This window comes from Anarhichas minor, unplaced genomic scaffold (assembly GCF_050575085.1).
Source record: "Anarhichas minor isolate MPS153535 unplaced genomic scaffold, ASM5057508v1 ptg000016l, whole genome shotgun sequence".
NCBI lineage: Eukaryota > Metazoa > Chordata > Actinopteri > Perciformes > Anarhichadidae > Anarhichas > Anarhichas minor.
Window position 1 is genome coordinate 3,030,007 of NW_027466462.1, and position 142,417 is coordinate 3,172,423.

Sequence of the window (142,417 nt, forward strand, 5' to 3'; positions counted from 1 at the left end):
TAATAGCAGACCACCTCAAGGTGTCACTCAGAGAGAACCAGCACATTCTGATGTAGCTTTTCAAAATTAAAGCCTTTCAAAGTCTCATTCATGAGCAAACTTCAAATCACATTCAAAAACCTCTTTTGTCATTAAATGTCTTTAACATAGTACTATTAACTTATTAAACAGTAATTTAAATTTAAATGAATTCTTCATTAATGAATGTAAAAAATAAATATAGTTTAATAGATATAATTGGTTAATACATTAATCATATATTTTATGGGATTACAACTGTATTACATTGCCGATCGTTAAACAACATAATCAATAGTTCCGGGTGTTTAACAGGGGATATTAATTTTGTTTAAAAAGCTTTTAAACTGCTTAGAAATACTAAATACAGGGAGTTAAAGTGGCAAAAGTTTCTTCTTCACACATCCAGTAGGGACGGACCAACATTAGCATTTATTTAAAGTCTTGTCCAATACATTCCCTCTCTCTTATAAAGGGCTCTTTGCTCTCTACCATAGACTCTTTAAAATATAGACAGTCTCTGTGACGTCACCCATAAGTTAATGAACAGGCGTTGTGACGACAGAGCCGAACTCTAAAAATGGGCAAAGAGGTGGATTGTCGGTGAAGCGGAGGCGGGTCTTGGTGCCGCAGCAGAGCAGACAGCGGCCAGCTGGTATAGAGCACCCACCTGTCACTCAAAGCTCCCACGCCCTTAATTATGCATAACTGTGCGCATTAATATCATTTAAAACGATACCAATAATACCTTCACGGACAACGTCACTTAACTCTCGAGTTACGTTTCTACAGAAATGAAAGTGTAATAATAAACGTTTCCACTTCATACGCCTGCATTTCTTCATGTTATAACTATAAGGTCATAACTCTCAGCGGGCTTTTCCTTATGAGTGAAAGCTTTCACAAAGTGATTTAATCTATTGTTGATATAGTAATGTTGAGAGCAGCTTAAATGTTTCATTGTCTGATGGTTATAGTTTGTTGCAGCACAAACACTATATAGAAAATATATTCTTGCGTCTTTTACCCTTTTTAAATTTAGAAGGAATATGCGTTGTATATTTATGGAGGGCCTTATCGGCTGAGATCATCATAGCAAGCCTTCACACCATATGGTCATTTTCATTGTTTGCAAGATGATGTAATTGTTTTTAAAATAAACTCTGTGTTTTTCATCAGCTGAACAGTGAAGCTGTTTCGTTTTGATTGAAACGAGACATGAAGGAATGCAGGCATATGAAGTGGAAAGACATTTACAGGAAAGCACAACATTTATTATTTCACTTTCATTTCTGTGGAAACGTAACTTGAGAGTTAAGTGACTACGTCCGTGAAGGTATTATTGGTATCGTAATTAGTCGTCTTAATCACCAAAGAGGAGTGACACTCAACACAATGAGACTCACCTCTGATTCAAAGTTTAAGAATGTACAATATGCAGAAGGCGTGACTTAGAGGTGTTCATAAATAAAATCCTCAGGTTCTCTAGTCACACTCACACCTGCTGGAACTCAAACAGGTAACAACATTTGTGGTTTATTCCTCCATTGATTTGTTTATTTTATTATATTTTGAATACTATCGGTGCAAATGTGATTTGAGCAATATTTGTGGAGATTTGTGCTGTTGTGTTACTGAAGCTGAACAGTCTATCCTGTTATTAATTATTCATCATCTTAATGATAACGCTGCTGCTGAAACCGAGAAAAGCACTTTTTCAGGCCTATTTTTTTTTTTCAATAATTCAAAGTGTTTCACAACCCATTCAAATGTTACACTTTTTAGACATTTTTTTATTCTGATTGGGGATGTAATGTTTTGAGTGTTATTTTAGTTTTCTGTAAGTAACCTGTTTTGTGTGTCGTGTCATCAGGAATCTGCAAAAAGACAAAAACAGATTTGACCAGAAAATATCAACATCATCAGTGTTTGTGCCGGTCAGTGAACATTACATTTTTACTCTAAACTGTCCCACTTTTTAACGAGTCAGCAGTTATAAAAGGGTTTATAAGTTGCTACTAACTTTAATAATGTTTGTGGAATAATTTAGTAATGCTTTTTGTATGAGCTATACAAATGTCAATAAAAAGTAGGCCGCAGAAGTGCAATAAACAGTTGTGAGTCATCTGCAACCATTAGTCAATAATTAGTGGTGGATAACTGGTTCTTCAAGTCTGCGGTTGTATTTGTGAATACGCTGTAAGTAAAGTAGTTTTGTTCCGGATGCCCTGGATCTGTTTCCCTGAACGTAAGACGTCAAATGTGCATTGAATCAAAAAATGTACAGAGAACAGGAAAATGAAAGAGCTAAAGAGACAAAGCCAGTGCCCAAGAGGTTTCTGCAAACAGCCAATGCAAAGGTTGTTATTCATTCACATACTGTAAGATCTATAAAGCATTGGTACATCTTTTGTTAACCATTAATAACGACAATAGTTACAATTAAAACATCAGGAAGAGTCTACAGTCATGCTAGTGGCTCTGTGAGGCACAGTGGTGCTTTGAGCTAAATGCTAAAATGCTCTCAAAGCGAACATCCAAATGTTTAGGAAAGTCATGGACCTACGTTCATGGCAATCCATCCAATAATTGCTGATATTTCAGTCTTGACCAAAGTGGCGGACCAACCGATTGACCGTCATTGCAATTCATAGAGCCACGCTACCAGGGAGGCTAGTAGAAACTCTTTAGAAAAGTGCCTTAGAAAGTATTAGAAAGTGGTCAAACTAACTGATTAACATGGGCTCTTTTTTATCACCTCTTCAGGTACTTGATTTCTGCTCGACTACCTTTTTGAAGCAGAACCAAAGAGAAAAAAAACATTTTCATCTTCCTCCTAAAATCCAAGCTAACCACCATGGAGTTGGAAGGGTTCAGGGATGATATACTTTCAGAGTATGTGCAACAAAATCCAAAGTCCACCAACACGCAACTGTTCTCTTTTTTGGCGCTGCTGAACGCGTACGTTCCTGAGTCCTACCTCCTGATGTCCGAGTGTGAACAGATCCTTGGACCACCTGATCCGATCCATGGAGGCCCCCCCTTTGAACAAAGAATGGAGCCTTTTACCTTCTGTATCAACGAATCCAGTCAGAAATGTATGATTGAACCACATGTTGCACAGAATTATGTGCATCTACTAGCTGACTTAGGGATTTCCAGGAGTGCTACAGTGAAGAAATTGATGTTCTCCCTTTGTGGAGATCAGCCCCAACCACATATACTCCAGTTCGTCAAAGATTTGCTGACAAAGAGAGAATTAGGAGTAAATGGTAAAGAGAAGAAGTTCTCAAGGTTGATTGAAGATATACAGGAAGAAGAGAAGTTCTCCAACGCCGTGTCTGTCTTGAAAACTGCATCAAATAAATTGAGACAATACCCCATCTACCCCCAAACCCTTTCCCGTCTCTATTACATCAGAGGAGACATCAAAAGAGACGATAACAAAGCTGAAGAATGGGCAAAGACAGCCATTGAAAGAGCTCCAAACAACTCTTATGTGGCTGACACTCTCGGGCAGGTTTACAAGAATCGTTTGATGAGGGAAGCTAGGCAACAGGAGGATATCTTACACATGGCAAATAAGGCTTTCAGAGCCTTTAAAGATGTGGAGAGGAAAGCTGACAAAGAAGAGGGCCAAGAAATGGATGACATGGCTGGTACTGTAATGATTTCAAATTCCTTCAACGACAGAGGCCGTTTTGGCTTCATTCAAGTGGCAAAGATAGCCTTTGAGAAACTCGGAGCAGCAAGATCTCCTCCTTCACAGGAATCCAGGAGTTTCATCCAAAACTTAAAAATGGAAGTTACAGCTAAGTTTGCCTTTTTTGAATGGTACCTAACCTACTCCAACCCTGACATGACATCCACAGAGCCGGATTACTTCTGGAAGGACATTGCACTTTGTTACGAGAAGTACACAACAGAAACGGCAGCTAAATCCAAAAGCTTTCCAGCCCTTCTGGATGGTCTGAATCATGGCCTTTTCACATCAAAGGGAAGACGTGCTGGATTTGAGGAGGCCGAGCAAACAGTGTCGGATTTAGAGGAAATCCAAGAAGATTTGAGAACCACCTACGAGGCCAATCCTGACGATGTCAAAGCAGCTGAGAGTTACATCCTCTCCAACATCCTCTTGAGCAACAAGATGCAGAACTCTCCAAGGCTCACCCCAGTGAGTGAACTCAAAGCAATAATACACAGATTCTTGGACACAGACGTGAGGCGTAGAAGCCCTGAGTTTTACCTCATGGCTCTGCTGTTGTTTTGGCCTGAGGAAGAGCCTCGAGTGGTGCAAGATGAGGATGATGAAGAAGTGGAACAACCGGCCACAGAGGTTGAGGGGTCAGAAGAAGAAACCGGGGAGGTTGAGGAGAGCAATGAGGAACAAGAACCAAGCAGAGAGTCTGAACAACTATCTCTTGACCTCATGTTTGAGCCTGACCTGCAACAGTATGTCACATTCATGGAGAAAGCGTTCGGGAATTCCGATGCCAAGTACCTTCGGGGCCGTTACCTTGTGCCCTTGTTTTTTCTGGGGAAGGGCTCCGGACTGAGCAGATGGATCCACAAATCAAGGCTGGATGCAATCGTGGAAAATGAGGTGGATGCTGAGCTAGCTGGTGAACAGGATGAAAGTGCTGAGGAGAAATTGAGGCGGATCAATGAAAAATGGATCAAGGGTGATGTGTGGCAAATCCCAGAAGTTGAAGACATGCTTCTCCCAGTCCGGGTCGAGCTATGCTGCACTCCCACGATGCCACAGGAGCATGAGGAAGAGGAAGTGCTTGTTTGTGCTGGAGGGAAGAAAATAAAGGTTAGAGTAGTTGAACCTGATTCAGCGCTGAGCCCGATGCTCTTCTATCTGGGCTTCACCATTCAGGGTCCTCTCGTCTTCAAAGTGGGACATCCTCACATGTCTGGACAGTGATTGACAAAAGAACACTTTTGTTTTCCCGGCATCCCTTTGAATAGTTGCTGAGATATTTCTGTGTAGCGGTGGACTGACCGACAGACCAACATTGTCGTCCCTAGAGCTACACTGCTAGTGATGCTAGAAATAATTACCTTTGAGATACATAGAATCATGAAAAATAACTGCAAGAGTTCCCCCAAACACCCAAACTATGTAGTTATTTTTACACTATATGGCTTCGATGCAGTAGGTAAAGTAAAGAGTAAATGCTCAGGGTCACCTGTGTTAGAAAAGTGTCAAATCAAATGTACGGTCATTGTTTTGATTTTAGTAGATGGTAGTGGTTGTATCTTCAGTCTTAAGTTCATTTAACTATTTTGCATTATATTTTGAATTTAATTTAATATTAATTTAGATGTACTTTTCCAATACAGCATACATGCATGTAAGTACAAATAGAAGATACAATGTATTGATTGGATTACATTGTCCTTGTGCAGTTTTAATGAGTTGTTGGTTGTGTTCCTGTTTTCTTCAAATGTATTATGAATGTGTATTCTAACATAAATCAATGTTTTTAAAGAAACGTGGTGTGAAAATGTAATTGGTAATAATGTGTGCAGTTGTTTTGGCAAAATAATTAAACTTGCAATGTGATTATTTGCTATTATATACTATTGCCTCCCATCTAACACTCATTAAATGATCAAAAGAAAACAACCTTTCAAAGCCGCTTTATTCTTTTATTTGAATTTGTGCACAACAATATTGTTTGAATGCAGGATTTTAACTTGCAACAGAGTATATTCACATGGTAGTATTGCTACTTTTAAGTTGAGAAGTACTGAACTTAACAAGCCAACTGTATATAAAGTAGTTACTGCACCGCATTAGAACAGTACAATGGTAAAATGCTGCTTAGACATTGATGCATCGGGAATAACGGCTGGGAATGTAACACCAGTTTGAACTTTGTCTGTCAAAGTAAGCCCAATGACACACACACACACACACACACACACACACACACACACACACACACACACACATGCACCTGATGGAGGCGCCATTTAGCTAAATCTCAAACTTCCTTCCCTCTAAATCACCAAATGGATTCCCTCAAAAGGGGAAAGATTATTTTACGTTTTATTTAGTTATTTATTTATTATTTTTCCCAATTGACTGACCCCTCTCTTCATTTCATTTCTTCTCTATCCACTGTTGTCTCTTTCTAACAGAGTTAACGGAAGTGACTGAACCCACCTCCATCAGCCCAGGTATACGATCCCAACAGAAGCCTGAGCATGAGGGTTGATTTACACCCACACATCACCCTCTTATTGGGTCGTAACATCCCAATAGGGGTGGAAGATGTAAAAGTACTGCAGTTTAACTTTTACTCAAGTATAAGAACAGATCAGTAACGTGTAGCTTAAGCATCAAAAGTATTTATTATGCAGGCAGAATGACCCATGACAGTGTTATATGATTACGAACTAGAATACAATTACTGACGCACGTGTCAAAACATGATGTGAGGGTTTTAAATGAGTTGATTATAAATGGGTTTTATTCCAGATGCCCTGCAGGGGTCGAACAGGATCTTCGTGATGAGTTTAAGAGCTAAAAACACAAAAGCAACTGTCATTTTGGAGGATGAGTTAAACTGGCAACCCAAAAGTTGCTCTTAATAATGGCTTATAATAGCTCTATCAAGTATTTGAAAATGCCGCTATTGTTTTTCCAGCTGTGTAGAGAAGGACGACAGTGAAGATGACGTTGCTGACTAACTCCGACCTCAAAGATCCAACCATCCGGCATCAAATCTTTCAGCAGGTACAGTGAGCCGCTGTGTTTGGGCTGCTTTGAAATAACCTAATTGTTCCATGCTACGCATTGCACCATAGAAGAACAGTTTCCATCTTGTTTTTCTTCTTTGTCTTTAGTTTGTTGCAGCTCTTAACCTGCAGGGCTTTACTGACGTCAAGCTGCTGTGGAGGACTTTAAGGAAAGAGCCTCAACCAACAGAGAGAGGTGACGATTCTGAACGAAACTAATTACATACATTTGACCACATAATTCACCAGCACATACTGATATATATATATATATATATATATACATATATATATATATATATATATAAAATTCGATACATTTTTAGCAATGTGTGTTTATAATTTTGCATCTTTATCCTGATTCACCTGCTTTGTCTTTTATCAACAGATGCGGACAGAAAATAAAATAAAACCTCCACTGATCATCTTAAAATGGAACTAGAGAGAAGATTTGAGAACAGGGACGACAACATTAGTTTTTACCTTTTTTTCATTCTTTAGACCTTAAAATGTGCTTGTTTTCTTTGTGTTTTGCCATTTAAAAACTTTATATTTTGTGGTTTGTCGCTTTTTTATACAACCTTTTGTTTATTTCCTTTTAATCTTTTGTTTGTCTGTGAACTTGAATAAGTAAACTTGTGAACTTGTGCAAACGTCAGTGTAAAGTCTGCACACCAGCCTGTTCGGGATACAACTTGTACAAGTTTTGTTATTGCAGTAAAATATATAAACATCAACATGTCTTAGGGTTCTGGAGAAACATGCTACTGGTGTGTTGTTGAACAATGTGGATTGTAGTGTGTACTCGAGGGAATAAACGGGGAAAGTAGAGTAAGAAGAAAGACGGTATTTTTAGCCTCTTCTTATAAATGTGCTCAACGTAACTGGATGCAAAGTTTGAATTCATGTTCCGATAACATTTCACTTTTTAGTCAAGTTAAAAAAAATCGTATAAACTTAACTATGACAGAATTAAAGGGTGAAGCTTACATTTTTGGATTCAAATAAATAATGTGAAACTCTCTCTGAAGAAAAGTCCATGTTATGTAAAACTAGAGTTTAAATGTGTTTTACTCTCATGTCCGATGTTATAAACACAGCGTTACATGCAAATAAAAGGAATACTTTGACATTTAGTTAAATAAGTGTCCTCACTTTCTTGATAAGAGTTGGATAACAGGATCTATTTCACTTTCATGTCGAGGAGTAAATACATGTACGGTATACATATATAGTTTTATACAAGCTTTTTAAGACTTGCAAAGCAACACTGCTGACAAACACAAAGGCGCCAGCTTGTTTAACCACCGGATGCCAAAGCACCACATGGTAAACAAATCTACGAGTTTTGCATGACAATGGTCTGAAAAAGTGACGAGAATTTCCATGAAACCAACATGCATTCTGAGCTGGTTGTGGAAGGAAGAGAGAGGTAAGTCTATGTTCAAAATATTCTTTATTGTAATTTAAATTCTTCCAAACTGTAGAATTTAGACGTCTTTTTGCTGTGCTGTAAGTATCCTTTTTGTTCTTCCGGCTCAGATTAAATGGCGTGGCTACTGAATGCCGTCCCTTTCACAGGTAAGAAACATGAATAACGAGGAGGCTACTACTGACTTTGAAGGTTGTTAAAGGTTTGAAAATAACCTGCTTCTTTCACAGGGATTCTCCTTTTGTTCCAGAGGACTAATCAGCTGAGTAAGTACCTGTTCAGGACAAACATACATTTTTGCATCTTGGTGACTGTGTTGCTTTGGATTTATTATTGATAATGTGTGACAACCGGCAAAATATACACTTTCCAAAGCACGCACAAATGTGAAAATCCTTAAGAACTTGAAGCTTTTGTGCTGCTCAATTCCTCTTTAAAGCGTTAACTGGAGCCTGCTGTATTACTTGTAACTTTAAAAGTAAAAAGCTCACAGTGTACAGTTCTGTTGAGTCTGTCACAGAGCCTTTGATTCTGCATTAATTCAGGACACCCCTATGCCTCTTTTGTGACTCAATTTGAATGTTTGTTCATGTTTCTGCTGTGCTTGCCTTTTTGAAATGTCTAAACTTCTGCCCAAAGTGCCTCAGCAGTACCACCTCATCAATGGCTCCCTGACTTGGTATGAGGCTCAGAGCTTCTGCAGAGTCAAGTACACCGACCTGGCCACCGTGGACAACATGAATGACAAGAACGAGCTGGTCAACACGCTGGGCGGCCGTGTGACAAACAGCTGGATCGGGCTCCAGAGAGGAAAGACCGGCAGGTTGATTTGGTCCGATGGCAGGGGCCCATTGCACTACACCAAGTGGTTTGACGGTGAACCCAACGGCGGAGACGTTGAACGCTGTGTAGAGATGTTTCAGGAAGGCTTGTGGAATGACGCACGTTGTGGAGAACAACAAGGTTTTGCGTGTTATGAACGTGAGTAAATGACAGAGGGATTTTTGTAGCAGATGGAACATAAACATCTGATAAAAACTTTCAAAACATCGTAAACAAGAAGGGAAGCTGAGACCTCCGCCAAAAATAATTTGCGTATTTGCCCCGTGATTCAGACTAGCCCCAAAAGCTAATGGGCTCTTCCTTGGCTCATGCTACACCCTTCTACAAAGTTTTATGAAAATCAGGCCAATAGGTTTTCCATAATCCTGCTAACAGACAAACCAAGAAACCAGACTGAAAACACCTCCTTGCTGGAGATAATAAAATCCACATTTAACAACATTCAAACCACAAGATTGGAAGATGCTTTCAGTCCACAGGTCTTTAGACACATGGACTAAAACTAACAACTAAAATTATTCATATGTTCTGATATTAAACGATAGCTTCCATCAGTAATGTTTCATCTCCTTGTCTCTTGCTTGACGCCTGCTTGCTTTGAAGAGGAAAGACCTGAAATCCATTTTCTGTCTCTTTGTATGTTTCTCTAGTCCAGCAGGATGGCGTGCAGAGGTATGTGTTTTACACAGAATACAAAAACTGGGTGAGCAGCCAAGAGCTGTGCAGAGAGAAGCACGTCGACATGGCCTATATCGGCAACGAGTTGGATAATTCAGAGATTGCTAATGTAGCCAAAGCATGGGGAAAAGAAGTGTGGATCGGCCTGTTCAATGATACCTGGGTGTGGTCGGATGGAAGGGAAACCTCCTTCAGGTTTTGGCTGAGCGGCTCGTATTCTCGGGGTGACTGTGCTTCTGTTGCGGTGTCGCAGCAGGGACGCTGGGTCGAAGCTCCATGTGAGGAGAAGGCCACGTTTGTCTGTCAGGGCGGTGAGTTACTGAAAGTTATACATTAATTCCTAGACACGCAACCAAAGTGATTTTTTTATTTTAGAGAAGTTTGCTAAGCAGACCTACATTTTAACTTTCTTTACTTATTCGTATGGGTGTCGATGGTGAACACAGTGTAGTATTTAGCAGCTAAAGAGCCAGATATTTATTTCACGGGTTGGTGGAGACCAAAACAGAGCAAAAAGAAGGGTGAATATTGGTCTTACGTTCATGTGGAGGCCCGAAACACAACTACAACTTAATGCTAATGTTCCGACAGCTGCAGGTATAAATATGCAACTGTTTGAGAACAATCACCACTATCCTTTAGAAGATAATGTGTCTATGTTGTGTGTTAAAACTTGGCCAAAAAAACTGTTATTGCATGTTGAAATCATTTAGTTTCTTTGAGTTTCTTTTTATAATTGATAATGTATCCTTTTTTCTCAAAAAAACATGCCGATGAGGTGAAAGTACTGGGTAGTGTCTGCATTTCAGGCACCAAAAGGTTCCAGCGACGTTCATAGATAAGAGCCTGGATGTAGCCAATGATCACATGACAGTATCATTTTTGTTGGGGACGCTGCAGGTCTCAAAGTGAAGAAGATGGTGATAAGGATGACGGTGCGCTCTGATGTCGACCTCGCTGACTCCACAGTCACTGATGCTCTCCTGAAAAAAGTAAATAAAATAAGTTTTGATGATTTATTCATATTTAATAGGTTTACAGACACATTGATGTGACACAGATGGGCAGGTAAAGCTATTTCTGGGGATCTGTGGAGTGTAACCGTGATAAAGGGTTTTGATTTGTCTAACACTGTGTCCCCTCAGTTGGACGCTGGTCTGAGACAACAGTCGGTGACTGATTTCAAACTCAGCTGGCGAAGGGACAACAGTGGACTCGTCTTCCAATGCCGCGAGCAGTCAGTCGGCGGTTGAGAAAATCCGTGAGTACACAGTTTGCTTCCTAATCTCAAAAGACTTGGAGTCCTTTCGAATATAGAATTTGACTTCGAGCAGTCATCAGCTGAGACCTTTTCTTCTCCTTCTCATTACAGGATGCTAATTGTAGCGTTAGCATGGGTGCCCCTACCGATTCAACACAACTGTTGGGATTAAAGTGAGTTGACTTGTTGAAGAATTGAGCGATCATCTTAATACTGTATCGGTGTATTTTTGAAGTGTGTAGGAATAGATGAATGTATCCTCTTGAAACTAAAAAAAAATGAAGTAAATTAAATATTTAAATGACCTCTTTGCTTGTGTTGAAGTGGTATTTTTGTGAAATTTTGAGTTAAAAGTATAAAAAACACAAAAGACTTGCGTGACTTTCTTGATCTCTGAAGTGGTTTATTTGACTGCACATGTGAGGCTTCAACCTGACAAATATCTCAAGCCTTCCAGAAATTGTGCAAATGCTTTACGGTACACTCGTAGTCAAATACATGTTAAATACGTCACACGCCTGGGTTTGCATACGGTGTGAATCCTCAAACCTACACATTCAAATAAACTGCAGGACTAGAGAGGTGAAACGGAGGAGCTGCTTTTTAAAACAAATTGTAATTTTCACTGCTTTGTTGCTGCTGAATTTGTCTAAATTCAGATTAGATTTGAGAGGAAATGGTGCATAGTTAAAAAATCATTTCACCACAGGTTAATAGCAGACCACCTCAAGGTGTCACTCAGAGAGAACCAGCACATTCTGATGTAGCTTTTCAAAATTAAAGCCCTTCAAAGTCTCATACATGAGCAAACTTCAAATCACATTCAAAAACCTCTTTTGTCATTAAATGTCTTTAACATAGTACTATTAACTTATTAAACAGTAATTTAAATTTAAATGAATTCTTCATTAATGAATGTAAAAAATAAATAGCGTTTAATAGATATAATTGGTTAATACATTAATCATATATTTTATGGGATTACAACTGTATTACATTGCCGATCGTTAAACAACATAATCAATAGTTCCGGGTGTTTAACAGGGGATATTAATTTTGTTTAAAAAGCTTTTAAACTGCTTAGAAATACTAAATACAGGGAGTTAAAGTGGCAAAAGTTTCTTCTTCACACATCCAGTAGGGACGGACCAACATTAGCATTTATTTAAAGTCTTGTCCAATACATTCCCTCTCTCTTATAAAGGGCTCTTTGCTCTCTACCATAGACTCTTTAAAATATAGACAGTCTCTGTGACGTCACCCATAAGTTAATGAACAGGCGTTGTGACGACAGAGCCGAACTCTAAAAATGGGCAAAGAGGTGGATTGTCGGTGAAGCGGAGGCGGGTCTTGGTGCCGCAGCAGAGCAGACAGCGGCCAGCTGGTATAGAGCACCCACCTGTCACTCAAAGCTCCCACGCCCTTAATTATGCATAACTGTGCGCATTAATATCATTTAAAACGATACCAATAATACCTTCACGGACAACGTCACTTAACTCTCGAGTTACGTTTCCACAGAAATGAAAGTGTAATAATAAACGTTTCCACTTCATACGCCTGCATTTCTTCATGTTATAACTATGAGGTCATAACTCTCAGCGGGCTTTTCCTTATGAGTGAAAGCTTTCACAAAGTGATTTAATCTATTGTTGATATAGTAATGTTGAGAGCAGCTTAAATGTTTCATTGTCTGATAGTTATAGTTTGTTGCAGCACAAACACTATATAGAAAATATATTCTTGCGTCTTTTACCCTTTTTAAATTTAGAAGGAATATGCGTTGTATATTTATGGAGGGCCTTATCGGCTGAGATCATCATAGCAAGCCTTCACACCATATGGTCATTTTCATTGTTTGCAAGATGATGTAATTGTTTTTAAAATAAACTCTGTGTTTTTCATCAGCTGAACAGTGAAGCTGTTTCGTTTTGATTGAAACGAGACATGAAGGAATGCAGGCGTATGAAGTGGAAAGACATTTACAGGAAAGCACAACATTTATTATTTCACTTTCATTTCTGTGGAAACGTAACTTGAGAGTTAAGTGACGACGTCCGTGAAGGTATTATTGGTATCGTAATTAGTCGTCTTAATCACCAAAGAGGAGTGACACTCAACACAATGAGACTCACCTCTGATTCAAAGTTTAAGAATGTACAATATGCAGAAGGCGTGACTTAGAGGTGTTCATAAATAAAATCCTCAGGTTCTCTAGTCACACTCACACCTGCTGGAACTCAAACAGGTAACAACATTTGTGGTTTATTCCTCCATTGATTTGTTTATTTTATTATATTTTGAATACTATCGGTGCAAATGTGATTTGAGCAATATTTGTGGAGATTTGTGCTGTTGTGTTACTGAAGCTGAACAGTCTATCCTGTTATTAATTATTCATCATCTTAATGATAACGCTGCTGCTGAAACCGAGAAAAGCACTTTTTCAGGCCTATTTTTTTTTTTCAATAATTCAAAGTGTTTCACAACCCATTCAAATGTTACACTTTTTAGACATTTTTTTATTCTGATTGGGGATGTAATGTTTTGAGTGTTATTTTAGTTTTCTGTAAGTAACCTGTTTTGTGTGTCGTGTCATCAGGAATCTGCAAAAAGACAAAAACAGATTTGACCAGAAAATATCAACATCATCAGTGTTTGTGCCGGTCAGTGAACATTACATTTTTACTTTAAACTGTCCCACTTTTTAACGAGTCAGCAGTTATAAAAGGGTTTATAAGTTGCTACTAACTTTAATAATGTTTGTGGAATAATTTAGTAATGCTTTTTGTATGAGCTATACAAATGTCAATAAAAAGTAGGCTGCAGAAGTGCAATAAACAGTTGTGAGTCATCTGCAACTATTAGTCAATAATTAGTGGTGGATAACTGGTTCTTCAAGTCTGCGGTTGTATTTGTGAATACGCTGTAAGTAAAGTAGTTTTGTTCCGGATGCCCTGGATCTGTTTCCCTGAACGTAAGACGTCAAATGTGCGTTGGATCAAAAAATGTACAGAGAACAGGAAAATGAAAGAGCTAAAGAGACAAAGCCAGTGCCCAAGAGGTTTCTGCAAACAGCCAATGCAAAGGTTGTTATTCATTCACATACTGTAAGATCTATAAAGCATTGGTACATCTTTTGTTAACCATTAATAACGACAATAGTTACAATTAAAACATCAGGAAGAGTCTACAGTCATGCTAGTGGCTCTGTGAGGCACAGTGGTGCTTTGAGCTAAATGCTAAAATGCTCTCAAAGCGAACATCCAAATGTTTAGGAAAGTCATGGACCTACGTTCATGGCAATCCATCCAATAATTGCTGATATTTCAGTCTTGACCAAAGTGGCGGACCAACCGATTGACCGTCATTGCAATTCATAGAGCCACGCTACCAGGGAGGCTAGTAGAAACTCTTTAGAAAAGTGCCTTAGAAAGTATTAGAAAGTGGTCAAACTAACTGATTAACATGGGCTCTTTTTTATCACCTCTTCAGGTACTTGATTTCTGCTCGACTACCTTTTTGAAGCAGAACCAAACAGAAAAAAAACATTTTCATCTTCCTCCTAAAATCCAAGCTAACCACCATGGAGTTGGAAGGGTTCAGGGATGATATACTTTCAGAGTATGTGCAACAAAATCCAAAGTCCACCAACACGCAACTGTTCTCTTTTTTGGCGCTGCTGAACGCGTACGTTCCTGAGTCCTACCTCCTGATGTCCGAGTGTGAACAGATCCTTGGACCACCTGATCCGATCCATGGAGGCCCCCCCTTTGAACAAAGAATGGAGCCTTTTACCTTCTGTATCAACGAATCCAGTCAGAAATGTATGATTGAACCACATGTTGCACAGAATTATGTGCATCTACTAGCTGACTTAGGGATTTCCAGGAGTGCTACAGTGAAGAAATTGATGTTCTCCCTTTGTGGAGATCAGCCCCAACCACATATACTCCAGTTCGTCAAAGATTTGCTGACAAAGAGAGAATTAGGAGTAAATGGTAAAGAGAAGAAGTTCTCAAGGTTGATTGAAGATATACAGGAAGAAGAGAAGTTCTCCAACGCCGTGTCTGTCTTGAAAACTGCATCAAATAAATTGAGACAATACCCCATCTACCCCCAAACCCTTTCCCGTCTCTATTACATCAGAGGAGACATCAAAAGAGACGATAACAAAGCTGAAGAATGGGCAAAGACAGCCATTGAAAGAGCTCCAAACAACTCTTATGTGGCTGACACTCTCGGGCAGGTTTACAAGAATCGTTTGATGAGGGAAGCTAGGCAACAGGAGGATATCTTACACATGGCAAATAAGGCTTTCAGAGCCTTTAAAGATGTGGAGAGGAAAGCTGACAAAGAAGAGGGCCAAGAAATGGATGACATGGCTGGTACTGTAATGATTTCAAATTCCTTCAACAACAGAGGCCGTTTTGGCTTCATTCAAGTGGCAAAGATAGCCTTTGAGAAACTCGGAGCAGCAAGATCTCCTCCTTCACAGGAATCCAGGAGTTTCATCCAAAACTTAAAAATGGAAGTTACAGCTAAGTTTGCCTTTTTTGAATGGTACCTAACCTACTCCAACCCTGACATGACATCCACAGAGCCGGATTACTTCTGGAAGGACATTGCACTTTGTTACGAGAAGTACACAACAGAAACGGCAGCTAAATCCAAAAGCTTTCCAGCCCTTCTGGATGGTCTGAATCATGGCCTTTTCACATCAAAGGGAAGACGTGCTGGATTTGAGGAGGCCGAGCAAACAGTGTCGGATTTAGAGGAAATCCAAGAAGATTTGAGAACCACCTACGAGGCCAATCCTGACGATGTCAAAGCAGCTGAGAGTTACATCCTCTCCAACATCCTCTTGAGCAACAAGATGCAGAACTCTCCAAGGCTCACCCCAGTGAGTGAACTCAAAGCAATAATACACAGATTCTTGGACACAGACGTGAGGCGTAGAAGCCCTGAGTTTTACCTCATGGCTCTGCTGTTGTTTTGGCCTGAGGAAGAGCCTCGAGTGGTGCAAGATGAGGATGATGAAGAAGTGGAACAACCGGCCACAGAGGTTGAGGGGTCAGAAGAAGAAACCGGGGAGGTTGAGGAGAGCAATGAGGAACAAGAACCAAGCAGAGAGCCTGAACAACCATCTCTTGACCTCATGTTTGAGCCTGACCTGCAACAGTATGTCACATTCATGGAGAAAGCGTTCGGGAATTCCTATGCCAAGTACCTTCGGGGCCGTTACCTTGTGCCCTTGTTTTTTCTGGGGAAGGGCTCCGGACTGAGCAGATGGATCCACAAATCAAGGCTGGATGCAATCGTGGAAAATGAGGTGGATGCTGAGCTAGCTGGTGAACAGGATGAAAGTGCTGAGGAGAAATTGAGGCGGATCAATGAAAAATGGATCAAGGGTGATGTGTGGCAAATCCCAGAAGTTGAAGACATGCTTCTCCCAGTCCGGGTCGAGCTATGCTGCACTCCCACGATGCCACAGGAGCATGAGGAAGAGGAAGTGCTTGTTTGTGCTGGAGGGAAGAAAATAAAGGTTAGAGTAGTTGAACCTGATTCAGCGCTGAGCCCGATGCTCTTCTATCTGGGCTTCACCATTCAGGGTCCTCTCGTCTTCAAAGTGGGACATCCTCACATGTCTGGACAGTGATTGACAAAAGAACACTTTTGTTTTCCCGGCATCCCTTTGAATAGTTGCTGAGATATTTCTGTGTAGCGGTGGACTGACCGACAGACCAACATTGTCGTCCCTAGAGCTACACTGCTAGTGATGCTAGAAATGATTACCTTTGAGATACATAGAATCATGAAAAATAACTGCAAGAGTTCCCCCAAACACCCAAACTATGTAGTTATTTTTACACTATATGGCTTCGATGCAGTAGGTAAAGTAAAGAGTAAATGCTCAGGGTCACCTGTGTTAGAAAAGTGTCAAATCAAATGTACGGTCATTGTTTTGATTTTAGTAGATGGTAGTGGTTGTATCTTCAGTCTTAAGTTCATTTAACTATTTTGCATTATATTTTGAATTTAATTTAATATTAATTTAGATGTACTTTTCCAATACAGCATACATGCATGTAAGTACAAATAGAAGATACAATGTATTGATTGGATTACATTGTCCTTGTGCAGTTTTAATGAGTTGTTGGTTGTGTTCCTGTTTTCTTCAAATGTATTATGAATGTGTATTCTAACATAAATCAATGTTTTTAAAGAAACGTGGTGTGAAAATGTAATTGGTAATAATGTGTGCAGTTGTTTTGGCAAAATAATTAAACTTGCAATGTGATTATTTGCTATTATATACTATTGCCTCCCATCTAACACTCATTAAATGATCAAAAGAAAACAACCTTTCAAAGCCGCTTTATTCTTTTATTTGAATTTGTGCACAACAATATTGTTTGAATGCAGGATTTTAACTTGCAACAGAGTATATTCACATGGTAGTATTGCTACTTTTAAGTTGAGAAGTACTGAACTTAACAAGCCAACTGTATATAAAGTAGTTACTGCACCGCATTAGAACAGTACAATGGTAAAATGCTGCTTAGACATTGATGCATCGGGAATAACGGCTGGGAATGTAACACCAGTTTGAACTTTGTCTGTCAAAGTAAGCCCAATGACACACACACACACACACACACACACACACACACACACACACACACACACACACACACACATGCACCTGATGGAGGCGCCATTTAGCTAAATCTCAAACTTCCTTCCCTCTAAATCACCAAATGGATTCCCTCAAAAGGGGAAAGATTATTTTACGTTTTATTTAGTTATTTATTTATTATTTTTCCCAATTGACTGACCCCTCTCTTCATTTCATTTCTTCTCTATCCACTGTTGTCTCTTTCTAACAGAGTTAACGGAAGTGACTGAACCCACCTCCATCAGCCCAGGTATACGATCCCAACAGAAGCCTGAGCATGAGGGTTGATTTACACCCACACATCACCCTCTTATTGGGTCGTAACATCCCAATAGGGGTGGAAGATGTAAAAGTACTGCAGTTTAACTTTTACTCAAGTATAAGAACAGATCAGTAACGTGTAGCTTAAGCATCAAAAGTATTTATTATGCAGGCAGAATGACCCATGACAGTGTTATATGATTATGAACTAGAATACAATTACTGACGCACGTGTCAAAACATGATGTGAGGGTTTTAAATGAGTTGATTATAAATGGGTTTTATTCCAGATGCCCTGCAGGGGTCGAACAGGATCTTCGTGATGAGTTTAAGAGCTAAAAACACAAAAGCAACTGTCATTTTGGAGGATGAGTTAAACTGGCAACCCAAAAGTTGCTCTTAATAATGGCTTATAATAGCTCTATCAAGTATTTGAAAATGCCGCTATTGTTTTTCCAGCTGTGTAGAGAAGGACGACAGTGAAGATGACGTTGCTGACTAACTCCGACCTCAAAGATCCAACCATCCGGCATCAAATCTTTCAGCAGGTACAGTGAGCCGCTGTGTTTGGGCTGCTTTGAAATAACCTAATTGTTCCATGCTACGCATTGCACCATAGAAGAACAGTTTCCATCTTGTTTTTCTTCTTTGTCTTTAGTTTGTTGCAGCTCTTAACCTGCAGGGCTTTACTGACGTCAAGCTGCTGTGGAGGACTTTAAGGAAAGAGCCTCAACCAACAGAGAGAGGTGACGATTCTGAACGAAACTAATTACATACATTTGACCACATAATTCACCAGCACATACTGATATATATATATATATATACATATATATATATATGTATATATATATAAAATTCGATACATTTTTAGCAATGTGTGTTTATAATTTTGCATCTTTATCCTGATTCACCTGCTTTGTCTTTTATCAACAGATGCGGACAGAAAATAAAATAAAACCTCCACTGATCATCTTAAAATGGAACTAGAGAGAAGATTTGAGAACAGGGACGACAACATTCGTTTTTACCTTTTTTTCTTTCTTTAGACCTTAAAATGTGCTTGTTTTCTTTGCGTTTTGCCATTTAAAAACTTTATATTTTGTGGTTTGTCGCTTTTTTATACAACCTTTTGTTTATTTCCTTTTAATCTTTTGTTTGTCTGTGAACTTGAATAAGTAAACTTGTGAACTTGTGCAAACGTCAGTGTAAAGTCTGCACACCAGCCTGTTCGTGGGATACAACTTGTACAAGTTTTGTTATTGCAGTAAAATATATAAACATCAACATGTCTTAGGGTTCTGGAGAAACATGCTACTGGTGTGTTGTTGAACAATGTGGATTGTAGTGTGTACTCGAGGGAATAAACGGGGAAAGTAGAGTAAGAAGAAAGACGGTATTTTTAGCCTCTTCTTATAAATGTGCTCAACGTAACTGGATGCAAAGTTTGAATTCATGTTCCGATAACATTTCACTTTTTAGTCAAGTTAAAAAAAATCGTATAAACTTAACTATGACAGAATTAAAGGGTGAAGCTTACATTTTTGGATTCAAATAAATAATGTGAAACTAAGACTCTCTCTGAAGAAAAGTCCATGTTATGTAAAACTAGAGTTTAAATGTGTTTTACTCTCATGTCCGATGTTATAAACACAGCGTTACATGCAAATAAAAGGAATACTTTGACATTTAGTTAAATAAGTGTCCTCACTTTCTTGATAAGAGTTGGATAACAGGATCTATTTCACTTTCATGTCGAGGAGTAAATACATGTACGGTATACATATATAGTTTTATACAAGCTTTTTAAGACTTGCAAAGCAACACTGCTGACAAACACAAAGGCGCCAGCTTGTTTAACCACCGGATGCCAAAGCACCACATGGTAAACAAATCTACGAGTTTTGCATGACAATGGTCTGAAAAAGTGACGAGAATTTCCATGAAACCAACATGCATTCTGAGCTGGTTGTGGAAGGAAGAGAGAGGTAAGTCTATGTTCAAAATATTCTTTATTGTAATTTAAATTCTTCCAAACTGTAGAATTTAGACGTCTTTTTGCTTCCTTTCTCAATGTTATATACTTAATGTATTGTATTGTAAGTATCCTTTTTGTTCTTCCGGCTCAGATTAAATGGCGTGGCTACTGAATGCCGTCCCTTTCACAGGTAAGAAACATGAATAACGAGGAGGCTACTACTGACTTTGACGGTTGTTAAAGGTTTGAAAATAACCTGCTTCTTTCACAGGGATTCTCCTTTTGTTCCAGAGGACTAATCAGCTGAGTAAGTACCTGTTCAGGACAAACATACATTTTTGCATCTTGGTGACTGTGTTGCTTTGGATTTATTATTGATAATGTGTGACAACCGGCAAAATATACACTTTCCAAAGCACGCACAAATGTGAAAATCCTTAAGAACTTGAAGCTTTTGTGCTGCTCAATTCCTCTTTAAAGCGTTAACTGGAGCCTGCTGTATTACTTGTAACTTTAAAAGTAAAAAGCTCACAGTGTACAGTTCTGTTGAGTCTGTCACAGAGCCTTTGATTCTGCATTAATTCAGGACACCCCTATGCCTCTTTTGTGACTCAATTTGAATGTTTGTTCATGTTTCTGCTGTGCTTGCCTTTTTGAAATGTCTAAACTTCTGCCCAAAGTGCCTCAGCAGTACCACCTCATCAATGGCTCCCTGACTTGGTATGAGGCTCAGAGCTTCTGCAGAGTCAAGTACACCGACCTGGCCACCGTGGACAACATGAATGACAAGAACGAGCTGGTCAACACGCTGGGCGGCCGTGTGACAAACAGCTGGATCGGGCTCCAGAGAGGAAAGACCGGCAGGTTGATTTGGTCCGATGGCAGGGGCCCATTGCACTACACCAAGTGGTTTGACGGTGAACCCAACGGCGGAGACGTTGAACGCTGTGTAGAGATGTTTCAGGAAGGCTTGTGGAATGACGCACGTTGTGGAGAACAACAAGGTTTTGCGTGTTATGAACGTGAGTAAATGACAGAGGGATTTTTGTAGCAGATGGAACATAAACATCTGATAAAAACTTTCAAAACATCGTAAACAAGAAGGGAAGCTGAGACCTCCGCCAAAAATAATTTGCGTATTTGCCCCGTGATTCAGACTAGCCCCAAAAGCTAATGGGCTCTTCCTTGGCTCATGCTACACCCTTCTACAAAGTTTTATGAAAATCAGGCCAATAGGTTTTCCATAATCCTGCTAACAGACAAACCAAGAAACCAGACTGAAAACACCTCCTTGCCGGAGATAATAAAATCCACATTTAACAACATTCAAACCACAAGATTGGAAGATGCTTTCAGTCCACAAGTCTTTAGACACATGGACTAAAACTAACAACTAAAATGATTCATATGTTCTGATATTAAACGATAGCTTCCATCAGTAATGTTTCATCTCCTTGTCTCTTGCTTGACGCCTGCTTGCTTTGAAGAGGAAAGACCTGAAATCCATTTTCTGTCTCTTTGTATGTTTCTCTAGTCCAGCAGGATGGCGTGCAGAGGTATGTGTTTTACACAGAACACAAAAACTGGGTGTGCAGCCAAGAGCTGTGCAGAGAGAAGCACGTCGACATGGCCTATATCGGCAACGAGTTGGATAATTCAAAGATTGCTAATGTAGCCAAAGCATGGGGAAAAGAAGTGTGGATCGGCCTGTTCAATGATGCCTGGGTGTGGTCGGATGGAAGGGAAACCTCCTTCAGGTTTTGGCTGAGCGGCTCGTATTCTCGGGGTGACTGTGCTTCTGTTGCGGTGTCGCAGCAGGGACGCTGGGTCGAAGCTCCATGTGACGAGAAGGCCACGTTTGTCTGTCAGGGCGGTGAGTTACTGAAAGTTATACATTAATTCCTAGACACGCAACCAAAGTGATTTTTTTATTTTAGAGAAGTTTGCTAAGCAGACCTACATTTTAACTTTCTTTACTTATTCGTATGGGTGTCGATGGTGAACACAGTGTAGTATTTAGCAGCTAAAGAGCCAGATATTTATTTCACGGGTTGGTGGAGACCAAAACAGAGCAAAAAGAAGGGTGAATATTGGTCTTACGTTCATGTGGAGGCCCGAAACACAACTACAACTTAATGCTAATGTTCCGACAGCTGCAGGTATAAATATGCAACTGTTTGAGAACAATCACCACTATCCTTTAGAAGATAATGTGTCTATGTTGTGTGTTAAAACTTGGCCAAAAAAACTGTTATTGCATGTTGAAATCATTTAGTTTCTTTGAGTTTCTTTTTATAATTGATAATGTATCCTTTTTTCTCAAAAAAACATGCCGATGAGGTGAAAGTACTGGGTAGTGTCTGCATTTCAGGCACCAAAAGGTTCCAGCGACGTTCATAAATAAGAGCCTGGATGTAGCCAATGATCACATGACAGTATCATTTTTGTTGGGGACGCTGCAGGTCTCAAAGTGAAGAAGATGGTGATAAGGATGACGGTGCGCTCTGATGTCGACCTCGCTGACTCCACAGTCACTGATGCTCTCCTGAAAAAAGTAAATAAAATAAGTTTTGATGATTTATTCATATTTAATAGGTTTACAGACACATTGATGTGACACAGATGGGCAGGTAAAGCTATTTCTGGGGATCTGTGGAGTGTAACCGTGATAAAGGGTTTTGATTTGTCTAACACTGTGTCCCCTCAGTTGGACGCTGGTCTGAGACAACAGTCGGTGACTGATTTCAAACTCAGCTGGCGAAGGGACAACAGTGGACTCGTCTTCCAATGCCGCGAGCAGTCAGTCGGCGGTTGAGAAAATCCGTGAGTACACAGTTTGCTTCCTAATCTCAAAAGACTTGGAGTCCTTTCGAATATAGAATTTGACTTCGAGCAGTCATCAGCTGAGACCTTTTCTTCTCCTTCTCATTACAGGATGCTAATTGTAGCGTTAGCATGGGTGCCCCTACCGATTGAACACAACTGTTGGGATTAAAGTGAGTTGACTTGTTGAAGAATTGAGCGATCATCTTAATACTGTATCGGTGTATTTTTGAAGTGTGTAGGAATAGATGAATGTATCCTCTTGAAACTAAAAAAAAATGAAGTAAATGAAATATTTAAATGACCTCTTTGCTTGTGTTGAAGTGGTATTTTAGAAGAAGACATTAAATCTGTGTTTTTATTTTGTTTAAATGACATTTTACACATAATTTCCATCTGTGCTTTGTTGTCAACATTTGCATTCATGCTGAGTACATGTGAGTGAACTTGTCATGGTGCACACGTTCTATGGTTTTGTGGATTATAAGAATCTTTTAAATGTGAAGTTAGTGGAGTTTTTAATACAGTGATAATGGGGAAGACTCCGATGGCCTTTATGTTCAATATGAATTGTGACTTCATGTGATTCCCCATGTTTTGATGCCGAAGTGTCAATTATACATGTTATTAAAGAAAAAGATAAAACCTGATCTGAAATGTGTGATATTAAAGTGATGTTTAATGCTTTTTACCCTGAAATCTGAGAAATTTTGAGTTAAAAGTATAAAAACCACAAAAGACTTGCGTGACTTTCTTGATCTCTGAAGTGGTTTATTTGACTGCACATGTGAGGCTTCAACCTGACAAATATCTCAAGCCTTCCAGAAATTGTGCAAATGCTTTACGGTACACTTGTAGTCAAATACATGTTAAATACAACGTCACACGCCTGGGTTTGCATACGGTGTGAATCCTCAAACCTACACATTCAAATAAACTGCAGGACTAGAGAGGTGAAACGGAGGAGCTGCTTTTTAAAACAAATTGTAATTTTCACTGCTTTGTTGCTGCTGAATTTGTCTAAATTCAGATTAGATTTGAGAGGAAATGGTGCATAGTTAAAAAATCATTTCACCACAGGTTAATAGCAGACCACCTCAAGGTGTCACTCAGAGAGAACCAGCACATTCTGATGTAGCTTTTCAAAATTAAAGCCCTTCAAAGTCTCATTCATGAGCAAACTTCAAATCACATTCAAAAACCTCTTTTGTCATTAAATGTCTTTAACATAGTACTATTAACTTATTAAACAGTAATTTAAATTTAAATGAATTCTTCATTAATGAATGTAAAAAATAAATATAGTTTAATAGATATAATTGGTTAATACATTAATCATATATTTTATGGGATTACAACTGTATTACATTGCCGATCGTTAAACAACATAATCAATAGTTCCGGGTGTTTAACAGGGGATATTCATTTTGTTTAAAAAGCTTTTAAACTGCTTAGAAATACTAAATACAGGGAGTTAAAGTGGCAAAAGTTTCTTCTTCACACATCCAGTAGGGACGGACCAACATTAGCATTTATTTAAAGTCTTGTCCAATACATTCCCTCTCTCTTATAAAGGGCTCTTTGCTCTCTACCATAGACTCTTTAAAATATAGACAGTCTCTGTGACGTCACCCATAAGTTAATGAACAGGCGTTGTGACGACAGAGCCGAACTCTAAAAATGGGCAAAGAGGTGGATTGTCGGTGAAGCGGAGGCGGGTCTTGGTGCCGCAGCAGAGCAGACAGCGGCCAGCTGGTATAGAGCACCCACCTGTCACTCAAAGCTCCCACGCCCTTAATTATGCATAACTGTGCGCATTAATATCATTTAAAACGATACCAATAATACCTTCACGGACAACGTCACTTAACTCTCGAGTTACGTTTCTACAGAAATGAAAGTGTAATAATAAACGTTTCCACTTCATACGCCTGCATTCCTTCATGTCATAACTATGAGGTCATAACTCTCAGCGGGCTTTTCCTTATGAGTGAAAGCTTTCACAAAGTGATTTAATCTATTGTTGATATAGTAATGTTGAGAGCAGCTTAAATGTTTCATTGTCTGATAGTTATAGTTTGTTGCAGCACAAACACTATATAGAAAATATATTCTTGCGTCTTTTACCCTTTTTAAATTTAGAAGGAATATGCGTTGTATATTTATGGAGGGCCTTATCGGCTGAGATCATCATAGCAAGCCTTCACACCATATGGTCATTTTCATTGTTTGCAAGATGATGTAATTGTTTTTAAAATAAACTCTGTGTTTTTCATCAGCTGAACAGTGAAGCTGTTTCGTTTTGATTGAAACGAGACATGAAGGAATGCAGGCGTATGAAGTGGAAAGACATTTACAGGAAAGCACAACATTTATTATTTCACTTTCATTTCTGTGGAAACGTAACTTGAGAGTTAAGTGACGACGTCCGTGAAGGTATTATTGGTATCGTAATTAGTCGTCTTAATCACCAAAGAGGAGTGACACTCAACACAATGAGACTCACCTCTGATTCAAAGTTTAAGAATGTACAATATGCAGAAGGCGTGACTTAGAGGTGTTCATAAATAAAATCCTCAGGTTCTCTAGTCACACTCACACCTGCTGGAACTCAAACAGGTAACAACATTTGTGGTTTATTCCTCCATTGATTTGTTTATTTTATTATATTTTGAATACTATCGGTGCAAACGTGATTTGAGCAATATTTGTGGAGATTTGTGCTGTTGTGTTACTGAAGCTGAACAGTCTATCCTGTTATTAATTATTCATCATCTTAATGATAACGCTGCTGCTGAAACCGAGAAAAGCACTTTTTCAGGCCTATTTTTTTTTTTCAATAATTCAAAGTGTTTCACAACCCATTCAAATGTTACACTTTTTAGACATTTTTTTATTCTGATTGGGGATGTAATGTTTTGAGTGTTATTTTAGTTTTCTGTAAGTAACCTGTTTTGTGTGTCGTGTCATCAGGAATCTGCAAAAAGACAAAAACAGATTTGACCAGAAAATATCAACATCATCAGTGTTTGTGCCGGTCAGTGAACATTACATTTTTACTTTAAACTGTCCCACTTTTTAACGAGTCAGCAGTTATAAAAGGGTTTATAAATTGCTACTAACTTTAATAATGTTTGTGGAATAATTTAGTAATGCTTTTTGTATGAGCTATACAAATGTCAATAAAAAGTAGGCTGCAGAAGTGCAATAAACAGTTGTGAGTCATCTGCAACTATTAGTCAATAATTAGTGGTGGATAACTGGTTCTTCAAGTCTGCGGTTGTATTTGTGAATACGCTGTAAGTAAAGTAGTTTTGTTCCGGATGCCCTGGATCTGTTTCCCTGAACGTAAGACGTCAAATGTGCGTTGGATCAAAAAATGTACAGAGAACAGGAAAATGAAAGAGCTAAAGAGACAAAGCCAGTGCCCAAGAGGTTTCTGCAAACAGCCAATGCAAAGGTTGTTATTCATTCACATACTGTAAGATCTATAAAGCATTGGTACATCTTTTGTTAACCATTAATAACGACAATAGTTACAATTAAAACATCAGGAAGAGTCTACAGTCATGCTAGTGGCTCTGTGAGGCACAGTGGTGCTTTGAGCTAAATGCTAAAATGCTCTCAAAGCGAACATCCAAATGTTTAGGAAAGTCATGGACCTACGTTCATGGCAATCCATCCAATAATTGCTGATATTTCAGTCTTGACCAAAGTGGCGGACCAACCGATTGACCGTCATTGCAATTCATAGAGCCACGCTACCAGGGAGGCTAGTAGAAACTCTTTAGAAAAGTGCCTTAGAAAGTATTAGAAAGTGGTCAAACTAACTGATTAACATGGGCTCTTTTTTATCTCCTCTTCAGGTACTTGATTTCTGCTCGACTACCTTTTTGAAGCAGAACCAAAGAGAAAAAAAACATTTTCATCTTCCTCCTAAAATCCAAGCTAACCATCATGGAGTTGGAAGGGTTCAGGGATGATATACTTTCAGAGTATGTGCAACAAAATCCAAAGTCCACCAACACGCAACTGTTCTCTTTTTTGGCGCTGCTGAACGCGTACGTTCCTGAGTCCTACCTCCTGATGTCCGAGTGTGAACAGATCCTTGGACCACCTGATCCGATCCATGGAGGCCCCCCCTTTGAACAAAGAATGGAGCCTTTTACCTTCTGTATCAACGAATCCAGTCAGAAATGTATGATTGAACCACATGTTGCACAGAATTATGTGCATCTACTAGCTGACTTAGGGATTTCCAGGAGTGCTACAGTGAAGAAATTGATGTTCTCCCTTTGTGGAGATCAGCCCCAACCACATATACTCCAGTTCGTCAAAGATTTGCTGACAAAGAGAGAATTAGGAGTAAATGGTAAAGAGAAGAAGTTCTCAAGGTTGATTGAAGATATACAGGAAGAAGAGAAGTTCTCCAACGCCGTGTCTGTCTTGAAAACTGCATCAAATAAATTGAGACAATACCCCATCTACCCCCAAACCCTTTCCCGTCTCTATTACATCAGAGGAGACATCAAAAGAGACGATAACAAAGCTGAAGAATGGGCAAAGACAGCCATTGAAAGAGCTCCAAACAACTCTTATGTGGCTGACACTCTCGGGCAGGTTTACAAGAATCGTTTGATGAGGGAAGCCAGGCGACGGGAGGATATCTTACACATGGCAAATAAGGCTTTCAGAGCCTTTAAAGATGTGGAGAGGAAAGCTGACAAAGAAGAGGGCCAAGAAATGGATGACATGGCTGGTACTGTAATGATTTCAAATTCCTTCAACGACAGAGGCCATTTTGGCTTCATTCAAGTGGCAAAGATAGCCTTTGAGAAACTCAGAGCAGCAAGATCTCCTCCTTCACAGGAATCCAGGAGTTTCATCCAAAACTTAAAAATGGAAGTTACAGCTAAGTTTGCCTTTTTTGAATGGTACCTAACCTACTCCAACCCTGACATGACATCCACAGAGCCGCATTACTTCTGGAAGGACATTGCACTTTGTTACGAGAAGTACACAACAGAAACGGCAGCTAAATCCAAAAGCTTTCCAGCCCTTCTGGATGGTCTGAATCATGGCCTTTTCACATCAAAGGGAAGACGTGCTGGATTTGAGGAGGCCGAGCAAACAGTGTCGGATTTAGAGGAAATCCAAGAAGATTTGAGAACCACCTACGAGGCCAATCCTGACGATGTCAAAGCAGCTGAGAGTTACATCCTCTCCAACATCCTCTTGAGCAACAAGATGCAGAACTCTCCAAGGCTCACCCCAGTGAGTGAACTCAAAGCAATAATACACAGATTCTTGGACACAGACGTGAGGCGTAGAAGCCCTGAGTTTTACCTCATGGCTCTGCTGTTGTTTTGGCCTGAGGAAGAGCCTCAAGTGGTGCAAGATGAGGATGATGAAGAAGTGGAACAACCGGCCACAGAGGTTGAGGGGTCAGAAGAAGAAACCGGGGAGGTTGAGGAGAGCAATGAGGAACAAGAACCAAGCAGAGAGCCTGAACAACCATCTCTTGACCTCATGTTTGAGCCTGACCTGCAACAGTATGTCACATTCATGGAGAAAGCGTTCGGGAATTCCTATGCCAAGTACCTTCGGGGCCGTTACCTTGTGCCCTTGTTTTTTCTGGGGAAGGGCTCCGGACTGAGCAGATGGATCCACAAATCAAGGCTGGATGCAATCGTGGAAAATGAGGTGGATGCTGAGCTAGCTGGTGAACAGGATGAAAGTGCTGAGGAGAAATTGAGGCGGATCAATGAAAAATGGATCAAGGGTGATGTGTGGCAAATCCCAGAAGTTGAAGACATGCTTCTCCCAGTCCGGGTCGAGCTATGCTGCACTCCCACGATGCCACAGGAGCATGAGGAAGAGGAAGTGCTTGTTTGTGCTGGAGGGAAGAAAATAAAGGTTAGAGTAGTTGAACCTGATTCAGCGCTGAGCCCGATGCTCTTCTATCTGGGCTTCACCATTCAGGGTCCTCTCGTCTTCAAAGTGGGACATCCTCACATGTCTGGACAGTGATTGACAAAAGAACACTTTTGTTTTCCCGGCATCCCTTTGAATAGTTGCTGAGATATTTCTGTGTAGCGGTGGACTGACCGACAGACCAACATTGTCGTCCCTAGAGCTACACTGCTAGTGATGCTAGAAATGATTACCTTTGAGATACATAGAATCATGAAAAATAACTGCAAGAGTTCCCCCAAACACCCAAACTATGTAGTTATTTTTACACTATATGGCTTCGATGCAGTAGGTAAAGTAAAGAGTAAATGCTCAGGGTCACCTGTGTTAGAAAAGTGTCAAATCAAATGTACGGTCATTGTTTTGATTTTAGTAGATGGTAGTGGTTGTATCTTCAGTCTTAAGTTCATTTAACTATTTTGCATTATATTTTGAATTTAATTTAATATTAATTTAGATGTACTTTTCCAATACAGCATACATGCATGTAAGTACAAATAGAAGATACAATGTATTGATTGGATTACATTGTCCTTGTGCAGTTTTAATGAGTTGTTGGTTGTGTTCCTGTTTTCTTCAAATGTATTATGAATGTGTATTCTAACATAAATCAATGTTTTTAAAGAAACGTGGTGTGAAAATGTAATTGGTAATAATGTGTGCAGTTGTTTTGGCAAAATAATTAAACTTGCAATGTGATTATTTGCTATTATATACTATTGCCTCCCATCTAACACTCATTAAATGATCAAAAGAAAACAACCTTTCAAAGCCGCTTTATTCTTTTATTTGAATTTGTGCACAACAATATTGTTTGAATGCAGGATTTTAACTTGCAACAGAGTATATTCACATGGTAGTATTGCTACTTTTAAGTTGAGAAGTACTGAACTTAACAAGCCAACTGTATATAAAGTAGTTACTGCACCGCATTAGAACAGTACAATGGTAAAATGCTGCTTAGACATTGATGCATCGGGAATAACGGCTGGGAATGTAACACCAGTTTGAACTTTGTCTGTCAAAGTAAGCCCAATGACACACACACACACACACACACACACACACACACACACACACACACACACACACACATGCACCTGATGGAGGCGCCATTTAGCTAAATCTCAAACTTCCTTCCCTCTAAATCACCAAATGGATTCCCTCAAAAGGGGAAAGATTATTTTACGTTTTATTTAGTTATTTATTTATTATTTTTCCCAATTGACTGACCCCTCTCTTCATTTCATTTCTTCTCTATCCACTGTTGTCTCTTTCTAACAGAGTTAACGGAAGTGACTGAACCCACCTCCATCAGCCCAGGTATACGATCCCAACAGAAGCCTGAGCATGAGGGTTGATTTACACCCACACATCACCCTCTTATTGGGTCGTAACATCCCAATAGGGGTGGAAGATGTAAAAGTACTGCAGTTTAACTTTTACTCAAGTATAAGAACAGATCAGTAACGTGTAGCTTAAGCATCAAAAGTATTTATTATGCAGGCAGAATGACCCATGACAGTGTTATATGATTATGAACTAGAATACAATTACTGACGCACGTGTCAAAACATGATGTGAGGGTTTTAAATGAGTTGATTATAAATGGGTTTTATTCCAGATGCCCTGCAGGGGTCGAACAGGATCTTCGTGATGAGTTTAAGAGCTAAAAACACAAAAGCAACTGTCATTTTGGAGGATGAGTTAAACTGGCAACCCAAAAGTTGCTCTTAATAATGGCTTATAATAGCTCTATCAAGTATTTGAAAATGCCGCTATTGTTTTTCCAGCTGTGTAGAGAAGGACGACAGTGAAGATGACGTTGCTGACTAACTCCGACCTCAAAGATCCAACCATCCGGCATCAAATCTTTCAGCAGGTACAGTGAGCCGCTGTGTTTGGGCTGCTTTGAAATAACCTAATTGTTCCATGCTACGCATTGCACCATAGAAGAACAGTTTCCATCTTGTTTTTCTTCTTTGTCTTTAGTTTGTTGCAGCTCTTAACCTGCAGGGCTTTACTGACGTCAAGCTGCTGTGGAGGACTTTAAGGAAAGAGCCTCAACCAACAGAGAGAGGTGACGATTCTGAACGAAACTAATTACATACATTTGACCACATAATTCACCAGCACATACTGATATATATATATATATATATATATACATATATATATATATATATATATATAAAATTCGATACATTTTTAGCAATGTGTGTTTATAATTTTGCATCTTTATCCTGATTCACCTGCTTTGTCTTTTATCAACAGATGCGGACAGAAAATAAAATAAAACCTCCACTGATCATCTTAAAATGGAACTAGAGAGAAGATTTGAGAACAGGGACGACAACATTAGTTTTTACCTTTTTTTCATTCTTTAGACCTTAAAATGTGCTTGTTTTCTTTGTGTTTTGCCATTTAAAAACTTTATATTTTGTGGTTTGTCGCTTTTTTATACAACCTTTTGTTTATTTCCTTTTAATCTTTTGTTTGTCTGTGAACTTGAATAAGTAAACTTGTGAACTTGTGCAAACGTCAGTGTAAAGTCTGCACACCAGCCTGTTCGGGATACAACTTGTACAAGTTTTGTTATTGCAGTAAAATATATAAACATCAACATGTCTTAGGGTTCTGGAGAAACATGCTACTGGTGTGTTGTTGAACAATGTGGATTGTAGTGTGTACTCGAGGGAATAAACGGGGAAAGTAGAGTAAGAAGAAAGACGGTATTTTTAGCCTCTTCTTATAAATGTGCTCAACGTAACTGGATGCAAAGTTTGAATTCATGTTCCGATAACATTTCACTTTTTAGTCAAGTTAAAAAAAATCGTATAAACTTAACTATGACAGAATTAAAGGGTGAAGCTTACATTTTTGGATTCAAATAAATAATGTGAAACTAAGACTCTCTCTGAAGAAAAGTCCATGTTATGTAAAACTAGAGTTTAAATGTGTTTTACTCTCATGTCCGATGTTATAAACACAGCGTTACATGCAAATAAAAGGAATACTTTGACATTTAGTTAAATAAGTGTCCTCACTTTCTTGATAAGAGTTGGATAACAGGATCTATTTCACTTTCATGTCGAGGAGTAAATACATGTACGGTATACATATATAGTTTTATACAAGCTTTTTAAGACTTGCAAAGCAACACTGCTGACAAACACAAAGGCGCCAGCTTGTTTAACCACCGGATGCCAAAGCACCACATGGTAAACAAATCTACGAGTTTTGCATGACAATGGTCTGAAAAAGTGACGAGAATTTCCATGAAACCAACATGCATTCTGAGCTGGTTGTGGAAGGAAGAGAGAGGTAAGTCTATGTTCAAAATATTCTTTATTGTAATTTAAATTCTTCCAAACTGTAGAATTTAGACGTCTTTTTGCTTCCTTTCTCAATGTTATATACTTAATGTATTGTATTGTAAGTATCCTTTTTGTTCTTCCGGCTCAGATTAAATGGCGTGGCTACTGAATGCCGTCCCTTTCACAGGTAAGAAACATGAATATCGAGGAGGCTACTACTGACTTTGACGGTTGTTAAAGGTTTGAAAATAACCTGCTTCTTTCACAGGGATTCTCCTTTTGTTCCAGAGGACTAATCAGCTGAGTAAGTACCTGTTCAGGACAAACATACATTTTTGCATCTTGGTGACTGTGTTGCTTTGGATTTATTATTGATAATGTGTGACAACCGGCAAAATATACACTTTCCAAAGCACGCACAAATGTGAAAATCCTTAAGAACTTGAAGCTTTTGTGCTGCTCAATTCCTCTTTAAAGCGTTAACTGGAGCCTGCTGTATTACTTGTAACTTTAAAAGTAAAAAGCTCACAGTGTACAGTTCTGTTGAGTCTGTCACAGAGCCTTTGATTCTGCATTAATTCAGGACACCCCTATGCCTCTTTTGTGACTCAATTTGAATGTTTGTTCATGTTTCTGCTGTGCTTGCCTTTTTGAAATGTCTAAACTTCTGCCCAAAGTGCCTCAGCAGTACCACCTCATCAATGGCTCCCTGACTTGGTATGAGGCTCAGAGCTTCTGCAGAGTCAAGTACACCGACCTGGCCACCGTGGACAACATGAATGACAAGAACGAGCTGGTCAACACGCTGGGCGGCCGTGTGACAAACAGCTGGATCGGGCTCCAGAGAGGAAAGACCGGCAGGTTGATTTGGTCCGATGGCAGGGGCCCATTGCACTACACCAAGTGGTTTGACGGTGAACCCAACGGCGGAGACGTTGAACGCTGTGTAGAGATGTTTCAGGAAGGCTTGTGGAATGACGCACGTTGTGGAGAACAACAAGGTTTTGCGTGTTATGAACGTGAGTAAATGACAGAGGGATTTTTGTAGCAGATGGAACATAAACATCTGATAAAAACTTTCAAAACATCGTAAACAAGAAGGGAAGCTGAGACCTCCGCCAAAAATAATTTGCGTATTTGCCCCGTGATTCAGACTAGCCCCAAAAGCTAATGGGCTCTTCCTTGGCTCATGCTACACCCTTCTACAAAGTTTTATGAAAATCAGGCCAATAGGTTTTCCATAATCCTGCTAACAGACAAACCAAGAAACCAGACTGAAAACACCTCCTTGCCGGAGATAATAAAATCCACATTTAACAACATTCAAACCACAAGATTGGAAGATGCTTTCAGTCCACAGGTCTTTAGACACATGGACTAAAACTAACAACTAAAATGATTCATATGTTCTGATATTAAACGATAGCTTCCATCAGTAATGTTTCATCTCCTTGTCTCTTGCTTGACGCCTGCTTGCTTTGAAGAGGAAAGACCTGAAATCCATTTTCTGTCTCTTTGTATGTTTCTCTAGTCCAGCAGGATGGCGTGCAGAGGTATGTGTTTTACACAGAACACAAAAACTGGGTGTGCAGCCAAGAGCTGTGCAGAGAGAAGCACGTCGACATGGCCTATATCGGCAACGAGTTGGATAATTCAGAGATTGCTAATGTAGCCAAAGCATGGGGAAAAGAAGTGTGGATCGGCCTGTTCAATGATGCCTGGGTGTGGTCGGATGGAAGGGAAACCTCCTTCAGGTTTTGGCTGAGCGGCTCGTATTCTCGGGGTGACTGTGCTTCTGTTGCGGTGTCGCAGCAGGGACGCTGGGTCGAAGCTCCATGTGACGAGAAGGCCACGTTTGTCTGTCAGGGCGGTGAGTTACTGAAAGTTATACATTAATTCCTAGACACGCAACCAAAGTGATTTTTTTATTTTAGAGAAGTTTGCTAAGCAGACCTACATTTTAACTTTCTTTACTTATTCGTATGGGTGTCGATGGTGAACACAGTGTAGTATTTAGCAGCTAAAGAGCCAGATATTTATTTCACGGGTTGGTGGAGACCAAAACAGAGCAAAAAGAAGGGTGAATATTGGTCTTACGTTCATGTGGAGGCCCGAAACACAACTACAACTTAATGCTAATGTTCCGACAGCTGCAGGTATAAATATGCAACTGTTTGAGAACAATCACCACTATCCTTTAGAAGATAATGTGTCTATGTTGTGTGTTAAAACTTGGCCAAAAAAACTGTTATTGCATGTTGAAATCATTTAGTTTCTTTGAGTTTCTTTTTATAATTGATAATGTATCCTTTTTTCTCAAAAAAACATGCCGATGAGGTGAAAGTACTGGGTAGTGTCTGCATTTCAGGCACCAAAAGGTTCCAACGACGTTCGTAGATAAGAGCCTGGATGTAGCCAATGATCACATGACAGTATCATTTTTGTTGGGGACGCTGCAGGTCTCAAAGTGAAGAAGATGGTGATAAGGATGACGGTGCGCTCTGATGTCGACCTCGCTGACTCCACAGTCACTGATGCTCTCCTGAAAAAAGTAAATAAAATAAGTTTTGATGATTTATTCATATTTAATAGGTTTACAGACACATTGATGTGACACAGATGGGCAGGTAAAGCTATTTCTGGGGATCTGTGGAGTGTAACCGTGATAAAGGGTTTTGATTTGTCTAACACTGTGTGTCCCCTCAGTTGGACGCTGCTCTGAGACAACAGTCGGTGACTGATTTCAAACTCAGCTGGCGAAGGGACAACAGTGGACTCGTCTTCCAATGCCGCGAGCAGTCAGTCGGCGGTTGAGAAAATCCGTGAGTACACAGTTTGCTTCCTAATCTCAAAAGACTTGGAGTCCTTTCGAATATAGAATTTGACTTCGAGCAGTCATCAGCTGAGACCTTTTCTTCTCCTTCTCATTACAGGATGCTAATTGTAGCGTTAGCATGGGTGCCCCTACCGATTCAACACAACTGTTGGGATTAAAGTGAGTTGACTTGTTGAAGAATTGAGCGATCATCTTAATACTGTATCGGTGTATTTTTGAAGTGTGTAGGAATAGATGAATGTATCCTCTTGAAACTAAAAAAAAATGAAGTAAATGAAATATTTAAATGACCTCTTTGCTTGTGTTGAAGTGGTATTTTAGAAGAAGACATTAAATCTGTGTTTTTATTTTGTTTAAATGACATTTTACACATAATTTCCATCTGTGCTTTGTTGTCAACATTTGCATTCATGCTGAGTACATGTGAGTGAACTTGTCATGGTGCACACGTTCTATGGTTTTGTGGATTATAAGAATCTTTTAAATGTGAAGTTAGTGGAGTTTTTAATACAGTGATAATGGGGAAGACTCCGATGGCCTTTATGTTCAATATGAATTGTGACTTCATGTGATTCCCCATGTTTTGATGCCGAAGTGTCAATTATACATGTTATTAAAGAAAAAGATAAAACCTGATCTGAAATGTGTGATATTAAAGTGATGTTTAATGCTTTTTACCCTGAAATCTGAGAAATTTTGAGTTAAAAGTATAAAAAACACAAAAGACTTGCGTGACTTTCTTGATCTCTGAAGTGGTTTATTTGACTGCACATGTGAGGCTTCAACCTGACAAATATCTCAAGCCTTCCAGAAATTGTGCAAATGCTTTACGGTACACTTGTAGTCAAATACATGTTAAATACAACGTCACACGCCTGGGTTTGCATACGGTGTGAATCCTCAAACCTACACATTCAAATAAACTGCAGGACTAGAGAGGTGAAACGGAGGAGCTGCTTTTTAAAACAAATTGTAATTTTCACTGCTTTGTTGCTGCTGAATTTGTCTAAATTCAGATTAGATTTGAGAGGAAATGGTGCATAGTTAAAAAATCATTTCACCACAGGTTAATAGCAGACCACCTCAAGGTGTCACTCAGAGAGAACCAGCACATTCTGATGTAGCTTTTCAAAATTAAAGCCCTTCAAAGTCTCATTCATGAGCAAACTTCAAATCACATTCAAAAACCTCTTTTGTCATTAAATGTCTTTAACATAGTACTATTAACTTATTAAACAGTAATTTAAATTTAAATGAATTCTTCATTAATGAATGTAAAAAATAAATATAGTTTAATAGATATAATTGGTTAATACATTAATCATATATTTTATGGGATTACAACTGTATTACATTGCCGATCGTTAAACAACATAATCAATAGTTCCGGGTGTTTAACAGGGGATATTCATTTTGTTTAAAAAGCTTTTAAACTGCTTAGAAATACTAAATACAGGGAGTTAAAGTGGCAAAAGTTTCTTCTTCACACATCCAGTAGGGACGGACCAACATTAGCATTTATTTAAAGTCTTGTCCAATACATTCCCTCTCTCTTATAAAGGGCTCTTTGCTCTCTACCATAGACTCTTTAAAATATAGACAGTCTCTGTGACGTCACCCATAAGTTAATGAACAGGCGTTGTGACGACAGAGCCGAACTCTAAAAATGGGCAAAGAGGTGGATTGTCGGTGAAGCGGAGGCGGGTCTTGGTGCCGCAGCAGAGCAGACAGCGGCCAGCTGGTATAGAGCACCCACCTGTCACTCAAAGCTCCCACGCCCTTAATTATGCATAACTGTGCGCATTAATATCATTTAAAACGATACCAATAATACCTTCACGGACAACGTCACTTAACTCTCGAGTTACGTTTCCACAGAAATGAAAGTGTAATAATAAACGTTTCCACTTCATACGCCTGCATTTCTTCATGTTATAACTATGAGGTCATAACTCTCAGCGGGCTTTTCCTTATGAGTGAAAGCTTTCACAAAGTGATTTAATCTATTGTTGATATAGTAATGTTGAGAGCAGCTTAAATGTTTCATTGTCTGATAGTTATAGTTTGTTGCAGCACAAACACTATATAGAAAATATATTCTTGCGTCTTTTACCCTTTTTAAATTTAGAAGGAATATGCGTTGTATATTTATGGAGGGCCTTATCGGCTGAGATCATCATAGCAAGCCTTCACACCATATGGTCATTTTCATTGTTTGCAAGATGATGTAATTGTTTTTAAAATAAACTCTGTGTTTTTCATCAGCTGAACAGTGAAGCTGTTTCGTTTTGATTGAAACGAGACATGAAGGAATGCAGGCGTATGAAGTGGAAAGACATTTACAGGAAAGCACAACATTTATTATTTCACTTTCATTTCTGTGGAAACGTAACTTGAGAGTTAAGTGACGACGTCCGTGAAGGTATTATTGGTATCGTAATTAGTCGTCTTAATCACCAAAGAGGAGTGACACTCAACACAATGAGACTCACCTCTGATTCAAAGTTTAAGAATGTACAATATGCAGAAGGCGTGACTTAGAGGTGTTCATAAATAAAATCCTCAGGTTCTCTAGTCACACTCACACCTGCTGGAACTCAAACAGGTAACAACATTTGTGGTTTATTCCTCCATTGATTTGTTTATTTTATTATATTTTGAATACTATCGGTGCAAATGTGATTTGAGCAATATTTGTGGAGATTTGTGCTGTTGTGTTACTGAAGCTGAACAGTCTATCCTGTTATTAATTATTCATCATCTTAATGATAACGCTGCTGCTGAAACCGAGAAAAGCACTTTTTCAGGCCTATTTTTTTTTTTCAATAATTCAAAGTGTTTCACAACCCATTCAAATGTTACACTTTTTAGACATTTTTTTATTCTGATTGGGGATGTAATGTTTTGAGTGTTATTTTAGTTTTCTGTAAGTAACCTGTTTTGTGTGTCGTGTCATCAGGAATCTGCAAAAAGACAAAAACAGATTTGACCAGAAAATATCAACATCATCAGTGTTTGTGCCGGTCAGTGAACATTACATTTTTACTCTAAACTGTCCCACTTTTTAACGAGTCAGCAGTTATAAAAGGGTTTATAAGTTGCTACTAACTTTAATAATGTTTGTGGAATAATTTAGTAATGCTTTTTGTATGAGCTATACAAATGTCAATAAAAAGTAGGCTGCAGAAGTGCAATAAACAGTTGTGAGTCATCTGCAACTATTAGTCAATAATTAGTGGTGGATAACTGGTTCTTCAAGTCTGCGGTTGTATTTGTGAATACGCTGTAAGTAAAGTAGTTTTGTTCCGGATTCCCTGGATCTGTTTCCCTGAACGTAAGACGTCAAATGTGCGTTGGATCAAAAAATGTACAGAGAACAGGAAAATGAAAGAGCTAAAGAGACAAAGCCAGTGCCCAAGAGGTTTCTGCAAACAGCCAATGCAAAGGTTGTTATTCATTCACATACTGTAAGATCTATAAAGCATTGGTACATCTTTTGTTAACCATTAATAACGACAATAGTTACAATTAAAACATCAGGAAGAGTCTACAGTCATGCTAGTGGCTCTGTGAGGCACAGTGGTGCTTTGAGCTAAATGCTAAAATGCTCTCAAAGCGAACATCCAAATGTTTAGGAAAGTCATGGACCTACGTTCATGGCAATCCATCCAATAATTGCTGATATTTCAGTCTTGACCAAAGTGGCGGACCAACCGATTGACCGTCATTGCAATTCATAGAGCCACGCTACCAGGGAGGCTAGTAGAAACTCTTTAGAAAAGTGCCTTAGAAAGTATTAGAAAGTGGTCAAACTAACTGATTAACATGGGCTCTTTTTTATCACCTCTTCAGGTACTTGATTTCTGCTCGACTACCTTTTTGAAGCAGAACCAAAGAGAAAAAAAACATTTTCATCTTCCTCCTAAAATCCAAGCTAACCATCATGGAGTTGGAAGGGTTCAGGGATGATATACTTTCAGAGTATGTGCAACAAAATCCAAAGTCCACCAACACGCAACTGTTCTCTTTTTTGGCGCTGCTGAACGCGTACGTTCCTGAGTCCTACCTCCTGATGTCCGAGTGTGAACAGATCCTTGGACCACCTGATCCGATCCATGGAGGCCCCCCCTTTGAACAAAGAATGGAGCCTTTTACCTTCTGTATCAACGAATCCAGTCAGAAATGTATGATTGAACCACATGGTGCACAGAATTATGTGCATCTACTAGCTGACTTAGGGATTTCCAGGAGTGCTACAGTGAAGAAATTGATGTTCTCCCTTTGTGGAGATCAGCCCCAACCACATATACTCCAGTTCGTCAAAGATTTGCTGACAAAGAGAGAATTAGGAGTAAATGGTAAAGAGAAGAAGTTCTCAAGGTTGATTGAAGATATACAGGAAGAAGAGAAGTTCTCCAACGCCGTGTCTGTCTTGAAAACTGCATCAAATAAATTGAGACAATACCCCATCTACCCCCAAACCCTTTCCCGTCTCTATTACATCAGAGGAGACATCAAAAGAGACGATAACAAAGCTGAAGAATGGGCAAAGACAGCCATTGAAAGAGCTCCAAACAACTCTTATGTGGCTGACACTCTCGGGCAGGTTTACAAGAATCGTTTGATGAGGGAAGCCAGGCGACGGGAGGATATCTTACACATGGCAAATAAGGCTTTCAGAGCCTTTAAAGATGTGGAGAGGAAAGCTGACAAAGAAGAGGGCCAAGAAATGGATGACATGGCTGGTACTGTAATGATTTCAAATTCCTTCAACGACAGAGGCCATTTTGGCTTCATTCAAGTGGCAAAGATAGCCTTTGAGAAACTCAGAGCAGCAAGATCTCCTCCTTCACAGGAATCCAGGAGTTTCATCCAAAACTTAAAAATGGAAGTTACAGCTAAGTTTGCCTTTTTTGAATGGTACCTAACCTACTCCAACCCTGACATGACATCCACAGAGCCGCATTACTTCTGGAAGGACATTGCACTTTGTTACGAGAAGTACACAACAGAAACGGCAGCTAAATCCAAAAGCTTTCCAGCCCTTCTGGATGGTCTGAATCATGGCCTTTTCACATCAAAGGGAAGACGTGCTGGATTTGAGGAGGCCGAGCAAACAGTGTCGGATTTAGAGGAAATCCAAGAAGATTTGAGAACCACCTACGAGGCCAATCCTGACGATGTCAAAGCAGCTGAGAGTTACATCCTCTCCAACATCCTCTTGAGCAACAAGATGCAGAACTCTCCAAGGCTCACCCCAGTGAGTGAACTCAAAGCAATAATACACAGATTCTTGGACACAGACGTGAGGCGTAGAAGCCCTGAGTTTTACCTCATGGCTCTGCTGTTGTTTTGGCCTGAGGAAGAGCCTCGAGTGGTGCAAGATGAGGATGATGAAGAAGTGGAACAACCGGCCACAGAGGTTGAGGGGTCAGAAGAAGAAACCGGGGAGGTTGAGGAGAGCAATGAGGAACAAGAACCAAGCAGAGAGCCTGAACAACCATCTCTTGACCTCATGTTTGAGCCTGACCTGCAACAGTATGTCACATTCATGGAGAAAGCGTTCGGGAATTCCTATGCCAAGTACCTTCGGGGCCGTTACCTTGTGCCCTTGTTTTTTCTGGGGAAGGGCTCCGGACTGAGCAGATGGATCCACAAATCAAGGCTGGATGCAATCGTGGAAAATGAGGTGGATGCTGAGCTAGCTGGTGAACAGGATGAAAGTGCTGAGGAGAAATTGAGGCGGATCAATGAAAAATGGATCAAGGGTGATGTGTGGCAAATCCCAGAAGTTGAAGACATGCTTCTCCCAGTCCGGGTCGAGCTATGCTGCACTCCCACGATGCCACAGGAGCATGAGGAAGAGGAAGTGCTTGTTTGTGCTGGAGGGAAGAAAATAAAGGTTAGAGTAGTTGAACCTGATTCAGCGCTGAGCCCGATGCTCTTCTATCTGGGCTTCACCATTCAGGGTCCTCTCGTCTTCAAAGTGGGACATCCTCACATGTCTGGACAGTGATTGACAAAAGAACACTTTTGTTTTCCCGGCATCCCTTTGAATAGTTGCTGAGATATTTCTGTGTAGCGGTGGACTGACCGACAGACCAACATTGTCGTCCCTAGAGCTACACTGCTAGTGATGCTAGAAATGATTACCTTTGAGATACATAGAATCATGAAAAATAACTGCAAGAGTTCCCCCAAACACCCAAACTATGTAGTTATTTTTACACTATATGGCTTCGATGCAGTAGGTAAAGTAAAGAGTAAATGCTCAGGGTCACCTGTGTTAGAAAAGTGTCAAATCAAATGTACGGTCATTGTTTTGATTTTAGTAGATGGTAGTGGTTGTATCTTCAGTCTTAAGTTCATTTAACTATTTTGCATTATATTTTGAATTTAATTTAATATTAATTTAGATGTACTTTTCCAATACAGCATACATGCATGTAAGTACAAATAGAAGATACAATGTATTGATTGGATTACATTGTCCTTGTGCAGTTTTAATGAGTTGTTGGTTGTGTTCCTGTTTTCTTCAAATGTATCATGAATGTGTATTCTAACATAAATCAATGTTTTTAAAGAAACGTGGTGTGAAAATGTAATTGGTAATAATGTGTGCAGTTGTTTTGGCAAAATAATTAAACTTGCAATGTGATTATTTGCTATTATATACTATTGCCTCCCATCTAACACTCATTAAATGATCAAAAGAAAACAACCTTTCAAAGCCGCTTTATTCTTTTATTTGAATTTGTGCACAACAATATTGTTTGAATGCAGGATTTTAACTTGCAACAGAGTATATTCACATGGTAGTATTGCTACTTTTAAGTTGAGAAGTACTGAACTTAACAAGCCAACTGTATATAAAGTAGTTACTGCACCGCATTAGAACAGTACAATGGTAAAATGCTGCTTAGACATTGATGCATCGGGAATAACGGCTGGGAATGTAACACCAGTTTGAACTTTGTCTGTCAAAGTAAGCCCAATGACACACACACACACACACACACACACACACACACACACACACACACACACACACACACATGCACCTGATGGAGGCGCCATTTAGCTAAATCTCAAACTTCCTTCCCTCTAAATCACCAAATGGATTCCCTCAAAAGGGGAAAGATTATTTTACGTTTTATTTAGTTATTTATTTATTATTTTTCCCAATTGACTGACCCCTCTCTTCATTTCATTTCTTCTCTATCCACTGTTGTCTCTTTCTAACAGAGTTAACGGAAGTGACTGAACCCACCTCCATCAGCCCAGGTATACGATCCCAACAGAAGCCTGAGCATGAGGGTTGATTTACACCCACACATCACCCTCTTATTGGGTCGTAACATCCCAATAGGGGTGGAAGATGTAAAAGTACTGCAGTTTAACTTTTACTCAAGTATAAGAACAGATCAGTAACGTGTAGCTTAAGCATCAAAAGTATTTATTATGCAGGCAGAATGACCCATGACAGTGTTATATGATTACGAACTAGAATACAATTACTGACGCACGTGTCAAAACATGATGTGAGGGTTTTAAATGAGTTGATTATAAATGGGTTTTATTCCAGATGCCCTGCAGGGGTCGAACAGGATCTTCGTGATGAGTTTAAGAGCTAAAAACACAAAAGCAACTGTCATTTTGGAGGATGAGTTAAACTGGCAACCCAAAAGTTGCTCTTAATAATGGCTTATAATAGCTCTATCAAGTATTTGAAAATGCCGCTATTGTTTTTCCAGCTGTGTAGAGAAGGACGACAGTGAAGATGACGTTGCTGACTAACTCCGACCTCAAAGATCCAACCATCCGGCATCAAATCTTTCAGCAGGTACAGTGAGCCGCTGTGTTTGGGCTGCTTTGAAATAACCTAATTGTTCCATGCTACGCATTGCACCATAGAAGAACAGTTTCCATCTTGTTTTTCTTCTTTGTCTTTAGTTTGTTGCAGCTCTTAACCTGCAGGGCTTTACTGACGTCAAGCTGCTGTGGAGGACTTTAAGGAAAGAGCCTCAACCAACAGAGAGAGGTGACGATTCTGAACGAAACTAATTACATACATTTGACCACATAATTCACCAGCACATACTGATATATATATATATATATATATATACATATATATATATATATATATATATAAAATTCGATACATTTTTAGCAATGTGTGTTTATAATTTTGCATCTTTATCCTGATTCACCTGCTTTGTCTTTTATCAACAGATGCGGACAGAAAATAAAATAAAACCTCCACTGATCATCTTAAAATGGAACTAGAGAGAAGATTTGAGAACAGGGACGACAACATTAGTTTTTACCTTTTTTTCATTCTTTAGACCTTAAAATGTGCTTGTTTTCTTTGTGTTTTGCCATTTAAAAACTTTATATTTTGTGGTTTGTCGCTTTTTTATACAACCTTTTGTTTATTTCCTTTTAATCTTTTGTTTGTCTGTGAACTTGAATAAGTAAACTTGTGAACTTGTGCAAACGTCAGTGTAAAGTCTGCACACCAGCCTGTTCGGGATACAACTTGTACAAGTTTTGTTATTGCAGTAAAATATATAAACATCAACATGTCTTAGGGTTCTGGAGAAACATGCTACTGGTGTGTTGTTGAACAATGTGGATTGTAGTGTGTACTCGAGGGAATAAACGGGGAAAGTAGAGTAAGAAGAAAGACGGTATTTTTAGCCTCTTCTTATAAATGTGCTCAACGTAACTGGATGCAAAGTTTGAATTCATGTTCCGATAACATTTCACTTTTTAGTCAAGTTAAAAAAAATCGTATAAACTTAACTATGACAGAATTAAAGGGTGAAGCTTACATTTTTGGATTCAAATAAATAATGTGAAACTAAGACTCTCTCTGAAGAAAAGTCCATGTTATGTAAAACTAGAGTTTAAATGTGTTTTACTCTCATGTCCGATGTTATAAACACAGCGTTACATGCAAATAAAAGGAATACTTTGACATTTAGTTAAATAAGTGTCCTCACTTTCTTGATAAGAGTTGGATAACAGGATCTATTTCACTTTCATGTCGAGGAGTAAATACATGTACGGTATACATATATAGTTTTATACAAGCTTTTTAAGACTTGCAAAGCAACACTGCTGACAAACACAAAGGCGCCAGCTTGTTTAACCACCGGATGCCAAAGCACCACATGGTAAACAAATCTACGAGTTTTGCATGACAATGGTCTGAAAAAGTGACGAGAATTTCCATGAAACCAACATGCATTCTGAGCTGGTTGTGGAAGGAAGAGAGAGGTAAGTCTATGTTCAAAATATTCTTTATTGTAATTTAAATTCTTCCAAACTGTAGAATTTAGACGTCTTTTTGCTTCCTTTCTCAATGTTATATACTTAATGTATTGTATTGTAAGTATCCTTTTTGTTCTTCCGGCTCAGATTAAATGGCGTGGCTACTGAATGCCGTCCCTTTCACAGGTAAGAAACATGAATAACGAGGAGGCTACTACTGACTTTGACGGTTGTTAAAGGTTTGAAAATAACCTGCTTCTTTCACAGGGATTCTCCTTTTGTTCCAGAGGACTAATCAGCTGAGTAAGTACCTGTTCAGGACAAACATACATTTTTGCATCTTGGTGACTGTGTTGCTTTGGATTTATTATTGATAATGTGTGACAACCGGCAAAATATACACTTTCCAAAGCACGCACAAATGTGAAAATCCTTAAGAACTTGAAGCTTTTGTGCTGCTCAATTCCTCTTTAAAGCGTTAACTGGAGCCTGCTGTATTACTTGTAACTTTAAAAGTAAAAAGCTCACAGTGTACAGTTCTGTTGAGTCTGTCACAGAGCCTTTGATTCTGCATTAATTCAGGACACCCCTATGCCTCTTTTGTGACTCAATTTGAATGTTTGTTCATGTTTCTGCTGTGCTTGCCTTTTTGAAATGTCTAAACTTCTGCCCAAAGTGCCTCAGCAGTACCACCTCATCAATGGCTCCCTGACTTGGTATGAGGCTCAGAGCTTCTGCAGAGTCAAGTACACCGACCTGGCCACCGTGGACAACATGAATGACAAGAACGAGCTGGTCAACACGCTGGGCGGCCGTGTGACAAACAGCTGGATCGGGCTCCAGAGAGGAAAGACCGGCAGGTTGATTTGGTCCGATGGCAGGGGCCCATTGCACTACACCAAGTGGTTTGACGGTGAACCCAACGGCGGAGACGTTGAACGCTGTGTAGAGATGTTTCAGGAAGGCTTGTGGAATGACGCACGTTGTGGAGAACAACAAGGTTTTGCGTGTTATGAACGTGAGTAAATGACAGAGGGATTTTTGTAGCAGATGGAACATAAACATCTGATAAAAACTTTCAAAACATCGTAAACAAGAAGGGAAGCTGAGACCTCCGCCAAAAATAATTTGCGTATTTGCCCCGTGATTCAGACTAGCCCCAAAAGCTAATGGGCTCTTCCTTGGCTCATGCTACACCCTTCTACAAAGTTTTATGAAAATCAGGCCAATAGGTTTTCCATAATCCTGCTAACAGACAAACCAAGAAACCAGACTGAAAACACCTCCTTGCCGGAGATAATAAAATCCACATTTAACAACATTCAAACCACAAGATTGGAAGATGCTTTCAGTCCACAAGTCTTTAGACACATGGACTAAAACTAACAACTAAAATGATTCATATGTTCTGATATTAAACGATAGCTTCCATCAGTAATGTTTCATCTCCTTGTCTCTTGCTTGACGCCTGCTTGCTTTGAAGAGGAAAGACCTGAAATCCATTTTCTGTCTCTTTGTATGTTTCTCTAGTCCAGCAGGATGGCGTGCAGAGGTATGTGTTTTACACAGAACACAAAAACTGGGTGAGCAGCCAAGAGCTGTGCAGAGAGAAGCACGTCGACATGGCCTATATCGGCAACGAGTTGGATAATTCAAAGATTGCTAATGTAGCCAAAGCATGGGGAAAAGAAGTGTGGATCGGCCTGTTCAATGATGCCTGGGTGTGGTCGGATGGAAGGGAAACCTCCTTCAGGTTTTGGCTGAGCGGCTCGTATTCTCGGGGTGACTGTGCTTCTGTTGCGGTGTCGCAGCAGGGACGCTGGGTCGAAGCTCCATGTGAGGAGAAGGCCACGTTTGTCTGTCAGGGCGGTGAGTTACTGAAAGTTATACATTAATTCCTAGACACGCAACCAAAGTGATTTTTTTATTTTAGAGAAGTTTGCTAAGCAGACCTACATTTTAACTTTCTTTACTTATTCGTATGGGTGTCGATGGTGAACACAGTGTAGTATTTAGCAGCTAAAGAGCCAGATATTTATTTCACGGGTTGGTGGAGACCAAAACAGAGCAAAAAGAAGGGTGAATATTGGTCTTACGTTCATGTGGAGGCCCGAAACACAACTACAACTTAATGCTAATGTTCCGACAGCTGCAGGTATAAATATGCAACTGTTTGAGAACAATCACCACTATCCTTTAGAAGATAATGTGTCTATGTTGTGTGTTAAAACTTGGCCAAAAAAACTGTTATTGCATGTTGAAATCATTTAGTTTCTTTGAGTTTCTTTTTATAATTGATAATGTATCCTTTTTTCTCAAAAAAACATGCCGATGAGGTGAAAGTACTGGGTAGTGTCTGCATTTCAGGCACCAAAAGGTTCCAGCGACGTTCATAAATAAGAGCCTGGATGTAGCCAATGATCACATGACAGTATCATTTTTGTTGGGGACGCTGCAGGTCTCAAAGTGAAGAAGATGGTGATAAGGATGACGGTGCGCTCTGATGTCGACCTCGCTGACTCCACAGTCACTGATGCTCTCCTGAAAAAAGTAAATAAAATAAGTTTTGATGATTTATTCATATTTAATAGGTTTACAGACACATTGATGTGACACAGATGGGCAGGTAAAGCTATTTCTGGGGATCTGTGGAGTGTAACCGTGATAAAGGGTTTTGATTTGTCTAACACTGTGTCCCCTCAGTTGGACGCTGGTCTGAGACAACAGTCGGTGACTGATTTCAAACTCAGCTGGCGAAGGGACAACAGTGGACTCGTCTTCCAATGCCGCGAGCAGTCAGTCGGCGGTTGAGAAAATCCGTGAGTACACAGTTTGCTTCCTAATCTCAAAAGACTTGGAGTCCTTTCGAATATAGAATTTGACTTCGAGCAGTCATCAGCTGAGACCTTTTCTTCTCCTTCTCATTACAGGATGCTAATTGTAGCGTTAGCATGGGTGCCCCTACCGATTCAACACAACTGTTGGGATTAAAGTGAGTTGACTTGTTGAAGAATTGAGCGATCATCTTAATACTGTATCGGTGTATTTTTGAAGTGTGTAGGAATAGATGAATGTATCCTCTTGAAACTAAAAAAAAATGAAGTAAATTAAATATTTAAATGACCTCTTTGCTTGTGTTGAAGTGGTATTTTAGAAGAAGACATTAAATCTGTGTTTTTATTTTGTTTAAATGACATTTTACACATAATTTCCATCTGTGCTTTGTTGTCAACATTTGCATTCATGCTGAGTACATGTGAGTGAACTTGTCATGGTGCACACGTTCTATGGTTTTGTGGATTATAAGAATCTTTTAAATGTGAAGTTAGTGGAGTTTTTAATACAGTGATAATGGGGAAGACTCCGATGGCCTTTATGTTCAATATGAATTGTGACTTCATGTGATTCCCCATGTTTTGATGCCGAAGTGTCAATTATACATGTTATTAAAGAAAAAGATAAAACCTGATCTGAAATGTGTGATATTAAAGTGATGTTTAATGCTTTTTACCCTGAAATCTGAGAAATTTTGAGTTAAAAGTATAAAAACCACAAAAGACTTGCGTGACTTTCTTGATCTCTGAAGTGGTTTATTTGACTGCACATGTGAGGCTTCAACCTGACAAATATCTCAATCCTTCCAGAAATTGTGCAAATGCTTTACGGTACACTCGTAGTCAAATACATGTTAAATACGTCACACGCCTGGGTTTGCATACGGTGTGAATCCTCAAACCTACACATTCAAATAAACTGCAGGACTAGAGAGGTGAAACGGAGGAGCTGCTTTTTAAAACAAATTGTAATTTTCACTGCTTTGTTGCTGCTGAATTTGTCTAAATTCAGATTAGATTTGAGAGGAAATGGTGCATAGTTAAAAAATCATTTCACCACAGGTTAATAGCAGACCACCTCAAGGTGTCACTCAGAGAGAACCAGCACATTCTGATGTAGCTTTTCAAAATTAAAGCCCTTCAAAGTCTCATTTATGAGCAAACTTCAAATCACATTCAAAAACCTCTTTTGTCATTAAATGTCTTTAACATAGTACTATTAACTTATTAAACAGTAATTTAAATTTAAATGAATTCTTCATTAATGAATGTAAAAAATAAATAGCGTTTAATAGATATAATTGGTTAATACATTAATCATATATTTTATTGGATTACAACTGTATTACATTGCCGATCGTTAAACAACATAATCAATAGTTCCGGGTGTTTAACAGGGGATATTCATTTTGTTTAAAAAGCTTTTAAACTGCTTAGAAATACTAAATACAGGGAGTTAAAGTGGCAAAAGTTTCTTATTCACACATCCAGTAGGGACGGACCAACATTAGCATTTATTTAAAGTCTTGTCCAATACATTCCCTCTCTCTTATAAAGGGCTCTTTGCTCTCTACCATAGACTCTTTAAAATATAGACAGTCTCTGTGACGTCACCCATAAGTTGCTGAACAGGCGTTGTGACGACAGAGCCGAACTCTAAAAATGGGCAAAGAGGTGGATTGTCGGTGAAGCGGAGGCGGGTCTTGGTGCCGCAGCAGAGCAGACAGCGGCCAGCTGGTATAGAGCACCCACCTGTCACTCAAAGCTCCCACGCCCTTAATATTGCATAACTGTGCGCATTAATATCATTTAAAACGATACCAATAATACCTTCACGGACAACGTCACTTAACTCTCGAGTTACGTTTCTACAGAAATGAAAGTGTAATAATAAACGTTTCCACTTCATACGCCTGCATTCCTTCATGTCATAACTATGAGGTCATAACTCTCAGCGGGCTTTTCCTTATGAGTGAAAGCTTTCACAAAGTGATTTAATCTATTGTTGATATAGTAATGTTGAGAGCAGCTTAAATGTTTCATTGTCTGATAGTTATAGTTTGTTGCAGCACAAACACGATATAGAAAATATATTCTTGCGTCTTTTACCCTTTTTAAATTTAGAAGGGATATGCGTTGTATATTTATGGAGGGCCTTATCGGCTGAGATCATCATAGCAAGCCTTCACACCATATGGTCATTTTCATTGTTTGCAAGATTATGTTATTGTTTTTAAAATAAACTCTGTGTTTTTCATCAGCTGAACAGTGAAGCTGTTTCGTTTTGATTGAAACGAGACATGAAGGAATGCAGGCATATGAAGTGGAAAGACATTTACAGGAAAGCACAACATTTATTATTTCACTTTCATTTCTGTGGAAACGTAACTTGAGAGTTAAGTGACGACGTCCGTGAAGGTATTATTGGTATCGTAATTAGTCGTCTTAATCACCAAAGAGGAGTGACACTCAACACAATGAGACTCACCTCTGATTCAAAGTTTAAGAATGTACAATATGCAGAAGGCGTGACTTAGAGGTGTTCATAAATAAAATCCTCAGGTTCTCTAGTCACACTCACACCTGCTGGAACTCAAACAGGTAACAACATTTGTGGTTTATTCCTCCATTGATTTGTTTCTTTTATTATATTTTGAATACTATCGGTGCAAACGTGATTTGAGCAATATTTGTGGAGATTTGTGCTGTTGTGTTACTGAAGCTGAACAGTCTATCCTGTTATTAATTATTCATCATCTTAAACAATATTTTTTTATTCTGATTGGGATGTAATGTTTTGAGTGTTATTTTAGTTTTCTGTAAGTAACCTGTTTTGTGTGTCGTGTCATCAGGAATCTGCAAAAAGACAAAAACAGATTAGACCAGAAAATATCAACATCATCAGTGTTTGTGCCGGTCAGTGAACATTACATTTTTACTCTAAACTGTCCCACTTTTTAACGAGTCAGCAGTTATAAAAGGATTTATAAGTTGCTACTAACTTTAATAATGTTTGTGGAATAATTTAGTAATGCTTTTTGTATGAGCTATACAAATGTCAATAAAAAGTAGGCCGCAGAAGTGCAATAAACAGTTGTGAGTCATCTGCAACCATTAGTCAATAATTAGTGGTGGATAACTGATTCTTCAAGTCTGCGGTTGTATTTGTGAATACGTTGTAAGTAAAGTAGTTTTGTTCCGGATGCCCTGGATCTGTTTCCGTGAACGTAAGACGTCAAATGTGCGTTGGATCAAAAAATGTACAGAGAACAGGAAAATGAAAGAGCTAAAGAGACAAAGCCAGTGCCCAAGAGGTTTCTGCAAACAGCCAATGCAAAGGTCGTTATTCATTCACATACTGTAAGATCTATAAAGCATTGGTACATCTTTTGTTAACCATTAATAAGGACAATAGTTACAATTAAAACATCACAAAGAGTCTACAGTCATGCTAGTGGCTCTGTGAGGCACAGTGGTGCTTTGAGCTAAATGCTAAAATGCTCTCAAAGCGAACATGCAAATGTTTAGGAAAGTCATGGGCCTACGTTCATGGCAATCCATCCAATAATTGCTGATATTTCAGTCTTGACCAAAGTGGTGGACTAACCGATTGACCGTCATTGCAATTCATAGAGCCACGCTACCAGGGAGGCTAGTAGAAACTCTTTAGAAAAGTGCCTTAGAAAGTATTAGAAAGTGGTCAAACTAACTGATTAACATGGGCTCTTTTTTATCTCCTCTTCAGGTACTTGAATTCTGCTCGACTACCTTTTTGAAGCAGAACCAACGAGAAACAACAACATTTTCATCTTCCTCATGAAATCCAAGCTAACCATCATGGAGTTGGAAGTGTTCAGGGCTGATATGCGCATTATACTTTCACAGTATATGCAACAAAATCCAATGTCCACCAACACGCAACTGTTCTCTTTTTTGGCGCTGCTGAACGCGTACGTTCCTGAGTCCTACCTCCTGATGTCCGAGTGTGAACAGATCCTTGGACCACCTGATCCGATCCATGGAGGCCCCCCCTTTGAACAAAGAATGTGGCCTTTTACCTTCTGTATCAAAAAATTCAGTCAGAAATGTATGATTGAACCACTTGTTGCACAGATTTCTGTGCAGGTACTAGCTGACTTAAGGATTTCCAGGAGTGCTACAGTGAAGAAATTGATGTCCTCACTTTGTGGAGATCAGGCCCAACCACATATACTCCAGTTCGTCAACGATTTGCTGACAAAGAGAGAATTTGGAAAAAAGGGTCAAGAGAAGTTCTCAAGGTTGATTGAAGATATACAGAAAGAAGAGAAGTTCTCCAACGCCGTGTCTGTCTTGAAAACTGCATCATATAAATTGAGACAAAACCACAACTACCCCCAAACCCTTTCCCGTCTCTATTACATCAGAGGAGACATCAAAAGAGACGATAACAAAGCTGAAGAATGGGCAAAGACAGCCATTGAAAGAGCTCCAAACAACTCTTATGTGGCTGACACTCTCGGGCAGGTTTACAAGAATCGTTTGATGAGGGGAGCCAGGCGACAGGAGGATATCTTACGCATGGCAAATAAGGCTTTCAGAGCCTTTGAAGATGTGGAGACGAAAGCTGACAATGAAGAGGGCCCAGAAATGGATGACATGGCTGGTACTGTAAGCATTTCAAATTCCTTCAACAACAGAGGCCGTTTTGGCTTCATTCGAGTGGCAAAGATAGCCTTTGAGAAACTCAGAGCAGCAAGATCTCCTCCTTCACAGGAATCCAGGAGTTTCATCCAAAACTTAGAAATGAAAGTTACAGATACGTTTGACTTTTTTGAACGGTACCTAACCTACTCCAAGCCTACCATGACATCCACAGAGCCGCATTACTTCTGGAAGGACATTGCACAATGTTACAAACTGTACACAACAGAAACGGCAGCTGAATCCAAAAGCTTTCCAGCCCTTCTGGATGGTCTGAATCATGGCCTTTTCACGTCAAAGGGAAGACGTGCTGGATTTGAGGAGGCCGAGCAAACAGTGTTGGATTTAGAGGAAATCCAAGAAGATTTGAAAACCACCTACGAGGCCAATCCTGACGATGTCAAAGCAGCTGAGAGTTACATCCTCTCCAACATCCTCTTGAGCAACAAGATGCAGAACTCTCCAAGGCTCACCCCAGTGAGTGAACTCAAAGCAATAATACACAGATTCTTGGACACAGACGTGGGGCGTAGAAGCCCTGAGTTTTACCTCATAGCTCTGCTGTTGTTTTGGCCTGAGGAAGAGCCTCGAGTGGTGCAAGATGAGGATGATGAAGAAGTGGAACAACCGGCCACAGAGGATGAGGGGTCAGAAGAAGAAACCTGGGAGGTTGAGGAGAGCAATGAGGAACAAGAACCAAGCAGAGAGTCTGAACAACTATCTCTTGACCTCATGTTTGAGCCTGACCTGCAACAGTATGTCACATTCATGGAGAAAGCGTTCGGGAATTCCTATGCCAAGTACCTTCGGGGCCGTTACCTTGTGCCCTTGTTTTTTCTGGGGAAGGGCTCCGGACTGAGCAGATGGATCCACAAATCAAGGCTGGATGCAATCGTGGAAAAGGAGGTGTATGCTGAGCTAGCTGGTGAACAGAATAAAAGTGCTAAGGAGAAATGGAGGCGGATCAATGAAAAATGGATCAAGGGTGATGTGTGGCGAATCCCAGAAGTTGAAGACATGCTTCTCCCAGTCCGGGTCGAGCTACGCTGCACTCCCACGATGCCACAGGAGCATGAGGAAGAGGAAGTGCTTGTTTGTGCTGGAGGGAAGAAAATAAAGGTTAGAGTAGTTGAACCTGATTCAGCGCTGAGCCCGATGCTCTTCTATCTGGGCTTCACCATTCAGGGTCCTCTCGTCTTCAAAGTGGGACATCCTCACATGTCTGGACAGTGATTGACAAAAGAACACTTTTGTTTTCCCGGCATCCCTTTGAATAGTTGCTGAGATATTTCTGTGTAGCGGTGGACTGACCGACAGACCAACATTGTCGTCCCTAGAGCTACACTGCTAGTGATGCTAGAAATGATTACCTTTGAGATACATAGAATCATGAAAAATAACTGCAAGAGTTCCCCCAAACACCCAAACTATGTAGTTATTTTTACACTATATGGCTTCGATGCAGTAGGTAAAGTAAAGAGTAAATGCTCAGGGTCACCTGTGTTAGAAAAGTGTCAAATCAAATGTACGGTCATTGTTTTGATTTTAGTAGATGGTAGTGGTTGTATCTTCAGTCTTAAGTTCATTTAACTATTTTGCATTATATTTTGAATTTAATTTAATATTAATTTAGATGTACTTTTCCAATACAGCATACATGCATGTAAATACAAATAGAAGATACAATGTATTGATTGGATTACATTGTCCTTGTGCAGTTTTAATGAGTTGTTGGTTGTGTTCCTGTTTTCTTCAAATGTATCATGAATGTGTATTCTAACATAAATCAATGTTTTTAAAGAAACGTGGTGTGAAAATGTAATTGGTAATAATGTGTGCAGTTGTTTTGGCAAAATAATTAAACTTGCAATGTGATTATTTGCTATTATATACTATTGCCTCTCATCTAAAACTCATTAAATGATCAAAAGAAAACAACCTTTCAAAGCCGCTTTATTCTTTTATTTGAATTTGTGCACAACAATATTGTTTGAATGCAGGATTTTAACTTGCAACAGAGTATATTCACATGGTAGTATTGCTACTTTTAAGTTGAGAAGTACTGAACTTAACAAACCAACTGTATATAAAGTAGTTACTGCACCGCATTAGAACAGTACAATGGTAAAATGCTGCTTAGACATTGATGCATCGGGAATAACAAGTCATTTCAAATAATATATCAGTCACAGGAATGCAGTTCTCTTCCTGTAAATACACCTGTACTTCTTAATTAATGGTTATTCATGCAGGGCTTTTACTTGTCCTTGATTATGTTTACATTGCTGCATAAGTACTTTTGTAGGCATAGTGGCCTTGATTGCCATCGCAAAACATAATTTTAGAAAACACACTAACAACTTAGAAAACAGAAAACATTTACAAAACTACATTAACAAAATAGAAAAGGCAACTAATTTGTTGTTGCGTTTCATCCAATGTTTTCGTGTTTTGACCTGAATACTCTGTCCACCACGGTTAAAGACTGCATAATATTAATAAACACTGGTTTACAACAGAAGAACAGTTGTGGATATTCTGCAAAATAACTCAAAAAGTGAATGTTATCAAATATTATTTCAATATCTTTGACTAACTAATATTATTAAAAAAATATGAGCTGCAGTTTTTTATTTTATTTTATTTTATTTATTTTTTATACTATAATTATTCGACATCCTGATCCACACTCCATACCAGTTGGTGGCGGTAATGCGCCAATTCATTGTTTGCCAACCGTCAATAAACCTAAAAAAAGAAGAAGAAGAAGTAACAGCGCCCACAGTGGTCAACTATTTACAATGAATGTATTGTACATGTTCGGAATTTCCGAGGGGCCATGAAGGCAGCATTTCCCCCGCATCAACCTGCCCAGCCGGTTCCAGCTAATTAGCCGTTAGTCCGTAAGTCTGTCGCACAGGTGTGTGTGTCGACTCGTCCTTTTGTGTCAACTGCCGCCGAAAACTCCAGATGAGAGACTAAATGCTCCGGTGACTGGAATGTTTCCTCGGGAAAAAAGAAGAAGAGCAGAGCTAACGGGTCGCAACGGTTAACATGTCAACGTTATAGCACGACAGGTGCACCGCGTTTCCGACATTCGATACGTTAGCCTCCTCGTTTGTGACACTAGCTAAGTGTTACTAACTGTACTCGATAAGCTTGTACAGCTCAGGAAAATCAGTTGTTTCCGCTTTGCACGAGGACATACGTTTGTTCAGGTAAGTAGCCTGCGAGTCTTCTGACAGGGAGTCAAGTTAGCTGACGTCATTTGTTGTTTGACCCGTTGACCTAATGTAGCTATCATTAGGACATTATGCGTTGTTGTTACCTGTGTCGTGTCTATAAGGCTGACAGGCGGAGCACTGGAAACCACTGCTGACTACCTAACTGTGATATTACCACTTTGGGTCTCATTTGAACAACACAGAGCAGGTTGGCAGCTTATCTTGAGGCCATGACCTTTTTAAACAGACTTGTTTACAACAAGCTTAACTGAGCCAGTGGGGTAAAACTGACCTTGTTTTTGGAGGTTGCCTCAAGGCCTGAAGTTGCACTTCTACTTTCATTTTTATCCTTTTTTAAAAGAACATGCAGGAAGTAGCAATGTTGGGTAAATCAGTTTCATATGCTTTCTATAAGGCAATGCCTACTGAGGCATAATCACATTTAAAGCTGCAGGTAACTGTTTTTTTCTATGATTTACTAATTTGCTGATTATTTTCCAGATAAATACTTTGATTGTTACTTCTATGAGAAGTCCTAAATGGTGAATATTGCAACTTAAACCCTCCCAAAGTGATGTGGACTTGTTTTAGTCTAAATGATCAATCTACCAATTTAAAAGAACACATACATCGATAATAATCAATAATTCGTTTGGTCCATAAAATGAAAAATACAATTGTCTTGACCTTTTTAAGTGAAGTTATATTTTATTTTTTTGTCCAACCGGTCTAAAAGTCAAAGTTATTCAATTTACAAAGAAAAGAAGCAGATCCTCAAACCTGACAAGTTGAAAATAGTGAATATTTAGATTTTCTTGTTTTTTTTTTTTCTTGAACTTTTAGCAACCTGACATCTACAGAGGGGGGAGTTCTACATCAGGACACCTGCATCATCAGCATCTTTTAATCTACCACCAGCTCCACTCACCTGTCGGACCTCCCCCGGTGTGAATACTGCCATGGCCTCGGCCCAGTCGGAGCAGCCCAGCGTCCTCCAAGAGGAGCTCACCTGCCCGGTGTGCCTGGACTTGTACCGCGACCCCCACTTGCTCCCTTGCGGCCACAACTTCTGCAAGACCTGCCTGGACCGCCTAAAGCGGCAAGCGGATCGAGGTCGCTTCCGCTGCCCAGAGTGCCGCGACAGCCACCGGTGTGGCACCAACTTTCAGAAAAACTTCAAACTCGCCAATATTGCGGACGACTACCGCCACCGCCGCAGAGCCACCACTGCAGCTTTAAAATCCAGAGAGCTGTTGCCGTCTTCTCTGTCGGCGCAGCAAGCCAGAAGTCTGTTTGCTGTTCCATGTGACTACTGCCCGTCAGTCGCCGCCGAGGCCTCGGGCATCAGTGCCGTAGGGGAGGGCTCTTCTTCTTCTTCTGCTGCTACTGTTTCTCAGGAAGACGATGACAAGCAGCAGCAAGCTGCTGCTGCTGTGTCGATGTTTGCGGTCAAGACATGTCTGAAGTGTGAGGTGTCGATGTGCCAGGAGCACGTGAAGCCGCATCTGGAGCTGCCGGCGTTCCGCGAGCATCCGCTAACAGAGCCGATGAACGACCTGTGGAAGAGGAAGTGCCCGGATCACGATGAGATATACAGGTAGGAAGCACTTGCACTCAAATGTGTTTGTATTTTTGAAAAGGTGGATCTGAAATTCAGTTTTTCGTCAATGCCACGAAGTCTTGATCTACTGTTACTTGATCTACTCCAGATATTACTGCATGGACGACAAGATATGCGTGTGCAACGCTTGCACCATAGAAGGAGGACACTCGGGACACACACTCAAGACCCTGAAAAACACCATGAAAGATCTAAAGGTACACTTTTTATTGTCTTCATGGTCTGAAAGCTGCATTATTGTGTTAAAAAACTATTTTACAACACAAAATCCCTGTTTTTAGGAGCATTGTATTCAGAAATAAATGTGTAGGAACTCCGTGTTTTGTTTCACCACCTTCTGATTGTTTTGCTCACACAAAGTCTTGTGATGAGTCTGGAATCCTCATGAATGAATATTGTCAGTTGTTGTTGTTGTATTAGTGTGTGTGTGTGTGTGTGTGTGTATGGCTGCGTGGAGATGAATGAAAGAGTCACATGACTCTGTGGTCTCTCTATAGGAGAGTTAAATCCACTTCCTGTGCTTCCATTCTCCTGAACAGAGTGTGAAGTTGAGAGGCTTCCAGTTCATTACCCAGAAACCTGTTGAATTCAACAGATAAGTTTGGTGTTATATTGTATTAATTTCAACCGTAATGCAGTCGGCTTTCATTCACAGGAAATGCATAAATGGGAACAAAGTAATTCATGACTTTTGAAAGCCATCATAACTGAAACAAGTATCCGTCATTGGAACAACAGCAATCAATCACACGTTCAGCCCCTACACTCGACAGATTTGTGTTTTGGAATATTTAAAATCTTACAATCTCGTTGTGACATCATTGTCATGGAGCATTTGTCATTTGCCTCCTCGTGGTGTTCCAGGGCTCGCTGGATAAGCAGCTGTACCGGGTGGAAACCAAGTACACCATGGCCGAGAAGAAGCTTCAGGAGCAGAAGGAGAAGGAGAGGCAGGATAAGGTGAGAAGGCCGACGAATCTTAAGACGGTGGGATATTGTTGTGGTCGTTCCAGGTTTTCAGCACCATGGACAGCAACACTAAGATGCTCTGAGTAGTTGTGTGTCTGTAGGAGACGTCTAACACTTTGAGCTGAGCAAACACTTAGGACCTCTATTATTCGGGGAGTGAAAACATGCAGACACTGTAAAATGTTAGTTCCCCTGCGGCCTCAATAACTTGACTGTGTTACGTTAACTGCACTCGAGAAAGTAAGTACAAATGTAATCATTAGTTGTGGTTTAAATGGGGATATTTTTGTCCTTAAGGGTTTGATTGTCTGTCTTTTGGCTACATAATTTATTTTAGACTTATTGTCGGGGCAAACTACAAAAAAAGCATGACGATTAATCCCGATAACATCCTGTGTTCTTCCTCTTTTCCCCCCTCATCTAGAAGTTCATGGACGACTCTGAGCAGTGCTTGACCCGGCTGGGGGAGGAGATGAAGGCCAAAGTACTCCGCTTCGTCAGCAGATTGCGAGCATGCGCCCGCAGTCATTGTGATGCGAACGGGCCGACGATTCAGAAGAACATCTCCAGGATCTGCCAGGACCAGGCCCGTCTGCAGGAGGTCCGCTGTGGCATCGAAAGCCTCATGCAGGAGAGCGACCCTTTCCGCTTCATTGAGGCGAGAACACATTTATTCCCAGTCAACCTTGCCCATTGGGCATAGAATTACACCAATGTATTAGTACTAGTTAGTTATATGTAAATCTACTAACATGTTGTTTTTGTCCCTTTTTCAGGCATACAAGACAACAGGAAAACAGTAAGTACTGCTTTTATATTCAATAACTAACAATTCATTTCAGTAGCGATTAATCCACAGATGATTTCCTCCATTGATTGTTTAATTGTTTTGTTTATTAAATGTCAGAAAATAGTTTAATGTGAAAATAGACACAATTCCCCAGAGCTCAATGTGATCATCGTTGATCACTTATTGTAATTTGACAGTCCAAAACTTTACTGTCGCACATCACAAGAAACATGAAGTCCTGACATTTGAGAAGCTCTAAGCAGCATATGTTTGGCATTTTTGGTTTAAAATTGAATGTGCGTGTGTTTTTAGGTGCCGTAAGCAGCTGAGAAAAATCATGTTCTACCCAGAATACGTGGACACGGAGACGGAGGTCCTTGGTGTGATGATGGAAGAAGAGATGAGGAAGTTCCTTGATGAGGAACTACCGTGTCACATTGTGGCTGCCATTAATTCCGTCTGTAAGGAGTTTTCGTTTTTCTTTTAATGTCATTTTGACCGTAACGATGTCGGCTACATGCTAACGCTATTTTATAGAGAGGTGTTAAGTCAACTTTTCATTTTGGAGGCTGCAGTTTGTGGTCCTCTTTAACTGTGTTGCATCACAAAGCGGGGTGTTTCTGTTATTTAGTCTACCCTCATGCAATGCGGATCCCACACAAATGTGGTGGACAAAATAGTAGAAACGGCAACAACACCTCTCTAAAATGTCCAATCAGATTTTTTTGATTCTGTCAGGTCCATTATCATCAGGTCATCTTTCAGATCTCCAGGAGGAGGAGGAGCAGGGGGAGAACGAAGAAGAGACTGTGGAAGAGGAGGAGGAAGAGGAGGAGGAGGATGATGACGACGACGACCTGGATGACAGCAGCGTGGAGGAAATGAGGAGCGAGGGGGAGGAGGAGGAAGATGACGAGGAGGAAGACGACGACGAGGAGGAAGGACGTGACCAGAGTGAGCTGGCTGACGATCTTTACAGCCCGGAGGAGGATGACGAGGAGGAGGAGGAGGAGGAGGAGGAAGACGACGAGGAGGATGGAGAAGAGGAGGATGAGGAAGAGCAAGGAATTTAACTTGGGACAGGATTTCTATACTTGTATTTTTACAGTTATTAAAGCACTTTGGACAGATGTTAAGGTTGTAACATCTGTTTCGGTGTTGCACTCATCGACTCGAATGTCCCATACACAGTTCAGGACTCGAGCAGCTACCACGTTTTGCCTCAAACCCCTTCGACAATATTGTGAGACGACACACTGGATGATGACGGAGCTTCGATGCAGCTGGATTTAAAACTGACTGTGCACTGAGAATGTGCCGATGTGATTGCTCAACCTGTGAACTCAACTACGGTGCTTTATAGTAGAAGACGTTTGCTGTATTCGTCAACACACGGATGTGAATGTATAATGAAAGAATGTGGCTGGAGGACTCGGAACACCTCAAACAGAATTTGGCGAAACCCTCTGCATGTCTTTGATGCCAGATTTTCTACCACGTTCACCTGCATTTTTATATATAACGGGTGCTCGGCAGAGAGAGCTTCTGAAGTAACTTTCCAAGCATACGGAGGACGATGTTTGGATTCCTGGAGTTTCCCAGTTTTCCATCACCACAGAAAGCCTTTTGACCGGCATCCGTAAAGAGGCCGACATATTAGACCTGAAGGAGTCCTGCGCGTATGGATTGTTGTGATTGTCTCATTCATGCTACAGTTAAACATTGCAAGCCAAAGAGTAAGGATGTGTGTGTGCGTGCGCATGGATACTTTTAAAAGTTTTGTTTGCTTAGCATGACATTAGAAAAATAAATGCGATGTTTTAACAGTCTATGTAGGCTATATGATGACTTTGCTTTTCATAGTTGTGCTTTAAAAGCAGTTAATGCATTGTTTAAAAACGTCCTATGCACAGTTCATACATTATTCTCAAAATATCAGTTTCAGGTGATGAGGAGTTTTGCACTTTATGTAAGACCTGAAGTATTTCAATGTTAAAAGTTTTTTTTTTTTTTTGTTGATACGATTGATTTTGTGAGGGGCCAAACTGAAATGAATCTGTAATAATGATGATAATAATAATAAAGCCTGTTGAAATGTGCAAAGTTGACTAGCTGTCCTTTTTGGAAATATGACAAATGCAAGAAAGTACATCAAACATAGAGCTGGGAAATAAAGCAATAATAGATAGATTTTGATTTATAAAAAATGTTTTTAAGAAGGATATTCTCATTTAATTTAAAGAAAACTATTATATAGTAATAGGAGATTGTCATTGAGCCAGCAGTCTCGTATAACGGCGTTAGTTTCTTACCAAACATTCACCACATTTTTACACGCAGAAATACGCAACATATAATAAATTACACACATAATGTGTCGCTTTAATACAAATATGAACAAAGCTCCAAATATTATTCACCTCCCGGAACTTTTGTTCTGAGGTTTGCATTCCACGGACATAAAATAGAACGGAGTACCCGGAAGTACTCACCGGAAGCTTCCTGTGAGTACTTCCGGGGTCAGTAGCAGCAGTCGGTGTGCGTGTGTTTTGAATGTTTTAACTGTAATTACATGTACGCAGTGTGTGTTTTCCGCCCCAGACCAACAGAGAGAGAGGCTGAGCGATGAATACCGTCTTTCGAAAGGTATATATTATTATTATTTTAGTTTTCTCTCCGTTAAATATTACGTTTTTTCCCCCCACAGAGGTCATAGCTGCAGCTCTGATAGTCAACCAATCCACATGTGCAAGTTACAATAACATTAGTCCGAGTTTATCTGTTTAACTGTTTTGTCTCTGTATGTTTGCGAGCTCGTGTGCAGATTCAACTTGAACTCACCTAACGATAATGTTGAGAAGCGTGTGCTGTATCGAAGCTGATTTTAGTCTGCGTTCTTCAGTTGCAGGTGTCTGTCACGCAACAGGCGTTTGTGTTGAACCAAGCACTTACATCATGCCGGTAAGTCTTTGCATTACTTTATATAATAAAGCCTTCAGTTAGCCATGCAAAACAAGTATCACTTGGGTATTATTTTCACACCTTTGGCCATTTTTCTTCTTTTAGTTATAACATTTTATGCAACAAAGTAACTGCAGAGTCAGGAATGTATCAACATCACTCCAACACAGTTTGATGATCAGACGAGTTGTAAACAAGCCCACATTTTTATCTGATGGAAAAATATATACTTGCAATACAAATACTTTTGATTAACCGGTTAGCCACAAGAATGCAGATTATTCACTTTTTGCCTAATAGGTCCTAAAGTAACATTGGTGATATGAATCCTCTCTTTCTGACTCACACTTCCTGTTTTATTTAAAGGGCCACACCATCCATCCAGCATCCTGTTTGGAGTGAGTATTTCAAAGAGCATTATGAATGAAACACTTTGTCCTTTGCATGTAAAATACTGTGTTTGTGTTGCTGCTATCGGACAATCTCTCGCCTGTTAAATGTATCCCGATGGGTAGCATGTTTATACAGAATGTTTCCATCGACACATTTTCTTTTTATTCTCAGCTGCTGTAAACGAAAGACAATACAAAACCATGCCAACACACGGGATCGGGAGGTGGAGACATCTTTTACCTAGAGAAGCGGTAAGACTCTTAAAACCTCAGTTATTTCTTCTGCACACTTTGCCTCTTGATGAGCTGAGATCAGGCAGAATAGTTTGAGAGGATGCAGTTACCAAAAGGCCAGATTTCCCCGCTGTATTAATATCACTTCTAATAGCTGATTTTGTTTTTACAGATTACATTTGCAAAGTCAAAAGTTCAAGCTTCAATTAAATTTGTTCACCCATAAAAACATAGAAATTACAGAAATCACATTATTTTCAACCAACACTGACACACAAACGGTGGAAAACAGCCCAGAAATACAATCATAGAAGAGAATTACATAAAACTAACAAGTACTCACTTAAAACTCTTTGAGACTGCATTCATTCTGACTATGTTTAGATTAATAGACGTGCAGCTGATGGTGAGTTTTAAGAGCGCCCTCTGCTGGACCTCAACACAAACTACTTCAACTGATCTGTTGGGCTTCTAGACTGTTCATTTTCTTTTCAAATGTTTGAGTATTTTATGTACCGTATGTCCAATCTGGACAAGAGGAAATGTAAATGTCTGTTGTAGTGTCTCATGTTTTATTTTTATTTCTTTATTTTTTATTTTTTTAGCCAAAGAAAAAGAAAGACCGACACCAGATGAAGGAGATCCTGGCAGAGACGGACACAGCATACGGGACTCTGAATGTGAAAGTGTCGGGTTACGACATGACGTTGGTGGAGCATTACTCCCAGTACATCCACAACCTCTGCAACCGGCTCGGCATCAAAGTGGCAGAAAGGTGAGGATATTCAGAAAAACACAATTGCTTTACTTCACATGGAGGCTTTTATGATCCCACATGAATATGTCATTCAACAGCACATAGTACTTATAATCTTATAAAGTAAATTTTTTTTCTCAATCGTTGTGTTTCACATGCAGCTATGCTTTGCCGACCAAGACCACAGAAGTCATGCTGATGCAAGAGCAAGGCACCAAGATGTTTGTTGACGCCGTCCTGAAGACTCACTCACGAGTCGTCCAGGTAAAACCGAGCTGCTTCAAGCTTCCCTTTTACCCAGAAGTGCTTATTTTCTTCACTCGTTCTCCTGAGGAACTGTTGACCCGACCAGTGAACTGTGTTTCATTCGTCTGTTCGTCTAGTTGAGCAGTCTGAACGCCACAGCGTGTCCCGTGTTCATAGACGTCCTTTTGAAGAATCAACCAGAGGGAGTTCAGCTCTCTGTGCAGGAGGTGAGTTCATCCTGACGACCGCTCTGTCACATTATACTTTAGGACACCCAAAACATTCCACCCATATGTTAGGATTTTTGTGTGCAAGGACATTATTATTTTTTAGACCCTAACCTCAGGGGAGATGAATTCTGATTGATGATACTCGTCGTCAATAGATCCCTTAAACACTTCACCCTTCCTCTCTTAATCTAGGCCGACTCATAGTTTTTACCTGGCTATTGTTGACAGATTTGAAATATTGTGAAACGATTTAGTATACAGTCAGGGGTGTCCACATACTTTTGGTCACATATTGTACATGAACAAGAACCCAGATTAAAGACACCTCTTCATTATGCATGCCCTGAGCGGTTAAACTAACGCAGGTCTACATTAAATTAAGCTTAACTTTAACACGTAAGGATCTCTCCTCTTCCTGTTTTCCCTCTCAGCACACCGAGGCCGATTTCCATGCGCGGTTCAAGGGCCGTCCGGAGCTGGAGGGGCTGATGGCTCAGATGGGCAATTAAGACCCGTGGCGGTCTCAAGTCTGATCTTCACAGAGGATCCACCTCGTTTACCTGTTTGATTTTCTATATTTATTCTCTGGCATTTCTTAACTGAACGCTGTCAAAGGTGATCATTTGCATAAAATGTAAAAACTGTTTTTTTGTGACCTCTGGAAAATAAAAATCTCCCTTTTTCTTTCCAATTTAAGTCGTCATTTTTAATGCTTCAATTCTGTTCCTTTAGAGTAAATGTGCACAAAAAATGTCAAGAAAAGTGGCATCTGCTTTTTCCATAGAGTTGTGTGAAACGACTGCCTTCCAACACTTTTACAGTCCTGTTACCTGTGCCTTGATAAATCAATGTCGCATTATTCTGGTTTAACCATTTAGCTGAAGGGACCCTGTTGGTTTTTTGGTAAAACAAACAAACCAGCCTTCAATATTTTCATTAATAATTCAAATCTAACATTTAGTCCAGCTCTTTAGCAACACATGTGTTCTTGTCTTCAAGTTTCCTACTGAACTGCTTGATTCCTCTAAAGTTAATAATTCAAACGAGTCAAGTGGAGTTCAATATGTTTATTGTAAGATGAAACAGATTACATGTAAATCAAGCTGGTCCATGGAGCACCTGGGTTTAGACTGAGAAAATACACACATTAATAAATTAAAATTTAATTAAAATCTCTGCACACCCCAACCTGCCCTGCGCTGCTGCCACACACACACACACACACACACAGTATCAGCACAAGCCAGTGATTTAACATCGTATGTAGATATTATAAAATATAAGCAGTGAAAACAAAAAGTATGTGCTAAAAAATGAGTTAATATATAGACTGATTATTGGTTATGCATTATTATATACTCCACATTCTTACAAATTCACTTTTTTTTTTCCATCATAGGTGGAGCTCGGCCCAGTTCTTGGCTAGATGAAAAAGACAAATCTACGCTTAAAAGCTTTGTAACATTCAGACAATTTAAACAACAGAATATAAAAAAGGCACCTATGTGTATCCTTTACATTGGGTTTGCTTGACCCATATCGCTATTTTCCACTGAGAGAACATCTTTCTTTGGTTGTTGCTTCATATGTTTCATGAATCCATAAATGCTTAAATAGATAATATGCAAATTATTAAATTTCTAGAAGCTTAATCTGCTAACAGGTCTAGTGTGTGTAGGACTTGGTCAGGTTGCAGATTACAACCAAGTGAAGAATCTCCAGTGTAACGAGTGTGTAGGAGAACTTTAGGGTCTGACGTGAATGGCCGTCTGTAGAGCTAGTGTTTGGTTCGTCCGTTATGGGCTACTGTAGAAACACTGCAGCTGGCTCCGTGAAGATATAAACGTCTCATTCTAATGTAACAAAAACACAACGATTCACAACTTCACTAAATATACACTAAAGAAAACATACCTTTTAATATTATATTCCATTTCTCCAATAGATCCCCCTAAACGCTACACACCGTTCCTTTAATTAACAAAGTCACTCTTTTCATCTAAACTAAGTGTTTTCCTGTTTGACCAGTACTGTAAGGATGCTAAACATTGTATGGATAACATTGTGCCCACTTATTGTCCACAGCTACAGCAATTCTTTTTACTTTGACACTTCGTTCCTTTACTCAGATCCCTGAAGCTCAGCGATGAGAGGCCTCATGCTTCTCATCCTTTTTAGGATTTCATAGAGTGCGTCTTTGCCACCTGAAGTCAAACACTGCAGAATGCCACTCATCTGGTCTTGTGTGTTGTTTAAAGATCTCAAAGCCTCGTAGTTCTCTTCTGAGATCCATCCCCCGTCCTCGAGCTTATCCAGGATGGCTCCTGTATCGCTCACTCTGTTCATCAGATCTGTCTGATGGAGATCCACAAACTGCTGACCTGAAGCAGGCAAATAAAAGCAAAGCAAGCGAACAGTGAACACTAGAAGTTGTTACAGTCATATGTAGAAATTATAACCCAAGGAACAGAAAAATAAAAGCAGAACATAATCATTTTTGAGACCACTTATCATTTCTCAATCCTATTTTTTATTTATGCACATTACTTACCTCCAGTGGTATCTTCTGGTGTTATTTGTTCGGGTTCTGAGCGATTCATCCCTGAGCTTTCTTCTGCTACACAGTCTAATGGAATGAGATTTAATTAGTGGTGCATACAGAAATGAAAAATAACATTAAAAAATAATTCAACAGCAATGTTTATCTCCAAAAACAATGACAACTATTTATGTATTTCCAGATGCAACAATTCTGTAAAAAACACACATTAGACTAAAGCCTGAAACTATGTTTAATTATGCTTAAGTTATAGTACATTACCAGTCTTATCCTCGGCTGCAGGTTTTGTCTGGATGGCAAAGGCTACAGGACCTCTGATGGTAAATCCGAGGTAAAAGGAAACTGGCCGTGGTCTCCAGAGGCTGTTTTGGCGGTTTGCATCCACCTCGATCACTACGTCATCAATAGTTGCAAAGACTCTGTAGTTTCGTACCACTCCTTCAACTTTGACAAGGCGTGCTTGGACCTCGGGAACTTGGAAAATCTTCTCTTTGCTCCAGTTGTTGCTCCAATCTTGTTTTGTTTCCTCACTTTGCTCTAGAAACAAATTTTCGAGGACCTTTCTGTGAACAATTCTCTTCAGGTCTTCACCATTTCCAATGAAGAACAGGGGGCGGAGGTACCTCGATCGAAAGTGTATCCTATATGCAACTTCGTAAGATCGGTGCATCCGTCGAATTAATTCATTGAGGTCGAGGACACATTTGGCTTCACTGCCTGTAGGCCAGCACAGGAGGAGGGCTAACATGTGGAGCTCAGGTGAATCGTTGGGGATCAGAGGCATTTTCTCTTTGAATGCAGCTAGATGTTTGCAATCAGAAGGAGATATTGCTCCCATATTTCTTAACATGATGTGAGCGAGGATGTAGTTGACCAGAGCTGTGACTGTATCTTTCTGAAGAAAGATTTCTTCCCACCATGTAGTTATTTCTTTAAGGTCCGATTCAGTGCATTCTCTGTCAAGACACGAGAGTACTCCAGCCGACGTGTCCGCTAGGTTTTGTTTGAGCTTCTGGATGAGATCAGCGCCTTTTTGTTTGAAACCTTTGGATGGGGAGTTTCCGACAAAGTTCCTGTAGCACTTTGAGGTGTCTTCGGAAATGTACGCGGGATCATCTTTCATGTCAGGCTTTGAATAAGTCAGATATTTATCGAAGAATGCACATTTTCTCTCGATCTCACCTCTGAGGCTGTTTATCAGATCGTTAAATCTGAAGAGTTCGTTGTCTCCAAGTGATTCCAGGACAGAGCCCAAGGACACATTCTTTGTAAGAACTTCTCTCCAAGTATCGTTCTGACTGACAAGCAGGTCATACACAAGGTTGCAGACCTGCACATAACCAACCTGCCCTCTGACGTTAAAAACATTCGAGACTTTGGTACTGCCATCTCCTTTCATCTCCGACCCCCGTTCATTTTCAGCAAGTCTTTCTTCATCTTTGAAAGCTTCAATGGCCTTTGATGCTAGTTGCAAAATTTCTCTTGGTTTGGCAGGACGCTCTTTGTTCTTCAAATGGTTCTTATGGACCTGGCCCAGTGTATCAGCAACAAAGGAATTTTGAGGATCTCTTTGCTTTGCTCTCTTTGCCCACATTTCAGCCTGATTGTAGTCTTTCAGTTCGATGTAATAAAAACGAGCAAGCGCTTGTGGAAAAAATGGATTTTGATTAAACAAATTTGACGCCAGCTCTAGAACTGACACACTCTGTTTATTGCTCTCAATCTTTTGAATATCTAGGATGAGCCTAGAATACCTTTCTACAAACTCTGTTCCATCGATTGGATCCTCTTCTTTTTTCATGTCTTTTGGTTTTGTTCCTCTCTTGGTGAGCATGTCTTTGATGAAACCAACCAAAAACGGAGGAGTCTCATCAAAGCACAAACAAGTCAACAAGTTTCTTGCTGTGTCACTTCTGGTCAAACCGGATCTAGCCATCAATTCAGTACAACGCTGTGCTATCATAGGGTGAGCCATGCAGACTTTTTTATCAGATCTTCCATCTTGTTGGAATGTGATGATGAGATGGCTGAAGGGCTCCATCCTGTCCTCCAGAGACAAGTCTCCGTGGCTGTAGTCGTCCTGTTTGAAGAAGTCCATGCACTGGGACTCCAGGAGAAATGAGCCTGGTACATAGGCATTGAGCAGGGATAAGAAGGCAGCGAGCTGGGTCTCCTGTGGTCCACTGGTGGTTTTGAAAACAGAACATGCCTCTTGGATGTAAGCCTGAGAGAAATTAGTTTGCATTATGTTAAAGCCGTGGAATTGTTTGTGTTTATCACTGTACCTTATGCTCAGTTCTTTCTTTTTCTCATCAAATGTGTGCTTCTCTTCTTCAGAAAGGTCTTTTTGTAGGACGATATGGTCACTCTGTAGAACCACATCCTTTCTTACACAGTTGAGTAAAATAGCCACAGGCATATGGCCGGGGACGTATGTATCCTGCTCAGTAATCGTCATCTTAATGCTGTCTTCCAGTTCTTTCATAATCTTCTCATCATTCACCAACAGCAGCACAGTTTTGTGGTTGCCTCGACTGCCTGCTGTGAAAAGCTGGACCACCTCCTCTGCAACCTTTGTGATGTCTGAGGTTGAGCCCGTTAGAACAGCGCTCCTGAAGGTTTTCCTCGAGTCCCACAACACCTTCATGGCCAATGTGGTTCCCCCACATCCTGGCTGGTGGAACAGTTGAACAGTTGATATTCCTGGGAATTTTCTCCTTTGGCGAATTGTTTCCACAAGTTTGTCGTATCCATCTCGTTTGATGAAGGGAGTTCCAGTGCCATCTGACTCTCTCTGTTCACTAATGTGAAAGTTTAACCATTTGGGTGGGGCCCCTCTGTAAAAGTTTTCCTCTGTCTGATGAAGAAGTTCTGGAGGGAAAGACTCTCCTTCGAACTGATTTGCATAGAGAACATCCAACAGGGAGAGGGAATGTTTGATTTCTAATTTTCCACTTTTAGCGGTGGACAGGGCTGCTCCACTTGCCATCTCAGACTCTGTTTCTTTTACCTTATTAATGAATGTAAAAAAACAAAAAAGAAAAATCGAAAAAAGAAAAGTATGTTATCTTGGAATGTGCTATTGAACTAATGGTAGAACACATAAATGAATTCAGAACCTTTGTAGATTATGGGTTTATATCATTGACATAATGCAACCCAAAATTATCACCACACACACACACACACACACAGACACACACACACACACACACACACACACACACACACACACACACACACACACACACACACACACACACACACACACACACACATGATGTATATATACTATCTATCTATCTATCTATCTATCTATCTATCTAGGACAAACATAAATGAAGGAAATAGTGAAAGTAATAGTTATTAGTATAACATAGTAAACATTTAAAAAGTAGCCACAATAGCCACAGTACAAGGAGTAAAACAATAATAACCTTTGTGACTACTGTGCATGGCATCATAAGTATATATATTAACATTACAATAGCACTCATCTTTTTAGACAAATTGAAACTTCACCATGTTTGCAGTATTAAATTTGTTCTTACCTTTTTCCAAATGATGCAGAAGTCCTGTGAACATGTCATGCACTACATTGTGAATGATAACTGCTGAAACCTGAAGGGTGTTGGAGGTACATATATGCCACATGCCACACCCACAATGGGTGTGATTCCAGAGAGATATGTGAAGCTGTGAATGCCAGATAAAGTTATGTTGTTGTGTGTTTGTAGGTCATTCAAGGTTTCATTTGCTTCCTTCTTGAAAATAAGGCAAATAAAAAAGTTGAATGAGTGAAATCCTGTAGATTTGGCCTTGTGGATGACACATCCAAAGATGTCTTTTGGTATTGCTGTGTTATTTTAAACATTTGCTGTGAGTATCGTTTCATTGGAAATGCCTACATGGATTTCCTGTAAAGGGAGGGGTGAGGTTATTTGATCTATAAAATGCAGAGGACAGTGAATAAGTATCTCCGTCATAATCAAAGCAACTTCATCACCACAGCTGTAAAAACAGAAAAGAAATGCCTCATAATAAAATTAAACAATCTACTGGTTATCATAGTGCCTCATAATAAAATGAAACAATCTACTGGTTATCATAGTGCCTCATAATAAAATGAAACAATCTACTGGTTATCATAGTGCACTTTCACCTGTGGTAATTTAAACTTGTTTGTCAGGTTTCATCAGTTTAATTAAATCTCTGTGGTTGACTCGTTCAGATCGATGTATGAACATTGAGGTATAAGCACCAAAAGTCCAACATGACACCTTTATAATACTTGTTTTGTTGAAACAATAGCTCACAATAGTTTACTCAAGGAGCTGGTACCATGAAATGTATGAAATAGAAAAAAATTACTTAAACATTTAATAATAGAGAAAACTAACTCCACATACTGTGGGGCGGGGCAATCAAGAGCTCACAAACAAAGAGTGTTTTTCAGTTTTATTATCTGGTTTTGGTGACTGTCGACCTTCAACAATGTCTCAAGCTGAGTGCACACATACCCCCTCTAGCAGACAGATATTTATAAAAAATATTAAATATTGTTTGGTCAGCGTTATACATTGACTGTAATCCGGTATCTCTAATCAAACAGTCTGCAGCTGTGTCTTAAAGGGACAGTTCCCCTCAAAATAATAGGGGAACTGTCCTCATAGCTCTCGTGCAGTAATCAGATTGTTTTGTTGTGAGTTGCCTAGTTTTGGAGATATCGGTCATAGAGATGGCTGCCTTCTCTCCAATACAATGGTACTATATGGCACTTGTAGTGTGCAAAGTGCCAAATATATATATTTGAAAAAAATCACAGCAATGTCTCTTTCCAGAAATCATGACCTGATGACTCAAGATAATCTCCAGAGTCCAAATAAACTGTTTCCCGCTCTTTCCTCAATATGCTATTTTTTGGATTTTTGTAATCTCTCAAACATCTTCGAAAGAAAGCAACTTCACACAGCATAGGTTAGCAAATATATTTTAATATATAATATTTATATTCATTTTAGCACAATGACAATGGCATAATTTCAGTTCAGTCTCAGTTAAATCATGACAAAAAGCCACACCTTTGTATTTACTTGAATAATACCTCATATCATATTTTGTTGCAGTCATTTCAAGATAAATCCTGAAGTACGTCTTGCCCCATGAGAGGAAAACCTTAAAAGAATTGTCTAACAGCATTGAGCCCATGGCATCCAACGGGGTTATGTTATTGTACACGAAAACTCCTTCTTGAAAAAAAGGCAAATAAAAAAGTTGAATGAGTGAAATCCTGTAGATTTGGCCTTGTGGATGAGAAATCCAAAGATGTCTTTTGGTATTGCTGTGTTATTTTAAACATTTGCTGTGAGTATCGTTTCATTGGAAATGCCTACATGGATTTCCTGTAAAGGGAGGGGTGAGGTTATTTGATCTATAAAATGCAGAGGACAGTGAATAAGTATCTCCGTCATAATCAAAGCAACTTCATCACCACAGCTGTAAAAACAGAAAAGAAATGCCTCATAATAAAATGAAACAATCTACTGGTTATCATAGTGCCTCATAATAAAATGAAACAATCTACTGGTTATCATAGTGCACTTTCACCTGTGGTGATTTAAACCTGTTTGTCAGGTTTCACCACAGTTTAATTAAATCTCTGTGGTTGACTCGTTCAGATCGATGTATGAACATTGAGGTATAAGCACCAAAAGTCCAACATGACACCTTTATAATACTTGTTTTGTTGAAACAATAGCTCACAATAGTTTACTCAAGGAGCTGGTACCATGAAATGTATGAAATAGAAAAAAATTACTTAAACATTTAATAATAGAGAAAACTAACTCCACATACTGTGGGGCGGGGCAATCAAGAGCTCACAAACAAAGAGTGTTTTTCAGTTTTATTATCTGGTTTTGGTCACTGTCGACCTTCAACAATGTCTCAAGCTGAGTGCACACATACCCCCTCTAGCAGACAGATATTTATAAAAAATATTAAATATTGTTTGGTCAGCGTTATACATTGACTGTAATCCGTCATCTCTAATCAAACAGTCTGCAGCTGTGTCTTAAAGGGACAGTTCCCCTCAAAATAATAGGGGAACTGTCCTCATAGCTCTCGTGCAGTAATCAGATTGTTTTGTTGTGAGTTGCCTAGTTTTGGAGATATCGGTCATAGAGATGGCTGCCTTCTCTCCAATACAATGGTACTATATGGCACTTGTAGTGTGCAAAGTGCCAAACATATATATTTGAAAAAAATCACAGCAATGTGTCTTTCCAGAAATCATGACCTGATGACTCAAGATAATCTCCAGAGTCCAAATAAACTGTTTCCTGCTCTTTCTTCAATATGCTATCTTTGGATTTTTGTAACCTCTCAAACATCTTCGAAAGAAAGCAACTTCACACAGCATAGGTTAGCAAATATATTTTAATATATAATATTTATATTCATTTTAGCACAATGACAATGGCATAATTTCAGTTCAGTCTCAGTTAAATCATGACAAAAAGCCACACCTTTGTATTTACTTGAATAATACCTCATATCATATTTTGTTGCAGTCATTACAAGATAAATCCTGAAGTACGTCTTGCCCCATGAGAGGAAAACCTTAAAAGAATTGTCTAACAGCATTGAGCCCATGGCATCCAACGGGGTTATGTTATGAATTGTACGCGAAAACAGAAAATGGATGTAATGATGCTCTTCGATGACGTTGGTGGAGCATTACTCCCAGTACATCCACAACCTCTGCAACCGGCTCGGCATCAAAGTGGCAGAAAGGTGAGGATATTCAGAAAAACACAATTGCTTTACTTCACATGGAGGCTTTTATGATCCCACATGAATATGTCATTCAACAGCACATAGTACTTATAATCTTATAAAGTTAATTTTTTTTCTCAATCGCTGTGTTTCACATGCAGCTATGCTTTGCCGACCAAGACCACAGAAGTCATGCTGATGCAAGAGCAAGGCACCAAGATGTTTGTTGACGCCGTCCTGAAGACTCACTCACGAGTCGTCCAGGTAAAACCGAGCTGCTTCAAGCTTCCCTTTTACCCAGAAGTGCTTATTTTCTTCACTAGTTTTCCTGAGGAACTGTGTTGACCCGACCAGTGAACTGTGTTTCATTCGTCTGTTCGTCTAGTTGAGCAGTCTGAACGCCACAGCGTGTCCCGTGTTCATAGACGTCCTTTTGAAGAATCAACCAGAGGGAGTTCAGCTCTCTGTGCAGGAGGTGAGTTCATCCTGACGACCGCTCTGTCACATTATACTTTAGGACACCCAAAACATTCCACCCATATGTTAGGATTTTTGTGTGCAAGGACATTATTATTTTTTAGACCCTAACCTCATGGGAGATGAATTCTGATTGATGATACTCGTCGTCAATAGATCCCTTAAACACTTCACCCTTCCTCTCTTAATCTAGGCCGACTCATAGTTTTTACCTGGCTGTTGTTGACAGATTTGAAATATTGTGAAACGATTTAGTATACAGTCAGGGGTGTCCACATACTTTTGGTCACATATTGTACATGAACAAGAACCCAGATTAAAGACACCTCTTCATTATGCAAGCCCTGAGCGGTTAAACTAACGCAGGTCTACATTAAATTAAGCTTAACTTTAACACGTAAGGATCTCTCCTCTTCCTGTTTTCCCTCTCAGCACACCGAGGCCGATTTCCATGCGCGGTTCAAAGGCCGTCCGGAGCTGGAGGGGCTGATGGCTCAGATGGGCAATTAAGACCCGTGGCGGTCTCAAGTCTGATCTTCACAGAGGATCCACCTCGTTTACCTGTTTGATTTTCTATATTTATTCTCTGGCATTTCTTAACTGAACGCTGTCAAAGGTGATCATTTGCATAAAATGTAAAAACTGTTTTTTTGTGACCTCTGGAAAATAAAAATCTCCCTATTTCTTTCCAATTTAAGTCGTCATTTTTAATGCTTCAATTCTGTTCCTTTAGAGTAAATGTGCACAAAAAATGTCAAGAAAAGTGGCATCTGCTTTTTCCATAGAGTTGTGTGAAACGACTGCCTTCCAACACTTTTACAGTCCTGTTACCTGTGCCTTGATAAATCAATGTCGCATTATTCTGGTTTAACCATTTAGCTGAAGGGACCCTGTTGGTTTTTTGGTAAAACAAACAAACCAGCCTTCAATATTTTCATTAATAATTCAAATCTAACATTTAGTCCAGCTCTTTAGCAACACATGTGTTCTTGTCTTCAAGTTTCCTACTGAACTGCTTGATTCCTCTAAAGTTAATAATTCAAACGAGTCAAGTGGAGTTCAATATGTTTATTGTAAGATGAAACAGATTACATGTAAATCAAGCTGGTCCATGGAGCACCTGGGTTTAGACTGAGAAAATACACACATTAATAAATTAAAATTTAATTAAAATCTCTGCACACCCCAACCTGCCCTGCGCTGCTGCCACACACACACACACACACACACAGTATCAGCACAAGCCAGTGATTTAACATCGTATGTAGATATTATAAAATATAAGCAGTGAAAACAAAAAGTATGTGCTAAAAAATGAGTTAATATATAGACTGATTATTGGTTATGCATTATTATATACTCCACATTCTTACAAATTCACTTTTTTTTTTCCATCATAGGTGGAGCTCGGCCCAGTTCTTGGCTAGATGAAAAAGACAAATCTACGCTTAAAAGCTTTGTAACATTCAGACAATTTAAACAACAGAATATAAAAAAGGCACCTATGTGTATCCTTTACATTGGGTTTGCTTGACCCATATCGCTATTTTCCACTGAGAGAACATCTTTCTTTGGTTGTTGCTTCATATGTTTCATGAATCCATAAATGCTTAAATAGATAATATGCAAATTATTAAATTTCTAGAAGCTTAATCTGCTAACAGGTCTAGTGTGTGTAGGACTTGGTCAGGTTGCAGATTACAACCAAGTGAAGAATCTCCAGTGTAACGAGTGTGTAGGAGAACTTTAGGGTCTGACGTGAATGGCCGTCTGTAGAGCTAGTGTTTGGTTCGTCCGTTATGGGCTACTGTAGAAACACTGCAGCTGGCTCCGTGAAGATATAAACGTCTCATTCTAATGTAACAAAAACACAATGATTCACAACTTCACTAAATATACACTAAAGAAAACATACCTTTTAATATTATATTCCATTTCTCCAATAGATCCCCCTAAACGCTACACACCGTTCCTTTAATTAACAAAGTCACTCTTTTCATCTAAACTAAGTGTTTTCCTGTTTGACCAGTACTGTAAGGATGCTAAACATTGTATGGATAACATTGTGCCCACTTATTGTCCACAGCTACAGCAATTCTTTTTACTTTGACACTTCGTTCCTTTACTCAGATCCCTGAAGCTCAGCGATGAGAGGCCTCATGCTTCTCATCCTTTTTAGGATTTCATAGAGTGCGTCTTTGCCACCTGAAGTCAAACACTGCAGAATGCCACTCATCTGGTCTTGTGTGTTGTTTAAAGATCTCAAAGCCTCGTAGTTCTCTTCTGAGATCCATCCCCCGTCCTCGAGCTTATCCAGGATGGCTCCTGTATCGCTCACTCTGTTCATCAGATCTGTCTGATGGAGATCCACAAAATGCTGACCTGAAGCAGGCAAATAAAAGCAAAGCAAGCGAACAGTGAACACTAGAAGTCGTTACAGTCATATGTAGAAATTATAACCTAAGGAACAGAAAAATAAAAGCAGAACATAATCATTTTTGAGACCACTTATCATTTCTCAATCCTATTTTTTATGTATGCACATTACTTACCTCCAGTGGTATCTTCTGGTGTTATTTGTTCGGGTTCTGAGCGATTCATCCCTGAGCTTTCTTCTGCTACACAGTCTAATGGAATGAGATTTAATTAGTGGTGCATACAGAAATGAAAAATAACATTAAAAAATAATTCAACAGCAATGTTTATCTCCAAAAACAATGACAACTATTTATGTATTTCCAGATGCAACAATTCTGTAAAAAACACACATTAGACTAAAGCCTGAAACTATGTTTAATTATGCTTAAGTTATAGTACATTACCCGTCTTATCCTCGGCTGCAGTTTTATTCTGGATGGCAAAGGCTACAGGACCTCTGATGGTAAATCCGAGGTAAAAGGAAACTGGCCGTGGTCTCCGGAGGCTTTTTTGGCGGTTTGCATCCACCTCAATCACTACGTCATCAATAGTTGCAAAGACTCTGTAGTTTCGTACCACTCCTTCAACTTTGACAAGGCGTGCTTGGACCTCGGGAACTTGGAAAATCTTCTCTTTGCTCCAGTTGTTGCTCCAATCTTGTTTTGTTTCCTCACTTTGCTCTAGAAACAAATTTTCGAGGACCTTTCTGTGAACAATTCTCTTCAGGTCTTCACCATTTCCAATGAAGAACAGGGGGCGGAGGTACCTCGATTGAAAGTGTATCTTATATGCAACTTCGTAAGATCGGTGCATCCGTCGAATTAATTCATTGAGGTCGAGGACACATTTGGCTTCACTGCCTGTAGGCCAGCACAGGAGGAGGGCTAACATGTGGAGCTCAGGTGAATCGTTGGGGATCAGAGGCATTTTCTCTTTGAATGCAGCTAGATGTTTGCAATCAGAAGGAGATATTGCTCCCATATTTCTTAACATGATGTGAGCGAGGATGTAGTTGACCAGAGCTGTGACTGTATCTTTCTGAAGAAAGATTTCTTCCCACCATGTAGTTATTTCTTTAAGGTCCGATTCAGTGCATTCTCTGTCAAGACACGAGAGTACTCCAGCCGACGTGTCCGCTAGGTTTTGTTTGAGCTTCTGGATGAGATCAGCGCCTTTTTGTTTGAAATCTTTGGATGGGGAGTTTCCGACAAAGTTCCTGTAGCACTTTGAGGTGTCTTTGGAAATGTACGCGGGATCATCTTTCATGTGAGGCTTTGAATAAGTCAGATATTTATCGAAGAATGTACATTTTCTCTCGATCTCACCTCTGAGGCTGTTTATCAGATCGTTAAATCTGGAGAGTTTGTTGTCTCCAAGTGATTCCAGGACAGAGCCCAAGGACACATTCTTTGTAAGAACTTCTCTCCAAGTATCGTTCTGACTGACAAGCAGGTCATACACAAGGTTGCAGACCTGCACATAACCAAACTGCCCTCTGATGTTAAAAACATTCGAGACTTTGGTACTGCCATCTCCTTTCATCTCCGACCCCTGTTCATTTTCAGCAAGTCTTTCTTCATCTTTGAAAGCTTCAATGGCCTTTGATGCCAGTTGCAAAATTTCTCTTGGTTTGGCAGGACGCTCTTTGTTCTTCAAATGGTTCTTATGGACCTGGCCCAGTGTATCAGCAACAAAGGAATTTTGAGGATCTCTTTGCTTTGCTCTCTTTGCCCACATTTCAGCCTCATTGTAGTCTTTCAGTTCGATGTAATAAAAACGAGCAAGCGCTTGTGGAAAATATGGATTTTGATGAAACAATTTTGACGCGACCTTTAGAACTGACACACTCTGTTTATTGCTCTCAATCTTTTGAATATCTAGGATGAGCCTAGAATACCTTTCTTCAAACTCTGTTCCATCGATTGGATCCTCTTCTTTTTTCATGTCTTTTGGTTTTGTTCCTCTCTTGGTGAGCATGTCTTTGATGAAACCAACCCAAAACGGAGGAGTCTCATCAAAGCGCAAACGACTCAACAAGTTTCTTGCTGTGTCACTTCTGGTCACACCGGATGTAGCCATCAATTCAGTACAACACTGTGCTATCATAGGGTGAGCCATGCAGACTTTTTTTTCAGATCTTCCATCTTGTTGGAATGTGATGATGAGATGGCTGAAGGGCTCCATCCTGTCCTCCAGAGAAAAGTCTCCGTGGCTGTAGTTGTCATGTTTGAAGAAGTCCATGCACTGGGACTCCAGGAGAAATGAGCCTGGTACATAGGCATTGAGCAGGGATAAGAAGGCAGCAAGCTGGGTCTTCTGTGGTCTATTGGCTTTTTTGGCGGTTTTGAAATCAGAACATGCCTCTTGGATGTAAGCCTGAGAGAAATTAGTTTGCATTATGTTAAAGCCGTGGAATTGTTTGTGTCCATCACTGTACCTTGTGCTCAGTTCTTTCTTTTTCTCATCAAATTTGTGCTTCTCTTCTTCAGAAAGGTCTTTTTGTAGGACGATATGGTCACTCTGTAGAACCACATCCTTTCTTACACAGTTGAGTAAAATAGCCACAGGCATATGGCCGGGGACGTATGTATCCTGCTCAGTAATCGTCATCTTAATGCTGTCTTGCAGTTCTTTCATAATCTTCTCATCATTCACCAACAGCAGCACAGTTTTGTGGTTGCCTCGACTGCCTGCTGTGAAAAGCTGGACCACCTCCTCTGCAACCTTTGTGATGTCTGAGGTTGAGCCCGTTAAAACAGCGCACCTGAAGGTTTTCCTCAAGTCCCACAACACCTTCATGGCCAATGTGGTTCCCCCACATCCTGGCTGGTGGAACAGTTGAACAGTTGATATTCCTGGGAATTTTCTCCTTTGGTGAATTGTTTCCACAAGTTTGTCGTATCCATCTCGTTTGATGAAGGGAGTTCTAGTGCCATCTGACTCTCTCTGTTCACTAATGTGAAAGTTTAACCATTTGGGTGGGGCCCCTCTGTAAAAGTTTTCCTCTGTCTGATGAAGAAGTTCTGGAGGGAAAGACTCTCCTTCGAACTGATTTGCAAAGAGAACATCCAACAGGGAGAGGGAATGTTTGATTTCTAATTTTCCACTTTTAGCGGTGGACAGGGCTGCTCCACTTGCCATCTCAGACTCTGTTTCTTTTACCTTAATGAATGTAAAAAAGACAAAAAAGAAAAATCGAAAAAAGAAAAGTATGTTATCTTGGAATGAGCTATTGAACTAATGGTAGAACACATAAATGAATTCAGAACCTTTGTAGATTATGGGTTTATATCATTGACATAATGCAACCCAAAATTATCACCACACACACACACACACACACACACACACACACACACACACACACACACACGATGTATATATACTATCTATCTATCTATCTATCTAGGACAAACATATATGAAGGAAATAGTGAAAGTAATAGTTATTAGTATAACATAGTAAACATTTAAAAAGTAGCCACAATAGCCACAGTACAAGGAGTAAAACAATAATAACCTTTGTGACTACTGTGCATGGCATCATAAGTTCATATATTAACATTACAATAGCACTCATCTTTTTAGACAAATTGAAACTTCACCATGTTTGCAGTATTAAATTTGTTCTTACCTTTTTCCAAATGATGCAGAAGTCCTGTGAACATGTCATGCACTACATTGTGAACGATAACTGCTGAAACCTGAAGGGTGTTGGAGGTACATATATGCCACATGCCACACCCACAATGGGTGTGATTCCAGAGAGATATGTGAAGCTGTGAATGCCAGATAAAGTTATGTTGTGTGTTTGTAGGTCATTCAAGGTTTCATTTGCTTCCTTCTTGAAAATAAGGCAAATAAAAAAGTTGAATGGGTGAAATCCTGTAGATTTGGCCTTGTGGATGACACATCCAAAGATGTCTTTTGGTATTGCTGTGTTATTTTCAATGTTTGATGTGAGTATCGTTTCATTGGAAATGCCTACATGGATTTCCTGTAAAGGGAGGGGTGAGGTTATTTTATCTATAAAATGCAGAGGATGAATGCAAGTCATCTACTGAAACTACAGTTTGGTGTCTGCTCTTTTTGGACTTACATTCTTTAAACCTTCACATGAGACTATGACATATTTTCCCATTACATTCCACTCTTTTGATTATACAGTAATCACACAATATAGTAAAAATATGTTATAAGGCATTTCAATAACAACAGAAGTATTACCCCAAAATATGATTTCAAAATACATCATCATGTGAGATGTCTGAAGAAAAACTGTTTTTGTGAGATAAAGGATCTCTGGTTGTTTTAAGCCAGCAATACAATTCAATAAACACAAAAGAATAAAAAGATAAAAAAACAAAAAAAAAACTGTCTTTAGACCTGAGCATCAAAATCATCATAATACAGAATAAAATGAAAACGAAACAAGCAATAATATGAATATAGCTATAATGAAAAAAAATGCGTTCTTCGTCCTTTTATAGAGGACCTAACCGTGCTCCTTTTCTTGTTTTTGTTGGCATAAACACGTCGAGAAGGGCTCTTCCAGCCGTCTTTCTTGCGTGGCATCAGCGTTGGGACAGTTAACACAAATCACGCAAGCGTCTGTCGGTCAACTGCCCGTTGTGATTCCGTCCGTGATCACTGCATCTCCTCTGTTGGTGGCTCCGTCTGTCCTTCCTCCCTCCCTCGGTGGTGCCTGTTGGCTGACACTTGCTGTAGGTGCGAGCTCACCTGTAGCTTCAGTTGGTGCGTCTCCTGGTTCTGGAACCTTCGAGGAGGACTTGAAATGGACCCAGCCAGCGTCGTGAGTTCCAGTGCTTCCTTCTGAAGTCTTTCACCACCACGAAATCACCAGGTTTCAGCTTGTGGAGAGGTCCTTCAGTTGGCCTCGGGAGAGCGGCAATCACCTGTTGTCTTATGTTAGATAAAGCAGAGGACAATTGTGCACAATATGTTAACATTTCATGTTCGCATAAGGCGGTTGAGGGAAGTGGCGCCCCTGGTGCTTCAGTTCCTACATGAGGAGGAAAACCAAACAGTATCTCAAAAAACAGCAATTGCTGTTGGCAACAAAATGGCCTCTAACAGTCCAGCAATGAGAGTGTGATGCAAAACAGGTTTACCATCAGACTTAAGGAACTTTCTGTGTTTCCACAGACTACCAAAATCGTGGACGCCGCCGAATGCATAACGAGAGTCAGTGTGAACTGTAACAGTTTTACCTTCAGCAAGTTTACATGCTTCGGTGAGCGCGATGAGCTCAGCTGCCTGGGCTGAGAGGTGACATGGCAGAGAACCTGAACACAGCACTTCTGAGTCCGAAACAACAGCAAAACCCACAAGATTAGTACCAGTATGATCGCGAGAGGCAGATCCATCCACATACATTACCATGTCGCTATTGGGCAGCGGAGTGTCCATCAAGTCAGGACGAGGAGTGCACTGAGCTTGGAGCTCAGCTAAACAGTTGTGCTCCTCACCGTCACCAGGAATAGGAAGTAATGATGCAGGGTTAAGATTAGTACAGCGTTTGACCGTTACATTTGGCATGTCTAAGAGACATGTGTGATAACGCAAATATCGCGCTGCAGAAAGGTGAGACGATTTCTGTTCGAGGAGAATCAAAGACACCGAATGAGGAACGAGCAAAGTTAATGGAGCGTATCCTACTATGTCACGTGAGGCAGCGAGTGCCTTTTCAGCCGCGGCCACTGCACGCAAACATTGTGGCAAGCCTGAAGCGACAGGATCGAGTTTTGCGGAGAAATACGCAACTGGTCGTAGTTTATCACCATGTGATTGTAGCAACACAGAGGTCATGCAGCCCTGTCTTTCATCTACAGTCTGAGTGAACGGTTTGTTCGGATCTGGCAACCCAAGAGTTGGAGGTGTTTGCAAAGCACATTTCATTTGTGTGAAAGCCGAATGGCCTTCTTTTGTCCAAATTATTTTGTATGTATTATCTGGTTTTGGTCACTGTCGACCTTCAACAATGTCTCAAGCTGAGTGCACACATACCCCCTCTAGCAGACAGATATTTATAAAAAATATTAAATATTGTTTGGTCAGCGTTATACATTGACTGTAATCCGTCATCTCTAATCAAACTGTCTGCAGCTGTGTCTTAAAGGGACAGTTCCCCTCAAAATAATAGGGGAACTGTCCTCATAGCTCTCGTGCAGTAATCAGATTGTTTTGTTGTGAGTTGCCTAGTTTTGGAGATATCGGTCATAGAGATGGCTGCCTTCTCTCCAATACAATGGTACTATATGGCACTTGTAGTGTGCAAAGTGCCAAACATATATATTTGAAAAAAATCACAGCAATGTCTCTTTCCAGAAATCATGACCTGATGACTCAAGATAATCTCCAGAGTCCAAATAAACTGTTTCCCGCTCTTTCCTCAATATGCTATCTTTGGATTTTTGTAATCTCTCAAACATCTTCGAAAGAAAGCAACTTCACACAGCATAGGTTAGCAAATATATTTTAATATATAATATTTATATTCATTTTAGCACAATGACAATGGCATAATTTCAGTTCAGTCTCAGTTAAATCATGACAAAAAGCCACACCTTTGTATTTACTTGAATAATACCTCATATCATATTTTGTTGCAGTCATTACAAGATAAATCCTGAAGTACGTCTTGCCCCATGAGAGGAAAACCTTAAAAGAATTGTCTAACAGCATTGAGCCCATGGCATCCAACGGGGTTATGTTATACGCGAAAACAGAAAATGGATGTAATGACGCTCTTCGATGACGTTGGTGGAGCATTACTCCCAGTACATCCACAACCTCTGCAACCGGCTCGGCATCAAAGTGGCAGAAAGGTGAGGATATTCAGAAAAACACAATTGCTTTACTTCACATGGAGGCTTTTATGATCCCACATGAATATGTCATTCAACAGCACATAGTACTTATAATCTTATAAAGTAAATTTTTTTTTCTCAATCGCTGTGTTTCACATGCAGCTATGCTTTGCCGACCAAGACCACAGAAGTCATGCTGATGCAAGAGCAAGGCACCAAGATGTTTGTTGACGCCGTCCTGAAGACTCACTCACGAGTCGTCCAGGTAAAACCGAGCTGCTTCAAGCTTCCCTTTTACCCAGAAGTGCTTATTTTCTTCACTAGTTTTCCTGAGGAACTGTGTTGACCCGACCAGTGAACTGTGTTTCATTCGTCTGTTCGTCTAGTTGAGCAGTCTGAACGCCACAGCGTGTCCCGTGCTCATAGACGTCCTTTTGAAGAATCAACCAGAGGGAGTTCAGCTCTCTGTGCAGGAGGTGAGTTCATCCTGACGACCGCTCTGTCACATTATACTTTAGGACACCCAAAACATTCCACCCATATGTTAGGATTTTTGTGTGCAAGGATATTATTATTTTTTAGATACCGTTTGTTTCAGGTCTGCATGACACATCAGGGGAGATGAATTCTGATTGATGATACTCTTCGTCAATAGATCCCTGAAACACTTCACCCATCCTCTCTTAATCTAGGCCGACTCATAGTTTTTACCTGGCTATTGTTGACAGATTTGAAATATTGTGAAACGATTTAGTATACAGTCAGGGGTGTCCACATACTTTTGGTCACATATTGTACATGAACAAGAACCCAGATTAAAGACACCTCTTCATTATGCAAGCCCTGAGCGGTTAAACTAACGCAGGTCTACATTAAATTAAGCTTAACTTTAACACGTAAGGATCTCTCCTCTTCCTGTTTTCCCTCTCAGCACACCGAGGCCGATTTCCATGCGCGGTTCAAGGGCCGTCCGGAGCTGGAGGGGCTGATGGCTCAGATGGGCAATTAAGACCCGTGGCGGTCTCAAGTCTGATCTTCACAGAGGATCCACCTCGTTTACCTGTTTGATTTTCTATATTTATTCTCTGGCATTTCTTAACTGAACGCTGTCAAAGGTGATCATTTGCATAAAATGTAAAAACTGTTTTTTTGTGACCTCTGGAAAATAAAAATCTCCCTATTTCTTTCCAATTTAAGTCGTCATTTTTAATGCTTCAATTCTGTTCCTTTAGAGTAAATGTGCACAAAAAATGTCAAGAAAAGTGGCATCTGCTTTTTCCATAGAGTTGTGTGAAACGACTGCCTTCCAACACTTTTACAGTCCTGTTACCTGTGCCTTGATAAATCAATGTCGCATTATTCTGGGTTAACCATTTAGCTGAAGGGACCCTGTTGGTTTTTTGGTAAAACAAACAAACCAGCCTTCAATATTTTCATTAATAATTCAAATCTAACATTTAGTCCAGCTCTTTAGCAACACATGTGTTCTTGTCTTCAAGTTTCCTACTGAACTGCTTGATTCCTCTAAAGTTAATAATTCAAACGAGTCAAGTGGAGTTCAATATGTTTATTGTAAGATGAAACAGATTACATGTAAATCAAGCTGGTCCATGGAGCACCTGGGTTTAGACTGAGAAAATACACACATTAATAAATTAAAATTTAATTAAAATCTCTGCACACCCCAACCTGCCCTGCGCTGCTGACACACACACACACACACACACACACAGTATCAGCACAAGCCAGTGATTTAACATCGTATGTAGATATTATAAAATATAAGCAGTGAAAACAAAAAGTATGTGCTAAAAAACGAGTTAATATATAGACTGATTATTGGTTATGCATTATTATATACTCCACATTCTTACAAATTCACTTTTTTTTTCCACCGTAGGTGGAGCTCGGCCCAGTTCTTGGCTAGATGAAAAAGACAAATCTACGCTTAAAAGCTTTGTAACATTCAGACAATTTAAACAACAGAATATAAAAAAGGCACCTATGTGTATCCTTTACATTGGGTTTGCTTGACCCATATCGCTATTTTCCACTGAGAGAACATCTTTCTTTGGTTGTTGCTTCATATGTTTCATGAATCCATAAATGCTTAAATAGATAATATGCAAATTATTAAATTTCTAGAAGCTTAATCTGCTAACAGGTCTAGTGTGTGTAGGACTTGGTCAGGTTGCAGATTACAACCAAGTGAAGAATCTCCAGTGTAACGAGTGTGTAGGAGAACTTTAGGGTCTGACGTGAATGGCCGTCTGTAGAGCTAGTGTTTGGTTCGTCCGTTATGGGCTACTGTAGAAACACTGCAGCTGGCTCCGTGAAGATATAAACGTCTCATTCTAATGTAACAAAAACACAACGATTCACAACTTCACTAAATATACACTAAAGAAAACATACCTTTTAATATTATATTCCATTTCTCCAATAGATCCCCCTAAACGCTACACACCGTTCCTTTAATTAACAAAGTCACTCTTTTCATCTAAACTAAAAGTGTTTTCCTGTTTGACCAGTACTGTAAGGATGCTAAACATTGTATGGATAACATTGTGCCCACTTATTGTCCACAGCTACAGCAATTCTTTTTAGTTTTTACACTTCGTTCCTTTACTCAGATCCCTGAAGCTCAGCGATGAGAGGCCTCATGCTTCTCATCCTTTTTAGGATTTCATAGAGTGCGTTTTTGCCACCTGACGTCAAACACTGCAGAATGCCACTCATCTGGTCTTGTGTGTTGTTTAAAGATCTCAAAGCCTCGTAGTTCTCTTCTGAGATCCATCCCCCGTCCTCGAGCTTATCCAGGATGGCTCCTGTATCGCTCACTCTGTTTATCAGATCTGTCTGATGGAGATCCACAAACTGCTGACCTGAAGCAGGCAAATAAAAGCAAAGCAAGCGAACAGTGAACACTAGAAGTTGTTACAGTCATATGTAGAAATTATAACCCAAGGAACAGAAAAATAAAAGCAGAACATAATCATTTTTGAGACCACTTATCATTTCTCAATCCTATTTTTTATGTATGCACATTACTTACCTCCAGTGGTATCTTCTGGTGTTATTTGTTCGGGTTCTGAGCGATTCATCCCTGAGCTTTCTTCTGCTACACAGTCTAATGGAATGAGATTTAATTAGTGGTGCATACAGAAATGAAAAATAACATTAAAAAATAATTCAACAGCAATGTTTATCTCCAAAAACAATGACAACTATTTATGTATTTCCAGATGCAACAATTCTGTAAAAAACACACATTAGACTAAAGCCTGAAACTATGTTTAATTATGCTTAAGTTATAGTACATTACCCGTCTTATCCTCGGCTGCAGTTTTATTCTGGATGGCAAAGGCTACAGGACCTCTGATGGTAAATCCGAGGTAAAAGGAAACTCGCCGTGGTCTCCGGAGGCTTTTTTGGCGGTTTGCATCCACCTCAATCACTACGTCATCAATAGTTGCAAAGACTCTGTAGTTTCGTACCACTCCTTCAACTTTGACAAGGCGTGCTTGGACCTCGGGAACTTGGAAAATCTTCTCTTTGCTCCAGTTGTTGCTCCAATCTTGTTTTGTTTCCTCACTTTGCTCTAGAAACAAATTTTCGAGGACCTTTCTGTGAACAATTCTCTTCAGGTCTTCACCATTTCCAATGAAGAACAGGGGGCGGAGGTACCTCGATTGAAAGTGTATCTTATATGCAACTTCGTAAGATCGGTGCATCCGTCGAATTAATTCATTGAGGTCGAGGACACATTTGGCTTCACTGCCTGTAGGCCAGCACAGGAGGAGGGCTAACATGTGGAGCTCAGGTGAATCGTTGGGGATCAGAGGCATTTTCTCTTTGAATGCAGCTAGATGTTTGCAATCAGAAGGAGATATTGCTCCCATATTTCTTAACATGATGTGAGCGAGGATGTAGTTGACCAGAGCTGTGACTGTATCTTTCTGAAGAAAGATTTCTTCCCACCATGTAGTTATTTCTTTAAGGTCCGATTCAGTGCATTCTCTGTCAAGACACGAGAGTACTCCAGCCGACGTGTCCGCTAGGTTTTGTTTGAGCTTCTGGATGAGATCAGCGCCTTTTTGTTTGAAATCTTTGGATGGGGAGTTTCCGACAAAGTTCCTGTAGCACTTTGAGGTGTCTTTGGAAATGTACGCGGGATCATCTTTCATGTGAGGCTTTGAATAAGTCAGATATTTATCGAAGAATGTACATTTTCTCTCGATCTCACCTCTGAGGCTGTTTATCAGATCGTTAAATCTGGAGAGTTTGTTGTCTCCAAGTGATTCCAGGACAGAGCTCAAGGACACATTCTTTGTAAGAACTTCTCTCCAAGTATCGTTCTGACTGACAAGCAGGTCATACACAAGGTTGCAGACCTGCACATAACCAACCTGCCCTCTGACGTTAAAAACATTCGAGACTTTGGTACTGCCATCTCCTTTCATCTCCGACCCCTGTTCATTTTCAGCAAGTCTTTCTTCATCTTTGAAAGCTTCAATGGCCTTTGATGCCAGTTGCAAAATTTCTCTTGGTTTGGCAGGACGCTCTTTGTTCTTCAAATGGTTCTTATGGACCTGGCCCAGTGTATCAGCAACAAAGGAATTTTGAGGATCTCTTTGCTTTGCTCTCTTTGCCCACATTTCAGCCTCATTGTAGTCTTTCAGTTCGATGTAATAAAAACGAGCAAGCGCTTGTGGAAAATATGGATTTTGATGAAACAATTTTGACGCGACCTTTAGAACTGACACACTCTGTTTATTGCTCTCAATCTTTTGAATATCTAGGATGAGCCTAGAATACCTTTCTTCAAACTCTGTTCCATCGATTGGATCCTCTTCTTTTTTCATGTCTTTTGGTTTTGTTCCTCTCTTGGTGAGCATGTCTTTGATGAAACCAACCCAAAACGGAGGAGTCTCATCAAAGCGCAAACGACTCAACAAGTTTCTTGCTGTGTCACTTCTGGTCACACCGGATGTAGCCATCAATTCAGTACAACACTGTGCTATCATAGGGTGAGCCATGCAGACTTTTTTTTCAGATCTTCCATCTTGTTGGAATGTGATGATGAGATGGCTGAAGGGCTCCATCCTGTCCTCCAGAGAAAAGTCTCCGTGGCTGTAGTCGTCATGTTTGAAGAAGTCCATGCACTGGGACTCCAGGAGAAATGAGCCTGGTACATAGGCATTGAGCAGGGATAAGAAGGCAGCAAGCTGGGTCTTCTGTGGTCTATTGGCTTTTTTGGCGGTTTTGAAATCAGAACATGCCTCTTGGATGTAAGCCTGAGAGAAATTAGTTTGCATTATGTTAAAGCCGTGGAATTGTTTGTGTCCATCACTGTACCTTGTGCTCAGTTCTTTCTTTTTCTCATCAAATTTGTGCTTCTCTTCTTCAGAAAGGTCTTTTTGTAGGACGATATGGTCACTCTGTAGAACCACATCCTTTCTTACACAGTTGAGTAAAATAGCCACAGGCATATGGCCGGGGACGTATGTATCCTGCTCAGTAATCGTCATCTTAATGCTGTCTTGCAGTTCTTTCATAATCTTCTCATCATTCACCAACAGCAGCACAGTTTTGTGGTTGCCTCGACTGCCTGCTGTGAAAAGCTGGACCACCTCCTCTGCAACCTTTGTGATGTCTGAGGTTGAGCCCGTTAAAACAGCGCACCTGAAGGTTTTCCTCAAGTCCCACAACACCTTCATGGCCAATGTGGTTCCCCCACATCCTGGCTGGTGGAACAGTTGAACAGTTGATATTCCTGGGAATTTTCTCCTTTGGTGAATTGTTTCCACAAGTTTGTCGTATCCATCTCGTTTGATGAAGGGAGTTCTAGTGTCACCTGACTCTCTCTGTTCACTAATGTGAAAGTTTAACCATTTGGGTGGGGCCCCTCTGTAAAAGTTTTCCTCTGTCTGATGAAGAAGTTCTGGAGGGAAAGACTCTCCTTCGAACTGATTTGCAAAGAGAACATCCAACAGGGAGAGGGAATGTTTGATTTCTAATTTTCCACTTTTAGCGGTGGACAGGGCTGCTCCACTTGCCATCTCAGACTCTGTTTCTTTTACCTTAATGAATGTAAAAAAGACAAAAAAGAAAAATCGAAAAAAGAAAAGTATGTTATCTTGGAATGAGCTATTGAACTAATGGTAGAACACATAAATGAATTCAGAACCTTTGTAGATTATGGGTTTATATCATTGACATAATGCAACCCAAAATTATCACCACACACACACACACACACACACACACACACACACACACACACACACACGATGTATATATACTATCTATCTATCTATCTATCTAGGACAAACATATATGAAGGAAATAGTGAAAGTAATAGTTATTAGTATAACATAGTAAACATTTAAAAAGTAGCCACAATAGCCACAGTACAAGGAGTAAAACAATAATAACCTTTGTGACTACTGTGCATGGCATCATAAGTTCATATATTAACATTACAATAGCACTCATCTTTTTAGACAAATTGAAACTTCACCATGTTTGCAGTATTAAATTTGTTCTTACCTTTTTCCAAATGATGCAGAAGTCCTGTGAACATGTCATGCACTACATTGTGAACGATAACTGCTGAAACCTGAAGGGTGTTGGAGGTACATATATGCCACATGCCACACCCACAATGGGTGTGATTCCAGAGAGATATGTGAAGCTGTGAATGCCAGATAAAGTTATGTTGTGTGTTTGTAGGTCATTCAAGGTTTCATTTGCTTCCTTCTTGAAAATAAGGCAAATAAAAAAGTTGAATGGGTGAAATCCTGTAGATTTGGCCTTGTGGATGACACATCCAAAGATGTCTTTTGGTATTGCTGTGTTATTTTCAATGTTTGATGTGAGTATCATTTTATTGGAAATGCCTACATGGATTTCCTGTAAAGGGAGGGGTGAGGTTATTTGATCAATAAAATGCAGAGGACAGTGAATAAGTATCTCCGTCATAATCAAAGCAACTTCATCACCACAGCTGTAAAAACAGAAAAAAGTAAAGAAATGCCTTATAATAAAATGAAACAATCTACTGGTTATCATAGTGCACTTTCATTTTAATTTCCTTTACTCCTCAAGAGGAAACATAACAATGCATACCTTCATTGACAGTTTGTTCCTGTGGTAATTTAAACTTGTTTGTCAGGTTTCATCAGTTTAATTAAATCTCTGTGGTTGACTCGTTCAGATCGATGTATGAACATTGAGGTATAAGCACCAAAAGTCCAACATGACACCTTTATAATACTTGTTTTGTTGAAACAATAGCTCACAATAGTTTACTCAAGGAGCTGGTACCATGAAATCTATGGCATTTTGTTGCATAAAAAATTACTTAAACATTTAATAATAGAGAAAACTAACTCCACGTACTGTGGGGCGGGGCAATCAAGAGCTCACAAACAAAGAGTGTTTTTCAGTTTTATTATCTGGTTTTGGTGACTGTCGACCTTCAACAATGTCTCAAGCTGAGTGCACACATACCCCCTCTAGCAGACAGATATTTATAAAAAATATTAAATATTGTTTGGTCAGCGTTATACATTGACTGTAATCCGGTATCTCTAATCAAACAGTCTGCAGCTGTGTCTTAAAGGGACAGTTCCCCTCAAAATAATAGGGGAACTGTCCTCATAGCTCTCGTGCAGTAATCAGATTGTTTTGTTGTGAGTTGCCTAGTTTTGGAGATATCGGTCATAGAGATGGCTGCCTTCTCTCCAATACAATGGTACTATATGGCACTTGTAGTGTGCAAAGTGCCAAATATATATATTTGAAAAAAATCACAGCAATGTCTCTTTCCAGAAATCATGACCTGATGACTCAAGATAATCTCCAGAGTCCAAATAAACTGTTTCCCGCTCTTTCCTCAATATGCTATTTTTTGGATTTTTGTAATCTCTCAAACATCTTCGAAAGAAAGCAACTTCACACAGCATAGGTTAGCAAATATATTTTAATATATAATATTTATATTCATTTTAGCACAATGACAATGGCATAATTTCAGTTCAGTCTCAGTTAAATCATGACAAAAAGCCACACCTTTGTATTTACTTGAATAATACCTCATATCATATTTTGTTGCAGTCATTTCAAGATAAATCCTGAAGTACGTCTTGCCCCATGAGAGGAAAACCTTAAAAGAATTGTCTAACAGCATTGAGCCCATGGCATCCAACGGGGTTATGTTATTGTACACGAAAACTCCTTGAAAAAAAGGCAAATAAAAAAGTTGAATGAGTGAAATCCTGTAGATTTGGCCTTGTGGATGAGAAATCCAAAGATGTCTTTTGGTATTGCTGTGTTATTTTAAACATTTGCTGTGAGTATCGTTTCATTGGAAATGCCTACATGGATTTCCTGTAAAGGGAGGGGTGAGGTTATTTGATCTATAAAATGCAGAGGACAGTGAATAAGTATCTCCGTCATAATCAAAGCAACTTCATCACCACAGCTGTAAAAACAGAAAAGAAATGCCTCATAATAAAATGAAACAATCTACTGGTTATCATAGTGCACTTTCACCTGTGGTGATTTAAACTTGTTTGTCAGGTTTCACCACAGTTTAATTAAATCTCTGTGGTTGACTCGTTCAGATCGATGTATGAACATTGAGGTATAAGCACCAAAAGTCCAACATGACACCTTTATAATACTTGTTTTGTTGAAACAATAGCTCACAATAGTTTACTCAAGGAGCTGGTACCATGAAATGTATGAAATAGAAAAAAATTACTTAAACATTTAATAATAGAGAAAACTAACTCCACATACTGTGGGGCAGGGCAATCAAGAGCTCACAAACAAAGAGTGTTTTTCAGTTTTATTATCTGGTTTTGGTGACTGTCGACCTTCAACAATGTCTCAAGCTGAGTGCACACATACCCCCTCTAGCAGACAGATATTTATAAAAAATATTAAATATTGTTTGGTCAGCGTTATACATTGACTGTAATCCGTCATCTCTAATCAAACAGTCTGCAGCTGTGTCTTAAAGGGACAGTTCCCCTCAAAATAATAGGGGAACTGTCCTCATAGCTCTCGTGCAGTAATCAGATTGTTTTGTTGTGAGTTGCCTAGTTTTGGAGATATCGGTCATAGAGATGGCTGCCTTCTCTCCAATACAATGGTACTATATGGCACTTGTAGTGTGCAAAGTGCCAAACATATATATTTGAAAAAAATCACAGCAATGTGTCTTTCCAGAAATCATGACCTGATGACTCAAGATAATCTCCAGAGTCCAAATAAACTGTTTCCTGCTCTTTCTTCAATATGCTATCTTTGGATTTTTGTAACCTCTCAAACATCTTCGAAAGAAAGCAACTTCACACAGCATAGGTTAGCAAATATATTTTAATATATAATATTTATATTCATTTTAGCACAATGACAATGGCATAATTTCAGTTCAGTCTCAGTTAAATCATGACAAAAAGCCACACCTTTGTATTTACTTGAATAATACCTCATATCATATTTTGTTGCAGTCATTACAAGATAAATCCTGAAGTACGTCTTGCCCCATGAGAGGAAAACCTTAAAAGAATTGTCTAACAGCATTGAGCCCATGGCATCCAACGGGGTTATGTTATGAATTGTACGCGAAAACAGAAAATGGATGTAATGATGCTCTTCGATGACGTTGGTGGAGCATTACTCCCAGTACATCCACAACCTCTGCAACCGGCTCGGCATCAAAGTGGCAGAAAGGTGAGGATATTCAGAAAAACACAATTGCTTTACTTCACATGGAGGCTTTTATGATCCCACATGAATATGTCATTCAACAGCACATAGTACTTATAATCTTATAAAGTTAATTTTTTTTTCTCAATCGCTGTGTTTCACATGCAGCTATGCTTTGCCGACCAAGACCACAGAAGTCATGCTGATGCAAGAGCAAGGCACCAAGATGTTTGTTGACGCCGTCCTGAAGACTCACTCACGAGTCGTCCAGGTAAAACCGAGCTGCTTCAAGGTTCCCTTTTACCCAGAAGTGCTTATTTTCTTCACTAGTTTTCCTGAGGAACTGTGTTGACCCGACCAGTGAACTGTGTTTCATTCGTCTGTTCGTCTAGTTGAGCAGTCTGAACGCCACAGCGTGTCCCGTGCTCATAGACGTCCTTTTGAAGAATCAACCAGAGGGAGTTCAGCTCTCTGTGCAGGAGGTGAGTTCATCCTGACGACCGCTCTGTCACATTATACTTTAGGACACCCAAAACATTCCACCCATATGTTAGGATTTTTGTGTGCAAGGATATTATTATTTTTTAGATACCGTTTGTTTCAGGTCTGCATGACACATCAGGGGAGATGAATTCTGATTGATGATACTCTTCGTCAATAGATCCCTGAAACACTTCACCCATCCTCTCTTAATCTAGGCCGACTCATAGTTTTTACCTGGCTATTGTTGACAGATTTGAAATATTGTGAAACGATTTAGTATACAGTCAGGGGTGTCCACATACTTTTGGTCACATATTGTACATGAACAAGAACCCAGATTAAAGACACCTCTTCATTATGCAAGCCCTGAGCGGTTAAACTAACGCAGGTCTACATTAAATTAAGCTTAACTTTAACACGTAAGGATCTCTCCTCTTCCTGTTTTCCCTCTCAGCACACCGAGGCCGATTTCCATGCGCGGTTCAAGGGCCGTCCGGAGCTGGAGGGGCTGATGGCTCAGATGGGCAATTAAGACCCGTGGCGGTCTCAAGTCTGATCTTCACAGAGGATCCACCTCGTTTACCTGTTTGATTTTCTATATTTATTCTCTGGCATTTCTTAACTGAACGCTGTCAAAGGTGATCATTTGCATAAAATGTAAAAACTGTTTTTTTGTGACCTCTGGAAAATAAAAATCTCCCTATTTCTTTCCAATTTAAGTCGTCATTTTTAATGCTTCAATTCTGTTCCTTTAGAGTAAATGTGCACAAAAAATGTCAAGAAAAGTGGCATCTGCTTTTTCCATAGAGTTGTGTGAAACGACTGCCTTCCAACACTTTTACAGTCCTGTTACCTGTGCCTTGATAAATCAATGTCGCATTATTCTGGTTTAACCATTTAGCTGAAGGGACCCTGTTGGTTTTTTGGTAAAACAAACAAACCAGCCTTCAATATTTTCATTAATAATTCAAATCTAACATTTAGTCCAGCTCTTTAGCAACACATGTGTTCTTGTCTTCAAGTTTCCTACTGAACTGCTTGATTCCTCTAAAGTTAATAATTCAAACGAGTCAAGTGGAGTTCAATATGTTTATTGCAAGATGAAACAGATTACATGTAAATCAAGCTGGTCCATGGAGCACCTGGGTTTAGACTGAGAAAATACACACATTAATAAATTAAAATTTAATTAAAATCTCTGCACACCCCAACCTGCCCTGCGCTGCTGCCACACACACACACACACACACACAGTATCAGCACAAGCCAGTGATTTAACATCGTATGTAGATATTATAAAATATAAGCAGTGAAAACAAAAAGTATGTGCTAAAAAACGAGTTAATATATAGACTGATTATTGGTTATGCATTATTATATACTCCACATTCTTACAAATTCACTTTTTTTTTCCACCGTAGGTGGAGCTCGGCCCAGTTCTTGGCTAGATGAAGAAGACAAATCTACGCTTAAAAGCTTTGTAACATTCAGACAATTTAAACAACAGAATATAAAAAAGGCACCTATGTGTATCCTTTACATTGGGTTTGCTTGACCCATATCGCTATTTTCCACTGAGAGAACATCTTTCTTTGGTTGTTGCTTCATATGTTTCATGAATCCATAAATGCTTAAATAGATAATATGCAAATTATTAAATTTCTAGAAGCTTAATCTGCTAACAGGTCTAGTGTGTGTAGGACTTGGTCAGGTTGCAGATTACAACCAAGTGAAGAATCTCCAGTGTAACGAGTGTGTAGGAGAACTTTAGGGTCTGACGTGAATGGCCGTCTGTAGAGCTAATGTTTGGTTCGTCCGTTATGGGCTACTGTAGAAACACTGCAGCTGGCTCCGTGAAGATATAAACGTCTCATTCTAATGTAACAAAAACACAACGATTCACAACTTCACTAAATATACACTAAAGAAAACATACCTTTTAATATTATATTCCATTTCTCCAATAGATCCCCCTAAACGCTACACACCGTTCCTTTAATTAACAAAGTCACTCTTTTCATCTAAACTAAAAGTGTTTTCCTGTTTGACCAGTACTGTAAGGATGCTAAACATTGTATGGATAACATTGTGCCCACTTATTGTCCACAGCTACAGCAATTCTTTTTACTTTGACACTTCGTTCCTTTACTCAGATCCCTCAAGCTCAGCGATGAGAGGCCTCATGCTTCTCATCCTTTTTAGGATTTCATAGAGTGCGTCTTTGCCACCTGAAGTCAAACACTGCAGAATGCCACTCATCTGGTCTTGTGTGTTGTTTAAAGATCTCAAAGCCTCGTAGTTCTCTTCTGAGATCCATCCCCCGTCCTCGAGCTTATCCAGGATGGCTCCTGTATCGCTCACTCTGTTCATCAGATGTGTCTGATGGAGATCCACAAAATGCTGACCTGAAGCAGGCAAATAAAAGCAAAGCAAGCGAACAGTGAACACTAGAAGTTGTTACAGTCATATGTAGAAATTATAACCCAAGGAACAGAAAAATAAAAGCAGAACATAATCATTTTTGAGACCACTTATCATTTCTCAATCCTATTTTTTATGTATGCACATTACTTACCTCCAGTGGTATCTTCTGGTGTTATTTGTTCGGGTTCTGAGCGATTCATCCCTGAGCTTTCTTCTGCTACACAGTCTAATGGAATGAGATTTAATTAGTGGTGCATACAGAAATGAAAAATAACATTAAAAAATAATTCAACAGCAATGTTTATCTCCAAAAACAATGACAACTATTTATGTATTTCCAGATGCAACAATTCTGTAAAAAACACACATTAGACTAAAGCCTGAAACTATGTTTAATTATGCTTAAGTTATAGTACATTACCCGTCTTATCCTCGGCTGCAGGTTTTGTCTGGATGGCAAAGGCTACAGGACCTCTGATGGTAAATCCGAGGTAAAAGGAAACTGACCGTGGTCTCCAGAGGCTGTTTTGGCGGTTTGCATCCACCTCAATCATTACGTCATCAATAGTTGCAAAGACTTTGTAGTTTCGTACCACTCCTTCAACTTTGACAAGGCGTGCTTGGACCTCGGGAACTTGGAAAATCTTCTCTTTGCTCCAGTTGTTGCTCCAATCTTGTTTTGTTTCCTCACTTTGCTCTAGAAACAAATTTTCGAGGACCTTTCTGTGAACAATTCTCTTCAGGTCTTCACCATTTCCAATGAAGAACAGGGGGCGGAGGTACCTCGATTGAAAGTGTATCTTATATGCAACTTTGTAAGATCGGTGCATCCGTCGAATTAATTCATTGAGGTCGAGGACACATTTGGCTTCACTGCCTGTAGGCCAGCACAGGAGGAGGGCTAACATGTGGAGCTCAGGTGAATCGTTGGGGATCAGAGGCATTTTCTCTTTGAATGCAGCTAGATGTTTGCAATCAGAAGGAGATATTGCTCCCATATTTCTTAACATGATGTGAGCGAGGATGTAGTTGACCAGAGCTGTGACTGTATCTTTCTGAAGAAAGATTTCTTCCCACCATGTAGTTATTTCTTTAAGGTCCGATTCAGTGCATTCTCTGTCAAGACACGAGAGTACTCCAGCCGACGTGTCCGCTAGGTTTTGTTTGAGCTTCTGGATGAGATCAGCGCCTTTTTGTTTGAAATCTTTGGATGGGGAGTTTCCGACAAAGTTCCTGTAGCACTTTGAGGTGTCTTTGGAAATGTACGCGGGATCATCTTTCATGTGAGGCTTTGAATAAGTCAGATATTTATCGAAGAATGCACATTTTCTCTCGATCTCACCTCTGAGGCTGTTTATCAGATCGTTAAATCTGGAGAGTTTGTTGTCTCCAAGTGATTCCAGGACAGAGCTCAAGGACACATTCTTTGTAAGAACTTCTCTCCAAGTATCGTTCTGACTGACAAGCAGGTCATACACAAGGTTGCAGACCTGCACATAACCAACCTGCCCTCTGACGTTAAAAACATTCGAGACTTTGGTACTGCCATCTCCTTTCATCTCCGACCCCTGTTCATTTTCAGCAAGTCTTTCTTCATCTTTGAAAGCTTCAATGGCCTTTGATGCCAGTTGCAAAATTTCTCTTGGTTTGGCAGGACGCTCTTTGTTCTTCAAATGGTTCTTATGGACCTGGCCCAGTGTATCAGCAACAAAGGAATTTTGAGGATCTCTTTGCTTTGCTCTCTTTGCCCACATTTCAGCCTGATTGTAGTCTTTCAGTTCGATGTAATAAAAACGAGCAAGCGCTTGTGGAAAATATGGATTTTGATGAAACAATTTTGACGCGACCTTTAGAACTGACACACTCTGTTTATTGCTCTCAATCTTTTGAATATCTAGGATGAGCCTAGAATACCTTTCTTCAAACTCTGTTCCATCGATTGGATCCTCTTCTTTTTTCATGTCTTTTGGTTTTGTTCCTCTCTTGGTGAGCATGTCTTTGATGAAACCAACCAAAAACGGAGGAGTCTCATCAAAGCGCAAACGACTCAACAAGTTTCTTGCTGTGTCACTTCTGGTCACACCGGATGTAGCCATCAATTCAGTACAACACTGTGCTATCATAGGGTGAGCCATGCAGACTTTTTTTTCAGATCTTCCATCTTGTTGGAATGTGATGATGAGATGGCTGAAGGGCTCCATCCTGTCCTCCAGAGACAAGTCTCCGTGGCTGTAGTCGTCATGTTTGAAGAAGTCCATGCACTGGGACTCCAGGAGAAATGAGCCTGGTACATAGGCATTGAGCAGGGATAAGAAGGCAGCGAGCTGGGTCTCCTGTGGTCCACTGGCTTTTTTGGCGGTTTTGAAAACAGAACATGCCTCTTGGATGTAAGCCTGAGAGAAATTAGTTTGCATTATGTTAAAGCCGTGGAATTGTTTGTGTTTATCACTGTACCTTGTGCTCAGTTCTTTCTTTTTCTCATCAAATTTGTGCTTCTCTTCTTCAGAAAGGTCTTTTTGTAGGACGATATGGTCACTCTGTAGAACCACATCCTTTCTTACACAGTTGAGTAAAATAGCCACAGGCATATGGCCGGGGACGTATGTATCCTGCTCAGTAATCGTCATCTTAATGCTGTCTTGCAGTTCTTTCATAATCTTCTCATCATTCACCAACAGCAGCACAGTTTTGTGGTTGCCTCGACTGCCTGCTGTGAAAAGCTGGACCACCTCCTCTGCAACCTTTGTGATGTCTGAGGTTGAGCCCGTTAAAACAGCGCTCCTGAAGGTTTTCCTCAAGTCCCACAACACCTTCATGGCCAATGTGGTTCCCCCACATCCTGGCTGGTGGAACAGTTGAACAGTTGATATTCCTGGGAATTTTCTCCTTTGGTGAATTGTTTCCACAAGTTTGTCGTATCCATCTCGTTTGATGAAGGGAGTTCTAGTGCCATCTGACTCTCTCTGTTCACTAATGTGAAAGTTTAACCATTTGGGTGGGGCCCCTCTGTAAAAGTTTTCCTCTGTCTGATGAAGAAGTTCTGGAGGGAAAGACTCTCCTTCGAACTGATTTGCAAAGAGAACATCCAACAGGGAGAGGGAATGTTTGATTTCTAATTTTCCACTTTTAGCGGTGGACAGGGCTGCTCCACTTGCCATCTCAGACTCTGTTTCTTTTACCTTATTAATGAATGTAAAAAAAACAAAAAAGAAAAATCGAAAAAAGAAAAGTATGTTATCTTGGAATGAGCTATTGAGCTAATGGTAGAACACATGAATGAATTCGGAACCTTTGTAGATTATGGGTTTATATCATTGACATAATGCAACCCAAAATTATCACCACACACACACACACACACACACACACACACACACACACACACGATGTATATATACTATCTATCTATCTATCTATCTATCTATCTATCTATCTATCTAGGACAAACATATATGAAGGAAATAGTGAAAGTAATAGTTATTAGTATAACATAGTAAACATTTAAAAAGTAGCCACAATAGCCACAGTACAAGGAGTAAAACAATAATAACCTTTGTGACTACTGTGCATGGCATCATAAGTTCATATATTAACATTACAATAGCACTCATCTTTTTAGACAAATTGAAACTTCACCATGTTTGCAGTATTAAATTTGTTCTTACCTTTTTCCAAATGATGCAGAAGTCCTGTGAACATGTCATGCACTACATTGTGAACGATAACTGCTGAAACCTGAAGGGTGTTGGAGGTACATATATGCCACATGCCACACCCACAATGGGTGTGATTCCAGAGAGATATGTGAAGCTGTGAATGCCAGATAAAGTTATGTTGTGTGTTTGTAGGTCATTCAAGGTTTCATTTGCTTCCTTCTTGAAAATAAGGCAAATGACACATCCAAAGATGTCTTTTGGTATTGCTGTGTTATTTTCAATGTTTGATGCGAGTATCATTTTATTGGAAATGCCTACATGGATTTCCTGTAAAGGGAGGGGTGAGGTTATTTGATCTCTAAAATGCAGAGGACAGTGAATAAGTATCTCCGTCATAATCAAAGCAACTTCATCACCACAGCTGTAAAAACAGAAAAAAGTAAAGAAATGCCTTATAATAAAATGAAACAATCTACTGGTTATCATAGTGCACTTTCATTTTAATTTCCTTTACTCCTCAAGAGGAAACATAACAATGCATACCTTCATTGACAGTTTGTTCCTGTGGTAATTTAAACTTGTTTGTCAGGTTTCATCAGTTTAATTAAATGTCTGTGGTTGACTCGTTCAGATCGATGTATGAACATTGAGGTATAAGCACCAAAAGTCCAACATGACACCTTTATAATACTTGTTTTGTTGAAACAATAGCTCACAATAGTTTACTCAAGGAGCTGGTACCATGAAATCTATGGCATTTTGTTGCATAAAAAATTACTTAAACATTTAATAATAGAGAAAACTAACTCCACATACTGTGGGGCGGGGCAATCAAGAGCTCACAAACAAAGAGTGTTTTTCAGTTTTATTATCTGGTTTTGGTGACTGTCGACCTTCAACAATGTCTCAAGCTGAGTGCACACATACCCCCTCTAGCAGACAGATATTTATAAAAAATATTAAATATTGTTTGGTCAGCGTTATACATTGACTGTAATCCGGTATCTCTAATCAAACAGTCTGCAGCTGTGTCTTAAAGGGACAGTTCCCCTCAAAATAATAGGGGAACTGTCCTCATAGCTCTCGTGCAGTAATCAGATTGTTTTGTTGTGAGTTGCCTAGTTTTGGAGATATCGGTCATAGAGATGGCTGCCTTCTCTCCAATACAATGGTACTATATGGCACTTGTAGTGTGCAAAGTGCCAAACATATATATTTGAAAAAAATCACAGCAATGTGTCTTTCCAGAAATCATGACCTGATGACTCAAGATAATCTCCAGAGTCCAAATAAACTGTTTCCCGCTCTTTCTTCAATATGCTATCTTTGGATTTTTGTAACCTCTCAAACATCTTCGAAAGAAAGCAACTTCACACAGCATAGGTTAGCAAATATATTTTAATATATAATATTTATATTCATTTTAGCACAATGACAATGGCATAATTTCAGTTCAGTCTCAGTTAAATCATGACAAAAAGCCACACCTTTGTATTTACTTGAATAATACCTCATATCATATTTTGTTGCAGTCATTACAAGATAAATCCTGAAGTACGTCTTGCCCCATGAGAGGAAAACCTTAAAAGAATTGTCTAACAGCATTGAGCCCATGGCATCCAACGGGGTTATGTTATACGCGAAAACAGAAAATGGATGTAATGACGCTCTTCGATGACGTTGGTGGAGCATTACTCCCAGTACATCCACAACCTCTGCAACCGGCTCGGCATCAAAGTGGCAGAAAGGTGAGGATATTCAGAAAAACACAATTGCTTTACTTCACATGGAGGCTTTTATGATCCCACATGAATATGTCATTCAACAGCACATAGTACTTATAATCTTATAAAGTAAATTTTTTTTTCTCAATCGCTGTGTTTCACATGCAGCTATGCTTTGCCGACCAAGACCACAGAAGTCATGCTGATGCAAGAGCAAGGCACCAAGATGTTTGTTGACGCCGTCCTGAAGACTCACTCACGAGTCGTCCAGGTAAAACCGAGCTGCTTCAAGCTTCCCTTTTACCCAGAAGTGCTTATTTTCTTCACTAGTTTTCCTGAGGAACTGTGTTGACCCGACCAGTGAACTGTGTTTCATTCGTCTGTTCGTCTAGTTGAGCAGTCTGAACGCCACAGCGTGTCCCGTGCTCATAGACGTCCTTTTGAAGAATCAACCAGAGGGAGTTCAGCTCTCTGTGCAGGAGGTGAGTTCATCCTGACGACCGCTCTGTCACATTATACTTTAGGACACCCAAAACATTCCACCCATATGTTAGGATTTTTGTGTGCAAGGATATTATTATTTTTTAGATACCGTTTGTTTCAGGTCTGCATGACACATCAGGGGAGATGAATTCTGATTGATGATACTCTTCGTCAATAGATCCCTGAAACACTTCACCCATCCTCTCTTAATCTAGGCCGACTCATAGTTTTTACCTGGCTATTGTTGACAGATTTGAAATATTGTGAAACGATTTAGTATACAGTCAGGGGTGTCCACATACTTTTGGTCACATATTGTACATGAACAAGAACCCAGATTAAAGACACCTCTTCATTATGCAAGCCCTGAGCGGTTAAACTAACGCAGGTCTACATTAAATTAAGCTTAACTTTAACACGTAAGGATCTCTCCTCTTCCTGTTTTCCCTCTCAGCACACCGAGGCCGATTTCCATGCGCGGTTCAAGGGCCGTCCGGAGCTGGAGGGGCTGATGGCTCAGATGGGCAATTAAGACCCGTGGCGGTCTCAAGTCTGATCTTCACAGAGGATCCACCTCGTTTACCTGTTTGATTTTCTATATTTATTCTCTGGCATTTCTTAACTGAACGCTGTCAAAGGTGATCATTTGCATAAAATGTAAAAACTGTTTTTTTGTGACCTCTGGAAAATAAAAATCTCCCTATTTCTTTCCAATTTAAGTCGTCATTTTTAATGCTTCAATTCTGTTCCTTTAGAGTAAATGTGCACAAAAAATGTCAAGAAAAGTGGCATCTGCTTTTTCCATAGAGTTGTGTGAAACGACTGCCTTCCAACACTTTTACAGTCCTGTTACCTGTGCCTTGATAAATCAATGTCGCATTATTCTGGTTTAACCATTTAGCTGAAGGGACCCTGTTGGTTTTTTGGTAAAACAAACAAACCAGCCTTCAATATTTTCATTAATAATTCAAATCTAACATTTAGTCCAGCTCTTTAGCAACACATGTGTTCTTGTCTTCAAGTTTCCTACTGAACTGCTTGATTCCTCTAAAGTTAATAATTCAAACGAGTCAAGTGGAGTTCAATATGTTTATTGCAAGATGAAACAGATTACATGTAAATCAAGCTGGTCCATGGAGCACCTGGGTTTAGACTGAGAAAATACACACATTAATAAATTAAAATTTAATTAAAATCTCTGCACACCCCAACCTGCCCTGCGCTGCTGCCACACACACACACACACACACACAGTATCAGCACAAGCCAGTGATTTAACATCGTATGTAGATATTATAAAATATAAGCAGTGAAAACAAAAAGTATGTGCTAAAAAACGAGTTAATATATAGACTGATTATTGGTTATGCATTATTATATACTCCACATTCTTACAAATTCACTTTTTTTTTCCACCGTAGGTGGAGCTCGGCCCAGTTCTTGGCTAGATGAAGAAGACAAATCTACGCTTAAAAGCTTTGTAACATTCAGACAATTTAAACAACAGAATATAAAAAAGGCACCTATGTGTATCCTTTACATTGGGTTTGCTTGACCCATATCGCTATTTTCCACTGAGAGAACATCTTTCTTTGGTTGTTGCTTCATATGTTTCATGAATCCATAAATGCTTAAATAGATAATATGCAAATTATTAAATTTCTAGAAGCTTAATCTGCTAACAGGTCTAGTGTGTGTAGGACTTGGTCAGGTTGCAGATTACAACCAAGTGAAGAATCTCCAGTGTAACGAGTGTGTAGGAGAACTTTAGGGTCTGACGTGAATGGCCGTCTGTAGAGCTAATGTTTGGTTCGTCCGTTATGGGCTACTGTAGAAACACTGCAGCTGGCTCCGTGAAGATATAAACGTCTCATTCTAATGTAACAAAAACACAACGATTCACAACTTCACTAAATATACACTAAAGAAAACATACCTTTTAATATTATATTCCATTTCTCCAATAGATCCCCCTAAACGCTACACACCGTTCCTTTAATTAACAAAGTCACTCTTTTCATCTAAACTAAAAGTGTTTTCCTGTTTGACCAGTACTGTAAGGATGCTAAACATTGTATGGATAACATTGTGCCCACTTATTGTCCACAGCTACAGCAATTCTTTTTACTTTGACACTTCGTTCCTTTACTCAGATCCCTCAAGCTCAGCGATGAGAGGCCTCATGCTTCTCATCCTTTTTAGGATTTCATAGAGTGCGTCTTTGCCACCTGAAGTCAAACACTGCAGAATGCCACTCATCTGGTCTTGTGTGTTGTTTAAAGATCTCAAAGCCTCGTAGTTCTCTTCTGAGATCCATCCCCCGTCCTCGAGCTTATCCAGGATGGCTCCTGTATCGCTCACTCTGTTCATCAGATGTGTCTGATGGAGATCCACAAAATGCTGACCTGAAGCAGGCAAATAAAAGCAAAGCAAGCGAACAGTGAACACTAGAAGTTGTTACAGTCATATGTAGAAATTATAACCCAAGGAACAGAAAAATAAAAGCAGAACATAATCATTTTTGAGACCACTTATCATTTCTCAATCCTATTTTTTATGTATGCACATTACTTACCTCCAGTGGTATCTTCTGGTGTTATTTGTTCGGGTTCTGAGCGATTCATCCCTGAGCTTTCTTCTGCTACACAGTCTAATGGAATGAGATTTAATTAGTGGTGCATACAGAAATGAAAAATAACATTAAAAAATAATTCAACAGCAATGTTTATCTCCAAAAACAATGACAACTATTTATGTATTTCCAGATGCAACAATTCTGTAAAAAACACACATTAGACTAAAGCCTGAAACTATGTTTAATTATGCTTAAGTTATAGTACATTACCCGTCTTATCCTCGGCTGCAGGTTTTGTCTGGATGGCAAAGGCTACAGGACCTCTGATGGTAAATCCGAGGTAAAAGGAAACTGACCGTGGTCTCCAGAGGCTGTTTTGGCGGTTTGCATCCACCTCAATCATTACGTCATCAATAGTTGCAAAGACTTTGTAGTTTCGTACCACTCCTTCAACTTTGACAAGGCGTGCTTGGACCTCGGGAACTTGGAAAATCTTCTCTTTGCTCCAGTTGTTGCTCCAATCTTGTTTTGTTTCCTCACTTTGCTCTAGAAACAAATTTTCGAGGACCTTTCTGTGAACAATTCTCTTCAGGTCTTCACCATTTCCAATGAAGAACAGGGGGCGGAGGTACCTCGATTGAAAGTGTATCTTATATGCAACTTTGTAAGATCGGTGCATCCGTCGAATTAATTCATTGAGGTCGAGGACACATTTGGCTTCACTGCCTGTAGGCCAGCACAGGAGGAGGGCTAACATGTGGAGCTCAGGTGAATCGTTGGGGATCAGAGGCATTTTCTCTTTGAATGCAGCTAGATGTTTGCAATCAGAAGGAGATATTGCTCCCATATTTCTTAACATGATGTGAGCGAGGATGTAGTTGACCAGAGCTGTGACTGTATCTTTCTGAAGAAAGATTTCTTCCCACCATGTAGTTATTTCTTTAAGGTCCGATTCAGTGCATTCTCTGTCAAGACACGAGAGTACTCCAGCCGACGTGTCCGCTAGGTTTTGTTTGAGCTTCTGGATGAGATCAGCGCCTTTTTGTTTGAAATCTTTGGATGGGGAGTTTCCGACAAAGTTCCTGTAGCACTTTGAGGTGTCTTTGGAAATGTACGCGGGATCATCTTTCATGTGAGGCTTTGAATAAGTCAGATATTTATCGAAGAATGCACATTTTCTCTCGATCTCACCTCTGAGGCTGTTTATCAGATCGTTAAATCTGGAGAGTTTGTTGTCTCCAAGTGATTCCAGGACAGAGCTCAAGGACACATTCTTTGTAAGAACTTCTCTCCAAGTATCGTTCTGACTGACAAGCAGGTCATACACAAGGTTGCAGACCTGCACATAACCAACCTGCCCTCTGACGTTAAAAACATTCGAGACTTTGGTACTGCCATCTCCTTTCATCTCCGACCCCTGTTCATTTTCAGCAAGTCTTTCTTCATCTTTGAAAGCTTCAATGGCCTTTGATGCCAGTTGCAAAATTTCTCTTGGTTTGGCAGGACGCTCTTTGTTCTTCAAATGGTTCTTATGGACCTGGCCCAGTGTATCAGCAACAAAGGAATTTTGAGGATCTCTTTGCTTTGCTCTCTTTGCCCACATTTCAGCCTGATTGTAGTCTTTCAGTTCGATGTAATAAAAACGAGCAAGCGCTTGTGGAAAATATGGATTTTGATGAAACAATTTTGACGCGACCTTTAGAACTGACACACTCTGTTTATTGCTCTCAATCTTTTGAATATCTAGGATGAGCCTAGAATACCTTTCTTCAAACTCTGTTCCATCGATTGGATCCTCTTCTTTTTTCATGTCTTTTGGTTTTGTTCCTCTCTTGGTGAGCATGTCTTTGATGAAACCAACCAAAAACGGAGGAGTCTCATCAAAGCGCAAACGACTCAACAAGTTTCTTGCTGTGTCACTTCTGGTCACACCGGATGTAGCCATCAATTCAGTACAACACTGTGCTATCATAGGGTGAGCCATGCAGACTTTTTTTTCAGATCTTCCATCTTGTTGGAATGTGATGATGAGATGGCTGAAGGGCTCCATCCTGTCCTCCAGAGACAAGTCTCCGTGGCTGTAGTCGTCATGTTTGAAGAAGTCCATGCACTGGGACTCCAGGAGAAATGAGCCTGGTACATAGGCATTGAGCAGGGATAAGAAGGCAGCGAGCTGGGTCTCCTGTGGTCCACTGGCTTTTTTGGCGGTTTTGAAAACAGAACATGCCTCTTGGATGTAAGCCTGAGAGAAATTAGTTTGCATTATGTTAAAGCCGTGGAATTGTTTGTGTTTATCACTGTACCTTGTGCTCAGTTCTTTCTTTTTCTCATCAAATTTGTGCTTCTCTTCTTCAGAAAGGTCTTTTTGTAGGACGATATGGTCACTCTGTAGAACCACATCCTTTCTTACACAGTTGAGTAAAATAGCCACAGGCATATGGCCGGGGACGTATGTATCCTGCTCAGTAATCGTCATCTTAATGCTGTCTTGCAGTTCTTTCATAATCTTCTCATCATTCACCAACAGCAGCACAGTTTTGTGGTTGCCTCGACTGCCTGCTGTGAAAAGCTGGACCACCTCCTCTGCAACCTTTGTGATGTCTGAGGTTGAGCCCGTTAAAACAGCGCTCCTGAAGGTTTTCCTCAAGTCCCACAACACCTTCATGGCCAATGTGGTTCCCCCACATCCTGGCTGGTGGAACAGTTGAACAGTTGATATTCCTGGGAATTTTCTCCTTTGGTGAATTGTTTCCACAAGTTTGTCGTATCCATCTCGTTTGATGAAGGGAGTTCTAGTGCCATCTGACTCTCTCTGTTCACTAATGTGAAAGTTTAACCATTTGGGTGGGGCCCCTCTGTAAAAGTTTTCCTCTGTCTGATGAAGAAGTTCTGGAGGGAAAGACTCTCCTTCGAACTGATTTGCAAAGAGAACATCCAACAGGGAGAGGGAATGTTTGATTTCTAATTTTCCACTTTTAGCGGTGGACAGGGCTGCTCCACTTGCCATCTCAGACTCTGTTTCTTTTACCTTATTAATGAATGTAAAAAAAACAAAAAAGAAAAATCGAAAAAAGAAAAGTATGTTATCTTGGAATGAGCTATTGAGCTAATGGTAGAACACATGAATGAATTCGGAACCTTTGTAGATTATGGGTTTATATCATTGACATAATGCAACCCAAAATTATCACCACACACACACACACACACACACACACACACACACACACACACGATGTATATATACTATCTATCTATCTATCTATCTATCTATCTATCTATCTATCTATCTAGGACAAACATATATGAAGGAAATAGTGAAAGTAATAGTTATTAGTATAACATAGTAAACATTTAAAAAGTAGCCACAATAGCCACAGTACAAGGAGTAAAACAATAATAACCTTTGTGACTACTGTGCATGGCATCATAAGTTCATATATTAACATTACAATAGCACTCATCTTTTTAGACAAATTGAAACTTCACCATGTTTGCAGTATTAAATTTGTTCTTACCTTTTTCCAAATGATGCAGAAGTCCTGTGAACATGTCATGCACTACATTGTGAACGATAACTGCTGAAACCTGAAGGGTGTTGGAGGTACATATATGCCACATGCCACACCCACAATGGGTGTGATTCCAGAGAGATATGTGAAGCTGTGAATGCCAGATAAAGTTATGTTGTGTGTTTGTAGGTCATTCAAGGTTTCATTTGCTTCCTTCTTGAAAATAAGGCAAATGACACATCCAAAGATGTCTTTTGGTATTGCTGTGTTATTTTCAATGTTTGATGCGAGTATCATTTTATTGGAAATGCCTACATGGATTTCCTGTAAAGGGAGGGGTGAGGTTATTTGATCTCTAAAATGCAGAGGACAGTGAATAAGTATCTCCGTCATAATCAAAGCAACTTCATCACCACAGCTGTAAAAACAGAAAAAAGTAAAGAAATGCCTTATAATAAAATGAAACAATCTACTGGTTATCATAGTGCACTTTCATTTTAATTTCCTTTACTCCTCAAGAGGAAACATAACAATGCATACCTTCATTGACAGTTTGTTCCTGTGGTAATTTAAACTTGTTTGTCAGGTTTCATCAGTTTAATTAAATGTCTGTGGTTGACTCGTTCAGATCGATGTATGAACATTGAGGTATAAGCACCAAAAGTCCAACATGACACCTTTATAATACTTGTTTTGTTGAAACAATAGCTCACAATAGTTTACTCAAGGAGCTGGTACCATGAAATCTATGGCATTTTGTTGCATAAAAAATTACTTAAACATTTAATAATAGAGAAAACTAACTCCACATACTGTGGGGCGGGGCAATCAAGAGCTCACAAACAAAGAGTGTTTTTCAGTTTTATTATCTGGTTTTGGTGACTGTCGACCTTCAACAATGTCTCAAGCTGAGTGCACACATACCCCCTCTAGCAGACAGATATTTATAAAAAATATTAAATATTGTTTGGTCAGCGTTATACATTGACTGTAATCCGGTATCTCTAATCAAACAGTCTGCAGCTGTGTCTTAAAGGGACAGTTCCCCTCAAAATAATAGGGGAACTGTCCTCATAGCTCTCGTGCAGTAATCAGATTGTTTTGTTGTGAGTTGCCTAGTTTTGGAGATATCGGTCATAGAGATGGCTGCCTTCTCTCCAATACAATGGTACTATATGGCACTTGTAGTGTGCAAAGTGCCAAACATATATATTTGAAAAAAATCACAGCAATGTGTCTTTCCAGAAATCATGACCTGATGACTCAAGATAATCTCCAGAGTCCAAATAAACTGTTTCCCGCTCTTTCTTCAATATGCTATTTTTTGGATTTTTGTAATCTCTCAAACATCTTCGAAAGAAAGCAACTTCACACAGCATAGGTTAGCAAATATATTTTAATATATAATATTTATATTCATTTTAGCACAATGACAATGGCATAATTTCAGTTCAGTCTCAGTTAAATCATGACAAAAAGCCACACCTTTGTATTTACTTGAATAATACCTCATATCATATTTTGTTGCAGTCATTACAAGATAAATCCTGAAGTACGTCTTGCCCCATGAGAGGAAAACCTTAAAAGAATTGTCTAACAGCATTGAGCCCATGGCATCCAACGGGGTTATGTTATACGCGAAAACAGAAAATGGATGTAATGACGCTCTTCGATGAATTGTTAAGCACAGCAGCACATCCCACGTATTCTTTGTCACTGAGACGGAACTGTTTATCTTTCCTTATCTCAAACCACAATTAAGCATTAAGCCTTCACTAACATGAAAAACTGGATCGACAGTGAACATAAAAACACACCTGTCACTTGCTACACCATTTGAGAACGAAGCACATTACAAAAATAACAAGCGAAATACAAGAGAAAACCTATAGGCAGTGACACACAGGACAATTCAAGAATTTAACTCAGCAATGTTACGTGAATCAAAATGCTCTGAATGCTGCCCATCTTCACTAATGGATCAAAAGTGACGGTAAAATCCACAGATGTGTCAACTCTCAAAAGCTATTCCTCTCACGCTGAGTCAAATTGTTCGATGCCTGTAAACCACAGTGATGTTTTTCAGCCTTACATTATTAAACCTCCAGTTACATAGATCAGATTAGTGTTGAAAACACGACACCTCAAAAATAGCCTACATTGACCACTCACCGCGCACACAAGCCACAAACGTTACTGTGACCAACTTAAATAAAGATTGTTCACTACAAACATCATGCGACGTTGCTAAAAGTCAAGCAATGGCATGAGTTCAAGTCCCTTCACCACTGCAGTTTGCAGCACTTTTTACCTACGCTGGGAAAGTTTGCTTTTTTTTTATGCATGAATTGTAAACTTTATTCGTCAGCTCTGGAGAAATGCAAGTAGGTGTGGTTAAAAAGCTTGTGCACAAAATTCAGGAACGGACGACTTAATGTGACTCGCACTATTCCCGTGATGGTTAAAAAGGTGCAAAGGAAAACTGGAACAATGCTGCACAACTTCACACGAAGCGATGCAGACATTCAGCATTCCTAACATTAACACTCATGATGATTAACAGCGTTCCTGTGCAAGACCTGCCACATTCAAAATTACACCGACTAGATGCAGAGGTGTGGCATCTTGAACACATACCAGAGATGTTTTAACCTACACATTTCTCTCTGCTCACACCTCAAACAGCTACAACCCAAACGATTCTTCACTCTACTTACACTACTCTCTACCCAGCACTTGTACTCATGAAGTTACCTCTTCACTCCATCGCTTCCTCCCTGCGCCCTTTAACCTTTCACCGACACCTTACTTAAAAAATAAAGCGAATAGGGAGCCTCAAGTGTTCACTATTGAATACATAAATATAGAAACAAACTATGTAATTCAAGAGATGTATTGAAGCTCAGCTTCATTATGATGAAATATGACGCTATTTAGCACATGCTACTTACCTAGATTGCTAACTAGCTAGACTGGATTGTTTAGCTGTATTAGCTAGCTTCCTGTGCTCTTTTAGCTAGTTTTCTGGCTAGGCAGGTAGCATGTGCGGCCTTCTTAAGCTAAATAACATGTTACAGTGTGTATGCGCACACCTTGCATGGCAGCTGGATTCTCTCGAGAATCCGGGGATCACTTTTAAACTCAATCAAAAAACGTTTATTTGGTTGAATCAGAATTTGACACTGTTAAAACTCTAGCTAACAGATGCTAACTGGCTAAATTGCTCAATTGATTATTTTACTTATTTATCCATTTAATATTGAGCATTTTGTGGCTCCATACAGCACTAGAGTGATTTCTTATTTTTCAGAAGAGTGTTGTCAATTGCCTCAATTATCTTTTTGTATTTTATTAAGTGAGTAGAATAAGAAAATACTGCTAATGATCTGGTCATAAAGACAAATCCGGGGTCAACATTTCTTGAACTTTCCACACACACCTGGCCCAACATTTTAAGACTTTAGGTTACACTTCACATTGTCTTTCTCTTGGTGCAATGTGCAAGTGACAACATGTCTCATACGAACAAAATGGCAGATTATGACCTTGTGACTGCTTTTATCTTTTGTCATGATTTGGAAACTCTCTGAATAAAATCATTTCACGAGCAGTGACCACGACACATCTGACCAAATACGCATTAAAACAGAATATGTTACATATCAGTTAATACAATGAAGTGAGTATCACTTTTTTTTTTTTTTTTTTTGTAAAATCATCACCCAAAGCCGAAACAGCAAAACATGAATGAAGAGAATAACATGAATTATAAAATGTTTGATAAGCAACACGTTTCCCTCCCCTTGATTTGTTTCCAGTTAGTAAAACAAAATCAGGTTACATAAAAACAACAATATATAGGCATTAAATAAATTAATCAAGATCAAAACAAACAGTGATATATATTCAAAATACATATTTACAACCTAATAAAATGAAAAAAAAAACAAAGAAAGAAAACACAGTCTTATCCTGAAGGGAAAACAATACTCTTGATTGAATAATTTTTAATTGACGGTTGGCATTACATGCTGAACACCTCCACACAATATCTGCCTCTTCATTTCCTACTTTATCTATACTCATGTGTTGGTTTATATATATATATATATATATATATATATATATATATATATATATATATATATATATATATATATATATATATATATTTATTTATTTCAGTAGGTTTGTACTGTTGCAGCATTTACTTAGTTGATATGTACTTGGTACATGGAAATCCAGATTTGACATCATTTGTGACTGATATGTTGATATGTGCCAATTGGCTACCGAGAGAAAGCTAAGCAACGCCAAACATTTAATCCACCTGGTGAGGTCAGGGGGGCTGTGCCATGGTTAATATGGTGACATCGATGGGGGTTGACTTTAGAAGGGTAGGAAACATAAAGTGGATATTAAAAGCAAAAACAATGAATGGAGAAAGGTACAGGCACATTTCGCTGCTGAGAGAAATTGTAACACTCCAGCGAACACGCTGCTAACCAGGAGCGTCTAGTGCATCACACAGTTTGATTTTTTTTCTTTTTTTATGTTTACAGATATTGCATGGACAAACTACTGACACACTACCACACAACTGTTAACTGTTGAGTCCATGGCCTACCCTACTGAAATTCAGAGAGATTAAAACAAATTAAAAGTCACTTGGTCACATACATCTAAATTCACAATTTGCTATTCAAAGAGCACGTCAAATAAAAAGAGAAGAAAAAGGAAAAATAAAATACAATGGCCCAAATCCTCCCTTGCTGATATTTTGTACAATAATGGAGAGACATGCTAATATCTGGAAAGACAAACCTGCCTTTTGGTTCGTAAGGTCACCAAAGCTCTTCGATGAAACTGGTGAGCGGCAAATATTTATGGCCAATAATCACATCCATTTTAACGCCGGGAAAGACCATTACCCAGAGGTCATAGCAGTAAGTATAACTGCCTCCCTTTGCCTGACAATAAGCTCTCAGTTCAGCTCTGTGACAAATGCAGTGGTCCCACTTTGTGTTCACTAAGTTCAAGCTACAGGAGGGCAGCTACCGCTTCACTTGGGGTCAGGCCTAGCTGAAGGGACAATCCACCCAGAAATACTTCCGACACTGTTGTACATTACCAATCTGAAGAGATCAGTGCATATGCCAGGATACATTTTAGCATGACGTTGCATTTCTATCGTTTTTGGTATGACTTTTTGGAAACACCAGATAAAGAGGACTATGACTTAGAGAACTAGTGCGGTGGCACAGCGGTGCTTTGAGCAGAGGAATCACTTAAGTTATTATAATTCATCCTCTGAGCCCCATGAATCTGAATAACAAAATGTCATGGCAATCCATCCAAAAGTCGTCGAGACATTTTACACTAAACAACAAACATCAAACTGTTCGCTGTGCTAGAGGTAAAGTCAGACGATCACCAAAGTCATCAGGAGTCAGCCTCTGACGACCATGAATGTGTGTACCAAACTTTGAGGCAATCAATCCAATAGTTGTTTGGTGGTTTACGTTTTTAATTAGTCTTAGTTGATCTTATACAATTTACGAGTAGCCTAAGACAATTGTTCGTTGCCTTTCTTGAGGTAAGCTGGGAAAATGCTGATAGGCCCTACATTCATGGAGACATAAACTGTTTACCTCTTACCATACAGAGACACAGTCATAACGCAGGATCCCTTTTAGGGTTACAGGCATCCAGTTTCCTTTGTTCGATGGTTGTAAAATATCCTGACTATCCTTATTTAGGCAGGTAGTACGTTCTGTAAGGGGTTAAGCATTCCCTGCAGGGATGATAATCTCCAGATTTGGCATGGCACTACGCGGTTTCCACTAGTATTGATCCGCTCTATTCTCCTTGACCGAGCTTCAATGAATGAATTGAATTCAAAGCACAGCATATATAACAGTGTTAGAGTATTTAAGGGTGGAATAATCCTGTCAAAGTACAAAGAAACATGACCACTATTGGATTACTGCAGGCATTAAAGGACTATTGGATGCTTGTTACCTTAACACTTTGCTTGCAAAACAGTAGAATAGAGTTCTACAGTATAGTTGGTCAAACAATGCCCCCCCCCCATGTTTAAATAATGAATATTGGGTATTTTCTGTCCTGAAACTACACACTTTCCTCTCATCAAGTGCCACCCAGCACATCCGTCATGCAGATTCAACACGAGAACATCAGGATGTTGTCAAACACCCCGACGTGTCCTAACTTAAGAGTTCAGTCCTTTATATTAAGTGATTTGTTGGGAGGATATGTTACAGTGCAGAGTTTTCCTACAGACGTTAATGCACAGGATACAAATCAGTCCAACACTACAAGAAACAGTGAGCAATACAAAAGAAAACAGATCACAGAAACTGTGATCGAAATAAAAGTCTCGGCCGTTGGCACTGGGGTTGGAGTGGAGCGTGTTGGTGAGGGAGAAGAAGCAGGGAAGTAAAATGATACACTGATAGATTTGTATGTGGGTTTTTTTCGATCCTACAGCTTCAATAACGTCAAAGATGGGGGCAGAAGTAGATCCACCGACATTCTGTACACACCGACACTGAAGTCCTTAGCAAGTCCTTAGCAAGTGAGAGCCGGTTTTGGATCGACTTGTTGACGTGTGTGCCGGCGTCCGTCTCCGCTTCACACGCACAATCTCTCACAGTTGTGAAAACTTTTCGGGGGTAAACACAAAGTCTGCTAAGGCTTCAATGCGGAGGGGAAATAAGAGACACAGTGTTCAAAAGAGCAGTTATTATGGTTACGTTTCAACAGTCTTGCTAGTTATTATGTTGGTGCATGGAGGGAATGGCATAGTCAGCTGGTTATAAGCCGTTGGGTTTAGTAGAGATCTTTGTCTACTCTATGTACAGTTTTTAAAGGTCATGTTTCCATCATCACACGCCGTGTTAGCGCTCTGACTTGTTCCTCCTTTCTTTCACTTTGATCTGCGCTTATTCGTTTTATTCAGTTATTTTCAGCAGTGCAACAAATAAAATAGTGAAAGAAAGTTTTGTCTCTTTTAAGTGTCACGCAACACAACATTTTTCACAAAGTAAATGCAATATCCAATACGATCGCTCAATTTATACTTTTGTTTCTGCACTTTTAGTGTTTTTTTTCATCTCAATTTGTCAGAGATATGTTTCAGAATAGTTTCAGATTAGATGAAATTAGGCCCTTTAGCTACAAAGGTGAAATTAACATACAGTTGAAATCCGAGTGTCCTCTATGGAACACACACTGCAGGTAAATATATATTATTTCTGCTGTACTTTCTTCTAATATATTATTTGTATATGTACACCTCTAGCCAGCTCATATGACAGCCTTTCATGCTAACTGGTCCCCTTGATGAAAAGAGGACCTATAGACAGGGAGCATCCATAGCATAGAAATAATTACTCAACTTTCATAACTCCGCTATGATTATACGCTAAAGGCAAATATTGGCTTTTCCTATGAAAATCAACTTTAAATATCTTCTTCTAAAATGTTAGACTTTTTTTTAGTTGTTCTTTAATATGATATAATTATCTGTAAGAGTAAAGGGAATGCATACAGCACCTCTAGCTGAGGAACAGTGACCGCCCTGTCCTTTAAGTTTGACTTAAAGTTTAGTTTAAAATACAGCAAGCTCATGGCAATACGGCCAACAGAGGCAAAAAGATGGTAACTTGGTAACTGTAATTATTTGTATTGAACTATATGGACTTTAAAGGAATAGTTTGACGTTTGGGGAAATTCTTTCATTTGCCTTTTTTTACCTAGAGTTAGATGAATGTGGCATCTTTTCATCACACCCAAAATGTTGACTGTTTCTTTCCCCCAAATGTTGAAGTATCCCTTTCAAATTACAAACGCACCTGAACTATTAGAGCAGCTACACACAAAAACAAGAACCCTCATAGAAAACAACCAAAGTCATGTATGGGAGATTCAGATTCATTTTTATATTCATTTCTTTTTCTCACGTTTCTCACTTAAGCTGCAGTTTTGTTTAAAAATATGTTTTTGATAATATAAACTATGTAATTACATGGTTTAGTTTCAGTATCTTAATCTTAAAGTTTTCATTCCATCAGGTTTTGACATTTTGGCTATTTTGCATATTCAAATTGACTTGAAAAACACTGCTGAATTATTAGTCATTGTCATGCATCACTGCACAGACAATGTATCCAGCTTCATATAAACTTTGCCATTTCGATTTGTTGTTAATTAAGTTTTTCAAGGCGGGGTTTGTAGTTTTAAATCATTGTGGATGTAGTTATCGTCTTAAGTATAATTAACTACACTGACACACACACATTAGCACAGCATCACAGATCGAACAGTGTTTACAGATTACTCTCATTCTGAACTGACCCACTCAGCGTTTGAAACGAGGGTAGACTTTGTCTCTCTCTCTCTCTTTATCACTCTCTCTATCACTCTCTCTCCTCACACACATACACTGTCGTCCCGTCTCCAGATTTCTTCTTCTAATGTCTCTTTTTCCGCAGCTTCCCGTCTCCCCTCAGCTTGGGAAGAGGCTGCATCGCTACAATCCGATTCGTTGCTTGGTTGGTGTCCGCGGTTATGTGGTCACGGCTTGTGTTAGTGCAAGGAGGGTGCGTTGCTGGATGTGTGTGTGTGTGTGTGTGTGTGTGTGTTTGTGTGAGGGAGGGGGTGTGAGGTGGGGGAGTGATGGGGTTGGTCAGAAATGGTCGGTCGGTTGATTGGAGTGCCAGGAGTGAAGAAATCAAGGTGCAAAGATCAGGGTTGCGGGTCGCGACCTCACACTTTTTTAGGGGGAGGGGCCAACTTGATGATCTCATCTTCAGACGGCTGGCGGATGATGTCTTTTAGGGGGGAGGGGTTGGAAAAAAAGGGTAGAGAGAGAGAGAGAGAAATCTTAAGAAACCTATGCTTTAAACAAAGAAAGTTTTAGCCAAAACAAGTCAACTTTTTCTTATGTAGACCAAAGCTGTGGAAGAATCTGCCCATAAATATCACACATGCAACTTAAAGTTACAATCCTTGGTTGGCATATTTTCAGGAATAGCCATTTATTGTAATTACATTCTGTAAATACCTCTATATAGTAAATCTATTTGTTCGTGGCGGACTCCACCATTTGTGCGCGGGACTCAATTCCTCTTCAGAAGCGTTCAACTGGTGAAAAACTGGATGGCTTTTATTGTGAAGCAGCCATAGAAAACACAGCTTACCGAAATGTATCACTGATGTTAGAACTGGCAGCGATTGTCCGTCAAAAATGCATCTAGAAAACCTTATTTACTCTGTTTCATTTGTTTACTTGTTTGAATGCATTTCATGCAGATCTATTTTAGGCACTTTGAGTTGCAATTTAACATGTTGCTGTATTAAAAGGTTATTTTACTATTACTCTAATTCAAAGGAAATACATTAACTTTAGACCAAATATTAAAACGTTGAAGCTCTGAGCTTATTATTTACATTTACAGTACATTAAACACACTTCGTAATTAAAAAATCATGTTCAGTATCACAAGCAGGGCCGGGTATTGAGCCTGAAAAGCACAGAAAGTCTGATGGGAAAATGCTTTCAGTCTTTTGCTCCGTCTGGGCTCATCTTGTATTGTCAAGTTTTATTTATAGAGCCGCTTTCATGCAAGATGCACAAAGTACTCTCCAGAGTGGTGCGGATGAAACACAATGACAGGACGAAAGCATCAGAAGGAGATAAATAAAGCAACAAATATTAATATGACATCGTAAAAAAACATTTTAAAAGCGTTAATAACAAGATTTATATAAAACTATCGGTGTAGAAATAGCCAAATGACAGTAAACGATAAAAAAAAAACTTGAAGATTTGAAGTTGCAAAGTTATTTTCTTTTACAGATTATGCCATAAAAATGCTGCTTCCTGAATAGAACTGAGCTCAGCAGACATTTAGTCTTTTAATAGCAGAGGAACTGATGTTCTTTATTGGGCCAGTGGACCTGTGATTTTATGTTGTAACCTAAATTCCCCCCGTGAACTGAAGTGAACTGCAATTAACAGTTGTAGAAAAGAAATACACCTAATAATGGCAGCAAAGAGAAAGGTTGGGAGAAGAGGAGAAAGAACATTTTCTCATAGGGTGTGTCACCTTTGTATTTCTTGGCCGAGGGGATGCGCGTGAGCTTGGTGTCGATCTCGTCATCCTCGGAGATCTTGAGCACGGTGGTGCGGTACTCGATCACCCTCGTCAGCAGGTCCGGTCGCCGCGAAATCTCGAAGATGTGCTCGATGTACGACAGATTATCTGCATGGGAAAAGTTGTCATTAGTGTCAGTTTATAGCAGACATGTCAGACAAACTCTGCTCTTTGTTTCACACACTGGTAGGTAAAATAAAAGCTTCATATTTTGATAGATTATTTGAGTCTGTGTGTCTCACCTTGGGCCAGCTTGTCGTTCTTCTCCAGGTAGCTGAACCACTCCTTGCAGGAGGTGATGTTGTTGCTCTGGTCCTCGGGGATGTCCTCCTTGCAGGCCGACTTGAGCTGCTCCAAGTCTTCGTTGGTGATGTTTTCAGACAGGTCGCTGAGCAGAGAGCTGTACTCCGCCATGGTCTGGGCAGAGACAAGAGAGAGAGAGAGGAAACAGTTAGATATGCTGAATAAGAAGATGATCAAGAGGAAATAAAGAGGGAGAAATAAACAGAGGCCCAAAATATCTTCATGTTGCGTAATGTGCAAACCAGCCCGCCTAATTCCTCCGGTGCGGAAATCTTAGCTAATGACGAAAGCATACTGTCAGAGCGGGATGGAAAAAAGACAAAGAGAACAGATGATATCGAACAGGTCAATCGTCTCTCTCTTTGTATCTGAAAGAGGAGACTGACTGAAGAGACAGGACGTGACAAAACGGGACGAGATACTGTCTTGCGCCCTAATTAAGGACGTCCCAAAGGGGGGGGGGATCTATGCACTCAGTGAAGGACTTTACTCAGGATTCGGCTTTTGCTTTCCATCACAAGGTTATCTGTTTATATTGACTTTTACTATACTTGAACATTTCTTTCAACTAAAGCCAAAAAAGTCTCACAAAAAGATCCATTTCCTGTGTATCCAAAGCATGAAGGAGCGTATTCCTCTGTGCCATAGAGCTCCATCAGTTGTCCAAAAATATATATATAATTGAACTGTAAAGTATTGAAGGATAAATTAACTTATGTTCTCTCCACATAAGTTAGCATTTATTAAGTTATTAGCTGCTATTCATGAAATCCACTCAAGCTCTAATAAACATTTCTACTGATCTCTGTCTCCCTCTAGAGGACTCAGTGAGGAACATTTCTGTGCTACAGTAGAATCACAAAAGCAAGGAATTGGTCAAATTTTGGTTATTCTATGCGTGTTGGAGGAGAGGCAGGTCTACCGCTCAGGGATCTATCCATTGTGTGCATGCGAGGTACTCAAATGCGTGGCTTGTTTTCAGATTTAGACCTGAAAGGGAAACAGTGGTTAAAGGATTCAGTGCAGGCATGCGTGATCAGGCTAGTGTTAAAGAATGAGTGTTGGGGTTTAGGTTATCTTCACAAAGATTGGATATTTGTCTCTCTCTGTGTGTGAGTGTGTGTGAGTGTGTGTGTGAGTGTGAATGTGTGTGTGTGTGTGTGTGTGTGTGGGCATTCCAGTGAAAGAGAAGCAGAGAAACAGAGAGAGTGCGTCGGGGCCGTCTGCTCCGTTGAGCTGCTTCAGTTTGGAAGAAGCAAAGGAAACGGATCAGGATGCAGACGCAGGTTTCGGCTCATATCTCGGTTTATTAACATATTTTGGGTCAAGCTATTCGTGTGCATCTGCATAACCGGATGATCGCGAATATCTGTGCATGCGTTACTTCAAACGTTATGGTGATTTGCAGAATGCGAAGAGTTACACAAGAACAAAACGATCTGTAATTAGTGCCGGGTGTATAGTAAATGCTTGTACAAGATCAGAATATATTGGCGACCATCAGGACGATTCTTTAATCGTTTTAAGTATTCACTGGTTCTAAATCCCCTCTTGTTCCAAATTTGAACACACAGTCTACAAAACATCTAGATACAGTGAGAAAATGTCCCTGGAAATGTCTTCAAGTGTCTTGTTTTGTCCAACCTGCAGTCCAAAACCAAAAGATATTCAGTCTACAATGATCAGACGATACAGGCCAAAACAAAGGCTGCTATCCCAAAAGTCCTGGTGAGATATTTCCCCAGCCCTCAGAGAGTTTAACGAGGCATCGGTTTAGCTGTGTGGGAATGATTAAGGTCACCTAACAAACAGCTGCACCTCAGCTGGATCCACTGTCTTGCTCGGGGACACTTCGGCAACTCTGGGAAGCGACGCAAGTTGCAGAAGGACCACCCCTCCCTTCTACCCATCTCTTGTAACCATAAGCTTCCCACGACATGAATGTACATCTCTTTTCTGTGTCACACACAGCAGCCCCCCCCCCCCCCCCCATCCCTGGCATGCCGTTGAATGCAGTGCATCATGGGCACTGGCACGAGGCTCTGATCCCCTCGGTCTCATCACAGATAAGCGCGGCGTACAGAAAAGACCCAGAAGAGGCTCTGTGATGAGCGGTGTGACCTATATAACCGAGCTGCTGTCACCTGCAGCGGCCACCAGAGGGCCCCCGACCCGCTGTGGAGCATTACGCGCTGTAGCGGCAGCTTAAGCATCCCGCCGGTGCAAACAATGCCATCGTCTTTAGCATGCTCACAGGGACATGTTGGATGGGAGTTGATGCTTTCTAGCTGAGCTCAGACAACAGTGATGGGGGGAAATAATAAATAAAAAAAACAATCTGCATTTCCAGCTAATAAGTGGCGACTAGATGAATAGGTCTGTACATGCTGTACTCACAAACAGTGAGTCTCTAAGTCAGCATGTGATGTTTGGGATGCTGCAGTCCCAGACGCTGTTCTGAGGTTTGTTTGTCTGTCCTCTAAAGGCTAATTGGTGGCATTTGGATTGGTTATGGCTGATCCTCGATCTCAGCCTCAGGGCGAGAGCACAATGATGACAGGGCGCTTTTACTGTGCATGTTGGGGGGGAAGAGAGAGAGGGGGGAGAGAGAGAGAGAGGGTGTGTTATATCAGTATTAAATGTCATTCATCTCCTCTCTCACCAGAGCAACTTGCTCAATCAACACAAAGTGCTGCGTGGGAGAGAGCACGGATATGCACCTTAACTCCAGTGAATACAATAAGGGTCTGAATACAGTGTGTGTGTGAGTGGGTGTGTGTGTGTGGCTCCTGCCTTGAAATGCAGGTTTGTAAATCGTGTGTGTGTGTGTGTGCATGTTTGCATGCACTCAAGTGAATGTGTGTTTGAATGCTTCCACTCACAAGCTTGTGAATTGTGTGTGTGTGTGTGTGAGACGGAGGGAGACTGGAAGACTGAATGTGTGTGTGTGTGTGTGTGTGTGTGTGTGTGTGTGTGTGTGTGTGTGTGAGTTTGTGTGTGTGTGTTGGTCCCTGTGCCTCCTCTCTCGACTTAGGTCGCCCTGCCTGCTCTCTGTTTTGCACCACAATGGACCGGCGCTGCTTTTGTGTACTTTCAGAGGAGAAGGGGGGGGGGGGGGACAAAAAACAACAATGGATAGAGTGGCTACATGTTGTGTTTCTCTCTCCCACCACCTCCTTCTCCCCGTCGCCTTTAACTCTTTCTCAACCAACAGATAAAACATGTTTCTATTAAATTAGTCCGCGATGGCCTTGCTTAAAAATGCATTGTTGGATGGGCTCTGACAGTTATCAACCAAAAGATGAATCGATTAATCTTGCAGCCCTAATCACGACAGTGTAAAGTCATAATTCTGACAGTCACATGACTTTATATGTTGTATGCAAAGACAGAACATTATGACGATGATTGAAAACACCTGAAATTGCATTTTCCCCTACAACGGACCGAATGCATGAGTGATCACAGAGAGAAGGCAAAGAAAGCTTGTTTTAGTTCACATTCATGTCTGTGAAGGCCGACGAACATGTATGAAGTGTTTGGTAAAAACATTCTGAGACAAAACTGACTATATTCCTTTTTTAAATCCCTGTGCGACCTTGTAGGCATGCTCTCAGTAAAAGAGTTTGTGAAATCCCCTCCAACTGTCGCTCACCCCCCCCCCCCCCCTCTCTGGGACGAGCCTGACACTGCTTCCATACATAGAGACCCACTGTGCTTCACATTCTCATGAACACAAACATGCTTTTGTCTGCTCGTTCCTCTGTCTCTGCCGCCTTTGTGTGTGTGTGTGTGTGTGTGTGTGTGTGCGTCCTTAAATGTGAGACAGAGAGAGAGAGAGAGAGAGAAAGAGTTGTCACTGAAATTATAATTACAAAGTCAAATTCAGCTATATATTAAATTGTTCAAGGAGCGTGCACAATAAAAGATGACTTAGCGCAAAGAAAGAAAACAGGTTTTCCGGGACAAGAGCAAAGCAAACAGAAACAAAAATTACAAGTTAAGACTCTGGCTTTATAACGATATACCAATAAAGCTGCATGTGTGGTGGGTCAAATACGGGAGTTTATTAGCGCCAAAACATTCGAATAAACAGTAATTTAATTCAAGCTGTGATCAATCTGCAAGGGGAAGCTTTGCACTTGTAAAAGGAGGTGTTTATGCTCAGTTTGAAATCGTCCCTCACAGTTTGCTCTCGCAGTTTTGGGCGAGCTTATCAATAACGTTTGGCACACGGACTTCAACACGGTCTCACTGTATCTTTTGTAGCTCAAGCCTTTGAAGGAACGGTTGAACATTTTGGGATATACACTTATTTTGTTTGTTGCAGAACGTTAGATTTTGGTTTCAATGAGTGTGGTGATCAAGCAGCAACCTCTGGTACACTGAGACATTAAGTCAACGCAAATGCCTGTTATTGCACTTTCTGAAATGGCTCCTTGATGCAGCCTCATAAAAGCGAGTCGATCCCCATAGACACCAATGTTAAAATGCCCAACTTTACAGCAAAATTACATATGTTTACAGCCTGCTACAAAAAAGTTTTTGATCTCTGCAGCTAATTGTCTCCCATCTAAACTATACTGAGGCTTACTAGTTAAGCAGCCAAGCTTAGCATTGCATGTGCTTTTTACGAACAATTTAAATGGGAGTCAACGGCCGGCGTTGCAGTTTACGGTGCATCTTGGCTGCAAATGTCTGCATGAAGGGTTCGGACTCTTTTAAATGGAAAAAAACAGCTTTAATTACTTTTGCACTGGTTCAGTAGTTTTGTCATTAATACACTGCCATAGAACTCAAGGCGTGAATGGATGCCAAGCAGTCTTCTTCTGCTCCGTGACTAAACTGTTAACCCCCCCCCCCCCCCCACCCCCATAGTCTGCTTTACATTGTGCAATCAGGCCATTATCCATCTAGACGAGACCCACTGTTCTCCCTTTGCTGCTCTTTTCTCCCTCCTTCACACCCTTTCTCGTCTCTTTTCCTGTTCCGTCTTCGTGTCCGATTTCAAAAGGGTTTCACGAATACACAGCAGCACAGCACAAATACATGCTTTTGTACTTAAGAGTATAGACGCAGCCGGAGTCGATCAATATGTTCTGTCAAGTGCATGAGTGCAGTCCTGAGGCGGCGTGTACAAATGGAGATAATGTCAAGCACAGATGAGGAAGACCTCGGCCTGAAAGCTGAGATCCTCAAGCACTTAAAGAATCCATCACTTTACTTCACAATACTTTCATTATTCACGTTATTCCAATTTCAACTGCACTGATGAGCAACCTGCTGAGTGTTTCTCTTTGTTGAGAGTAGACACACACGCACACACACACACACCACAACCACCAAAACTCCATTCACCCTCCACACCAATGACGTTGCCATGGAGACCAGGCGAGGCTTTGCTTTTTTAGGCCTGGAGACTGTTACCTAGCGACAGGGCAGAGACCATCCTCCCTCCCCTTTCTCACTTCACCTCGCACCCTCCCCAACCCTTTCAGAATAAAAGCCCCGATGACAATGACTGACACAAAAACACACACGAGAGGTGTGCCATTTGAGTCATATGTTGAATATGGAATGTCTATTTACAGAAAACACTGTCCACACACACAAGTGGGTAGAGAAAGACAATGTGAGACATCCTGACAGTCACATGATCAATCTACATCCTTGCGCAACTCTAACTCCTGTCTCTTTTTATCAAAGCCGCACGCACACACACACACACACACACACACAAGCCTTCAGATTTCTCCATGGCAACACAACCACCGGGATAGAGCAGCTCAAGAATATCTCCGACAGAGATCTGGATCGAGGAACAGACTCGCTTGTACTGTTTTCTACAGAATATATCCAGACCTTGTGTGTCTGGTTTGTCTTTGGCTCTTTTTCTCCATCCTTTCTTCTCCTCACATGTCGTTTACTTATCAGCAAAGTTGCTCGTCACTCCCTGTATGCTTATCTTATTTTTACTTTTCTAAAGTATTACATCATTCCTTTTTTTTTTACCGTTTTATTCTGCTGTGAAACAAACCCTCAACTTTCCCTCATAAACCTGACAAAGTGGCATCAAACAGGAAAACATAGCTTAGGCTGTAATACACTAACGTGTCAAAATAAATGTGGTAAATTATAAGAAATACTGGAGAACTTCTCTACCTCCTTATTCTTTCCTCTAATTGTCTCAGTCCCGTCCCTTCGTGTTCTCCTCGGTTAGTCTCCGTCTCCTTCATTAAATCTCTCATTAAATACACCCTGACATTTCACAACCCCCTATGCTCTTGTCCTCTCTCTCTCTCTCTCTCTCTCTCTCTCTCTCTCTCTCTCTCTCTCAGGATATTTTTTGTTATTTCACTCAGATGGACTGGGAGGCAGAGTGTAGGAGTCCCTCCCACTCTCCATCTTTAAATCTCCCACGAAACTCACCTCGACTTTACAAAAATCGGTTCGGCTGTCCGTGTAAAAATCTATTTCTCTAAGGCAATGCAGCAGCAGTTTGCAGGATGTTGCATCTCTTCCTCTCATTTCCCCCTCTCCTTTTACCTCTTTGTGCAATAAACCTGTTTTTTTCTGTGTTCCTGAATACATCTCCAGTCTTGCAGGAGCAGTAGGAGGTGAGGGGATTAGAGTGTGGGAGGCAGAAGAGCTCACAGTTGCAGGTCGAAGCGAATGTCCGCCTCCAAAAATCTCCCTCTCAGGTCAGAAGTCTCTCCTACCCATCCACTCATATCGTTTTGCATTTCTGAGCGTGTGACTAATTGCCTGTTTCTTTCAAGCATCTCACTTCAACCCACGTGCTCACGCTCCACACTGTGAGAAAGAAGACAAATCTTATTTAGCTGAGACGATTCTGAACACTCAGAGTTAAATTTATGTTTGCTCTCGTCCTTCTGTTGCTGTTGGCCTGCTGCCGCAGCAGGACTGTGTTTACTGAGGCGACTGCATTACAGACAAGAAGCAATGGCTGAAGCATATATTAAAGCAGAGGGAGATAACAGCCTTCACAGATAATACACTCTCGTTTACAGGCAATTGTGATGCATTTATCAACACTACGCGCGCAGTGAGAGACTGTTAATGAGTCTTAGGTTTTCCTCAAACTGTCCACTGTGACATATATTGTCCCTGAGTGCTGCTATCGCCCTTAACGTTACGCATTTACGGTCGTTTTAATGCACGAGCAGCACAAACTACACATACGTGTTATCTATATAATACCTTAGTGCTTGTATCTCTGAATTCATCAACGTCATGAGTACAATATTGGTTTGAAGCGCCAATAACGACAGAGGGGGGTGTGATATGACGATATTAGATCGTGAACTAATGTGTAAATAGGCAATTATATGCGGAGAGGCTCCCCATATCCACTTAAAAGCACTGCTAGGTTAACTTTCTCTCCACAACATAACAGAAGTGTGGGTTGAATATTAGTGAAATACTTAATAAATGCTTAACTAACTATCTTGCCATGAGCTGAACCTATCTCTCCTTATTGCAAGTCACGAAACGAGAACTTCCTGTTGACAACTTGAGGTTGGTACGACAGTCAGACCCTGAATCTCTCCCCGTTTACACTCTGGGTCCAGGCAGTAAATACACAGAACCCACATCGAATAATGCAAATCACACGCTGCATGGCCTCTACTTCTTTATACTAACCTCACTGGCTCTCAAGCAGCAGCCGGGTATTGATCGGTGGTTGCCTCAGGCGCTAAAGCGATCCAATCCGCCTCTCTGCAGGTGTTCCTTTCCAATAGTAAACAAGCAGACGCCCCCTGCAGATGGCGGCCGAGGGGGGGCCAACAATGTCAAGTCACTGAAGAGATCGACCGGCCGCGAGAGAGATTGTGTAAGCTTATTGTTTGTTTTGTATCCAGCTACTATATGTGTCGAACTATGTAGCGGAGAAGAAGCGTACAGCGGCATGAAAAGTAAACTCGAGTACGTGTACGTACATTCTGTCACTACAACTCCACTAATGCACTTTTGAGGCCAGCAAATGTCAAAACTTTGCCGACACGATTTATAATTATCACTTAATATGAAAGGGATTCAATAATGGAACTTGTTATGATTTATTCATACCGGTGAAGAGCTAACAGTTAAGTCAGTCTGCAGACGTCTGGCTGTTATATTAGCAGATGTTTACGGGAGGAAGATGACATTTATGTTGCTTTTACAGTATGTCATCATTCATCTGGTACATGCATTCACGCGCGCGCACACAGACACCTCAAATTAAAACACAATCCTGCCGTCGAAAGGTCAAAGACACTGCTCCCAAGTTGCGCCATCCGCCCCCCCTCTCCTCATCCGAGTCATTCCTCTTTTGTTGCATCCTGGTGCTCTTTACAGCACAGACACAGGGCGGGCTATGAAGTCGCCATCATCACAGGAGCGCCCGTTATGCTGTTTCTCTCTCGGACCGGTCCCGTTTGTCTTTGCATGCTTTGGAAGAGTCCCCCCCCCCCCCCCACACACATTACCATGTCTCGTTGGCCGCTCTATACACCACAGGCCTGTTCAGCGAACAGAGGGATGTAGAAGTGAAGAGGAAGAGCGCAGGGAGTGATATTGTGCACAGGATTATGGGACGAGAGGGGGGGATAGATGACGGAGCGCACGGGGACGGAGGGAAATAAGGAGGTTTGGTCCTTTTTTCCGTACAGACGGCCTCGTGTCCAATGAGGCGGGGCGAGTACTGCCAGCACTCATCAGCTCAACAGCCCAGAGCGAGAGAGAGAGCGAGAGAGCAAGAGAGCAAGAGAGCGAGAGACAGAGGAAAAGAGGAGGCACTAATCTGGGGAGAATATAGGCCACTGGCCCATTTCTCATTGAGGAGAAAAGAAGATTTGCTGTGTGTAAAAATAGTACAGTTGATTTAAATATCTTCATCTTTTTTTTAACAAACCATCCGTTTTTTTTTGTTAAACCACTCTTCTTCTCTTATTGGATTTGTCCCCCCCCCCCCCCCCCCCAAACTTCATTTCGGCAATCATCTGTGACATTTTCAAATAAATGAATCATCATAAATTTCGCACATGCTAGTTTGTTTCTCGAGTAAATAGAGAACCGGAGGAGTTAGCGTGAGTGGAAATAGAGAGAAACTCAAACTTTACCGACTAGACTTCAGTTGGCGGCTCGGTGAGGAAGCACTTTGGCACACTGGTGCTTTGACGTAGCTAACAGGCAACATGCTCACGATGACGATGCTAAACTATTTCTCAATTTTTAAAGTGCACAGAATTCTTTTTTTATTTTTGATATAGAGCTTCATGACAACTGGGCAACTCCATCTGCTGTGGAAGATCCTCTAATGGAGCGCCGGCCTTATCCTTTAAATCCTCATCTGATACCGTTAGTCTGCAACTAGCCTCTGCTTTCAGTCACAAATGTTTAAAAGTTCTGCGTAAAAGCCAACATATACATATATATATATTTTCACAATAAGGGAAATCTAAGGCATTCTTCATATAACAAGTGCTGTAATTACATCAGCTTGGTCAATCAAACCTTCATAAACCATGAGAATGAAACATGATTAGAAGCTGAAAGCAGGCTTTGTGCACCCTGAAGAGAGCTAATGGTTGATTGTTGTTGAACCTGTTATTTGATCTTTTTAAACTTCCAGATGCCATCCTAGAAATGCTCAAAACTTGTCATAAAGTTTACACAATCTACAACATAATGAGGCTGATTTACTGTCGCACTTTATGCGCATGAGTCATATAGATACGCTAAATTAAATACAACATCCAACCAAGAATCCGTGAGCAAAAACCTCTGCATTTATCAATGTTTTCACTCATAAGCCTAACTATCCTGTTTTGATGTATATTCACATAATGTAATTACACCTACATGTGTGTATTTATCCGTTTACATGTGTTGGTATTTTCCTCCCTCACATTTTTCTCAGAGCTATAGAAGAACGTTGGTGAGGAGTTTGTGTAGGCGGAGCTAACAATCAATACTCCCAAGTGACACACACCACACTCGCACACACTGTGGGCACCGTGTGAATGTGCCCCGCATACAGATACCCCTTACTTTGTTTTGGCACAAGCTTGCGTGAAGCCAGAGGCTAAAAGGTCAGCGAAAGAAAAGCACCGCGGGAGACTTTCAGCAACTAAGTCGAGGCGTGAAGACAAAATGTGAAAAAGTGAATGTGAACGCATGTTCAAGAATGAAAAAAGATGTGTTGTTCAGCGCTGGAAGAGAGCAAAATGTGCTGTTCTGTACAGGATTCATTAGTAAAACCAGATGCTTTCTTTCTCAAACACACACACACACACACACACACACACACACACACACACTCCTACATGTGTACACACATGTGCCTCTGGGTGGACAAACCAAACACAGAAGTGAGAGCTTGAGTGCATCTTCACCTGTCAAAAAAAAAACTTGGATTAAATTATGCAAGAAATGCAACATTCAGGCCGTCTGAGGGCTCAGTTGAATGAGAAAAAACAAGATGTTTCAAGGAGCTGCCGACAGTGTGGAGACCTGGCTGTGTCTGACCAGCCGAGCCCTTTACTTCCTGCCGTCACCATGGACACACTTCCTGGCCCCGGGTGTAGGGCGGCGGAAAAAACAGCCGCGCCAAGTGGGATAGAGAGAGGGAGGGGTGAGAGGGAGAGAGAGGGGTGAGAAAGGGAAGAGCATAAAGAAAGGATGGAGGAAGAGAAGAGAATAAAAAAAAAACTGGCGCTAATCCCTTCTGTTTTGTCCAACACTACCCTCCTCCTCCTCTCTCGGCAACTCTTCCCCCTCAGGGATTTATGGAGAGACATTTTGCAGACGGTGGCTCTCATTTGTCTAATTTATATTCACAAATATACGTATCGATGACACTTCACACATATCCACAGGAACATGTTACTGCACATTAGACTTTGAATAGAGGCTTTGTTGACAACACACTGACATCATGACTCTTGACTCTGTGCAGGACTCACTGATGACATAAAAGGTTATGTATACGATATATGTTTTTGTATTTAAGGTTTTGAACTGTGAATGAACACTGGAACATGTTGTCCCTTTAAAACAGCTGATGTTTTTCCTTCAAAAGTAATCACATACACACATGTGTAGGCTGAAAGATCCTATATTTAGCATTATTTCTGCACAGGGCAGTAGTGTAATATGAAATATCTAGCCTTCCTTTATTCTGTGAATACCTTTACAGTTTCTATGAAGTGCTCAGGGCCAGCATGCTGCACGAGGGTCGATAATGTGATAAACTGTATGCATGAATATGAACGGCTGCATGTGGCACACACGCCTGGATGAGCGCAGCGGTGCGAGCGAGAGACGTGGAGAAAAAAAGAGGGTGAGTTACTCCATCCCCTGTCACTGGAGCTGCCTTCTGCTTAATCTAAATTCTAAATGGCAAGCGCTTCATCGTGGCTGCAGGAAAAGACCAGATGGTCACGACTAAAACCAGAGAGAGAGAGCGAGAGAGGCCAGATGTGGTGTGTAGAGATACAGGAAGATGCCGGCTAAATAAAAAGGGAGAGATGTACAGGAGGCTGACATGGAGGATATGAAGGTACATGGGGTTAATAGCATGTGCAGAAACACCTGGAGTGAGTTACTGAGCCTCCACATGTACAAACACACTGAGATCCACGGCCCTTTGTGTGCTTCCTCCAATCAAAGCAAAGCCCTGGTTATTCTGGGAGAAATGTCTGGACTCGGTGGCCCCGCAGTGACGGCGGTCAGGCAGAAACCAGGCGGCGGCAGCGGTGGCGTGCAGTCACGCAATGCAACCCCACAACAGAGAACCTCCAGGTTTAATTCTCTAATCCATTAAAAATCCTCTTTACGTGCGGCTAAGCTACCATTAGCAAGTAAGTAACCTTCAGCACCTGATAAGTCGGCACCGTCAACAGACATTACCAGCTGTTTGTGCTTCGAAGGTAGTTTTAAGCTGCCGGTGCTGCCAATTTGTGATGTCATTTCCTTTTGTTTTGATGATTTCGGAGATTTCATGAATGCGATCACGTTCAAAGTGTGTGACACATACAGCACATCTGCAGTTGTGAGGCAAACACCGAGGAGTCATTGACAGGCTGGCGCACACAGCACGAACACACTGATGAACACACTGATGAACACGCAGCATGAACACACTCATGAACACACTGATGAACACGCAGCACACACAAAAGAGAGTGAAGGTATACAGGCAGATCCACCGCCTGCACAGTGCAACCAGATTGAGCCGTGAGGCGTTGCATCGTACATATTGCGTGTTTGCAGAGGATTAACTGACATAAATCCTAACGCTGAATAACCAGAGAACAGGTACACTACATCGCCTCGGTGCCGATCTGATGGCATGGCGGAGGAATGGTATCATGTGCTGCAAGGCTGGAGTGTGTGGCCGTATATGGTATATGCATCATGCACACTGAAAGCACATCCCTCGATGCCGATGACACGATCGGACATCTCTGAGTCTGTGTCAAAGGTGATCGATTTGGGATTCGAAGAATTCATCAATAAAGGACATAATACCTTGTTTAAAAGATTGTATCTGCAGCTAATGATATCGATCGAACTCACACAACAACACAAATATATACCAACTAAGCAAAGTGAATGAAACTACATGTAAAAAAACAACAAAAAACACTTGTGCTTTCTGCCCTCTAATCCAATCACAGGAGCTTGTTTCCCTGAATCTCCAATGCACACAATCATTTGAAGAATTCCCTTAAACAAAGTGTCGTGTGTGTGTGTGTGTGTGTGTGTGTGTGTTGGAAGGTCTTATTTCATGACACAGTCAAATGTGCTCGAAACGAGTAAATGGACCGGAAATAAATGGGATCCTCTCACCTCGCTGCCTCTCTCACCGAACGCAATTATAAGACAGAGTGCTTTAATTAAACGGTTATTTTAAATGCACAATAATGAGTGAAATGCCTCAGACAGGACTCGTATAATCTCGATACTCATGCTCTGCGACAGCGTTTCCCGACAGCAGACAGAGATGCTGCGGTGTGTCACAGCAGCGGCGGTAGAGGAACCAAAAAATAAATCATGGAAATGGATTTGTGTCGTCGACGCTTCATTAGCGTTTGGGCTTTATGGGAGATAAAAATATCTTTGTGGCTCTAGGAGGAGAGATGATGAGGAGGGGAGGGGCTGGCTCTCTGTGTGTGTGTGTGTGTGTGTGTGTGTGTGCACGAATGTGTGTGGAGACGGAATTAGGATATTTTCTGGTCTGTTTGTGCACAAACTTCCAGGCAAAGATGTGACAAAAGGTGCAAATCACGAGCTGACGTCAGCCTCTCCAGACATCCCGCTGTGAAGTCAAAAATATCTCTCCTCCTGATCTCTTCCTCCCTCGCTCCGTAGCTCTTCCTCATTTTCTTTTTTAAAATCAAAACCACACTGCAGGCTTTTGTAAGAATGTGTGCAGCGGTGCATGAAAAGGTGTGTTGGTGACCACGGGACGAGAAAAACAACCAAAAATAGAGCGGCTTTGTGGCAGAAGACTGTAGAAACATCTTCCAGAAACACTGATATTTAAACGGCTAATTCAACCACCTGGAACCAAACCTCAATACCATTTTCATCCATCTCTGCTTTCCAGTCTCATAGAAGAGCAGAAATAGCAGCAGACTCTATGACTAACACACTTGTCTGACCCGTTCTTCTGACAGTGAACGAACGAGACAATTGGGCACCATTACGCCAAATTGTGCTAATTTCAGAACCATTTGCTTCGCCGTGATCCGCTGGAAAACGATTGTGCAGTAACAGCTTTTTAACAGCTGTCGCGTCTCAAATGAGCAGTCGAGCCGAATGCTGGAACAAGCGGATGAGAGGCGTCGCAATGCTGGACCGTTTCAGGCCGGGATACCAGTTCAGATACAAGACTTCATGGGACCCCAAACGAATGAATGATGTTTGTTCTTGTGGGGAAAATCCCCCGCTGCTTTGCTGGACTGCATCCTACTTGCAAAAAAAGTGACGTGAAGGGCCAGTGAGTTTGAGCTGGATTCATATTTAGCCTTTCCATGACACACGATCAACCGCACACACCGACCGTACAACATTTACCGCGTGACCGACACAAATGCTGCAGAAAAAGCAAATACAGATGCAGTTAACAGATACTGGTTTTGCCAGACAGACAGGCCAGGTAGTCAAGCGGGGGAAACTAATCAGGAGCCAAAAACATTCAGACACAGGCAGCCTGCGGGGAAACGCTGTCGGATGTTTTGATCGGCTGTCCGATAATCAACAAAATCAGACAGGAGTCTGGCTGGTTTTCTTGTGATCAGCTGATGATGTTTGTGCGTATACGGCGTCACGAGCACAGAATCAGAAATGACAAGCGGTGAAAGGCCTGAGGGAGGAGGAGAGGAAGGAAGCGAGGGATGAGGAGGAAGGAAGAGGGATGAGGTGTTAAACACGGTTTCTCTCTCGGCGAGCTCCGACTTGTGTTTGCAGCCCGTCTCCTGATGGGAAGACGAGAGCCAGATGGCAGAGAAGTCGCTGTAATGGCAACTCGTTTCCTGGAGGGCGTTGAAGCTCACAGAACTAAATTCGTCGTTTGAAGAGAGAAAAGAACTAATAGTCTGTGCAGAGCAGGAGCATTCACTTTCACCTAAAAAGCTGATTATGTAGTTTAAAGCCTCTTTCAATCACAAATTAACCACAGCAGAGCAGCAATTAGACATTGTGAAGGTATGAACACCTAATCTCTGAGTAAATACACAGAAAATCACACAGAACAAATAAGAGGACATTTCAGAATGTCAAACTGATATATGAGCAGAGTCACTTCAGGTGACGTCAGTAAACGCGAGACAAAAAGAAAAAAAACACGTCTTCGTTCGTTTTTCTTTCTCACATCCTCACAGTCTCCAACACCTTTTCTTCCACCCCACCACCCCCTCCACCCTTCCCTCTCGGCCCCTCCTATTATCACATATTCTCTTCCCCCCCCCCGTCGTTCTGCTTATGTAATCTCACACGTTCTATTTTGATCCCCTGTTCCTCTTAATAACATCTCTTTGATGCACATGGCATTCTGGGAATACAAAATATACACAAACTCTCTGCAAAAGGGTCTTACTAGTGTTCTGATATGAATGTAAATGAAACCACAGTCATCTGTATCAGGCCCGCTTACGGCCATGAACAGATTCTTTGGCACTTCCTGTTCACTGGGCTCTTACTTCAGATAGGAGGACATTTTGACTGCAGATAAAGGAGAGTACAAAAACAACACCAACACAGAACAGACTACTCTCTCTCTCTCTCTCTCTCTCTCGCTCTCTCTCTCTCTCGCTCAGCAATCTGCCAACAAAGGCAATGAAACATTAAAACAAGCACAGGGTCCAAGTGACAAACACACTGGGTCAAAATCACACGCTGATAAAAACAAAAAGGCCCACTTTGACTTTGACGGTGCAGGGGTTTGTTTCTCACTCTCTTTGCACCTTTGCATAAATAAGTTCAAGACGCTGACTCATCAAAAAAACAAGGAAAAGAAAAAGAGTTCCTGTTTGGCTCCTGCCTGATCCCAGATGGAGAAACGGCAAGATGGAAAAATGCTGCTGGAGCACTTGGACAAGACGGGAAAGACAGACAAGAGAGAGACAGAAAACTGCTCGTGTGTCTTCATATCATATCAAAGTTTTCTGCGCTTTTTATTGCTGCACAACGAAATCGCACCTTCTTCCGAATGAGATATAACAGTTTTCTCCAGCTGCCCGTCCTTCACCTCATCCGCTGCACATTGTCACACCGTGTAGGTGTATTTGTGTGTTTTCAGGTCTGTATTTGACAGACACCTGCACAACAAACCCACATTCTCACCTCTTTCGAGCCGCTATCATCGGGCGAGCGTCGTGCCCGCGACAACACACGTTCGCCTCCCCTATTGTTGGCCCGCGGTACTTACGAGTGTGAAGCATACGCGGGAGTGTTAGCCCGCGACTCGGAGGGTTTGTTCAGCTTGCCTGTCGATGCCTTTTACAGCAGCGGCTGTTTCAGGGAGGAGACGGACAATAAATAGCAGCACAGAGGTGAGCGAAGTTATGGCCACAAACGCGTGCACCAAACCATATTTTGTATTTAAAGCGAGCCTCTAAACTTTATTGTCTGCTAACAGAATTAACTGGGAACCGAGTGCATCCATTGTTGCAAACTTGAAGGTTCTTATGAAAGACCATGACGCATTCGACACACACATACACACACACACTCCGCTATGCAGACATAACCAAACATTCACACCAACACACACACACACACACACACACACACACACACACACACACACACACACACACACCACTGTTGTTTTTTCCTTGATATTTAAGCAAAAGTACATTTCTTAATAAAGAAATGAAATGGAAATGTCAAGTAAAGACACACACACACACACACACACACACACACACACACACACACACACACACACACACACACACACACACACACACACACACACACACACACACACACACACACACACACACACACACACACACACACACACACACACACACACACACACACACACACACACACACACGTCCGGATGCCGGCATTCTCCACACTGATAATGGGTCTGTATCCCACTGTAATGCACAGTTCACTGAGGCTGGCTCGGCTCCAGATGGAGAGGCAGCGAGGAAAAGGAACAGGATGCCATAACCTCGCCTCACACAGTGGACAAGAGCCACAGCTGCAGACACACACACACACACACACACGAATAAACAGGCCGGAGCACCCACGCCTGTATCAACCCACATGAATGCTTGCATCTGCGGACACTCTCCACACATCTACTGTATGTTGTCATGAATCACAGGCATGCTCAGAGACACGCATCGCCTCTTGCACCGCCACATTCGCCCCAAAAAAAACACACAACCAAAACCGGTCTCCGTGCACGCCGACACCACACACCCTTACGTGAAGTAGGCTTCATAAAAGAGCGTTGGCTGTAATCATGCAGCGCCTCGGTGTGACACGAGCAGAAAGTAAAAGGTGGCGGAGAGAGGTGGGAGAGAGTGTCGTATTTTTCAGGCTCGGTGCAACAAGAAAGGATCAGCGATGTGTGAGAGGATTTGTCGCTGAAAAGTAATAATGTTATTCTAACCAGTTTAGACGAGGGAGCCAAAAAAAGCCTCCTCTTTGCAGCTCTGCCCCGGAGCTGGTTTCAACACTCGTTGAGGTCGTAACAAGATCCGCACAACGCAGGCTTTTTAATTTTCCTAATCAGTAATATGTTTCTAATTTGGTGCTACTATTATTCCTTCAGCTGTTTTACTCACGCAGGTGCAAATCTGTTCAAGCCCCGCTAGCAGCCACTTATATTAGGACAGAAATAACTCAACAATGCTCGGATGAATGGATAAAGATGTTCATGGTTTCCAGATGACGAATCCTACCGACTCTGGTGATCCCCCGACTTATTTCTTTTGACGCAAAACAAAGGATGGAATTATGAAATAGTTCACAGTTACCAAATGCCAGCAAAATGAATAGCACAAATTAACGGTGGAAATAAACGCTGCAGGTTTTACATATATAGCAAATATGTATGAAAAAGAGTTATTGTATCAATAAAGTATTTAGCCTGTAAAAAAGTGTTTTAATTGAATAATTTAGCAATAATCTTAAATTGTCAGAGAAGATAAAAGGACAAGTGTGCAGAGAGCATCTATCCCCTTATCCTTAATCTACAGTAACTGCCACCATATAGAAACACAATAACTGCTGCTTTGATGAAGAAATGGAGGAGGAGACATAAGGGATAAAAGGAAGAGGAGGTGAAAGGAAAGAGAGGGAGAGAAAGAGGTAGGGGGGGGGGGAGGAAGGAGAGCAGGATGAGGGAAAGGAAGAGGAAGGAGAGGAGGGTGGAGGGGTGGGGTGCAGTCTGAGTCATCGTCAGTTACAGGCATCATCTGAGCCGAAGGGGGAGAAGAGACAAGACACACAGACAGACACTTGGAGGAGAGGCAGCTTCCCCTTCTCTTTCACTAACGGGGACATGGAGTCAAACGGTCAGGGACTGTTGGGAATGCTTGTCCATATTGGAGCCATTGACCTCTCTCTCTCTCTCTCTCTCTCTCACACACACACACACACACACACACACACACACACACACACACACACACACACACACGAGTCCCCAAACAGTCCATTAGAGATTAAACAACTTGTTCAGTCTATGTTTCAGACTCCGGGCGTGGCTGAAAAATTCAGATTCCTCTGCCTGCTCGTCTGCCTCCTCCTCTCTATTGCTCTCTCCGTCCCTCTTTCTGTCGCTCCCTGTTGTTCCATTAGTGCAGTGGTTCCCAAAGTGGGGGTCGCGACCCCTAGGGGGGGCGCGGTGGTACTACAGGGGGGTCGCGGCTTCATCACCAACCCACACACACAGACGCACACATACACCGGTAAAACAATATAAAATAACCGACGTGACATGCACTGTGTTCCAACCACGCCACCAGAGCGGCTCATGTCACAGACCGACTGTGGCAAAACCAGCGAGAGCGAGAGCGAGCGCGCGCCCGAGCGAGAGAGCGCGAACGAGCGAGGGAGAGAGAGAGTGAGGGAGCGCGAACGAGAGAGAGACACACAGCGACACAGAGCGAGAAAGATACGGAGCGACAGAGAAAGATAAAGATAAGAGAAGGAAGTATGTACAAAGATGGACAGATTTGTGACTGGTCTAAAGCGCAAAAATATTTTATACAGTTCATGCATTATAATGCAATTCATTAAAAACCAAGACAAATTTGGGGTCGGGTTGCGGGGGGGGGGGGGGGGGTCGTCCAATGTTCCTATATCATCAAAGGGGGTCTTGACAGAAAAAGTTTGGGAACCACTGCATTAGTGGATTAAGCACACCGGTACCAGGGAGGAAGATTCAGAGGAAATTAAACTCGGTCCATCACCCTGCATCGGGGGGTACGTAACACATCTGCTTGCCTTCCTCACCTCTACACATTACAGCTCTATTATGGATTTCTATAATAACACAGCAGTTGATGAATTCTCTGCAGGACTCCTTGTGCAGTCCTGCTATTTCGCCTCCACGTTATTGCGGTAATAACTCACAGTTAAGTGAGCGTTGGCGATGTTAAAGCAGGACTATGGGGATGCTCGTGTTCATGCTGGCACCTGTTGACTGACGAGAATTCAACGGCAAGAGTTCTGTTGGACAAGAGTCTACAGCTACGCTAACGGCTAATATGAGGATGAGTTAAGGCACCGAGGTGTTTGAAAATGGACACAGATGGAAATGAGCTTTAAGCTGATTCCGTTATAATGTTTTCAATATTTGTGTTAGCATAATAACATTTGCAAAATAGCACGAGACACACAGTACATCTGGGGCTGATGGGAACGTCAGGTAAAAGTAATTACCAAACACAAATTTGTACCTAATAATGGCGCTAGATGGTGGTCCCATAGTTAGCTATGGGACCACCAAAGTTGTTGCAATTCATCCTGAAGAGGAACATGAATATATTTGTCAAAAGTCATGGCAATCCATCCAACCGTTGTTGAGACATTTCACTCAAAACCACAAGCACATAATCAACTCGCTGGTTCGGAAAGATGAAAAGTCAGTGGGGTACATCCTCTGGAAACCATGAATGTCTGTTGAAATTCATGGTTATCCATTAAAATGTTGTCAACCAATGTCCATCCTATCCAAAATGTCATCGCTTCCTTTTATCCTATTGGACAATTGTGTGAAATTGACACTAGTAGCGAATTCTTGAGTTATGGCCAAAAAACGTGTGTTTTGTGAGGTCACAGTGACTGATGACCACCAAATTCGCCAAGTGGAAGTTTGTGTCAAAGTTGAAGATGTTCTCAAGGAGCTCCTGAGGGATCATGTTCATGAGAATGGGACGGACGGATGGACATGGCTGACACTGACAAGGAGACATACAAAACCTGCTGGTGGCGAGTCATTACGATCAATCCTCTGGGCACCATGGACATCTACCAATATCATGCCGAACCATAATGTCCTAAATCCTTGAGAAAACATCCTCTTTCAGATACGTGGTACTGTAGTAATGTTACATAAAGAGCAGCCAACAAAGTGCCCACAATTACAACGCAGAACAAACGACTTTTCCCCCGTATCATTACCTACACATGTGAACTGAATTATTAGAATATGCAGTAAGAGAATATAAAAGGTTGGCTCCTCGGTTACCAAACCACTTGCCTTCGTAACCCCAAACAGCTCACAGTCTTCCGTCGTCTCACAGTAATTATCAGCACGGCTGAGATGTAACTTTCATCCCCATTATTGCCGTGATTCAATTACTGCTTATGCAAAACACCATTAAAGATATATCTGCTCTATTACACATCGTTGTTGTCGTCTTAATGTGAGACTAGTTGCTGTGTGAGGTCTTTAAAAAAAAGGAACACGCAGGGTTATTTGATGTTTCTCTCTCATTTCCTCATTGTGGTGATGTCGTCGTTATTTCTGTCTGTGCTTTCCTTTCCTGTTAATGATCAAGTCAAATTGACTTTCCTGCTCGATAGTTCCCCATCACCACCAAGAGACCGAGGACAATATGAGACACAGTGCAGCCCTGCGATTACTAAGATGTTCTGGTTTCTCTGTAATAACGGAGTGCACATACAGCAGAGCTTGAGCCAGCATCCAAAATCGAGCTGCAAGGCGAAGACTGCAGGAGGTTTTCACGGAAAACAGCTATGAACAATGAACTGGACATCATTCCTGAGCTGCTTCTGTCTGGAAACTGAGTTACTGACACTTTTAATCAATGTAGATCAATTTTAAGATGTTTGTACTAGGGTTGCACATGCCCAGGGTTTAAAGGTGTGTACATAGTGTTCATTCTTTCAAACACACAAAGAGAAACACAAGAAAAGCACTAACAAGACTGGTTATCATGTAATGAATTCATCTCTTGAACCGAACTTCACTCAGGAAGCAAAGATGACGCAGGCAGGCTGAAGTAGTTTCGAAGCCCTGAGACAATCCCCAAATGGACTGAGGCAAATTCAATTCAAAGTCCCCAATGAGAACATGCTCCAAACGTTGAATACTAAGTGCTGCGAAGAAGGCATCGGATTCGAGACCGGCCTGATATCAAAAACGACGACAAGACGAAAATGTGACTTGCGGGCTTCTCGCTGCCCACCAACGGATTTAGTCTCTTCAAAAACACTGTAAAAAAAAAGGTATTACGTTAAAGCTTCTAGCCGGGTCTTGTGTAATGGTACAATGCATTAGTGCAAGCTGCAATACCTCAAGCACTAGGTGGGTACACAGGTCCCCAGAGGGTTACATAAACATCGTACACAGAGCAAGTTTGACGCCTGCATCGCATTTTATTAGTTTGAGCGGGGAGAAGGTACACGCGTGTGTGTGTGTGTGTGAGCGTGTGAATTTTTCCTCTCTGTGCCGAGGAGGTTAACCTGATTCCCGAGGCTTTTTCAACCACACGTACATGAACACGCATACGCTATAGGAGGGGATGTAGGTAATAACATTAAGGCAGGCGGAGACACGTTCTGGGCTTTTAACCTACAGGAAGTGCAGGAAGCAGACTTCCTTTTTTCGAGATGGAAGACAGTGATGCTGAGACAGCTGTGTTGAGGAAAAACAAACAAACATCAGGAAACACCAGAAAAAGGTTTTAAAAATTCTCCAAAATGAGCACAGCAACCAAAAACCGTCTTTAATGAAGTCCATAAAGACGGCATTTGGTCTAATTCAGGGTGCCACAGAGAGACGGCCGCTCTGTATCCCCTCAGCAACACAAAGTGTCTCATCAAAGCGGTCATGGCTCGTCAGAGCAACTGTTGTTGTAAACCTGTGCTTCCCACCCACGCCACGAGCTTCTTCATCATACACACACACACACACACACACACACACACTCATACATGTCCCTCATCATCCAAAGAGTAGATGAAGAAGCACAAACACACCAGACCCCCCGGCGGGCACTGCCAGCTTCTCCACGGCGCCAGAGGCTGAGTCCTCGTCTGTCGCATACAAAAACTTGCCATAAAAAGTTAGCTGTGTGTCACACGAACACAGTTCAGGAGTTTTTTTAATTGTTTTTATTAATAACAGTGATTGTATTTTAAAGGCTTTTAAGCACAAGCACTTGTCCTGAAATGTCACAGTGCAACATTTTGTAAAATAGACTTATTTGCTTTGTTACCAAGATGAGAAGATGGATACCACCCACGTCTATAGCAGGAGACAATTAGCTTAGCATAGATATTGGAAACAGCTAGTCTTGCTATGTCCAAAGGTAACAAAATCTGCCTACCAGCACCTTTATCGCTCACTAATTAACATGTTTAATCCGCTCAATAAAACTACACGTAAAGTGAACCAGGCTAGCAGTTCCTCCCTGCTACCAGCCTTTATGCTAAGCTAACCACCTCCTGGGCGTAGCTTCATATTTTACATATGGATGTGTGGTATCGATCTTCTCATCTAACTGTCGGCAAGAAAGCTAATTAACATAATTCCCCAAATGTCAAACTATATCCTCAGTGATTGCAGAAAAATGTTTGTTTGTCATTTAAGTATCATTTTGCAAAGATACTGCAGCTTGTTATGTCAGTTTCCTTTGGAACTACTTTCTACAAAATAAATAGTCCCTACAAAAACAGTTGACACTATTTTCAGCACCACAAACAAGAACCCAGTTACCGCCATTGTTCAAAAAATGTATGCGAAAATTTTAACCTAGATTCATTTTCTCAGCTTAGTGAATTTACTGGAAACCAACAGCTGCTTGGAAGTTACTGCAGGAAACCTGACCTGTATGGTAAAGTCATCGTGACTTGTGCTTCTGTGTGTGTGTGTGTGTGTGTGTGTGTGTGTGTGTGTGTGTAAGTGTGTGTAAGTGTGTGTGCGTGCACACGGATCTGTGCAGATGTAGATGAGAAGACCATGTGAAATGCATCGGCTCGACGGCACCGAGGGGGACGGAGCAGCTTCCACCCAGGAAGTGGTGGAGAGTTTGATGTGGGAGAAAAAAAACCCAGTCAATTTGATTGTTATAGCGGATGTGAGCGAGAGAGGCGGGCAGACAGAAACAGAGTCAACACTTCGAGGTGACTCTTGACAGAATATCCTGTAACACCTGCAACACACACACACACACTGCAGAAATGTGTTTCAATCAAATCAACACTTATCAAATCCAATCAGGCCCACTGAGGCGTTTCATTTCGGAGTTGAGCGGCAGAGTAGCTTATGCGCACGGTTGTGTGTGCATATCCACGTGTTATGTGCATGTGTCAGCCCATCTGCACCGTTCCCGTTTGTGTGGCTCTGTCCGTCTGTGCAGGCTTAGGTGTACTGCATGTGTGTGTGTGGATCACTACATCCATTACTGTGGCCACTGTGAAACACTGCCAGTCACACAGACTGGGCTTATGAAACACTTCCACAGTTGCATTTAAAATACAGTCCACATTTCCTCCCTCCATCCGTAAAATCAGCAGAGTCACTCCTGTTTTGCACGTAACCCGCGCTGAAGTCGTGCCTTTTTTTCCTTTTTCCATCCTCACAACACCTCTCCAAAAGTGAAAGCAGGCATTTTTTTTAAAGTTGTTTTTTTTCGCCTGTGTAGGCGTCACTTGTAGCACAGCAACTGAACAACAAAGCAGTTGCTGGAGGGATTAAATGTGTGTTTTTTTATGTGTCCATGTGGCTGCAGCCTGAGAGAGACAGGCTTAACCTTTGTGGCACTGGGGAATTTAAAATAAATCATTGCACATGCTTCAGATATGCAAATACTGTAACAGGGCAAATCTCTCCTTTCCGGTTAAAAGATAAATTGTAACCAGCTGCTCATTTCCTCTTCCAAATAACATTTACATGGTTATTGATGCTAATCGTCAAGATAATCGTCTCAATAAATACACTAACCTGCCAAAAACATGGTACATATTCATATACTGTAGGCTTGTGGGTGGATTTGGATGATAAAACCCACTAAATAGGACCATCTGTATCTGGAATCTAAAAATCTGTGATAGGGAATAATAATCGATTATGAGCCGTGATGTAACTGGAAATGCGGACTTCCCCCTTAAAAGCCATTACTTCCCGTTTTCTAAAGAGCAGAGCTTCCAGTGCTCCGGGTGAGCGTAACACAATACACAGTGTTTGTTACAGACATTCTAATAAACAGCGGGGGCGGTAAGCTTAGCTCTGGGTGCTGGTTTCACTCTTCCTACTTTGTCAATGTTCTCAGCATCCTGTGACCCTCAATGACTGAGACATCAGGCTAAGGTTTCGTTTCACAGCTGTGAGTATCAAGGCTGCACCTGCACGGCTCTATGTGTAATGCAGCAGTTGGAAGGGTGTAGCATGTGCCGAGGTATCCGAGCGCATCCGAACAACACATTATTTTTCACTTTTGGGGACTGCACTGGCCCCTGCAGTTCCGTAATGTCACCGCTCTCTGCGTCACTTCAAACTCTGCATCAGTTGTGGACTGCAGGATAACAGCGCTAATTTTAGTTATTTTTCTTGTTGCACGTCTACAACGTAGTTGTTTGCCTTCAGAAACATTTTCCTGCTGAGTTAGAGGGAGGCATCTGCTCCAACAGTTTAATCAGTAAATGGATGCCCAGAACAGACCCGAGGCAAGCGGGCAGCGACGCGGAGGACGATGCAAGCGGGCGGCCGTGGCGCAGATTACAGGCGGTGATGTAACGCGGCATAATGCCGGTAAGTCATAGCTTCCTGAGAGACCGGAAAACAAAGGCCGGGGACAAAAGGCTGGGCTCTGACAGGGACGTATCTGTCCCCCGCTGTGTACCAGGAGGAACGTCAGAGGATCCACGGCTGCAGGAGGCGATCCTTTCAGAGTGACGGGTCGTTTTCATGACATCCGAGTCCTCGCTTTGACACACGTGTGTGTCGGTTTTCAGCGCGACTGTGATCTTAATTACCCAGCGTGCTGTGTCGACGTGCATTGTTGTCGGATCAGGCCGATACATGGGCTTTATTAAATATCCAATGTCGGCCTGTCAGTGCGGACGGAGGTTAGCCTGGGTGTCGTGATGATATAAAAGGCTTTTTCTGAGACTTTTCTATACTGACAACAATGCAGGCCTGTAGCGAAGCCTCAACCCTGACAGTAATGAATATATATTCAAATAAAAACACTGAATATTAGCAA

At 40.6% G+C, this 142,417-nt stretch overlaps 12 protein-coding genes across 14 annotated transcripts in view; 6 read left to right on the forward strand and 6 right to left on the reverse strand.

Moving 5' to 3' along the window:
* The first annotated feature begins 54,414 nt into the window (after positions 1-54,414).
* On the forward strand, positions 54,415-60,355 carry LOC142950825 (E3 ubiquitin/ISG15 ligase TRIM25). 3 transcript variants are annotated; one of them, XM_076092441.1, is made up of 8 exons: positions 54,415-54,551; positions 55,716-56,469; positions 56,582-56,690; positions 57,358-57,453; positions 57,887-58,120; positions 58,239-58,261; positions 58,565-58,713; positions 58,991-60,355. In XM_076092441.1, exons 2-8 carry the CDS (start codon positions 55,832-55,834, stop codon positions 59,323-59,325), a joined length of 1,584 nt encoding a protein of 527 aa, XP_075948556.1. In that variant the 5' UTR covers positions 54,415-54,551; positions 55,716-55,831; the 3' UTR covers positions 59,326-60,355. The 3 variants fall into 3 exon arrangements, with proteins under 3 accessions (XP_075948556.1, XP_075948557.1, XP_075948555.1); XM_076092442.1 differs by having other exon boundaries at positions 54,466-54,866; positions 59,018-60,355; XM_076092440.1 differs by having other exon boundaries at positions 54,467-54,866.
* Positions 60,356-60,740: 385 nt separating this feature from the next.
* LOC142950826 (large ribosomal subunit protein mL48-like) lies at positions 60,741-63,763 on the forward strand. The gene is made up of 8 exons (XM_076092443.1): positions 60,741-60,898; positions 61,155-61,213; positions 61,580-61,611; positions 61,778-61,857; positions 62,445-62,614; positions 62,758-62,860; positions 62,980-63,069; positions 63,504-63,763. The coding sequence occupies exons 1-8, from the start codon at positions 60,878-60,880 to the stop codon at positions 63,579-63,581; spliced, it is 633 nt and encodes a 210-aa protein (XP_075948558.1). The 5' UTR covers positions 60,741-60,877; the 3' UTR covers positions 63,582-63,763.
* Positions 63,764-64,124: 361 nt separating this feature from the next.
* On the reverse strand, positions 64,125-69,254 carry LOC142950827 (sterile alpha motif domain-containing protein 9-like). Its single transcript, XM_076092444.1, has 4 exons — positions 69,184-69,254; positions 65,894-68,642; positions 65,624-65,698; positions 64,125-65,453 (listed from the first exon to the last, which is right to left on the reverse strand). Exons 1-4 carry the CDS (start codon positions 69,220-69,222, stop codon positions 65,194-65,196), a joined length of 3,123 nt encoding a protein of 1,040 aa, XP_075948559.1. The 5' UTR covers positions 69,223-69,254; the 3' UTR covers positions 64,125-65,193.
* A 3,080-nt stretch (positions 69,255-72,334) lies between these two features.
* LOC142950829 (large ribosomal subunit protein mL48-like) lies at positions 72,335-73,578 on the forward strand. Its single transcript, XM_076092446.1, has 4 exons — positions 72,335-72,427; positions 72,571-72,673; positions 72,795-72,884; positions 73,319-73,578. The coding sequence occupies exons 1-4, from the start codon at positions 72,354-72,356 to the stop codon at positions 73,394-73,396; spliced, it is 345 nt and encodes a 114-aa protein (XP_075948561.1). The 5' UTR covers positions 72,335-72,353; the 3' UTR covers positions 73,397-73,578.
* Positions 73,579-73,939: 361 nt separating this feature from the next.
* Positions 73,940-79,002, reverse strand: LOC142950828 (sterile alpha motif domain-containing protein 9-like). Its single transcript, XM_076092445.1, has 4 exons — positions 78,938-79,002; positions 75,709-78,466; positions 75,439-75,513; positions 73,940-75,268 (listed from the first exon to the last, which is right to left on the reverse strand). The coding sequence occupies exons 1-4, from the start codon at positions 78,974-78,976 to the stop codon at positions 75,009-75,011; spliced, it is 3,132 nt and encodes a 1,043-aa protein (XP_075948560.1). The 5' UTR covers positions 78,977-79,002; the 3' UTR covers positions 73,940-75,008.
* Positions 79,003-82,077: 3,075 nt separating this feature from the next.
* LOC142950673 (large ribosomal subunit protein mL48-like) lies at positions 82,078-83,324 on the forward strand. The gene is made up of 4 exons (XM_076092233.1): positions 82,078-82,151; positions 82,296-82,398; positions 82,520-82,609; positions 83,065-83,324. The coding sequence occupies exons 1-4, from the start codon at positions 82,078-82,080 to the stop codon at positions 83,140-83,142; spliced, it is 345 nt and encodes a 114-aa protein (XP_075948348.1). The 3' UTR covers positions 83,143-83,324.
* A 361-nt stretch (positions 83,325-83,685) lies between these two features.
* LOC142950831 (sterile alpha motif domain-containing protein 9-like) lies at positions 83,686-88,750 on the reverse strand. The gene is made up of 4 exons (XM_076092447.1): positions 88,686-88,750; positions 85,459-88,216; positions 85,189-85,263; positions 83,686-85,018 (listed from the first exon to the last, which is right to left on the reverse strand). Exons 1-4 carry the CDS (start codon positions 88,722-88,724, stop codon positions 84,759-84,761), a joined length of 3,132 nt encoding a protein of 1,043 aa, XP_075948562.1. The 5' UTR covers positions 88,725-88,750; the 3' UTR covers positions 83,686-84,758.
* Positions 88,751-91,787: 3,037 nt separating this feature from the next.
* On the forward strand, positions 91,788-93,053 carry LOC142950833 (large ribosomal subunit protein mL48-like). Its single transcript, XM_076092449.1, has 4 exons — positions 91,788-91,880; positions 92,025-92,127; positions 92,249-92,338; positions 92,794-93,053. The coding sequence occupies exons 1-4, from the start codon at positions 91,807-91,809 to the stop codon at positions 92,869-92,871; spliced, it is 345 nt and encodes a 114-aa protein (XP_075948564.1). The 5' UTR covers positions 91,788-91,806; the 3' UTR covers positions 92,872-93,053.
* Positions 93,054-93,414: 361 nt separating this feature from the next.
* On the reverse strand, positions 93,415-98,493 carry LOC142950832 (sterile alpha motif domain-containing protein 9-like). The gene is made up of 4 exons (XM_076092448.1): positions 98,429-98,493; positions 95,185-97,942; positions 94,915-94,989; positions 93,415-94,744 (listed from the first exon to the last, which is right to left on the reverse strand). Exons 1-4 carry the CDS (start codon positions 98,465-98,467, stop codon positions 94,485-94,487), a joined length of 3,132 nt encoding a protein of 1,043 aa, XP_075948563.1. The 5' UTR covers positions 98,468-98,493; the 3' UTR covers positions 93,415-94,484.
* Positions 98,494-100,093: 1,600 nt separating this feature from the next.
* Positions 100,094-101,340, forward strand: LOC142950835 (large ribosomal subunit protein mL48-like). The gene is made up of 4 exons (XM_076092452.1): positions 100,094-100,167; positions 100,312-100,414; positions 100,536-100,625; positions 101,081-101,340. Exons 1-4 carry the CDS (start codon positions 100,094-100,096, stop codon positions 101,156-101,158), a joined length of 345 nt encoding a protein of 114 aa, XP_075948567.1. The 3' UTR covers positions 101,159-101,340.
* Positions 101,341-101,701: 361 nt separating this feature from the next.
* LOC142950834 (sterile alpha motif domain-containing protein 9-like) lies at positions 101,702-106,784 on the reverse strand. Its single transcript, XM_076092451.1, has 4 exons — positions 106,720-106,784; positions 103,472-106,229; positions 103,202-103,276; positions 101,702-103,031 (listed from the first exon to the last, which is right to left on the reverse strand). Exons 1-4 carry the CDS (start codon positions 106,756-106,758, stop codon positions 102,772-102,774), a joined length of 3,132 nt encoding a protein of 1,043 aa, XP_075948566.1. The 5' UTR covers positions 106,759-106,784; the 3' UTR covers positions 101,702-102,771.
* An 8,580-nt stretch (positions 106,785-115,364) lies between these two features.
* pea15 (proliferation and apoptosis adaptor protein 15) overlaps positions 115,365-142,417 on the reverse strand; it is a 28,871-nt gene continuing 1,818 nt past the window's right edge. The window contains exons 2-4 of the mRNA XM_076092453.1: positions 117,137-117,311; positions 116,847-117,002; positions 115,365-115,568 (exon numbers count right to left, since the gene is read on the reverse strand). Coding sequence (XP_075948568.1) covers positions 115,504-115,568; positions 116,847-117,002; positions 117,137-117,308 — 393 coding nt within the window. The 5' untranslated portion in view covers positions 117,309-117,311 and the 3' untranslated portion in view covers positions 115,365-115,503. The remainder of the gene's footprint in view (positions 115,569-116,846; positions 117,003-117,136; positions 117,312-142,417) is intronic.

Bases quoted from the DNA above. Each gene is read 5' to 3' on its own strand.
- LOC142950829 (XM_076092446.1), top strand. From the start codon at position 72,354: ATGACGTTGGTGGAGCATTACTCCCAGTACATCCACAACCTCTGCAAC. The intron at 72,428-72,570 runs GTGAGGATATTC...TTTCACATGCAG, and splicing joins GGCATCAAAGTGGCAGAAAG to CTATGCTTTGCCGACCAAGA. The intron at 72,674-72,794 runs GTAAAACCGAGC...CTGTTCGTCTAG, and splicing joins CTCACTCACGAGTCGTCCAG to TTGAGCAGTCTGAACGCCAC.
- LOC142950673 (XM_076092233.1), top strand. From the start codon at position 82,078: ATGACGTTGGTGGAGCATTACTCCCAGTACATCCACAACCTCTGCAAC. The intron at 82,152-82,295 runs GTGAGGATATTC...TTTCACATGCAG, and splicing joins GGCATCAAAGTGGCAGAAAG to CTATGCTTTGCCGACCAAGA. The intron at 82,399-82,519 runs GTAAAACCGAGC...CTGTTCGTCTAG, and splicing joins CTCACTCACGAGTCGTCCAG to TTGAGCAGTCTGAACGCCAC.
- LOC142950835 (XM_076092452.1), top strand. From the start codon at position 100,094: ATGACGTTGGTGGAGCATTACTCCCAGTACATCCACAACCTCTGCAAC. The intron at 100,168-100,311 runs GTGAGGATATTC...TTTCACATGCAG, and splicing joins GGCATCAAAGTGGCAGAAAG to CTATGCTTTGCCGACCAAGA. The intron at 100,415-100,535 runs GTAAAACCGAGC...CTGTTCGTCTAG, and splicing joins CTCACTCACGAGTCGTCCAG to TTGAGCAGTCTGAACGCCAC.
- LOC142950833 (XM_076092449.1), top strand. From the start codon at position 91,807: ATGACGTTGGTGGAGCATTACTCCCAGTACATCCACAACCTCTGCAAC. The intron at 91,881-92,024 runs GTGAGGATATTC...TTTCACATGCAG, and splicing joins GGCATCAAAGTGGCAGAAAG to CTATGCTTTGCCGACCAAGA. The intron at 92,339-92,793 runs GTGAGTTCATCC...TTTCCCTCTCAG, and splicing joins TTCAGCTCTCTGTGCAGGAG to CACACCGAGGCCGATTTCCA.
- LOC142950834 (XM_076092451.1), bottom strand. From the start codon at position 106,758: ATGACATGTTCACAGGACTTCTGCATCATTTGGAAAAAG. The intron at 106,230-106,719 runs GTAAGAACAAAT...TTCATTAATAAG, and splicing joins TCTGCATCATTTGGAAAAAG to GTAAAAGAAACAGAGTCTGA. The intron at 103,277-103,471 runs GTAATGTACTAT...TCATTCCATTAG, and splicing joins TGCAGCCGAGGATAAGACGG to ACTGTGTAGCAGAAGAAAGC.
- LOC142950832 (XM_076092448.1), bottom strand. From the start codon at position 98,467: ATGACATGTTCACAGGACTTCTGCATCATTTGGAAAAAG. The intron at 97,943-98,428 runs GTAAGAACAAAT...TTCATTAATAAG, and splicing joins TCTGCATCATTTGGAAAAAG to GTAAAAGAAACAGAGTCTGA. The intron at 94,745-94,914 runs GTAAGTAATGTG...TGCCTGCTTCAG, and splicing joins ACCAGAAGATACCACTGGAG to GTCAGCATTTTGTGGATCTC.
- LOC142950826 (XM_076092443.1), top strand. From the start codon at position 60,878: ATGAATACCGTCTTTCGAAAG. The intron at 61,858-62,444 runs GTAAGACTCTTA...TTATTTTTTTAG, and splicing joins ATCTTTTACCTAGAGAAGCG to CCAAAGAAAAAGAAAGACCG. The intron at 63,070-63,503 runs GTGAGTTCATCC...TTTCCCTCTCAG, and splicing joins TTCAGCTCTCTGTGCAGGAG to CACACCGAGGCCGATTTCCA.
- LOC142950827 (XM_076092444.1), bottom strand. From the start codon at position 69,222: ATGACATGTTCACAGGACTTCTGCATCATTTGGAAAAAG. The intron at 65,699-65,893 runs GTAATGTACTAT...TCATTCCATTAG, and splicing joins TGCAGCCGAGGATAAGACTG to ACTGTGTAGCAGAAGAAAGC. The intron at 65,454-65,623 runs GTAAGTAATGTG...TGCCTGCTTCAG, and splicing joins ACCAGAAGATACCACTGGAG to GTCAGCAGTTTGTGGATCTC.
- LOC142950828 (XM_076092445.1), bottom strand. From the start codon at position 78,976: ATGACATGTTCACAGGACTTCTGCATCATTTGGAAAAAG. The intron at 78,467-78,937 runs GTAAGAACAAAT...ACATTCATTAAG, and splicing joins TCTGCATCATTTGGAAAAAG to GTAAAAGAAACAGAGTCTGA. The intron at 75,269-75,438 runs GTAAGTAATGTG...TGCCTGCTTCAG, and splicing joins ACCAGAAGATACCACTGGAG to GTCAGCATTTTGTGGATCTC.
- LOC142950825 (XM_076092441.1), top strand. From the start codon at position 55,832: ATGGCCTCGGCCCAGTCGGAGCAGCCCAGCGTCCTCCAAGAGGAGCTC. The intron at 56,470-56,581 runs GTAGGAAGCACT...GATCTACTCCAG, and splicing joins GATCACGATGAGATATACAG to ATATTACTGCATGGACGACA. The intron at 58,121-58,238 runs GCGAGAACACAT...TCCCTTTTTCAG, and splicing joins ACCCTTTCCGCTTCATTGAG to GCATACAAGACAACAGGAAA.
- LOC142950831 (XM_076092447.1), bottom strand. From the start codon at position 88,724: ATGACATGTTCACAGGACTTCTGCATCATTTGGAAAAAG. The intron at 85,264-85,458 runs GTAATGTACTAT...TCATTCCATTAG, and splicing joins TGCAGCCGAGGATAAGACGG to ACTGTGTAGCAGAAGAAAGC. The intron at 85,019-85,188 runs GTAAGTAATGTG...TGCCTGCTTCAG, and splicing joins ACCAGAAGATACCACTGGAG to GTCAGCAGTTTGTGGATCTC.